This window comes from Amphiura filiformis, chromosome 6 (genome assembly GCF_039555335.1).
Source record: "Amphiura filiformis chromosome 6, Afil_fr2py, whole genome shotgun sequence".
Lineage (NCBI taxonomy): Eukaryota > Metazoa > Echinodermata > Ophiuroidea > Amphilepidida > Amphiuridae > Amphiura > Amphiura filiformis.
Window position 1 is genome coordinate 73,749,049 of NC_092633.1, and position 105,363 is coordinate 73,854,411.

At 37.6% G+C, this 105,363-nt stretch overlaps 3 protein-coding genes across 3 annotated transcripts; 1 reads left to right on the plus strand and 2 right to left on the minus strand.

The window, feature by feature from the left end:
• Window positions 1-1,069: 1,069 nt before the first annotated feature.
• On the minus strand, window positions 1,070-15,939 carry LOC140156001 (EF-hand domain-containing family member C2-like). The gene is given in 13 exon segments (XM_072179061.1): window positions 1,070-2,110; window positions 3,248-3,538; window positions 4,451-4,584; window positions 5,099-5,295; window positions 6,114-6,141; window positions 6,144-6,258; window positions 6,860-7,025; window positions 8,641-8,779; window positions 11,645-12,004; window positions 12,559-12,782; window positions 13,183-13,374; window positions 13,377-13,521; window positions 15,794-15,939. Coding segments are annotated over 13 exon segments (2,232 nt in total). The 5' UTR covers window positions 15,836-15,939; the 3' UTR covers window positions 1,070-1,911.
• Window positions 15,940-31,429: 15,490 nt separating this feature from the next.
• Window positions 31,430-42,879, minus strand: LOC140156003 (FUN14 domain-containing protein 1-like). Its single transcript, XM_072179062.1, has 5 exons — window positions 42,769-42,879; window positions 39,152-39,284; window positions 36,341-36,416; window positions 35,996-36,124; window positions 31,430-33,714 (listed from the first exon to the last, which is right to left on the minus strand). Exons 1-5 carry the CDS (start codon window positions 42,785-42,787, stop codon window positions 33,637-33,639), a joined length of 435 nt encoding a protein of 144 aa, XP_072035163.1. The 5' UTR covers window positions 42,788-42,879; the 3' UTR covers window positions 31,430-33,636.
• A 289-nt stretch (window positions 42,880-43,168) lies between these two features.
• Window positions 43,169-97,755, plus strand: LOC140156004 (RCC1 and BTB domain-containing protein 1-like). The gene is made up of 15 exons (XM_072179063.1): window positions 43,169-43,384; window positions 49,941-50,164; window positions 51,382-51,520; window positions 52,017-52,167; window positions 53,174-53,264; window positions 59,479-59,546; window positions 60,461-60,568; window positions 60,925-61,067; window positions 63,565-63,755; window positions 64,203-64,261; window positions 64,897-64,967; window positions 66,789-66,842; window positions 68,038-68,135; window positions 93,321-93,451; window positions 96,064-97,755. Exons 2-15 carry the CDS (start codon window positions 50,002-50,004, stop codon window positions 96,202-96,204), a joined length of 1,608 nt encoding a protein of 535 aa, XP_072035164.1. The 5' UTR covers window positions 43,169-43,384; window positions 49,941-50,001; the 3' UTR covers window positions 96,205-97,755.
• Window positions 97,756-105,363: the final 7,608 nt, after the last annotated feature.

Below are 105,363 nucleotides of genomic sequence, written 5' to 3' on the forward strand. Positions count from 1 at the left end.
TCAAAAAATCAAAATTATTTGATATCAGAATGACATTCTTCGTATTCAGAATGCAATTCCATATGTCTGATGTGCTCTGGTGTCTCAAAATAAATACTGTCCAAACGTTCATACCCCAGCCCTTAAGTACTTGTGCATACATGTAATTGTTTGTATCTGCCTCCTGACATAACATGATGTTCCATAGTAGCTTTATAATCAATATTTTTATCTTACAAAAAAGCACTTGTACATTATTTAACCTTTTAACATTTATGTACATAGTTTGAAACAAGCAGTTGCACAAAATTTATTTACACACTTGTTTCTCATATTTAACAATATTATTCACAATATTTACTTAAAGCCATGTAAGTTCGCTTAACACAGTTGTACAAACTTGGACAGAATAAGTTTTATTCAAAGAAGTAAGACTAGGAGAGGTTGGTCCCTGCCATGTTGGTACGTCACTCACGAACCTCTTAATAATTTTGCTCTGCACCCAGGATTAACTTCTGATTCATAATGTGTGCTGCAGTTGTAATCTGTGTGTAAATGCATTGTGCTAATTATGTGCAACATGCACCAATCCTTGTACCATTCATGCTTAAAGAATCACTGATCGTGATTGTTCGTTGTTTACAAACCTGCCAAATGTACAAATATTTGGGTCCCCATGCATAATAATCCAATATGGCAGTTTAGTGCTGTGCATAGGGCTTTAAAGAGCTCTCCTAGTCTAACCTCCTTGGTTTTATTTATAAGTAGCTCAATTTGTCATGGCTATATTTCTCACAAACTATGGTCACAGTTTGCACAACGTTTGAAAAAAATATGTTGGACGGATGTTAATTTGGAAGTACAAAGGAATGATGGAATAACTGAATTGGACGGATTTACTGAAATATATAGTCTTGTTGAGTATCCTACACAAATGGCACACTCAGGCCTGAAAAAATGTTCATTTCCCAGGAATGTAGTCAAAATTCCCTCAAACATATCAGGATTTCCCATTATTTATGTATTTCTTTATAAAAAAAAACCCTCATAATTTCCCTCCAGATTACCAAATTTCCCAGGAATAAGATTTCTGAATTCCCCATTTTTTCCAGGGTATACTACACTTAACAAAATGTACGGTGTAGAGTGATCAGTGGTCTAATTGGGAGATCACACAGTAGACAGACATTAGAGAATCGATGTGTTTTTTTGACAAACAGCATTTAGGTTATATCCGCTTTTACTAGGGGATTCCATGTGCTGTCATGTTTTATATACACATGTTTATGTTTATCTTGTTTAATGTCTTTATTGATGTTTGTAGTAGCCAATAGTAGTGTTCAAATAAACATTTCATTTATGTTACTACCTGTCTCTGTTCTATATTTTAACTAGTAGCAGTTAACATTATTTTGTCATGTGATCTGATCTAATCAGACCAAAGGCAGCAGTCTTGAAATTGATATACATGGGAAAAAATAGGGAGCAAAAAGCAATACATAAGCCTAATAAAATTAAGCTAAAATTGACTCATACAAACATCTCACTTGCAAGTATAGGATGTTAGCAATACAGTATTGTTGATTACTGTGCAAGTACATGATGATATTAAGTCAATTTTTGAAATTGCATTCTTCAGCCTGATTGGATGAGATCATGTCACACATGTGGTCCATTTTTATAATTTCAATTTGGGAATGAAATGCAGTAGATATACACAAACTATCCATTGAACAAATACCATATATCATGGAAATAAACTATGAATTTGAATTTATTGTTCCATAATGAACAGAGCTTGTTTCTAACCTATCACAAGCAACAGTGACACACTGATCTCCGCACAAACATAAGTGCCAGTATAAAGTTTATAAATGTATCACTAATTGTACCCCCCAAATACTACAACATACTCTTATATACAGTCTGTATTTAATTTAGAAGTGCTCCTAATAAAGCACTATAATTGACATTTTGTACATTGTCCTTATCATCCCTGGTGCCTTTCCATGCTTCATCTATCTTCACTGGAGCTGGTGTGTATTGTGGTAGAGTGACGGCATTATCTCGCCAGTTGAGCAACATCACAAAGCTGTTGTAGTTCACTTGTCCCATCTCATTCTTCTCCATTCTGAAAGTAAAATAGTAGTTAATGATTAAATTGAGAACCACACATGCAAATAAAATCGGCACCAGATAACTAACACCAAACATCCAACCTCTCATGGCATAATAGCCTGACTGCGGCCTTCTTCACAATTCATGGTCAGATGATCACTGTCAGAAGACTTAATACATGCTGTGTTGCATTATGGACCAGGTTTGGGGATACATCAGTACATACTTCCACAAAACCTATTTAAAAACAATGTACAAATTTGAATTTGAACCCATGTCAAAATGGTCTGCTTTTTGTGACAGATTTGAAAAACAGCTTTTTTTCGACGGGAATAAGCAAACTATAATGCAATTTTATTAGCTTCGCCGTCAAGCAGTGATTAAAGGAGGAAATAGGAAAAATGATCCCGCCCGTTGAATTCCCAGTCTGCCTAATCGTGAAGCTCCCGTGGCCGAGTGGTCATATGGAAACGTTTTGGGCCAAAAGTCTCTTTAAATGTTGAACAGTTTGCTCTGTGCATACTCTGAGCTCTGTGTGTGTACTTGTTATCTTCACAGGTCAGTGATCAACAAACATGGGCAATGCATTATGCATCACTCACTCAGTGCACAGCACACGTAGCAACACAACATCCGGCCACTTTAAAATTTGCATATTACGCTCAGGTCACGACTAGCGTGATTGGACGGGGCTTCACGTTGAGCCTACCGTCCGACAACATTTTTTAACCAATCAGAAAAACTTATGACAAGGGATGCCTTCCGACTGAAATCGACATAGGGATTTTCCTGTAGTACGAGTCAGTGAACACTCTTGAGAGCAGAAGAGACTACGTTTCCATATGAAGGCGCTGGTCTCGTAAACCAGAGGTCCTGGGTTCGATTCCCGGGCGGGTTCATTTCCTCCTTTAACCATTGATAAAATTGCATTATAGATTTATTATTCACCAAAAAGAGTCTGCCAAACTTACCAGCAACAAGTCTTTTGGGTGTATTTACAACAAATTTTAGTACATGACAGGATTGAACTCACAAAAATCTCAGATTTTATGGGCAAATAGAAGCCATAGATGGTGGCAAGTGGAATGAAGGGGAAGATAATTGTCACACTCAGTGTATATACTTCATCTACATCATCATCAACCCTCACCTGACTAGCAATGCTCTAACAAGATCGTCTGGTAACGGCAAATGGAAAGCTCTGCAAGTCTTCCTCACTAACTCAACATCCACAAACCCTGATCTATCTGTATCGTAGGACATAAAACCTTCTGTCAACTTGCTGAAGTTCTCAAAGTTGGTTTTCCTGAGATGTTCTTGAACCACTGACACCAATGTGTCCAAAGGCATAGTCTCGTCTCGGCTGTCACTGTAGTGTCTTGCTATGGTCATAATTTCGTGTTCAGTGATACGACTACCACCCAACTGCATCAGTAGGTTGCTGAAGGAGAGAAAAAAGGACACAATATGACTTACATGAAATCCTGAGCATGAAAGAAATGTATGCTTTATCCATTCAGGTTTCATTGAAGCTATTTGGCAAACAAACAAGTTTTTAAAATGTTATAAAAATGTTTTGATTTAGGTCAAAAAGTTTAAATAACATTTAAATGTTAGGATATAAAGGTCTTTTAAAAACATTTTGTAGGAAAAAAACACTAGAACAATATGTTACTATAAAATATTTGCTGGCAAACATTTTTGCAAAATATCTTTCAACATTAAATAACATAATGTTAGAATGTTTGAATAAAGTTTTCAAAAAAGTTTTGAATGTCATTGAAAAGTTTTTATACCCAGTGCCATTTAAACATTTTCTTTAAAATGTTTGGTTGTTATGTGTTATTTAAAGCAATGTGTGAGTTTCTCACAAGGATGCCCTCGTTTTTTTGTTGTTGTTTTTTTAATTTCTACTTTTTGTATGATTGTAATTCCCATTGTGTACTTAAATAGCCTGTGAAAGACTAAGCCTGGAGTGCTTGAATTACAGTAAAATTTTAAAGAGTTTTTGATTAAAACTGGGGATCCTTGGTTTTATTTGCCAATTCCCCCAACTTCTCCACAGTTAAGCGGCCACATGGGTTTCTTTCATTTTACATCATTATTTCAGCTTAATGATCAAAATTCCTTGACAATTGTTACTATCAGGCAAAGAATGACAACAACAACAACAACAACAACAACAACAACAACAAAATTGAATGAAATCAAACACCATGGCTTTAATAGTTTTCTTTCTGATTTGTTGTAGGAATCTCAGTGATCTCCAACAGAGAAATTCTAAGGTAGATATTTAAATAAAGATGATGCAGAAACCAAGACAATGTCTAAAATTGATTTAAAATCAACTTACGTGAACAAATCATACTCTAGCTTGCCGGATCCGGTTGGATCATTCTTTGCCAAGAATTCCTTGATCTTCTCTCTTTGTTGTGAAGCAATCTGTGCTAGCTTGCTGGTGATTGCATCAATATTAGAATTGGCAAACTGAAAATTGAATAATGACAAAATATGTGAATTAGCAATATCAACTTTACACTAGTATACAAAACAAATGTTCATTTTTCATCTGTCAAAAACTTTCATGATTGTGAGTGTGATGAAAAATTAAATATACCTGTCAACTACTACAGATTTAATCCGATTTGTTCAGATTTTAAGTCTACAAACCTAATCCCCACAAATTTGATCAATCAGGTTTTTCCAAAAAACAATATAAACTAAATTTCCAAATTGTTCAGAGATGTTTACCATGCGCCAAGTGTTTACGAGTGTGAACGCAGAAGTAATTTAAACAATCATGCCGATTGGCTGATCAACAATAATGACAAAAAGATGGTTGACCCATTGATCATCAATCGGGAAGAAGAGAGGCTTTACCTCTTCTACAAACTCGATGATCACTATCTCATACCCAGAATTAGGACATTTGTTTTAATTTTTTTCCATTCAAAAACAAATTTTGATATAAATAGACTAATGTCACCAGTATTAATCTTACCTCATTGTTATGTTGTTCCATGTATCTGAAAGCATATTCATCAGCATCTATCAACACAAAGTTATGGCTATGGAAGTTGAGTCTGCTGCCTACGTACAGATCTCTAGCCATATAGTACTCAGACAATTCAGTGCCAAACCGTGCCTGATTAGGCTTCTGGATTCGATTACGCTCCAAGAATTTACCACCAATTATGCCTGATTGACAAAAAAGGACAAATTCAGTTACAACATTTATGCAAGATATTTTTGTAAAACATAATACAGTGCAGTTTGCAAGTTCTGTTTGTAGTTTATCAAAACCTTTTTGTTTAATTCCATTCAACTATTAACTTATTTTCATGAAGGCAATGCAAAGCAAATGAAAGAAAGCATGGAGGGAGGGCCCAATACACCTGATATGTAGCCCTGCAAATAGTTATAAAAACTTTGCTATCAAAGTATGATTAATCTCTTCACTCATTGTGTACTATCTTTGTCTTGTAGAAATGTTATGCTGTTCATCTTGTTTTGTTTCATAATTACGGTTTGTTGATAATGAGTAAGTTATGTTTTATCAAATTTGAAGTTTTTAGAAATTGTTTTAAAAGAATTCCTAGGAATAAGACCACAATTTGAAGAAAAAGGTATGTATTGGAATTGTTCAATGGAAAATTGCCACAACATGTTCTGTACAACACACCAGACAAATATTGTAGCCCTACAAGATAGGGTCTTGATAATCACTCTAAATATCTAGATTATGGTTGCTGAAGCCTGCTAGATCATGGTTTTAAGTTACCTTACATTTACAGTGACTTGAGCATGGTACTGTGCACAGGGTGACAGGCCAGATTTGAAGGGCCCTTTAGTCGGGGTGGTGTGGGTCTCCGCCCTCAGACGATAGGATTTCAGAGGCCATAGTGAAAGGGATGTATCTAGTAGGACTACGCAATCATCAATGATTGAAGTTTTAAGCTAAGACACCCCTTGTCCTACAAACAAGTACAGGACTATCTAATTGATCAGTAACTTACCCGAATTCCTCACAGGTGGTTCAAACACACAGCAACGCTATCATCAGACAAGAAGTAAGAGATGATGAATCGCCTGTCTTTGTCAATGGGAATATCTGTGTCCAATCGAGCAACAAAACGAAGCACATTGCTCTCAAGACCATGTCTAAAGGAAGAAAGTGAAAAAAAAGAGTAATACAAAAGGTAAAATTGGTAGAAATAATGAAACAGCTCACCTTACTTATCTTGTTTATAGTTAATGCGTAAATAGCACACCCTACAGTAATACACAAGTTATACATAGACTTTATTTACAAAATGAGGGTACTGTTATAAACACAATTGGATTACCTTTTTGCTTTAAATATAAATGTTGTATTTATTATGCGGAAATAAGATTACAGCAACAGTTATTACTTATTGGGCTTGTGGTGTCCGAGATAAAATTTGAGATTACATCAGATGCAATGAACATATATCTCTTACATAAGTGACATGATCTGATCCACTGAGACCAAAGTTAAACATTTTGGAAGTACTTAATATGCTTACTGATGTTAAAATCCCAAATCCCTGGCATACTTGGTTACAAAGTAATCAACTTTATGCTCATTTTCATATGTTTTTTATTGTATTTTTTTGCTTCTTACTTTTACTTATACATCTCAATTTCTTTATTGCCCACCAGGCCTAGAACTCTGTGACAGTGCATGCAAATTCATTTGGATTTACGGAACTTATTTTTACATCTCAAATAAGTTTCTCACCTGTCTTTTTCCATGAATTTGATGAAATCTCTGCGTGGTGGTTTAGGCAGCAGTCCCATGCATGAACATAGGGAGTCCTCTTCAGAACCAAATCCAGTGTATGGTGGCCATTCTCTATTCCCTGCTGGCTCTAGGTCTCTCTTGTATTTGATAGATGAGAAATTATCTGAATATAGGATGTAACAAAGAACTCGCTTATGAGTGAACTGTGGTTTTCAGCATACTGTGTGCAATCATTGTTTTTAACTAATTCTCGACAAGTACCAAGTTCACTTCACAAAAGTGGTAAAACGGTATAATTCTGAGATTTTCTCACAAATCTGAAACTCAGGGGTAGCGTGAGCACAAAAAATCAACGGGTCCAATTTAATTTTTCTGGAACCTTTGGTACCTGCAAAACCAACATTTAAGGGGTCCAATGAAAATTTAAGTAGTCGACCTGTCCGAAATTCTAAACTTTGGATCTTGTCAAATATTCCAGTGAAATTATTAGTGTCGTTGGCCTATGGTGATTTGGAAGATTTACTGATCTTTTTAATTTTTTACTTTTGATCGACGATTCTTATACTGATTTACGCCTCCGTGCATCGTAAAACTAAGGAGTCCATACAGTTTTTATCGGACCCTTTGGTCACATTAAACTTGTGATTTAAGGAGTCCAAAATGACCAAAGGAGTCCCTGGACGCGCAAACTCCTTAAATGCGACCCCTGCTGAAACTCTCTTGCTCTTACTTCAAAGATAGAGATGACTTTGTGTCTTGCAAATTTTTTTATTTTTTTATTGTTTACTTCGTAAGAGAGACTGAAAGGACAAATAACTGACTTTTTTAAAACACAAAAGCAAGCAAGGAAATAAACAAAGAAGTAAAACCAGACTAAAGGTTAGACTTACCAACAAGGGTGAAAATAAGAGAGCTTGAACCAGGGGCCACTTCGGCCCCTGGTGGCACGTAATAATATTACGTGCCAATTACCTTACGTCTTCTGATATAATGTTTCCTATTATTAGGATGGGAATCACTTCCGAATCGTGCAATGTATTTCAAATCTCTGTTAATGTTTAAATGTCTTAACAATATGGCTCCACAGTACCTAATCAACAGGTTTTCTTATATACACGAAAAGCATAATGTTAACACCAGACAAGCTGCGACAAATTTATTGGCTCTACCGCCTTGCATGAATGGTTATGATACTGAATATTTTAAATCATCTTTTTCATACAGTGGGGTTGAAGTTTGGAACAAGCTGAGTAATGAATTAAGAAACTCAACAAATATGCAGACTTTCAAGCAAAGATTCAAGTCCTAAAATTTTGTGCATATACTTGTAAATGATGTGTTTTTATTTACTTTGAAAATTGTATGTATTTTTGTATTTTAAATTTGTATCTAAGAGTTGTATATACTATATAAATTGTATGTTGATAATTGTTGCTTTTAAATTATTGTATTATGTGTAGCAGGGCCCCATGTTAGACCAGCTATTTGGCTGAATTGGGCTACCCTGGATAAATATGATTAAAATAAATAAATAAATAAACAAAAGTGGCCCCTGGTTCACCAAGATTTGAAGAAACCAAAAAAGGGCCAATAAAAATAAAGATATGCTGGATGGGTTATATAAGCACTAGTTGCTTGAATTTGATAATTTTTGGTTCATTATCCAGGGCCCCAAAGTGTCCCCTGGTCAACTACAAATGAGATGGAACCAGGGGCCATTGCCGAGTTTCTGGGAGCCAAACGGCTCCCGTCTCCCGCTTAATTTCACCCTTGCTTACCAATGCCATACTTGGTCTTATAGTACTCCTTGGTAAAATCATCACAATCGCAAAGCTTTAGTTTACGTCCCCAAACATTGATGCTCGATCCAATCTGTAAATCACTGTCCCTATAATATTCTGTAATCACAGCCCCGGTCTACAATAGAAAAAAACCAAACAACATTAAGTAGATTAAACCCAATTCAAATCACTTGACATTAAACAATCACTGATATAAAAATATTAATTATTAACATTAATTACGCTTTTCTCTGGAACGAAAGTGAATGAAAAAGGAGACGGGTATCTGCAGCCTCATTGATTCCCATCAAATTGACCCTGGTGTTACATTTTGTGGTCACCCAATTATGATCCCACTTAATAAAGAACTAGCGGGTACCCGCGCTTCGCGCGGGCCCCCGCTACATGAGTAAACGGGAGCGGTTAGTAAACGGGAGCGGTTAGTATAAACGATGGAAATGGTAATCATGGCAATTGGTATCGCTTTTAACAGCTCAATTATTACGCGGTTGTGATGTGGTAGGCTTATATTTGTTGCCTCTATTTTTTTTTTTTCTTCCTTGGCATAAATTCTTTTGCGTAATTTTTGTACCAAACACCCTTTTTACTTATTTTTTCTTTGTCTTTCCCTTTTTTCTTTCTGTTTCTCTCTTTCTCTCTTTCCTGCGTACCATTTTCTCTTTCTTTTTCTTGCTTGTTCACTCTTCTCTCTCTCTCTCTCTTCTTTCTTTCTTTCTTTCTTTCTTTCTATATTTTCTTTGTCTTTCCCTTTCTTTTCTTTTCGTTTTTCTCCCTTTCTCTTTCTAGCTTTACCGTTGTTTCTCTTTCTTTCTTTCTTTCTTTCTTTCTTTCTTTCCCTCTTTCTTTCCCTCTTTCCTTCCCTCTTTCCTTCCTCCTTCCTTCCTTTTTTCCTTCCTTCCTTCTTCTTTCTTTACATAGGCATAAATCCCGAGGTGGGTAATAAATTCCTCAATATTGTAATAAGGGGCATGGTCTACTGAATCACTTCCATGTTGACGCCCCGGGGTGACGCATGTATGTGGGTTTCTTTCTTTCTTTCTTTTTCCCTCTTTCTTTCCCTCTTTCATTCCCTCTTTCCTTCCCTCTTTCCTTCCTTCCTTCTTCTTTCTTTACATAGGCATAAATCCCGAGGTGAGTAATAAATTCCTCAATGTTTTGATAAGGGGCATGGTCTACTGAATCACCTCCATGTTGACGCATGAGAGTTTCTTTCTCTCTTTCGTTCGTTCTTTCTTTTATATTTGTTTCTGTTTCATCAAGTAGGCCTATAGCAACATTGGGTTTCATTTTCAAGAAGGTTGAGTTAGGCCTACATAGGCGGTGGGGGTGGGGGATAACCCCCCCCCCCCAATATTTTGATAAGGTATGCATGGTCCATACAATCACCCCCATGTTGCAAGTTGACACATGTAAATAATGTATAATATAGGCCTATAGGTGTCTGACAAAATTAACCTCATTTTTGGCCAAACTAAAAAGTGCCAATTTTTGTGGTCTTCGTGCGAATTTGTTCCACTTTTGAATTCACCAGTAGGCTTGCCATAAATTATTTTGTCGCCACCAAGATGCTGGCTTCACGGTAGGCCTATTTCAAGAAATTGATTTAAACGGACCCCATCCCCCCATGTCAAAAGAAATGGTATTTGAGGTATGCACGTAGGTCTATATAGGAAGAAGAAGAAGAAATCTACGCCATTGTTAATGTTGCCAAAAGATGCTGGATTCACTATTAATATGCCTACTTCAAGAAATGTTTTCATCCCTATCCCCGGCCCCAATGTCAAAAAAAAATCTACGCCATTGTTGAGATATTATAGCAGTTGCGGTTACCATGCTAATAATGCCCCACCCTCCCCATCGAAATTCATCACAACATGACAAACGAATAAACTCACATTACTTTCCAATATGCCTAGGCCTACCTTGTTATTATCTTCGGAAAGTCGTCACAAAAGAAATTTCCGAAAGTTATCATAAACTAATGCAGTTGATTTATTATATAGGGGTTGCGGTTACCATGCCGCATAATGTCCACTCTCCATCGAAAGTCACCACGATCACGAACGGATAAACTAATATCACTTTCAAAATAGTATATCACTTGGACCATTTTTCGAAAATCATCTGTGTAGCGGTTACAGCATAGGCCTACCATTGCAAACGGTGATAAACTGGAAGTTTTGTTACCATATTAGCGCGTCGAGAAGTTGCCACGACCTGTGCGTAATCCGCGTATAGCAACGCAGCAACGGACCGTAAATAAGCGGGCCACCATTGGTTGATCTACCGAATAAATCCAAATAATTATTTGTATTTATTAATTTATCTATCTATCTATGCATTTAACATTCATCTGGAAATGCTAGAACTTATTTATTTATATATTTATTAATTTATAATTTATCTATAATCTCCGAGATGATACCGATGAATCGATCAGTTCCTCTTCAAAGTATCGATTATCGGCAAGTTCCTCTTTAATAGTATAGATTCTGAGCACATTTTTGATCATCTTTGCAAGTGATACATTTTCCTGTTACATGGTTATTTTAGCAAATTTTGTTGCAATTTTTACTGCATTTGGAAACTGTGGTAAACAAAAACTGAAACATTACATTTCACATTTTGATGTGATGACCAAAGAATTTTCAGTCTCATTGAATGAATCCCTTTTTAAGGCTTCAATTACCCAATGACCCCTTGTTTTGGTGTAAAATTTTTCAAGATGTGTTTCTCAAGATGTACCTAAATTTCCCTGGTATTTCAGTACAAGGATCATTCTGAAATTTGTAAAATTCTGGAAGACTGGCATGTGTAACTGATTAAAAAACAGAACAGGTCATCACTTCTGCCCATTAGCCAAACCTGACATACACTCACTTCCATTTTCTGAGTTATTTTCAACTTTAAGAACTAGAATAAGCTCAGCATGAAGGACCTGGGAAGATGCACTTTTACACCTCGCAAAAATAAGACATACCTTAAGACTATCCAGAATGTAACGTCCACCATGTCCCATGGGTCCAAACACATTCAGCACAGTACGTCCTGTTATCTCTCCTGGCTGATTCAGTGCTTCTGGAGCACTCTTGGGCAACTTTGCTCGTTTCAGGAACATTGGCACAGCATCTCTACCTGCATTAGCCGGAATGCTCTCCTTGATCTCTACGGTATCATCAGCGAGGAAGTAATGCAAGATCATTTCACGTACATCACCAAACATATTGTCTTGGTCATCCCAGAAACAGAAGAACCGCAAAACATGGCGATCGTGATCCAAAAATTGTTTGAGGGTATCCACTTTCTCATATGGTCTGAGAGGCTGCTGAGCTTCATCCATCTGTCCATGTACACAATGAAAAAAAAAAAAGAAAACAGTAAGCAAACTTGTTTTTCCATTTTTGCGTACCTGCTAACACTGAGCGATCAAAAATCTGGACACCAGGTTATAGTCGAGAAACATTATGCTAGTGCATTCTTCTAAAAGTGAGAATTTTCAAGACCCAAAAGAGGCCATATTTCATATCAAATGATTCTTTTGAGGGATCACTGTATGCTGAAGAATGTTATCATATGAATGACAGAAAATTCTTTTCTTTGTCCTTTCATGTTTGTGGATATAGTGCACAATTGTTTTGCTTACCCCACAGTGAAAATCAGGGGATATGCCAGGTACATTTGGGTCAACTCACAAACAAATTCAGGATATTCATATATTCTTTAACTTAAAGTACAGTTCTGGTTGTTGTATTGCACTTCATGTACTATTTCATGAAACATCTTTTTGATCTGAATTCTGATTTTTGCTCCTCTCCCCCCCCCTCCTTATTTTTCACCTTAAAATTCATTTTTTGCCTAAATTTGCAATTGACACAGGTCTCTTCTACATCTTACCCCTTTCCTGAAATCTGAGTACGGATCTTCGGGGGTATCACATGGCTCATTCATTCTCACTCCCAGTTTGCGAAGGAAGTTGTAAGTGAATTGATCGCATCCTGTGATCTTGAAGCAGCGACCGTACAGAGTCATTTCATTTCCAACATTGAAGTTTTCCACGGTGTAATATTGATCATCGTTGGGTGGTGGCAGTGGGATACGATGGCGACGGATAAGTGTACCTGTGAATTGTGAAAAAGGAAAACAGACAAAAATCTCAGTACAATTCTATGAAACAGTGTGAGCGTGCATATTTTTTATTTTAATTTAAAAAAAAACGGAAAACATAATTTGTGCCAGACATTCTTCTAAATTATACTTTGCAAAGTCTGTGACTAGTGTAGGGAGGTGCCTACCCTATAACGTGGTAACCAATCACAGACCTCATGGAGTTTGATGTACAGGAACATCAGATGCTAAATAGTTATGTCTAATTCTGCATTCAATTTAGTGATTACTCAAAATTTGCTTGTTCGATCTGTCCAATCCAAGTTTAAAATATCAATTTGGGACTAATTATACTAGACTTTTATCTAACTTGCTCCTTGTACAAAAAGAAAGATTCAAAAATGTATAACTTACCTTGTGGTATACCACTGTTAGAAACATTCTCTTCAATAACTTGAATAGAATCGTCCTCCAAGTAGAAATAGATTTTGCACTTGCGTATTCTGTACTGTTCCTGTGGTTTTTCATGAACAGCTTCCTGGAAGTATGCATTGAATCTCAAAACTTGACGGTCAAATGCTACCCATGCTGGTGCTGAATTCCCTTCCCTTTTGGAATCTGACTCTGTGCTGGTTTGGCTTTCTGGCCCAGTAGTTGTTGACCTCCAATGCCTGGTTTATGTCCCCCTACCAGCATAGATACATCATTGCAGTTGTCAAAATGGTGCGATTTGTGGAATTTTTCTTTCCCAAGCTGTTGAAATATAATAATACAAACATGTATTAACGAAAAAAAGAAGATTTTTTATGACTACTGTATAAATCAATTTAAAATTGTGACATTGGAAATAGCTAAGAAATTAGATTGAGAAAATGTTCAGGCTGGCTTGAGGGCAAATCCACTGGCACAGATTCTACATGTACTTCATTGCGTTTCTAATATTGTAACATGTCATAAACTCATTATGCCAAAATCCCAACTGGCCCACTGGGCCATCCAAATGGAAAATCTCCTGGCCCGATGTGAAAACTACTGGCCAGTGGCTAAATCAACCCCTGGCCCTGTGCGATGACCCGTCGTGATCAGCTGTGTTTACTTCTGAACTGCTGTGCTAGGCATGTCCACATTGCTTATTATTAGACATGATAGAGGGCTCCCTTCAAATCAAAAGTTGCGACGACAGTAGCTCACACAGTCAGTGGCTTTTACTGTGTACTGTAATCCCCGGCCATAGGAAATACAACAATTTGAAATTTGTACACCAGAAACTTGAGGACTATTAAGGCAAAAAAGTTATCATGTATTGATAGTAATGCAGTGGTGAAAAATGATGCATTACTTGTTTTTTTGTACAGTAATAATTGCAAGACATTGTCAATGTCTGAATGTGATGGCCAGAGAAAAATGCAGAATTTGAAAACAGACATTTGCCCATATTCAAATCTCGCTAATGTTTGATCTACAGACATGGTTCACTCCTCATTTTTTAAGTTAAATAATCACCTTTTTAAACAAAATAATTTCCATGTAAAATATCCTACTTGAAAAGTTGAAAATTTTGTGATCATTCCTAGGCTATAATTTGATCAGCTTGTAATCGGCGAGCCTTATAACATCGCGGAGTATTACAATTTACATCAATATAATTTAATTTTGAGAACTGTCTTGTGACAATTCACCAGAGCACCACAAATTATTATAAAAGTAAAATACTTTATTTAACACGCACAGAAATGGACCAGACAGGTCAACAATATCATTCTTAATGTTACTCTACTTTTCGGCGTAGTGTTCAAAACCTACGAATTCCCGCCAATTACGAGCTGATCCAACTAGATTTTGAATGCAAATATAGCCCCGAATGTGAAGCTATATGTGAGCAAATTCATGGCTAGACTTCTCGAGCAAGTGCTAAGCAGTGTCAGTGACAGTGAATCATGTGTATGGACAGTTTGGCCATGTCATGATGTACCACTGTCAAGGTAAGCCTTAGCCTTAGTTAGGGTGAGAAGCAGCGTTGGCAATAGGGCCGGTCAGCCGGCCATTGGCCTGTAACTTTTTGGCCTGGCCGGTAACTTTTCTGACTGGCATCTAGTTGCCGGCCCGGCTGGCCGGTAACTTTTTAAGGTCAAGCCCGGCTGGCCTGTAACTTTTTGAGGCATATTTTGAACACTGCTGGTGAGAAGAAATTTTACAATTTTATTTGGTAAAGTAAACTGAACACATGTTGTAGTAGAAGGATCTTGACACTGACCTGTGTGCATGAATGTGATGCATTCATTGCATTGCATATAAGCATACTTGCTGTGACCAGGTCTACTTTGGTAGATATGTCCACATTGCTTATTATAGAGGGCGACATTCAACTCAAAAAGTTGCGACCACAGTAAATGGCTTGCCTAACTGTGTAATCCCCATAGGAAAATACAAAATTTTGAAATTTGGACACCAGTCTAAAAAGTGCTGGTCCTTTATCCTTGAAACAGAAGTCATCATGCAGTGATAGTTAGATTTCATAATATAAAATCGCCTTTTGAAAAATGGATCATCGTGGTGAAAAATGATGCATTACTGACTTTTGTACAGTAAGTCATAAGGCATTGTCAATGATGGCCGCAGAAAAATGAAAAATTTTAAAAACAGACATTTGCCCATAACTTTGTTGATATTTGAGCTACAGACTCAATGCCAATCATGCAATGGACATGGTTGACCCCTCATTTTTTAAGTCAAAAAACTGGGTGTGTATAAGATTTGTGTGCAAAGACCAAAGTTTAAGGCCATGTGGGCAAAAACTGGGTGTGTATTTACACATTTGGGTGTGTAAAACACTCCCTACACAGCTGGCTGTATAACCCCTTGACTGTGACCCTAGGCTATCATTAATCATGGCTATGCATAGGTGTAAATTTAAATTTAAAAAGCTTAAAACTCACTTAACTTTTTAGTGTCCGAAATTCACATGATTCAACTTGAAACATGAGTTGAAACTCACTCTACTCTGACTGTATAAATTAATACTTACATTCCGATCGAACGTGTGTCCTGGAAGAAATGGAAGCGACATATTTGAAGATTGTAAGTCCGTGGTTTGCAATTTCTTTAAAAAAATCTGTCACACACTGTCTTCGCCAGACCTGTCGTTGTTTACGTAGTTACAGCTGACCGTTGCTAAGGAAGGGGTCAAATAGCGGAGGGATAACTTTTATTTGAAGATTTATTCTGGATGATTTAGTGCGAAAAATCTACTTTTAGATGCTTCAATCCGTAGTTTTTGTTACTTTCAAAAATTGCATTTACTTATTTTTTTACTAATTAGGTGAACATCTGTGGAAAATAAGAACTTTTTAGTAAACTCGAAATAATTTGTAAGTGAGTCGGTTTTCGTTAGCAACATTTATTTGCTTGTGCTGATGAGGGTCATTTCTCCAGTAAGGGATACCCGGGAAATCCCGCGACCTTTGACCTTAAAAACAACACAGCGATTTTGCTTGGAAAATGGTATTTTCTCTATGTGTTTTGGTCAAAGTTTGTAGAACCAAAGAAAAGAATTTGATATCTAGCAAGGTGGTGCACAATGCCTAAAGGAGATCCTTGTCAGAAGCAGGCATGTGACATTCAAAAATGTTTACAAGGTAGGTCAAATTTAATATTTATTAAACATTATTTTGTTATTTTTATGATGTAAGCTTAAGGGATCTAAAATGAGCGTTTATTGCGTTTCGACAGTATTTTTTGTGGGACATGAGAGCACCTCGGACCTATCGAATTGCATTCTGAATACGAAGCATGTCTTTCTGATATCAAATAATTTTCATTTTTGAAAATCACAATATATTACAAATTTTATGACAAATTATAAAAATTTGATATTTTTCACATTTTTGTCTTTTTGATATATAACAGTCCTCGAAGTAAATTATATAAATCTAATGACATATTCTTAAAGTGTATGTAGCAGGGAGGAAAAAGCCGACGGTCAATTGAAAATTTTGACCTTTCATATTGAAGATATGGATTTTTTCCCAAAAGACCTATTTTTTTTGGTGTTTTGGGGAAAAAATCCATATCTTCAATACTAAAGGTCAAAATTTTCAATTGATCGTCGGCTTTTCATCCCACCTACATACACTTTAAGTATAAATCATCAGATTTATAAAGTTTACTTCAAGTACTGTTAAATATCAAAAATATCAATTTTAATGATTTGCCATAAAATGTGTATTAAATTGCGAATTTCAAAAAATCAAAATTATTTGATATCAGAATGACATTCTTCGTATTCAGAATGCAATTCGATATGTCTGATGTGCTCTGATGTCCCAAAATAAATAGGCCCTACTGTCCAAACGTTCATACCCCAGCCCTTTATCATGGTAGGTATTATATAGGTATGCTAGGTGAATTCAAATTTGCCATCAAACTGCATCATTTTATATATCAAATTAAAGCCCTTGAGTAAACAAAGCCAAAACTGAAAACCTTTTTTTCATAGAACTTTCCCTAGCAAAGTTACATCTTGTCAAAGATTGACTTTCATCAAACAATGTCAAAAAGATTCAGCTAGCAAAATTCCCCAAAACGGCATTTGGGGTGTTTCTAGATCTTAGTCTCATTATGATAGCAGCTTTTTTAATGGAACTGCTATCAAAATCCTCTAAAATTCCATGTGCGAGTGTCTTATCACCATAAAAAATCATATATTTGGGTCAAGTGTACCTTGAGTAAAGATAGTCACTTGCGCTGAGCATCAAATTGGTCACTTATCGCTCACTGTTCAAAATGTGACATCTACACCAATTACAGTCCCGAAAGCGGTCTACTTTTTTAGCCGACCTCAATTCCGAAACATTTAGTGATAGTTAAAAATGCGATCCCCAACCCTTTGGTTACCTTTGGGACGAAATTTTTGAAATCTCCATGAGTCTCCGTGTCTGAAATTCCCGGTACAAACATCGAAAATGTCGCAAAATCTCAGTTCGGTGATGATACTATATCCCGCATCGCTGTTTTCATACATGAATATGCATATCTCTGACCCCTGTAAGGTCAAAAACGTGGCGTTGATTTCAACCAATCCGATCCACGGTTTAATAAGCAGCTTGATACTGACGTCATATCTGAGGTGACCAGGAGGCAGGAGCTACCATTTTGGTAAACTGAACTCGACTCGTGCGTTCTTTTGGTTCACATAAATCGAACAAAATTTTCAATAACGGGTAATAGTATGATTTCAATTTTTATTAATGAAGTTACTTGTAGTTTTGAGGAATGACAAAGTTGTTTTGGAAACTTAGATGTTTGTTTCAACTGATGATGTAGGATCGCAAGTTGATTGAATTCGTGAAGAGATTTGCTTGTTTGAGTGATAGTAGGATACGGGATGTAGGCTAGTCCTCTGTGTTTGACCGGCTCCGACGTCTCAATTCACGCCGTCTCAATTCGTACCTGCTTACCAGACAGCAATACTGCGTATTGCTGTATGGAACCAGATATAGGTCAAGTGAAGTATAGAAAACATATTTATGTAGGTTTCTTTCTTCGGCCAGTTGTTTTAAATTTCTATGTAAAAATGCATTGACATTGTCGGCGAATTTGGCTGACTAGCAAATGTGTTTGCCTGGCATACCTATATTATAGAAGGAGGTTCCACAGAAAAATCCTAATCCACTCAATAGGGTTAAGCCGATTACTCTATTCAACGCGAGTCATCACTTGAATGGATTTAATCAGTGCAGTCCCTCAACACAGCCTTTGATGTTTATGATCGTTATGCGACAATATCGGTCATCTATTTTAAAATTTAATTTAAACAGACCCCCCCTGGTGACCCGTACCGGAAATGGATGGTATTAGTGCCCTTTTGCATCGGTCACGTGATCTTCGATTGCGTCATTGTGTTTCCGAGTTCAAGTTGATTTACTAGCGAAAACCTGATCGAATTCCCTCATTTCCTTCCAAAGTTACGGTGAATTTATGTATTTTTTCTGATCATGATTAGTAATACTGGCGGGTGTCTGCGGGACTTTTAAACCAGTGGAAATGATTTGGAAAGGTTTTCCAAGACTGGAAATGTTGTTTCTATGATCCGCCAAGCTTGGCCATAAGAAATATTGGCATTATAAAATTACCGGAAGTAAATTGTTTTCCTTTGTTTATGGTCACGGCCACAATGCTTTGTGGGTAAAAATTACGTCATTCTGCTTAGAAGTCGCGATAACGGTGGTTCATAACCGGCCAAGCTCAATTATAGATAAGAAGCTTAGCAAATCGATAGTGCACCATTCATACCTGATTGCTCAGTATCGACTCATAACGATCATAGTACAAAGGGAACTGGGTTCGTGAATTCTCTTTCGTTCTGGTATACCAGAACGTAATTCAAATTTGACGATATTTTTGCGAAATGAATTAATCTGCAAGAAATATTTTGTACATGTATAAACATTATGTAGCTAGAGGTATCCAGTGGTATAAAATTCCCATCTTTTTTTGAGAAAAGTGGGGGGATGAGGCTGTGGATCACGAAATGCCCTTTTAATTATCATAATTATGGGTGTTTATTTACAATTAGCCAGTGCAGTGACTGCAGTCCATACAAATTTATGGACTCTGAACAAAACTTGTGGGTTCGCCGTGTCAAGTTGGCGCAAACCCATAGTCATAGCTCTATCTCTAGCGTGCTGTGCATACAGCATGTGCTGTGTTCCACACATTTCAAACCTCTACCAGCGTTCCTTTAAAAAGTCCACCATTCGATCTGTTCCCTACATGTACAATGTAGGTGTACAAATGAGGGCAGCATTGCAGTCTTAACCTGAATATCACACACCACGACTATCCAGCCCTAGCTTTACGGGCGCGCTACATGTATAATATTATGTGTGAATGTGATTCTGTGAATTGCATCAATTGTTGGTCAGTGTCTAGTCTCTGGAGGTGAGTGGTCACTCATCTCAAATGTGTACACGTACATTAGTATCATATAGCCACTCTACATTCCACCTAGGAAAGGCCTTCGCTCTGAGCTGGATATTACTGGCCTTGTCATCCCCAGGAGTAAAAGAAAAAATGGTGATGGTTCAATTAGTGTGTCTGGTCCCACCCTCTGGAACCAGTTACCGGCTACCCTACTTCTACTTCTACGGTAATTCTTGGTAGACCAATATTCACTGGTATCTCGCCAAGTGGTGCAACATCACATTCGGTGCAGAAACTAACATCAAAAATCCTTACGCCCGCCACCAACAAAGAAGTGAAGGTTAAATAAATTTCAAGTGCGAGTAAAAAAGACTGGTGCTGACTTAGATGAAGGGTGAGACACCTGCCGTAGAAGTCGAGCCCATGTACAGCTCTTCTTGCCTTCTGGTGGCAGTGGTCTGGTCTTGAATGAGTGCTGAATTGAAAATCTTGACGTTGGGTTTGTTGATGGTAACTAGCGGAAGTTTGTTCCATGCTGTGATGGTTCTTGGGTAAAAGCTGTACTTATATGAATCCGATCTTGGTGTGATGATGGTGTACTGTGCTTCATGCTGATTCCTTGTCCTAACTGTTGATGACCTGGTTGTTGTGTAATGGCTGGGAATTTCTGCCTTAGCTTCCTGATGGTGGATCTTGTACATCATGGAGAGCCTTGAGACTTGTCTTCTCTGCTGAAGTGTCGGCAGCTCCAAGTCAGTCATCAGAGCAGTGACACTGGCTTTCCTGCTGAAATTGCTGGTGATAAACCTAGCTGCTTTTCTTTGCACAGCTTCCAAGGAAATTATTTCTTTCTGGTGATGTGGGTCCCAGCAAGAAGAAGCATATTCCAAGGTTGGTCTTATTAATGAGATGTACGCCTGTTTCTTTACCCTCTTTGGACAGCTGTATAGGTTTCTCTGAAGAAAGTTGAGGGTTTTGTGTGCTTTGCCTGTGATAGCTTTGACATGGTGTTTCCATTCCAAGCCAGAGGAGAGTTCTACTCCAAGGTAGGGACTGTGGTCAAGTTGGACTAGGTCTGATCCCATCATGTTATAAATATGCTGGATAACTTTCCTTTTCCTTGTAACACGAAGAAGGGTGCACTTCTTTGGGTTGAAGCTCATTGCCACCGTTCTGACCAGTTGACCATGGTGTTGAGATCAGCCTGGAGTATATCAGCATCAGACTGGGATTTGATCTTTTTATAGACCAAGCAATCATCAGCAAAGAGCTTTATGGTGCTAGATGTATCTTCTTCAATGTCGTTTATATAAAGGATGAACATCAGGGGACCTAATACTGTCCCCTGGGGAACTCCTGAGATGACACTTGTTTCCTCTGAGCATTCTCCATCAACTACCACTGATTGTGTTCTTCCTGTGAGCCAATTCTTGATCCAGTTGTGAGTATCTCCTCGGATTCCATACCAGTCCAGTTTATATAGCAGGCGTTGGTGGGGCACGGAATCAAACGCCTTTGAGAAGTCAAGAATAAGGCAGTCAATCTGTTCCCGTTAGGTTAAAATCTCCCGTCAAGATGACCTTTGGGATGTGCTTCTGCTTGAAGATTTTCTCAAGATCTTTCTCCAGAGATAGGATAGGTGTAGTGTCCCTAGATGGTGGTCTGTAAAAGGATCCAACGTACATAGGAGCTGATTTCCAAACTTGAACATCACTAGCTCGCTATCTATACCAACACCCTTAACCTCATTCACCACGATGTTATCTTTGTAAGCTATGAAGACTCCCCCTCCATTAGCATCACGATCCTTCCTCTTAACCAGGTATCCCTCAGGGAAGACCTCAGAGTCTGTGTAGGAACCATCAAGCTTTGATTCCTGTCCCATCACTACATCAGGTTTTTCGGTGTCAAATATTGATGCTAAATACTTTTGGCGTTGTTTACCTTTCAGTCCCTGGCAGTTAATGGTCATGATTTTGAATTTCCTTTTCTTGAGTTTTGATTTAACCTCAGGTTTTGGCTTAGCAGTATGTTGTTCCTTCCAACCAGGATCCAACTTCGTTTGCGTATTTTCTAACCGTGCTGGATGAGTTGTAGCATTACTGCTGCCATCATTTGCCTCATCTAGCTCGGAATTGTCAATGTCTGATAATGAATCAAACAGATTTGAATGTGAAAAATCACTACTATCAAAGAAGCTGTCGCTGAAGTTGGGCAGGGCGCAGTTGGGGCAGATCCAAGTGAATTGCCCTTAATGAAGCATCTCTTCGTACTGTTTGTTGGTGACTTCCCCGCACTTGATGTGGACCCAAAAATTGCAGTCATCACATTCTAGGCCACGGTGGTTCTTGGCAACTGCCCGGTTACAAACTCCACATGGGAACCGAACAGGCCCTGGATTTAATTGGATGTCTCCTCCCAGAATAATAATAAGCAACAACAGGGCCCTGCTCTGCTTAGCAGCCATTCTTCTGTCATTAGTATTGGACAAGTTCATTCCTTTGATTGATCTATTTTGCAAGATCAGGATGGCATCATGCATAGCAAGGGATGGTGTTCTTGCTATGGTAGTAGAACTACTATTGGTAATACCTATGAACATGATGCTACTTCCTGGGCCCTGGAAGTAGCATCATGTTACCTAACCTACGGACCTCTCTCACAGTTGAATCTTTCAAAAACATAATATTATTTTCTAATGTATTTTGTTGTTGTTATTTTTGTATTTGTTTGTAAATCGTAATGTTCATATTTTTTGTATTGCGCTATATTAAGCGCTGTTGTTGTTATGTTATGTTATGTTATGTTATGTTATGTTATGTTATGTTATGTTATGTTATGTTATGTTATGTTATGTTATGTTATGTTATGTTTGGCATGTGTACTTGTCGGGGTACTAGTACCATAGTATGTAGTACTCTCAAGATTATGTTGTTTAATCATGTTGTCTTTCTTTAATTTTCATTTATTTTTTAGCCCAAAAATACAAGGAGTCTCAATGTAGAGAAGTAATCAAAGCAATGGAACGGTGCTGCGAGAGAATACCCCATGGACGCTCGGTATGCTGCTCAGGATTTCAGAAAGAACAACTGAAAAAGAAACGCCCAGTCACAGCTCTCAGATGACAGGAAACCTGTTAAAACTGACTGATAATGAATAATTGTTTGAATATCATTAGTTTTGATGAAGTGCTGCTACACTCATTCAGTAGTGACTTTGATATCAATTAATGATGATAATCAGGTTGATTTGTGCAATGTTCCCACTATGACTTGGCAAATAATTGTAATACATTGTACTGTGTATAGAAAAGAGGTCATAATTAGTAGGCCCACAATTATTTGGAGCAGGTACTATTGTACATGCATTGGGAAAGAGTTATATTGCATTCATCCAGTATGTACAAATCGTTTTTCCTTGTTAGGCCAAGTAAAATAAATAACATGTATATCGTTCCCTTCTCACCGATTTTTGGGGATTTTCAAATATTTTTTTTATTTTTTTAAATATTTTTCTTCTTTGCTCCCTTACTTTGTTTCTAAAATTGTTGTAATGAATAGACATGTTAAGAAGTTCTTGGTTATCATTTGTAAACACATTGCAAACACTCTCTTCAAGCTAGAGGTAGGACTTTGGGGAAGTAACAAAAATATAAGGGGCCTCCCTGTTTTTACGATGTGTTGACAAACATGTTGCGATTGCAATTTTACACAGAAATGAATGGTAAAAAAAGGGTCTCTCTCACCGATTTTTGAAAAAGTCCAGACAATACATGTGTATTTTTTTTACTTTGCCTATTGTTAACTGACCTAATATTAAGACTGAAATAGTACTTTTATCATGTATTAAGATGACTTTATATGCAAATCTATATGATAATTGATATAGCAGGGATGTAAATATCTAATATTGACTGATGTCCTGCTAGGACACAGCAGATACGCTGCCCTCTCTATTTATAAATAATTTTTATTGGCCGTGAGACATTTACGAGAGAATCAAATCATTACATGTTCAATTCACAGGCATATCTACCATGAGCTGTTGTGGCGTGTGGTGGTGAGCTGAACGACATGTAATCTTCAGTGCGCGCTGGTTCAAATCCGAACGGTTCTGATTTTTTTCTCTCCTTTATTATAATGCCAGTTTGTCTGAGCTCCATTTCTTTAATGATTTTTATTTTAAGTACAGTGCACTGCAGTGTTGCTTAAACATGGGAAAATTACATTGACTTCAGATAATTTTAATATAAGCTCCCCAAAAAATGTCTTCCCTAATTACCCATGGTGTTATTTAGGTCACATTTATGGTAATTATGATTTTAAAATAATTGTTGTATTGTAAAGTGTGTAACATAAAAATACTCATAGTTGGGTGAAAAGATTTGATCTATCCACACCAAAGGTGGCAATTGTGAAGTATGCAAAGGAATAAGGGATAAGTATACCCTCAGCTCAACAATTTGTTTTTTGCTTCCTGTAGTATGGTTGGATCAAATTGTGTCACATATAGCGGTGATGCTTGGCAGTAAGAATTTAGAAATACCTCAGTCAAGGAGCTATACTATTTGATCCTTTTTTCTTTCTTCTTTTTTTTTTTTTTTTTTTTTTAGTTGGTGCAGGCTCAAAATCTGGACAATTTACTTTAAAATTACAAAAAGGCAAAAATAAAACAAAAGCAACAACAAAACAGCTTTTTTAAATGGCCTTCCACTTATGCAAAAAAAAAAGAAAGATTGTTTGCTTGTCCTCCACAACTTTTTCAGAATTGGGTCAGTTGGGTCGGTGGAGGATAAGCAAACTTTTTTTTGGCCTTATTTGTATTTAAGTCACCAAAATAGATATAAGATCTATCTTCTTTTGTATCTACTATAAACCTTCATGGGGGGGGGGGAGGATGACTGCATTACAACTCAATTTAATCTGTCAGTTACATCTTCCTAATATTGCCAACAGACAACAGTACTGATTACAGTACAAAGTATGTATGTTATTTTGATTGTTAGTATCTACAATGCTCATCAAAAGTGTTGGGATATGTTTGGGATACTTTAACACATATCACATGTAGGTTAATGTAAATGAACCATCCCATTCCCCTCATCAATGTTGTATCCTGCAATTTGCTCATACATGCCTAGTAATTCGTAGTAGTAGGCCTACCCAGCATTGATTGTTGGGGAAGGGGGAGATTAGAGAAAAGATCAGGCTTGATACCAGTGAAAGTGGAATTTCAGTATGTTAGAAATAACACCGAGAAAAAAGGGCGACAACTCTCTAGCCTGAAGGTTCCCTAGTCCGAAGGCTCCTTAGTCCGAAGGTTCGCTAGTCCGAACACGTAATTTACCAATCGCTAGTCTGAATTCTGAAAAAGGCTCGCTAGTCCGAATATCGAGTTACCTAGTCCGAATAATAAAGGTTCTCCAGTCCGAATATAAAATAAGGCTCGCTAACCCTAACCCTAAACCCTTATTCTATATTCAGACTAGAGAACCTTCGGATTAGCAAACTTAATTTGGTTTTTGGACTAGCGACCCTTCGGACTAGAGAACCTTCAGGCTAGCAGCCCTTCGGACTAGAAAGAAGTCACTGAAAAAAGGCCATAGTATTAGTACAGTGCAACTTTTCCATAGGTGGACCAATAACCATTTTGAAGAGCATTGTACATTGTAGTTTATTGTTAGTATTCATTTGATTTACCACTCAGTCCTAAACATCACTGTAGGAGTTGGGCAGTTTGAGACTGATAAATGTGAGTTTCTATTGGGCAAACACAACCAAAGTGAGATTCAGACTGATACTAGCTGATATACTGTGGATCATCCAAGGGTATGAAACTTCATTGTTGGACTAGCACTAGTATGTGAGACTATATATACTGTACTTCAACATATATATCATCACATCAGTATGTATAACACAGATCGCAGGACATTAATTACACAAGCAAAAAAAAAAAAGATTTTTCTATACATGTGTAAAACCACACACCAGACATACATTCGCTTGTTTTCTTACTCTAAACCACAGCAGCCGAAGGGAGTACCCCATCATGCATTGCAGTCTATCTGCTTGCTCCATAACAAATACATACAAAACAAAAGTAAGAGCTGCTTAAATATTGAGAGCTGTGGATAGTTTCACAATACTTTAGAGATCATATTTTTTTCTCCTCTGATATAAGGGAGTAAAAAAGAGAAAGTTGAAGTGAGGGATTTTGTGTACACTTTCTATGGCATGTGCAGTTCTAATATGGCACTGCAGAGCATAATGGGATACACCTATCAGCTGCTGTGACTCTAAACAAGCATATTAATTTTAAAAAAAGGTTATGTCACTCTATTTGAAGTTTTGACACTCAAAACCCAGGGCTCAAATCAGTCTATTTTCATAATGTAACTGTGGCTACCCTTAACAAGATGTACTTGATTACCAGGGGGGGGGCACATCATACAATTTTGGTGGGTATGATGTTCCCCAGAATTTTTGAGGTGTTGGGTCTTTGGGAGCTCACAATGCACATGTAGTAAAAGGGGGGGGGGGGTCTTTTGGAGCTGTTAACAGTCAAAATCAAAGGTCTTTTGCTAAATAAAACCAGAAATGTGAGGAATGAGCAATTTAGGGGTCTTTTAGAGCTGAAATTATCCAAATCAAGGGTCTTTGGGAGCTCTATTTTGGTCAAATTTAGGGGGTCTTTCAGAGCTACAAAATTCAGAAAGGGGGGTGGGGTCTGTCTGAGGGAATATACTTGTATGTTCATTTGTGTTAAGTGCTCCCCCAAGCTTGATTATCTTGCTCAACAATGCAAAATTAACCCTAAACTAGATTTGATGTACAATTGAAATGCAAGTGACCAACCCTCCCCCATAATAGAAGCTCACCTGTATACATGTGTTAACTTCTGTTAAGTATTTATAAGTACTATACATTGTGGGGTCAGTGACACAAACATGCAACTCCATTTTTTTGCAAAAATGAGATTTTGATATCAAAATGTTAAGAAACATGAGCACTTCCCAATAAACACATAGAAGTAACTCCAATTAGCACCCCATTGAAATCAATGACAAATGGTGAAACATAGACTTAACTACACAAGTCAATGTGGACCATTATCTTTAACTAGAGTCCGAAGTTTACCGTTTTCTAAAATCCATTTTCCGTGTTGTAATCCGTGTTCTAAAATTTGTAAATCTGTGTTTCATGAATAAAGCTTAAAATGTATAAACAATGATATAATGTCAAAATAAGGTGTTCAATATCGCGAATATTCGCGATCAATATGCTCTGTTTGGAATATTATCACGATAATAGGCCGACTGTTACGATGTTTGGAGGAATATAGGGGTTCATGCCTTGGTAAAATACCTTTATTTTGGTATTATTAAACAGTATATTTATCATAAAAATTGACACACACAACTCGTGATTGTTTTTAACATTCATTTCTCTTATCTTTTACTATTTTTGTTACATCGTACAAAAATGTCATTTTCCGTGTTGAACCTCCGATTCTGTGATTTTTCTCCGTTAAAACTTCGGACTCCATCTTTAACCTCATTTTTCTCAGAATCGCCAAAATGGAGTTACGTCTTTGACCCCTCGACATGTGTTATATATTTATAAGATAATCATTTGAGTGCACTCAGTGTAGTATTATTTTAAAATGAGTCTATTTTGTTCCTGGATTTTGTGGCTACAGTATTCAAATAGCCAGTACAGAGCCATCTATTAAACGGTTTCATTCTGACCGTGTTTGTAATAAATTGTTTTTGCTGGAAATTTGCATTAAAACAATACAATGTATAAAATATAATTACATGTATTATTGAAATCGGATCAATGTTGCAAACCTGTTTCATACTTTACTCCCCAATTGGTATATAAACAAATATGTTTGAATTAGGGGTGTCTACATTAACATGTTTAACCGACCACAATTTGCACTATCTGTTTAGGAAAATCACTAATTGTATAAACGTAAAATAAAAATTTAATATTAAAGTTTTTTTTATCGCTTTTGGAGTGTCCCTGGACGTAGAACTAAATACTACGATCATTCATGGTTGATATTAAAAAAGAAAAGAAAAATAAGCCCTTGTGTTTTTCATATGCAAAGTTATAATTTGTGTTCATGTCATACTCTATTAATGATTTCAAAATGGATACAAATTCAATGCATTTTGAAATCATTAATATATAGTATGACATGAACTTTGCATATTAAAAGCACTGGGCCTATTTTTCTTCTTTCTTTTTTTCCTTCTTTTTTAGATGTCAACCAAGAATGATTCTAGCATTTTAAATTAGCTGTAGATCCAAGAAAACTCCAGAACTGAAAAAATAAATAACTTTTCATATGTTTAGATGGTTATTAAACGACCGGATTGTGGTCCATTGAAACGGATAGACAACTGTTAATTTACACCCCAATAATGAATATTATTTCATTGAAGAATATTGTACTTTGGTTTTACTGGATAGAAGAAGAATCTGAATCTAAAATGACAGCAAATGAATGGTCCCATGATTTTAAATTTTTAAAATAATTTTGGTAAACCCAGAAAACTTCAGAAAAAGTAGAATTTTGCCTGTGATGTTCAATTTTTGAAATGTTACATTTTAAGCTCCAAAGGGGTAATTTTGATCAAAGTGATCCTACATGGTCCCTACACAAAACCATTTTAGACAAAGAATATTTTGCCCATTTCTCAGGTGTAATCCTATAATTGATCTTTGTATTGTTTCCTAAGTTGTAACAAAGCATTTATAACGATGCAAACTATTCTTATTCCGATTTAGTTTTGCCAAAGGAACAATTTGAGACCATTTTGATATAAAATTCGATCGAGTCTGTATTTATTGGTCGAGCTATGAGTTTTAATATATTAGACAAGACATACATGTAGTGAAGTCCAATATTTTCGAACTCATAGCAAGGCCAATTAATTCATCAACACATAAATAATGATAAAGATCAGAACATATTTCAATATTATATGGCCCCTAAACCAAAAATTTAATATTTTACCTTTTTGCTTGCATGTATAACTCGTAAATTGTACACTGGAGATGGGTAAAACTAAACTTTTTCTGAATCCTTATGATGAGAGGAATACATTGGTGTGGTTTTTAAAATTTGAGCCTTTTGGTTTTATGCAAATTCGTCCCATTTCCCCTGCTGGGATTTGTAATACTTTTAGTACGGTATGGATGGTGGCTGGTGCCAGAAATGCTTTGCAGTGAAAACATTTTGTTGCTATTAGCTGAGAAAAATAGCTATGTCTGGATTATAGCTCAGGTTGTGATTTAATAGTAAATACATCAAGGAGAAAAATCAGTAAATCCTGATACTTTCCAAATTTCGAGTTGGATTTGCCCTATACTTTTGGTCAGGAGATTAGACAGAAAATTCTGAAATTAAAAAAAAAAAATCAGATTGAGAAATCACACAACTTACTCTGGCTCTGCCACTGAGTGTTTGGGTATGTCACTTGGGCCATCTAAATTAATAGTTAGTCATCGAAAAGAAAAGTCAATTCACATTTCCAGTTTTTGGTCTTTTTTAGAGCAATTTCTTTGTAGCTGACCCATTCCATGTCAACTCCAGGGATGTGCACCGCAGCACCTCTTCAATTTTTTCTTTTTCTGTGTGGTGGTAGATATTGATGAGAAAGTAAAATCCGAAAATTTGAGCTTCATACTCCATTAAGTTTTCCCGTGGCATCAATTTGAAATTTAGGGGGGTCAGCATAAAAATGTATAAAAGGAACCCTTTACAACTTTGAAAAGTATGTATCCTGGGGTATGTTTTTGTGTAGAATTCAAATCTGGCATCAGAAAACTTGTAACTCCTTTACTCCAAGTAAACATAATTTTTTTGTCCATTTTTTTGCCAGTCAGAGCCCTTTGGTAGGACATTGCTCTTATCCAATATTGAGCCTATTAGAATATTTTTAGCTGAGATATTACCCATGCAAAACCCCAATTGTACATTTTGACCCCCCCCTGAAAACCAATGTCCGACATTTTTACCCACCATCAACTTCAGGTATGTTGAAAATATGTCCTTAGACAACATTTCTGTGAGATATTGGCTTGGGGTCTTGATGGCTTCAACACATCAGTTAGGTTTGCCTTCTCCAGACAAAAGAAAAGAAGCACATCTTAGTCATTGATAATTTAACATCATTCATTTTAATGGACAAAATACCTCTCAAACATGTTGATTTATTACAACATCATGTCCAAGTTATTGAATACAAATCAATACAGGGTCTTTATTCCATGAAAGAACACAATGAAGCTATAATAGTGTTCACAGTATTCAACCTAATTAGCACGCCTCCCCTAATAAGCACTGCCTACTAAAATTTTAAAGTGACAACACTGTCGTAGTGCCCCCCCTTGCAGTGGCGTAGATTTCTTTTTGACATTGGGGGGGATGAAGTTGGAAAAAATGTTGAAGTATAGTCAATCCAACACCCTTTGGCGACAGAATTAGTTTATGAAAATTTTTGCTATTTTGAAGCTAAACTGATGAAATATGGTGTAAAAGTAGATTAAATGCGTGCGAAAATTTGCACTTTTGGGGCTAAAATGGGCAAATATGAGGTTAATTTGGCCAGAAACCCATTATCAGAGCGTCAACATTGGGGGATGATTGTATGGAACATCCCCCTGGCAAAATATTGGGGATTTTTCCCCGCCCCCCATCCCCCCGGGATCTACGCCTATGCCCCCTTGTCCCTTTTCGCTATGTACCATTTAAACATTGTTACTTCTGATTATGACTGATATTAAGGGTTTACTTTAACGCACAAATCACACATGTTTACGCATTCACACACTTTCCGTACTCCCTTCAAATGGAAAGTGAAAAGTCCAACTCGTACAAAATCTTGAAAAAGTATGCTTTAATTTTCATCTGGTAGAGATCGACAGATGACGGAAATATGAGAATGAACCATGTAATTATGGCCGTAGTAGCTAGTGTGGGCACGAGTCAGTAGTAATAAATAGTATTTACTAGCGATCATTTTTGATCCGTAGCCCCTATAGGTACCACCCTCACTGAGCATTGGTGTAGCCAGTGGGGGGCTGTGCCTTTGAACTTAGCCAAATACTTATGCTACATACAAGTAAATACTCCCAGCACTGGGGTAATGCCATTACACTATTAGTGCTCACTACAATGTATTTTGAAATTGAAATTCCATTAAAACTTTTAAGGGAATTCAAATTGCTTGGACAAAACCTTGAAAGATTAAAGCATGTGAATCAGTCAAACCATATAAGAACTCATCATAATTATAATTTGTAATTATTGGTTCACACAAATTGACTAAAACAATCAATAGAAACATTTATAAAAGAAAAATTGGATACCGTAATAAAACTTACATGTTAAACATGCAGTTTTTGGTAATAATTTTAGAATGTAATTTATATTTATGGTCCAATTAACCATTCATTTTACATGTTAAAATAACATATACTCATCTACTCTAAACCATTTGACTTCCTCCAGCCAGTGACATCAGTGTGTACTCCAGCGTGTGTGTGTTGATTCAATCAACTGTCATGTTTCCACATGCGATCAAAGGTGGTGCATCTGTACACATGCAAATTATCTGCAATAAAGTACTGGATGCCACTGCCTTCAGAAAGCCATGATAAAGACTATAGAACATAATTATAAGTATAAATAATATTCTTTCTATATTATAACCTTTCTTTAATAAACACAAATGCTAGCTAATTTATTAACTTTTGACGATGATGTTTTGGTACGGTAAATATTAACATTTTACTACTGGCAAGAAAATGGAGAATGGTTCTGAGTTATATCAATTATTCATTTGAAATACTTTCTATGACTACGCATGTAGGTCACTAACACCATGAAGCTACCCTTGTATCAATGGGTGACTGGGTGTACCATAAAGTTATAACCAAACAAGTTGCGTACTCAAAGCACATATGGTGGGTACACAGATTTACTGCTTTTAAACAATCCTGACATATTAACATGCTTTTGGGTAACATGATATACAAACAAACCTTTCAAGAGATTTTGTTATTCAAATCTTATACATTTTGGCCCACACAGATCTAAATAATACCCCAACATTATAGACTATGCAATGGTCATAATATTGTATGTTTGTATTAATTCAGATCTGTATGCTATGAAAATAAGTTGTTCAAGATGTTTAACATAAATTTTAACATAAATTACGATACATGATGAGATGAATTTTTAAAATAAAAAAATATGGTTGAAGTACTACCAATTGAGAGTTGTACAAAATTGAAGAAAATGAGCTGTGAGAGATTAGCAAAGCTATTTATCTGGTACAAACAACTGCAGTAAGTACAATTATTGGAAGGTCTATCTGCACAACTTCAACGGGTGATGTGTACTTCATACCTAAACTTTCTGTACTAAATGTTACATAACAAAAGACACTGATAAACAAACTCGAGCTACTTTAATTGGGACATTATATCTTAGAATACATGCTGTTATCAGGGGCGGATCCAGGCTTTGATTGAAAAATCAAAATTGGTTGCAGGTACATGTACCAAGAAATAGGCCGAGTTTGTAGATTTGACGAGGGGCAAGCACCCGGCCCCACTCTGCATCACCCTGGATCCATCACTAATTTCAATAACAAGTTCCAAGCAACAAGCTTTGATTATAATTCACAAGATACACTTATAAATGCATCCCAGGTGTCTGCAGTGCCTTGCATGCATGACACATGCTAGCACCGACATCACCACCTTGCATTTCAAAAAACAGAAAGACATCTTGAAACATTTGAGTAAGATATAAAGAGTTCAGATGCAATATGTGATATAGGCCATGTGCTGCCTTGGGGTTTTTCTATATTTGTATTTATAATATTGAATGGCTTTGAGTGTAATACAAGAATATTGCACAAGATAGAAAAATATTGCACAAGTCCAAGACCAGTAAAAATATTTTCTTGTAAGTGCAAAATACTCTTGAATCACACTAAATTAATAATCCATTCACTATTGTTAATATTATTTTTATCAGGCTGACTTGCTAAAAATAAATTAACTTTGACTGGCTATTGCCACAATAAATTATAATATTTCAGTGTATATATTTCTATTTTGAATGAACAACACCTTTTAACAACAAGTTTACATTTTGAGCCCCTTACTAATTAGCCATTACAAAATGATCTTTTTACACAAAATCACAATATTATTATAAGACACACACACACAAACCCACAGGGTATGTTAGTATATAATAGATTGCATTTTGCATCTAAACTCTTCATTCAGAGTGCTCTTCATAACAACTTGCATGTGGCAAGCTGGTACATGTACATACATTGTACACAGCTGGGACACAACAGTTAAACACTGCAAGTATACACATTATGCACTTATAAATGTTCTTGTGGCTCTTCCCATATACAAAATTGTGACAAATGGGAGGGTTTTATGAATTGCATTGCACCTTTTCAAAGTAACAAACCCACACATTTTCAGGAGACAATTCCAGGTGACAGAGTCACAAATAAAATCTTGGTTTATGGCCCTTTTCAAATGCATACTTTAAAATCATACCTTTCCATAGTGAAAAGGTCCTCTTATTATGGTGAATTAATTGTGCATTATTAGTCTAGATTTATTTAGTTTTATATCTAATATCTTACTCACAAGCAGTCACATAAATATGAATGCATAACCTTAACAAATTGCTTCATGTTGACTATGAGAACTACCTTTTCATTAACTGGTGAGCTGAGAAAACTTCCCTTTGTGTCAATGTTCCTTCTCAGACAGCAACTATTAAGGTTTTCTCAAATCACCAAATATTTACATGTGTTTGTCAATCCTCTGTCACCTATGGCAAATGCCGTCTCAATTATGTGTGGCGTTTATCACAGACCTAATGAGCTTAGACTGACATTCCTAGTAGAAATCCTGCAGCAAACCCACTTGAGATGAAAATGTTTTTCCTGGCAAGTTCCTTGGTCTGTAATGAAACAATTGCAAAGAAAAAAATAGGATTGAAATCAAGGGATGTAGTTATGGGTTGCTATTATAAATTCCTCCCTGAACCCAATGCATTAATGCAAGTATGCAACACAACCTTACAGACTGGATGACTCATCGAGTGAGTTAATTGACAAGATATACAGTCTATCCACATAGAAGTACAAAGTATATAGACCTTGGAAACTGGAGGTATGAGAATAATTATTTCAGTGCAATGTGTGTGTAATGCTTCTTTGGCGCGCCAACTGCTGCACGATTTGTACTTGCAGAGCGCACCACGCTCTTTACGCGTCACATTTTTAACACGCAGTGCGTGTGACGCAAAGCATCGACCCCGGATGCCACATATTTGCTTTGTACTTCTATGTGGACAGACTGTAGGGCACATCCATATACCATCCTTTAGGGATTATAGTTGTTGATAAGGTAATCCTATTTTAGGTTCTTTATTACTTTATGTCATGCACCGATATCTTCAACATTTCAGGTAGAAATTCAATAAAAAGTGCTGCATTTATTCTTTTAAAACTATAACCCAGTTGCCAAAATCTTAGCCAATACTATATAGTTTACTATTTGTTAACTTTTGACTGTCACTAGCTTCCTTGATACCTCAGTTGGTTGGAGCACTGGCTATAACTGGCTATATCCATCTTGAAAAGCTGGATGCCCTTGCCAACAGGTATTTAAAGACATTTTTGGTATTCCCCACCCTGGCACCATGGCTTTCGTTCACATGCCAAAAGGTTTAGACATCAAATCTATCTCGGATTTGTACCGTGAAGCTCATTTAACAGCGCACATCTCTTCTAGAGTTAAAGGAGGTCCCCTTGTCAACCACTGTCTTGACACTCGTCTCAATAGGGAACAATCCTGGACTAGGAAAAAATCTATAACTCATGAAAGTGAATCGGTTTTTAAAATTGTAAATAAATTTGTTGACACTCCTCTCAAAAACTATTCAAAAAAATGCTAAAACCTATCTGAAAGATAAAGTTCAAAAAATGTGGCACTCGCATGTTAAAACTCTCCTTGTTCAAGGGCGATTTTTCGATCTTCTTGCTCTAGAAACAACATGTCACCATTGGAAGAGCATTATTTACAATCTTCCCCACGGTGTCCTGAAATTTTTGGTCAATGCCCTTGGTGACACAATGAATAATAAGACCAATCTCAAACGATGGGGCAAAGCAGCATCTGATAAATGCAGAACTTGCGGGAACCGTGAGACCCTCCACCACATGCTTAACCATTGCAAAACTTCCCTTGAACAAGGTCGGTTCACATGGAGACACAACAACATTCTCAATTATATTGTCAAAACCATTAAATTGGGCTTTATTAATGATGTTAGTCCTCCCCAAATTTTGTCCGACTTGGTAACCAGAGCAACTACCATTCCACCCCCCACAACAATTCCTTTTGAATGTTCAACTACAAACCTGGTTCCTGATATTTGTCTTTTTTGGAAAAACATTAAAAAATTAGTCATCATTGAGCTCACTGTCCCTTTTGAATTCAACGTTGCTAAAGCTCATAAATATGCCCCCCCTGGTCGCTGACATTGAAGACTCTGGTTACGGTTAGTCTTATTTGTTTAGAAGTAGGTTCAAGAGGATATATTACACCAGACAATATTCATCGTTTAAAAGAAATCTTGAAATTGTGCAATAACCCGACATCCTTCAAAATATTCAGGGATAATCTTTCAAAACTGGCAATTGTTTCATCTTTCAGTATTTTTCATTCAAAACAAGAGCCTTCCTGGATTTGTCCACCGCTTTTTAGAAATTTAATATTTTTATATTGTTAATCTGGGTGTCTGGTCTGTTTTAGGCTGCTCTTTTTACTCTTCTGATTGTAATTTTATATTATGCCTTTTTATACAAAGTTTTATAACATGTCTTGTATTTGTGTGTGTTTATACTTAAGTCTTGCGTGCCACCATCAACATGGGGCACTGATCTAGACTTGTATATTTTTGTTTTCCTTTTTAATGAATAAAAGTGATGTAAGATTGATCCAGGTTCAAATCTAGCTCAAGAATGAAAATGTTTCCTACTCAATGGAAAGAATACACTGTGTTCATTTATCCATGATTGTTTACTTGTATTTGTAATGATGGTAGTCCCCGATTCCTAAGGACTAGCAATTGCCACCATAATACCCTCTAAAAGACCCCTTATAAGAACTCCTTCACAGAAATCAAATCACAAGCTGTACATAATTTGTGTCTCATTGACTTGAGAAAAGTTTACCTGGTCAATTATTCCTTGAATCATTGTAGCTCTTTTCTCCATCTCCTCTGTAGCATCTTTCTTGACTTTGTCTACATCTTTCTCAAATCTTTTCCAGTTGACTTTGACATACCCCGCATGATGACCTAACTGTAATAGATAACAACATACCTCATTTAGTATTGAAAATGCATTGCTAATATCCAACATTCCTCTCATTGGAAAAAAGACACAGAAATAAGGGGTCCCTTTCACCATTTACTTACATACCTCAATGTCATCCTAGGGTCACCAGCGGGAGCACGGAGGGAGGGGTGGGGTGGGGGTAGGGGTGGAGCAATAGACAGAACTCTTTTTTAGTCTTACCAGAATCAGAAGAAATCCACCTCCTACAGCAGTTGCTGCTGCTTTGCCAACCTTCTGGCACACATATCCAGCTACCCTGCAGTACATAAATAAATTTGAAACTAGATGGACCGCGGTTCTCGGATGTCGCGGTTTTCGACGCATAGCGTCGACCATGATGCCTCCACCAAAGGGAGTGATGTGGAATTCACAAGTTGATACAAAGCTTCAAGCCTAAAAGAGGAGACTGAATTTGATCTTAGATGACACCTGGATGACCCCAAAACAACCTTTCAATGATTCCTGGGTGACCTCAAAATGACCGCCCAAAAATTTGGCTCTAAATGTTGACTGTACCCACCAAGTTTCATGCCCATATAGTAATTATACTAATTTGACCTCAGATGACCCCTGGTGACCCCAAAATGACCTTCTAAAAAATTGGTTCTAAATGTTGACTGTACCCACCAAGTTTCATGCCCATACAACAGTTTTTACTAATTTGACCTCAGATGACCCCTGGATGACCTCAGATGACCCCGAAATGACCTTCCAAAAATTTGGCTCTGAATATTGACTGTACCCACCAAATTTCATGCCCATACGACAGTTTTTACTCATTTGACCTCAGATGACCCCTGGGTGACCCCAAAATGACCTTCAAAAAATTAGGCTCTGAATGTTGACTGTACCCTCCAAGTTTCATGCCCATACGACAGTTTTTACTAATTTGACCTCAGATGACCCTTGGGTGACCCCAGATGACCTTCCAAAAATTTGGCTCTAAATGTTGACTGTACCTACCAAGTTTCATGGCCATATGACTAATTTTGATAATTTGACCTCAGATGACCCCTGCATGACCTCAGGAGACCTTGACCCACTAACCAATATGAACTTGTTCTGTCTGGGGTCAAGATGCACCCACCCACCAAGTTTGAGGAACGTGCGACCCCCAGTCTCCGAGAAAAGAGGTAAATAAGGAAATTGGCCCTCTGACCTCAAATGACCTTTTACCTCAGTATATGCCCTTGAACCTCACCCAAAAAAAAGTAGCCAGAGTTTTTGACCATGACCCACCTATCCTGAAAATCTGAAGTCAATCCGCCCATCCATGCCCGAGATATCGCATCCGGACGGAAGGACGGAAGCACGGAAGCTCGGAAGCACGGACATTGCAAAAACAGTATGCCTCGCGGTGGAGGCATAAAAACAATGATTGTAAATCAAAAAAACAAAATACTGTACCAGAGAAGAACAACAGAGAGGGAGAGAGGCACTCTGCAGAAAACAAGAGCCCTATATTACTCTGCCAGTATGTAATGAAATATATTTAGGCAAAATTAGGATGTAAAAGCTCAAATTCATTAAAACAAAAGATACCCCATTAATAGGTTAATGTACATATTATGTGTATTACTTGTTGGGAGTGAAATTGTACTAACAATGCACACATACTGAGATAATGGGGGAGTGCATTACATGCATGAACATCTCAGTACAAGTTCATTAATTTCTCAAGCAACAAGTGATATGTATTATTAACCTATTTCATACATTAGAACAATGTCATGCTTTTGACTATTTTTATAACAAAATTGAAACTAAAAATGTTAGAAAATATAACCAAATATAAATATGCATTAACCTGCCCGAAAGCACTGCGAGTAGTACAGTTGCAATTACACAATATTTATGCATGGCTAGTTGCTCTGATTGATTCTCACTAAGGAGTGTATGAATGGGCAAACACTTTTTTTAACTCCCCCATAAATTTATATGATTTCACACAAGCAGACCAAAACTAGAACTTGTCTACTACAGTAAGCCAAAGAATTAAGGTACCAGTTGTGTTCACCCCTGTATATCCTAAATAAAGACAAGTATGTCAAAATTAAAACAAGGAGCCACTACCTGGACTCTTTAGCTCTGATTTAAGACCTTATTTGTTGAAATTGGTTGAGAATTAAAGAAACAGTGATCTAAAACCTAATGAAGAAACGAAATCAAAAGTTGCACTTTTGTGTTCTAATCAATGAAAGCACAGTGCTAGTTTTAACGTGCTAATCAATGGAAGCACAGCCCTGCGGAGTTCTCTTGTTCAGGAACACTTTGTGTTCAACTCAATAGGGCATGCAATGTAGCAAACTGCAACTTTTAAATTGGCATCTTCCTTGGGTTTTTGGATCATTGTGTTTTTATTTCTAGAACAATTTCAACAAATGAGGTCTTAAATTCGAGCTAAAAGATGCAGCTATTGGCTGCTGGTTCCAATTGTCTTTGTTTAGGATATACACGGGTGAACATAACTGGTACCTTAATTTTTTGGCTTACTGTATATTACACTGTTCACCACTCACAAGTAACTGGAAAGAACTTACAGTATTCCTTTGGCTTATAGCAACAAATGCTGATTTACAGTCAGCAATAATAGCACAAAATAACAAAGAGGATATTGCCTTTTTGCCCTTTTAATATATCATGCTTGTTTGCAGTATCTACCGTACAAGAAACAACAGATCTACTCCCGATTCCAGAAAAATACAGCACTAATTTTGGGGGATTAAAAATAATTTAAAACAAAGAAATTAGAAAACACTACTTCCAGAAAAATACAGAACTAATTTTTTTGATTGAAAAAAATATTATCCTGTTTTGCCACATGAAACATAGCTAAATCCTAATCCTTTAGTGAGTCCTCCTAACTAGCAATAAAAGTCAAATTTTAATATTAAGCCAACTTTAATAAATTTTTTATCAATCAACTTTAATATCAGCTATGAGAAAAGTACTGCACTGGTAACAAAAATCATAGTAAAATGTTTTTCTTACATTCCTGTTCCTCCACCGATCCCTACTTGAACAGGAACAGATTTCTTTGAGAGTTCTCCATTCAAGGCTCTTTCTAACCAATGTCTACCAGCTTCTGCAACCTCCAACACCTCAAAAGTCTCATCCTTGTTGTCTGTAAAATAATGTACAAAATTATGGTCTTGGATGGCTACTAGTCTACTACGAGCTACTAATATGTACATGTCTGAACTGCACACCGCACACTTGCTATCGGATAAAAGAAGCCAACATGCTCTTTAATCTGAGATATCAGTTACTTTGCATGATTACCATGATTTGCTTTACAACTTCTTTTTTTCACCAAATTTGGTTATTTTTAAAAGGAAAAATGCCTTATTTTGGACCCAGGATTTTTTCCACACCCTCATTAACCCAAATACGCCCAGGTACTACAAAACCCTACTTGATATATGCGCTGTTCCGCCTGTTCGTGCGTGCATCCCATATGGTGTGATGACGCACCGGCCTTTATATATCACAGTTTCGCTGGCCAGCGAAGCCCAAGAAACGTGGCAAAGTGTTGCCGACCTAGTGCTTGGTATGCGAGGGGTCTTGGGTTCGAATCCCACCCAGAGCAAACAACTTCTTTCTTTGTTTTCTCTCTTTATTCCTTCCTTCTTTCCCTTCCCGTCGCCAAAAAACCCCTGGGACGTCAGGGTTAAGGTTTTTGTACAAATTGCTCAATGAGGGTTTTGCTCAAAAAGAATTTTTGTCCTTGCCTGTAGAACAGGGAACTCTCTTTTTCAAGGAACTTTCTTTTTTCGTCGCCTTAGCTCATTTTTGCATAAGTCACCACCATTATTGGTCGGAAGAAGCTTCCGACTTTTGACTTATGAATGAAATTTAGAGGCAGAATTTTCAGAGTTTTCTGAATTATGCAAATACGCAACCTGTGACCTTTTTGCGTCACAATATTAATGTAAGCATCATGGCTGCCGCTGAAATAAACCTGATGGAAAATGATGCAGTTTTCAAACTACTTTTTTGAATGGTTTTTCAATAAATAATTCCAGAAATTAACTGTAGTACCGGTAAACTAGTATATGAAGAGCTTAGTTTCAAAACCCCTTACTGTTTACAATATATACATTTACTTGCCCATTTTGAGAACACATCAAAAATCATCAAAAAAATTACTGATATATGGGGGTTTGCAACAAAAGCAGTTTTTGGCGGGATGCTTGGGTAGGATGAGCATCCTGCCAAAAACTGCTTTTGGTGAAAAACACCTTATATCAGGGATTATTTTGATGATCTTTTGATGTGTTCTCAAAATTGGGCAAGTGGATGTAAGGGGTTTTGAAACTAAGCTCTTCATATTTTGAGTACATCACAGATGACTGCAAACCATCAACGCAGTGTACAAAGGCAGCCAACAAGGCCATGACCAGTCTGAGAATCATCAAGAGGACATTCAAGTACATTGAAAAGAGAGTTTCTCCATCCTGTATAAAGCCTATGTCCGACCAGTTCCAATAATTGAAACTCCCGGCTCCGACCGGGAGTTCCAACAGGTACTGTGTATGTGTTTGTATGTGTTTAATGTGCATTCACATACACACTTAGCCGTCGGTATGAAGAAATCGTTGCTCCAAAACTGACTGCAAATTACACATTTGTAATCATTTTTCACAACAAAATATGATATGAAAACACAGGTGAGCAATGTATGAATATATGGAGCTCTAGGTCAAACAGGTTGTTAATTATTGTCAATAATAATATTTTGTGACATTTATAATGAAAACAATTAACATTCAAGACACCCTATGGCACCTTCTACAACTTGAGAACAAGTCCTCAAACGTTCGAAATTTGTAGTTACTACAACTGATGTCCGACGGACATTGTCCGTCCACATGTGGAGTATTGTGTCCAGGCATGGAGTCCATACCAAGTTAATAACATCAAAGAAATTGAGAAGATACAAAGAAGAGCTACTAAGCTTGTTCCAAGTTTAAGAGAAAAACCCTACCAGGAAAGGCTTCAGGAACTACATCTCTACCCGCTTCTTCTTCTTCTTCTTCCTATAAAGTGTAGACTTCAGGTACTGAAGATTTCACACTGCAAGTGGTAGCGCGCGCACGTCCTCATGGACGCATTCTCAAATTACAGGTGCAGTTATTTACAGGTGAGTGCAGTTAAAAAGCTTGGTTTTGTGGTGTCTAGTTGAGGCTGCCCTTCAATGCCGCTTTGAAGGCATTAAGGGATGGCTGCTGTGCTGGCTCCAGTTTGAGTGAATTCCAGTCTCTAGAAGTTCTCGGAAAGAATGAAGACAGGAAGACTTGTGAGCTGCAATGGTGCGCCTGGAAGCGGGTGCTGTGACCTCGGTGCGTGATGTTGATTGCACTAGGTAGTTGTTCCAGTTGATGTCCACGAGGTCAAGCGGATCTGGTAGAGCATGGAAAGTCTAGTCTGTAATCTTCTGCTCTGCAAGGTTGGCCATTCGAGATCTTTTAACATGCTTGTAACACTTGCTTTGCGATCAAAGTTATCCAGAACGAACCTTGCACCACCTCTTTGTACTTGTTCCACCTTGCGTATGTTTCGTTGAGTGTGCGGGTCCCACGCCGCTGCAGCATACTCTACTACTGGCCGAACGTATGTCATGAAAGCTGCCTCTTTGATCTTACGGCTGCACTTGCTGAAGTTTCGGGACAGGAAGGCACGAGTTCCTTTTGCTTTCTTTGTTGTTATGTCAACGTGGTTGTTGAAGTTGAGTTTACTGTCTAGGTGCACTCCCAAGTACTTAGCAGAGTCAACTACTTCCAGCACTTGACCATGGATGTTGTAGTCGGCAGTTACAGGATTGCGTTTGCAGGTCACTCTCACAACTTGGCACTTTGACGCGTTGAAATTCATGAAACCTGATAGAGGTTTTCAAGATCTTAAATGGGCTCAAAGATATCAAACCAGAGGAGCTCTTCACCATGTCACACAATACAGACACCAGCTGCAAAAAGGCCTAAACTTGAGGAAGTTTTTCTTCTCGAGTGATTGACACATGGTCCATGGAATAATCTTCCTGCAGATGTGGTGAATGTCACTCAAGACAACAAACCAATTTAAGGGCAAAATTGACAAGTTTTGGAACAAGAATGGATATGGGGAACTAAAAGGCTTGAACCTATAATTTTAACCCATCAAATCTAAGTGTACTATCATGACTATTGTAACAAGTGTAATTGAAAATTGTAAGTGCATGAAGTGTAAGTGAGTAGGCCTATACATGTTTGACCCTCATTTTTTTAAGTTAAATGATCATCTTTTCAATGAAGGCAATTTTAAATGAGTTTATTAAATTTCACAATTTTATGAACATGCCTATCATTTTTAGGTATTATGGCCTCAGATCATGATCATGATCATCATGACTGTAGTGGACTGTACAAATCAAGTATCTTGTAATGTATGGGCTGCATTGGCTGTAAGCTTAAACAAATTTTGCACGTAAGCACCCACAAATATATAAATGCAAAGTTTACACGATTTTACACAAACTTCAAGCGTTGACTTAAAAATCTAATTCGTAACACATTTAGGAAAGAAAATAATAGTATAATAGAATTAAAAACGTAAATTCATGCTCTAATTACCTCCTCCGGCTGAAGCCATTTTCGTGTATTTGTCAGGTAACTAACCTGTAGCTCAGTCTTAATTTGTAATGCGGAATTGATGTGCTTTCAGAAACTTCTTTTCAAGAATTGATAGAGTCTACGTAACCTTCCGGAAAAAGTTCGGAGGTCATGTCATTAGTAGGCTGACAAATCCATTATTAATTGTGTAAATACTGAAAATATGTTAATATACGTAGCATTAAGCTCTTTCTAATTTTGTAATATTAATAAAAAATTATTGACCTATTTTAAACGCAACTATAAAATTTAAATGAATATTTTGAAGAAAAAAAAGTTAGACGAAAAGAAAAGATGAAATAAAAGCCTGGATGTACTGACATAACTAAATACATCCCCCTATTAATAGTGGAACATGCGAGTCACGTAAATGAGTAATTCCGGTTCCTGCACCACAGTCGGATCTGCACTGTGTTTTGTTTACAAAAATTAGTGATATGTTTATTGCTTGATATAGAACGATATCATCTGTAAAATCTCAAGTTCAATTACATGTAGCCATCAAGTAATCAGTGCGGGAGTGTGATTCATTTTTGTCATCGATCTGAAGCTGAATCTAGGGATTCATTCAAAGCACGTAAGTACATTATTTTATTGGTATTGACTATCATGACTATTGTGAATTATTGTACTAAATTGTCATGATCAGAATCAGTTCCAATATTAAAATAAAAAACCCTAAAGTAAAGGAATGCCAGTATTGCTTGGCCAAACTGGAACACTATAATAAACGCTAGTGGCTCCGCGATAAACACACATGAACATAACGCGGTACAGAAGAAAGCGTACACATGCATGACATGTCATTGCGTACACGCATATTACTTAGTACGCTACATGGTCGGACGCAACACGCATGTTCCAGTTTGGCCAAGAAATACTAAATTTTACTGTAGTACAAGGAACCTATACAAATTGTGGTATAGGCTATTACGACGGGAATTCATAACAATTACTAATTAGTGGGTTTTTAGCGGGTTCGCCATCGGACAAGTTTAGAACTGTCAAGCTTTCGTCAGGAGTAGCTCTGACTTCTTCAGGACAAAGTACCTAAGAATGAGACATGTAGACCGCCCTTGCGGCCTTGCCTACTGATGGCTCTGAAAAGAGCCGTTCACTGAAGACTGCCCCTGGGCTTGTCAACAGAACAAGCAGATCTCACCTATCTGCTAATTTTAAAGGTTTTGGTGGCTCTGAAAAGAGCCGTTCACTAAAGACTGCCCCTTGTCTACAGAAACAACTTTCGCACCATGCATGCACATTAAAGAAATATTTAATAGGCCTACAAGATGCTTTCCGAAATAATTGTCTTCTATACTTGCAGATTTTTCATGCACATTAATTAAGAAATAAAGGGTAATGCATTATCCTTTACACCCAAATATAAAAATTCGAGGCAGTAAAACGTAAATAATGGGTGAAGCGCAGCCGAACCCATTATTTAAACGCTTTTACTGCCGAGGACACATTATTATGCGTGTGATAATGCTGCACCCTTTATTTCTATTCTATTACCAGAAAATAGTGCTAATTAAATAGAAAATATCATTTTTCGCACAAATATTTTAAGTTGTTTACTTCAAAGTGGAGCGTGACGACAGTAAATGACAGCGCATATCGCGGAAATATTGCACGCAGAATCAAACGTAATGCTGTGCGTAGAATGTGTTACGGCGCTTGACCCATTATTGCAGAATAATGGGCTCTCACGTGACATGTTTTAACCAATCACAGTGCGCGATTTTGAATAATGGGTCGTAAGAGTAATAGAATATTTTTTATTAACCACCTAATGCTGTATCTTCTGAAGGTATTTAGTTAACTAAATATCTCTATTGGTGCAAAAGAATAAGCCTACAAGAAGGTTTCCGACCTCCTTTAACTTCCGACTTTCGCACGATGCATGCACATTAAAGAAATATTTATAGGCCTACAAGATGGTTTCCAAAATAATTTTCTCCTGACTTGCGGATTTTTCTTGCACATTAATATTTTTTAATAAGCATCTTCTGGAGATATTTAGTTAACTATTTAGGTCTGCAAAAGAATAAGCCTGCAAGATGCTTTCCGACTTTGTTTTCTCAATGGTACACGCAGTGGCACATTAATATTTTTAATGTTTTTCTTTAACCATGCATAGACAACTGCTATACCCAGTACAGTCTTCTAATTGACATTGGTAGTGTTGGCCGATCCCGATCTGTGAATCGGAGATCGGTGCCGATATGGGCTGCATCGGCCTTGAATCTGAATCGGCAGATGAGCTATCAGCTGCCGATCTAGCTTACCGATCTCTGAACTTGACAGTAATAAAAGTACACAACAATTCTTTAAGCTTACCATTACTTTCTTATGTAACATTACTACTATTTAATGCCAATATATTTCCAAAAACGTTGTTACCACCGCAAGAATCATGTCGTTTCATACTGTATTTTATAATATTATCCACTCAGTGACAACACTCCCGACTGTACAGTGCGTCCCTGGGAAAAATTTGTAAACACTTTAACACTCGACATGTGCGCCCTTCAATGTCGGGTTTCCCAAGGTGAATTTGAGGGCATGTTATTTTTAGAATCGCGCACATTCGCGCTATTCCTACTCACACGGACGATTTCATCTCTTAATCTCCTAACACGTGAATTCTTTCTGTAAACAACTCTGCACAACCAATCAGGATGGGAATTCCGCGGTATTCCCCAATACGTCATATGCATAAATTATTATATAATATCGATATGGAGCTGATTTAGCTGCAGGGTCATTGAATCAATTCGCGCAGTGATTCGCCTAACTTGGTACACACGCAAATCAAAGTTGATTCGCGGAGAAGAAAGAAGAATAAAACAATCAAGAGAAATGGATTAATGATTAAACTTCCGACAATCGGAGGCACTGAGTGAGTAACGCTGGGACTGTATATTTGATTTGATCAGCATCAGTAAAAAAATGTTGTTAGAAATTCAATTAACAATTTATTTAATCGTGAATGAATGTACTATCTTAATATTCTGAATTCAAACAAAGTAAAATAAATATTGAAGTTTGAACACATTAAAAATTAAAATGTAAATAAAGATAACACGCTTCTGTATAGAATGTTTTGTTTACAATAACCACAACATTCCTTGGCTGAATAACATTTTATCATGACCCAATTCCCAGGTCAACTACGGTCCAAGTTGTGTCCCCTTTTCAATTTTGTTTATGATTCGCCGCTGTCTTCTGTGTAGAGTGTTTGTTTACAATCGTGACCCAATTCTCAGGTTAATTACGGTCCAAGTTGTGCCCCCCCTTTTGTTTATGATTTGCCGCTGTCTGCACTCATGTCGCGCGGTTTGGGCGGTCGGTGCCAAAGTTGAGCTCATGATTGCGACCGACCACGGCTCATCCTGCTTCGACCGCATCAAACAAGTTCATGCACATGCGCAACAGCTAGCTTGACGAAAAAAGCATGATGATGCACGCTTACTGCATTTAAAAGAAATATAAATTCACACAGAAAATCAACAGACACGGAAAGTTTTGGAATTAATTTTTATTGGAAAACGCAAATGTCAAGCTTTCAACTGGATTATTTTGAGATGGGTTTCTGGAAATAGACAGAATGTTACGTTTTATCTACCAGCTTCAGATGGAACCGTTTTAAAGCATGATGATGAGGCAAGAATGTAAGCTTTTTTTTAAAAATACGTGGTGATCTAAACTTGTCGGCAAAACAAGTTAATTTTCCGCTTTGAAAATTAGTCATGTTTATTTTAGGCACGGAATAAATCACGCATTCGGTATTTTCACACGTGTTTTCACGGTTTTGGTTGAATTTGTGACATCACGGAAATCACGTTTTTGTCAAATGACCTCACAGATTTTGCCTTAAAAATCACGGGTTTTACCGGGCCTAGACTTGGGGTGTAAAATGGTATTTTATTTGGGTTGATATTGACATGAAAAACCTCTAAAAACGGTCATCATATTACATAGTTACAGGTTTGGGGAATTAAGCTTTGACCGTTAACATTACTGGGGCCCGACTTGAATGAACTTGTACTGGTTGTAGAATAACATTAAGGAATCTGAATCGGGATCGGATCGGCCCGATCTGCTAATTTTCAGATCGGAGATCGGCAGATCCGATCTTGGGTTGGATCGGCCAACACTAGACATTGGCATTAAACTGGTTTTTTGGTTTTTTTGAAAACAACAAAACCAGATGTTAGGCCTACCGACTGATACTATAGTATAATGATGATGATGATTCAGATGATGATTCAGATGATCAAAGATTTTCTGAACTTGAAAGTTTTAACAAAGCATGCTTCTAACAACATTAGAAGTAACACAACCCAACGTTTCCAATTTGTTTGGTCTACATACTTTATCCAATTTTGCGAGGTCAAAGGTCGCATACAAGGTCAAAGGTCGACTGAGGTCACCAAATCTTTTCATAATTACTTTTCAACTGTGCATCACATATCCGTAAATCAGGTTGATTAGTCATGTAATTAAGGAAATATGACAACTTTAAGATGGCCGCTTTCCTGTAAAGTATAGCAAAGTAGCAGTTTCAATGAGTGATAACTCATAAAGGAAGCAGGGCCAGAGCCAAAAATGGTCATCACTCGAAACCTAAAAATGAGAAATTGTCACAGGAGTGAATTCTCCTCTGGTTTAATAGACTACTGACCAAAGTTTATGAATTGGCAAAAAAAAAGTAAAATTTGCCCGTAAATTTTGGAATGCAAGCAATAAAATACACCTGTAGCGCCCTCTCAGTGTGGCAGGACGGAATTGTTAAATTTGATGTTACTACATATTTAAAAAAGATAGGGTTTTTTTGTTTATGGTATTCTGTATAGACAATTTCAGCACTAAAAAAAATTTCAGTGGAATTTGCAAAAATAAAGAAATTGTCCCGCCATATTTTGAGGTGATTTTTTTACGTTCCGGAAGGGACGAAAAAAAAAATTTTAGTCAAAACTTTCCAAAATATCAACTATTATGGTAATAAACATTAGTACACAAAAATTGAATTCATCAACTTTGCTAGACTCAGAGCCATTTCAACTTCTTCTATTTCAGGCCTTTTGTGGTAGGATGCCAGCAATAATTCTATTTTCAGGGTCTATGGTGTAAAACATGGCCCGCCACATTTTGAGATGATTTTTTAAGTTCAGGAAGGGATGAAAAATTTCTTTCTCAGTCAATATTTTGCAATAATTTTTCATTGGAAGTGAAAGAAAAGACAATTTTGTTAGTTTTAAAGTGACTCAATTGCTTTTTTTCTTGATTTTGACATGGTGGACAAAATTCCGTCCCGCCACATTGACATGATTTTTAAAAATTGATGAACGTACTATAAAGAGGGGGGTAAATTTTATAATTCCTTCCATAACAAAAGAAGGATAGAGTTAATACCAATGTTAGAAGCAAATGTTTTATTCCAGTACTTTTGATAAAAATTCAACAAATGTACTGTGTTCACAAATACATGAAGTTTATCATTCCGTCCCGCCACATCAATGAATTTGTGTTACCGTGGCAACATGTTGATTTTTTGGACTATTTTTCTTGTGTGTGAATGTAGTCTGTAACTTACTTGTTTATATTAAAGGAGTATTTCGTGATCCTAGCATCCTAGCTCTTTTTATGACATTTTTCAGTACATATCCATAAAAAAGCATATTCCCAAAATTTCAGTTGATTCCGATATTATGCTTATGAGTTATGCATGATTATGTGTATTACACTGCTCCATAGACAATACGTTGTAATTTCGTTCTGGTGCACCAGAACGAAATTCAAATTTCACGATATCTTTGCTAAACTAATTAATCTGCAAGAAATATTTTGTACATAAACATTATGTAGCCAAAGGTTTCCAGTGATATAAAAATCTCAACTTTTTTTGAGAAAAGTGGGGGGGATGAGGCTGTGGATCACGAAATGCCCCTTTAAGAACATGAAGAATCCATAAAATAAACAGTCACAGAGCTACAATTTAAAAGGCCTATCAAAATTCCGTCCCGCCACAAACGGGAATTTTGGCTCTGGCCCAGCATCTTTCTGCATTGATTTATTACTTTGATGGAATGGTTCTTTGGTATTGCCAAATTTGATTGCAAATTCGTAAGGTGGGCCCCTGGACCCCGGCCGTTACATGCTCGGTCGCACAAGTGCTCCCTTGCAATTATGTGTTCTACTTTAGGGGTTTCTGGGGTTGGCAGGTATGCAAAAGGTGCATATTTAAAAAAAAATCTGGATTTCAAAGTTGGCATGTCTGCTTCTGCATATAACTCCTCTACCAACAAGACAGTCAAAACCATATGTGACCGTACAGCACGAATGAGCCGTAAATTCCCTAAATTGTATTTTGAGTTACAGTGTAAAATGAGTATGAAGGTCGTATTCATCTGTAACTCTAGCTGGCACGACATCTATCTCATTTTGATAGTCAAACACCAATCAATAATCCTATTGTGGAAGTGGAAATGGATAATACAATGTAAGCTTCTAATATTTAATAGCTCTGGTCTTTGTTTTCTTTGGCTAAATCCTGTTCAAGTGGTGGGTTACCAGGCATTGTATTTTGTATAGGTATGTATTACCAACAATTAACAATGAGAGAACTTTCGTAAACCTCGTTGACTTGGGGATGATTTGAAATGACCGCCAATTATGACTGTTTGATATTTATTGCCAGCAATGTGGAAAATGAGACACAAGTAGAAACGAAAAAAGCTACCATTTTGTTGAAGGAGCAAAGTTTAACAAACCATAGCCCCGCTTCTGGATATCGTTTGAAGTCAAATGATATACCATTTTAAAGCTTATGATGTATATTTTCTAAACACGAAGTAAAACAAAATTGACCGGGGAGGAATTTACTGCTCATTCGCCATGTACGGTCATATATTTCTATTAAATTCGGCTCTCTACACTTCACCTTGTACCTACAAATTCTTTGGTAGAACTTATGTGATGGCAATGTTAACAAGTCAACAACCAGTCGCCTCTAATTCCTTCCTTTTGTTGATTACACTGTCCACATTTGTATACATATTTAAGGTAAACTGGTACAACAGGGATGATCAATAACCTTTTCATGTTTTTTTTTTCTTTTCAATATATAGTCTGGAGAACATTAAAGTAGCAGAGGTTCCTGTGTGTTTGAACCTGATATTCAAGCAGACAATGACCAATGTCTATGATGTGGCCAAGTGGCCTATATTTAGTCTTTTGGAAGAAGATCTGCTCAACAGTATTGTTCTAGCTTGTGTGTTTGGCAATGTTGGTAATGAAGCTATCTTTATCACAAAGGATGGAGACATTTATGCTATGGGAAACAACCATAATGGTGAGTACAAGAAAATTATTTAATTTTATCGAGTTTGTAAACCAGATCCGAAAAAGAAATTTAACAAACTGATTTTATTTTTCGGGGATTTAATTTTGGCATGAATCAGAAAATCAATTTAATTCTCGCACTTATTCTCTTATAATGAAAGACAGAGATAAAAAAAAGACTAGTTCGCGTCTAACATTCTGACAAATAGACAGAAAATGCCATACTGTGCAGGTCGGCAACCAATCATGGTGCTGCTTTGCCTTGATGTCAGACGCAATTTAGTCTTTTTATCTCTGTCTTTCATTATAAATTGGTTTGTGAGAATCAAAATTGATTTGTGTAAAAATATCAGTAAACAACATGTGGGTTAATTCTAGACGAAAATTGATTATCTCAAAATTCTCTGGTGAGAATCAAAATTGCAATCCTCTTTTCAGTTACATTGAAATTTGCACCTCTGAAGATGATATAGAAGGCTGCTGAAAGCCGCAAAAAATGCATTTAGAAGACGAATGTGGCATAATGTACACATACGTTGTTACCACAGATGAATAGAATAACAACTGATTCAAAATCCCACCCTTCCGAAAATGAAGATCATCCTTTTTATCACTTTAGCAATATTCCGGAAGACATACATTTTGTAATGTGCTGTGTAGGCCTATAGAGGTTAAAATTATGGATTGGCTCCAAACAAAGAATTTGAACCGGTGTCCTTCACCATAATCATGGTGCAGTGCAGTCCATTCAATCAAATGTTGTCATCAACCTATTTGATCGTAGTGCATTTTTGTGAGAAGAACTGTCGCGGTAGATTGCAATCATGCTTTTGTTGAATGCATTTGAGTAGTCCGCCATATTTACAGTATGATACGTCATATGCACAACCTCTATAGCAAAGTTTGAACACGGATATTTTGTCATTTCAATGGCTTTTTACAATGCTAATCTAAAAGCCGATGAACATCATTTTTATCCATAAGGCAAATAATACTGTTCCTGTAACTGTTTGTAATCATGAATATAAGAAACAGCAATACTGGTCCAAACAGTTCAAACCACACCTAAAGACAACTCAAAGAATTGAATACAGGGTTTATTATTTCAACTGCTAATACAGATGAACCGGCTAAGCCATTGGGTTTTCTTAAACACAATATGCCCTTTTCTGTGTAGACATAATATTTATACATGACATACCCTTTTTTTTCTCCACAAAAATGCAGGTTGTTTGGGGTTAGGTGATGTCCAAAGCACTTTGGTTCCAAAGAAGATTGAGTTACTGTGCAAGAAAGGAGTGAGCTTGCTGTCATTCGGTAGTGGACCTCATGTAGTCGCAGCCACAGATACAGGAGAAATTTACAGGTGTGATATAAACCCAATAAGTGATCATTAAGGGATGTGTTCAAATCTTTTTATATATAGTGGTGGGAACTAATGTTGTCACTGTTTTTTTCGCTGGCACATCAGGAAATAGTCAAAATCAGCCAACACCTCACCTGGACCAGTAGTTTTCACAACTTCCCATCAATATTTATATTACTCTAGAGGAATAATTTTATACAGAAGCAGAAAGATGAAAGTCAAAAATAGTGGACCAAATTGCCATTCACATTGAAATATTATACAAAATTCACAATTGCAATAGTGTTAAGGTGGGTTGGAGGGGAGCATGACCCAGCAGTTTTTGCACTCAAATATTGAGACAAACAAAGCAGACACACAAGAGGAAAGGTATGGGTTCTATAAAGTAGATCATTAGACTTAGTGCTTTTGTTTAGATAAATTACCTAAACTGGAGAATATGGCTCCCGCCATCGCAATTGCCTTAAATCATTCTTTCTCTTTCTCATCAATACAGTTGGGGTCATAATGGCTACTGTCAGCTTGGCAATGGGTCAACCAATCAGGGCTTAATTCCATGTCAACTGTCTGCTGGAATCAGCGGCTGTCGAATTGTACAAATAGCATGTGGCAGCCACCATACTCTTGTCCTTACTGACAGGGGAGAGGTAAGCCCAGCCACCATACTCTTGTCCTTACTGACAAGGGAGAGGTAAGCCCAGCCACCATACTCTTGTCCTTACTGACAGGGGAGAGGTAAGCCCAGCCACCATACTCTTGTCCTTACTGACAGGGGAGAGGTAAGCCCAGCCACCATACTCTTGTCCTTACTGACAGGGGAGAGGTAAGCCCAGCCACCATACTCTTGTCCTTACTGACAGGGGAGAGGTAAGCCCAGCCACCATACTCTTGTCCTTACTGACAGGGGAGAGGTAAGCCCAGCCACCATACTCTTGTCCTTACTGACAGGGGAGAGGTAAGCCCAGCCACCATACTCTTGTCCTTACTGACAGGGGAGAGGTAAGCCCAGCCACCATACTCTTGTCCTTACTGACAGGGGAGAGGTAAGCCCAGCCACCATACTCTTGTCCTTACTGACAGGGGAGAGGTAAGCCCAGCCACCATACTCTTGTCCTTACTGACAGGGGAGAGGTAAGCCCAGTTTGTTTAGAACTGAAAACTGCAGTGGGAGAAGTGATGGTTGCTCTGTATTGCCATTTAAGAAAAGAAATGCCTCTCTATTATGTATTAAGATGTCAATATTCCATTTCCACTAACATTGAAATAGCTGGAGACCCTGACTGTTGTTTTCTAAGGATTTTTTAATTGTTCATAGTTCTTTAGAAAATAAAATGCAGCAAGGTATAAACTAATTGATTGTAATTCATTGATTAGGCGAAAATTTCCAGGCTTTAATGCAATTTGATAATCCAAACATGTACGCTTAGATTTCCGCCATAAACTGTTTATTTTAAAATTATTAAACATTTTCACCATAAACTATTTATGTCCTGAAATGAAATGAAACATCCTCTTATTTTACCATATCAGAGTTGACAAGTGAAGAGTTATATTGGCACTGCGCTCATGATCACAATGCATCACTGAATAGTCTGACAGAAAACAGATGATGACACATAACTTACATACATTTATATTTCCTCATTCTGATAGGTATATGCATGGGGCTATAACAATTGTGGACAAGTGGGATCAGGTGCTACATCAAATATCAACACACCAAGAAAAGTCTCCTCACTATTAAGTAAGTTTTTATTGCATGTATTTTTTTTCATTTGCTTCTAATATGTGACAATCTGGTCCATGGACGCCAAAGGCAGCAAATTTGAAATTGACAAAGGCAAAAATATGGAGTACAAAAACAATAAAATACATAAGAAAATAGACATCACAAAACTGTGTAACTTTAGAACCAAGTATGCTAAACCTTTGGTGTTTTTAGTTTGTGGTTGCCTATTGTTTGTATAATAAGGTAATAATTATAGTAACTCAATTTTCAAAAATGCCTCCTTTGGCCTTCATGGACCAGATCATGTCAAATATTACATGTTAATCTGGACAAGAGACCAGTATTGGTAAGAAGGACCCTTCCTGAGCAGAGTGATAGCTTTTTAATTTGTTCTGACACTTTGCTCCAAAACAGTATCATTGCAAGCATAACTGATAGTAAGCAAACTAAAAAAGTTTACAACATGTGCAAATTTAATATCTATAGCTTCATCATACTTTTGTTTTTAGGATTCAATAATATTGAAGTAAATTTGTAGTGACATTATATGACATTACCCAGTGTAGCTATAAATAGATTAGGATCCATTAATTAAGCAACAGGAAATTATCAAGATTTCATAAAAGAGAAGCCACATGTTGTTAGAAAAATTTCTGTTTTGATAGAAAGGATGTAGCTTATTTCTATGGCCATTATAGTATACAAATTTATGCTGAAACACTTAATTTACATTCGTATAATTAATGGGGTATTAAAGAGGGTTAAAAGAACAAATTCCATAGATTTTTCAGTACGTTTTGACACTTTTTAAGGAATAAGTGAAAGGATTTATTTTACTATAAGTTTTTACTATAGAGAATAGGTAGGTGCAATATTATATCAGACTTACCTATAAGAAAACAAAAATTCCTATGATTCTCATTCTAGTCAGTTAAGGGTAGACGAGGTTTTGTTGGTCAAAGCAACCTAAAAATCGATTTTCATTATCTAGATCAATATATTATTGAAAATTAACATCTTGATGTTTTCAAAAGTTCATTCTACAAATCGTATGCTTTGCAAACTTGCTTAATTTATTGTTGTTAATTAGTTATGTACGTTTTACAAAAGTGTTGTTGTTTCAGCCCTCTTCACAACGTAACTCAAGAACCGCAGCACCTATAAAAGTATATCTGTGATATTTTAATTCTTCTACACGCCGCTATGAATTGAGCAATGCAGTTTTTGCCAAAGCTCACTATTAAGTAAAATGCTGTGAACTACCAAATCACAACAGTTTAAAATAATTAATAATCAGTTAAATATTATTTTAACAATCAAACACTGTTTCATTTAGCAAATATTAAGTTACCGTCATGAAAACTCCCCTTATTTTAAAATGTGCAAAGCTGTTCTCATATTATACTCTAGATACAGCAAGCTACACACAGGCTGTATCAAAATAATTGGTGGTACCCATAACGTGTAGCTGTGTTTCGGTACACCGAATAATACCGGTGCTATTGAAGCACCCACTCGACGGTGGATCAAAGCGTTATACACCGTGTACACCGAAAATTTTGATGGTTTGGTAGACACCAAAGTAAGTTTAATAACACCGTCGCCCATCGGTGTTTTTTGATGTTTATGTTTAATACGATGTTTTTAAAATTGAGTTCTTACTTGGAATTACACTTGAGTATCGCTAAGTTTCTCAAAAGTAAGTTAAACACAGTCGCCCATCGGCGGTTTTTGATGTTTTTAAAAGAGAGTTCTTACCCCGGGTTCTTACTTGGAATCACACTTGAGATCGCTAAATTTCTCAAAGCGACGGTCCGACAAGACCGTGTATTCATGCACGGCAATCGATTTTGTGTTGATTATGAGCTGTTTACAATTACAAAACATTATTATAATACAGGCAGCGTTCAGTGGCATGTCCGGGGGGGGGGGGGGCTTTGGGTGCTGTAGCTCCCCGCACTTTGTTAAAAATCATGTAAAATCAGCCGTTTTTAGCCATTAAGCCCCCTGCTGCATAACTCTGAAAGCCCCTCTGAGCCCCCCGCATGAAAAAATCCTGGACACCGCGGTGGCATCCATCACACGATGGGCGATTCGCCCTCCAACTCTCTAGAATCGCCCTGGTATAAAATGAACCACGAGAGCCAAAAAAAAAAACAAAAAACAAAAAGTGACACTCTCAAAAAGATACAAATCACAATGTCAAACAATACTCAAATATTCCTTTGATTTTCCCAGACCATTCCCACAAAAAAAAAACAAACAAAAATAAATTAAAAATAATAGTGCAAACTTGCTCTGAAAATCGGAAAATTATTCACGAGTTATCAATTCTTCCAGTCCACGTCTAGCCTCTTCCCGATGTCATTGTTTACCATTCACAGAGTGCTAAAATAGCGCATGGTTTTTAGTCACGGCGAACAGTCACTCAAAAGTTTCAAATGCATTGGCGGCCGGCTCCAAGCCAGGCCCTGATAGGGATATTCCCACAGAAGACCACATGGCGGGGTTGACTTATTTAGTAAGCAAGGGCGGGCGCCCGTATCATTTAGAGATCTTGATTGTGATTGGTCAGATTTGGATGCCTGTTGTTTGATGATGTCAACAATACCCAAATATGGAAATATTGGGCGTGACAAAGCTAATATACCAAGACAAACCAAGGGATTTCCCCCTTTTTTGAACGGAAAATCCCTAGACATCCCAATGCTTCAATTGATGAGCTCATGAATAATTAATTAGGCAAACAAACGTCAAGATACTTTTTATATGGAAAATTCCCACAGTGGAAAATTCTTACAGCATGAGCAATAGTCTACCTTTCCGCTGTGAGTGTGGGACCGGGAAAGTATGGGGAACTTTTTACCTCGATATTCTATAAATATGAAATGTTTGTCGTCAGAAAAATAATACTGGCGGACAAATAATTAAATGGATTAATGAGGTCCATCTGCATGATGATCAATTTTTAGAACACAATATTCAACATGTTTACGTAGCTTTTGTTAATTAGTATGCTTTTATTTATTATTATTATTTAATATTATTATTATTATTTTTGATACATTGATTTTTTTTGTAGCAATGTGATCATAAATCCATGCATGATTTTAACGAAATTTTAAAAAAAATTGAGTCCTTGCCGTGTTTCTTTATCTTTCTTTTTCTCAATTTCACAATGCCTTGCGTGTTTTCTTGAAAAATTAGGCCGTTTTTTAGTAATTATTTATTCATCTGTTTTTTGTTTTTGTTTTTGATTATCTATTTATTTATTTCAATTTATGGCACTGCTGTCATGTGCTGTGCTTGCGTATAATGTTTTTAAATCAAAGTTTTCCATTCTCAGGTTTGAATTAGATTTTTTTTTTAAATAATCACAGCATTTTTGTTTGTTTGTTAGTTTTGTTTTTATAGTATTATGAAAAAAAGAAAGAAACACATGTATGTTAAAATGATGTCTGAGTGTATTATTTACTTCTCTTGTTATTGTGGATATTTAAAACAACGAAAAATATTCTCATCTATTCAGTTGGTCCAGCTGACGGTACTTGCTTCCAGGGTCGCTAGATTATCTAGGTCAGGTCAAACCCCAATCTATATTTAGACCGCGCGATGTGTGGGAAAGTACCGTACACGTGTTTTTATCCCGGTTTTGATTTGGTAGAATTCGTGCCAGGATAATTACCTGATAATTTCAGAATTTAGAATAACAACGATAGACAATTCCCAGGATATAAACAACGATCTTGGTGGAAAATATATATATCTAAATAGGTAAGAAATGTTTTGCGAGATGTGAGGGAAATGCAACTTTATTTATGAGGGTAAAATGTAGCCTTTCAAGGATTTGAGCATGACGAAAGGGGTATTTATCCGGGGTATTTATTTGGCAAAACATAAATTTGCGGTTTCAAAGTTTTTGGTTTTTTTTCGTATTTGAAAATTCAAGGTGCGTATTTTGGCCTCCCAAATTACTTTGTTTGTACAGGAGGCATGCCTACTCTATTATAATGATCGGCAGAAGTGAATCAGAAATCAATAATCAGTCTGTCGAGTACGGTGATTTCGACGGTGTTTACACTTGCCATCATTGATTGCATGTGACGTTCTGAAGCCTGACATGCCAGTCATTCATTTTCGGTTGACCCGGTTATTTCGGTGTTTTATTTTCGGTGGCGGTGTTGGGTGTTTTACTGACACCGCTACACGTTAGGTACCCATCAGTTTTGATATTTAGTGAAAAACCTGTTTTCCATGGATCATCTTGAAATGGTCAGAAATTGTTTTTTGCCTTATAATATCAATCTATATAAACATCTCAAAAAAGTAACTAACCCCCCTTAAATAATGGTCATTATTCAAAAAGGGGCTATTGTATTACAAATCTGTAAAATGCGTTGGAAGCAGAATTTATTTCGGCGTATTTTGACACCTTATTTGATACGATAGCCAGAAAACAATAAAACACCGGTCAATTTAATGTAGTGAGGTCCAGATTTGAAAGTTGCACTTACATACAAATTTTTACAATACAAAAACACTCAGATGTCATTGCACAGATTTCCTTCCATTACACTGAATGCAAAATCAATAGAATTTACTGCAACTTTCAAATCTTGGGATACATTGATTTAAATGTACGCTGTGACGTCAATATTTAGTCAATTGTTACAAATGAGGTGTCAAAATGTGCAGAAATAAATTCTGCCTCCAAAGCATTTTACAGATTTGTAATACAATCACCCGTTTTTGAATAATGGTCATTATTTAAGGGGGGTTAGTTACTTTTTTTGAGATGTTTATTAGGATTTTCTGATATTACCTTTTGATGTGTCAGTCTTGTACAAAATCATGGGAAATGGTTGGGTACCAATCATTTTGATATGACGCATACCTGCCTTGACAAATCCTCAACAACATGGCCACTATCCTCTATCATGTCATAGATGACAGCTAGGAACCACTGGCTTTTATGCAAGTTAAACCACACATGGTCTTAGCTAGCGAACTATCCATCCATCTTTTTGGACTATTTTAGACCATTACTGACCATTTTGGACAGGCACTATTTTTCAAAAGACGGGCAACTTCGAAATCCTAGCTAAGTCCCTGAAACCACATCCACTAACTAAGAATGCATAATACTTGGCCGCTTGAGTGCACATGCCTTCCTCACAGTGCGTTTGGGGCCTCCAAATTTTGGCCTAGCCCAGGGCCTCAGAAACAATGAAATGACCAGTTTCTCCCTGACGTTTTCACTCATTTAATATGCCTATGGGTTGGACCAACAGTCCTGCTGTACAGTAAGGTTTTTGTTACGGTTGGATTTAAGGTTGGGTATCAAAATCAATAATCCACAATATTGCCTATACACAACAGCTGGTTATCTTCAAAGTTGGTATATGGTAGAAGAGCATGATGACTTTTTGTGCTGTATTCTTTATATCAAGTTAAGGCCAAAGAACCATTTGCAAAATCATAGTATTTTGGTGTCATAAAAGAATACTTTAGGCATGAGCAATTTACATGCTTGACATGTTAATGCATAAAATGCATTTTTGGTATGTGTGTTCAAGTTAGGCTTATGGTTTACTGCAAAAGGTTAAATGAAATTACCCACCCATTTGTGTATGTGACCTGAGATCTCTTTCAATCCTGACCTATTGGCCAGTGCACTGCAAACCACAGGATAATCTGATTAAAGCAATAATGTATGATTTGCAAAAAGAATAGATTCCTATTTAAATGTTTGTTTTCACTGATCACATTATCACCTTTTAATTTCGAGCCAAAATTAATGAGTTATAACGAAGAAAAGTGTGATTTCAGTCCAGTGCCTTCAATGCGTGTACTACGCTCGCCGATCGCAACATGTAATACTGCACGCCTGACTGCACGGAGCATCGCGCTCGACGTGTGTACACATAAGCTGGGCATCCACGGGAGATGTTAGCAAGCAATCGATCAATGAACTCTGAATAAAACCGGGTCGACCCGGTTTTAATATAAAAAGTTAAATTTTACTGTTATTAAAGCTCTTCAGGCTTAGTCTTTTACGTGGTATTTTAGTACACCACTGGGCATTATAATTATGCAAAAAGTAGAAATCCGAGTAAAATGGAGGGCGTCGCTGTAAAGCAAATCACACATTATGGCTTTAACTACACAATCATGTAGGGATAACTGATATCTTGTCCCTTTTCTGTTAATTCTTTTTCAATCTCTCTAGGTGGTAGAAGAGTTGTTTCAGTAGCTTGTGGTCAGACATCATCTTTAGCATTAATAGATAGTGGGGAGGTAAGTAAACACACAGCAGGTGTAACAAGCCCATACCAGTACATGGTGTGATTGCTACACGCACAAATCGCCAACATTGTTAACTGGTTGCTTTCCTGCGACTGTGGAAAAACTTCCCAGAAATCCATTGATGTATCCCCTATAGCACATGCTTTTGACATTGGTTCCTTAGACTTTAATACTTTCCTGTCCCATAGAACTATGTGTGACCTTCTGATGATTTGCCCCTTGATTTAGGCTGAAAAGTTTTTGCTATTTCACCTTGATTCTGCTATTTCCATGATTTAGCACACAGTGATGATACGCCCTATTTCAAACATAGCCTGTAGACCATTCCTTTAATTGGCATGTTTCTGCCATTGATGGGGTGAACATTGATATCCCTTATTATAAAATAATAAAAGCAAGGTCAAGATTGGGTAGCACATTGTGATTCTGATATGATATCGATGTTCAAGCACACAGTATGCAATCACACCTTCTGTTGTTCCATTCCTCTGAACACTGAACATGCCATGCATACATGCATGCATGTTAGAACTTTAATTTTGTTATTGAAAGAAAGACTAAAGAAAAATCTTTGCATTTCTGCCTACCAAGTGCTAATTATGTAAGTCCAACATACATGTAGGCTAGTCTAAGAAATCACAATTTTTCATTCACTCCACTTACAAATCGAATCACAAAAGACGGGTGACTGCTAGTGTATTTGGGACCATTTCATGGCAGGTATTTTTGTGTGACTTTTACCATATTTGACAATCAATACAGAATTATACATAATTCACTTACATGGTATTTCACTGAACCAGCTATTTCCTAGACCTGTTGTAGTTTTATACCAGAGGTTGGAATGTATGATGAAAATTTTTTGTTTCATATTTGGTTTATATATGTGTGTGTTGTCTTTTCAGGTATTTGGTTGGGGTTACAATGGCAATGGTCAGTTAGGTTTAGGCAATAATGTGAACCAGCCTAGTCCATGCAGAGTATCCAGTCTACAAGGAGTGGTAGTATCACAGGTAAATATCACTCACTGAATAATGAATAATGACTAATTACTATCTACTAGACAATTAGATTGCATTCCAATTAATACAAAGTGTCCCGTAAATGGGCGGTTACATAAGAATTTAGATAGAAAAATATTCAATTTTTAGTATTGAATGCAACATATTCTTGCATCACATACAGCCATTCATTATTATTAGACCAACTTGGTAAAAATAAATTAAATTGGACCAAACTCAGTGTAAAACTAATTGGTGAAATGTATGCGCACACATTGTCTGTGCATACAAGGGTCATTCAAAAAGTTCTACCTCCATCGTCACATCTCTGTTGTATGTTTCTCATATTTGTGGGGTTTGTTTTCCAGATTGTATGCGGTTATGCACATTCCATGGCACTATCAGATGAGGGCATATTATATGCATGGGGAGCTAATTCATATGGACAATTAGGAACAGGGAACAAAGCCAATTTAGTCACAGCTACAAGAGTAGGAACAGATATAGGAAGGTAAGTTATGTTGAGATTTACATGGGATGTGCTCTTTGGAAATATGAACTTTGTGTTTTTGGAAGATAATGGTGCAGTGGCTGATACAGGAGGTCCTTGGGTTATACCCTGGCTGATATAGGAGTTCCTTGGTTTATACCCTGGCTGATACAGGAGGTCCTTAGTTTATACCCTGGCTGATACTGACTGTCCTTGGTTTATACCCTGGCTGTCCTTGGTTTATACCCTGGCTGATACAGGAGGTCCTTTGTTTATACACTGGCTGATACAGGAGGTCCTTGGTTTATACGCTGGCTGATACAGGAGGTCCTTGGTTTATACCCTGGCTGAAACAGGAGGTCCTTGGTTTATACCCTGGCTGATACAAGCTGTCCTTGGTTTATACCCTGGCTGATACAGGCTGTCCTTGGTTTATACCCTGGCTGATACAGGCTGTCCTTGGTTTATACCCTGCCTGATAAAGGCTGTCCTTGGTTTATACCCTGGCTGATACAGGCTGTCCTTGGTTTATACCCTGACTGATACAGGCTGTCCTTGGTTTATACCCTGGCTGATACAAGCTGTCCATGGTTTATACCCTGCCTGATAAAGGCTGTCCTTGGTTTATACCCTGGCTGATACAGGCTGTCCTTGGTTTATACCCTGGCTGATACAGGCTGTCCTTGGTTTATACCCTGGCTGATACAGGCTGTCCTTGGTTTATACCCTGGCTGATACAGGCTGTCCTTGGTTTATACCCTGGCTGAAACAGGAGGTCCTTGGTTTATACCCTGGCTGATACTGGAGGTCCTTGGTTTATACCCTGGCTGATACAGGATGTCCTTGGTTTATACCCTGCCTGACACAGGCTGTCCTTGGTTTATACCCCGGCTGATACAGGCTGTCCTTGGTTTATACCCTGGCTGAAACAGGAGGTCCTTGGTTTATACCCTGGCTGGTACAGGCTGTCCTTGGTTTATACCCTGCCTGATACAGACTGTCCTTGGTTTATACCCTGGCTGATACCGGCTGTCCTTGGTTTATACCCTGGCTGATACAGGCTGTCCTTGGTTTATAACCTGGCTGAAACAGGAGGTCCTTGGTTTATACCCTGGCTGATACAGTAGGTCCTTGGTTTATACCCTGGCTGATACATGATGCCCTTGGTTTATACCCTGGCTGATACAGGCTGTCCTTGGTTTATACCCTGGCTGAAACAGGAGGTCCTTGGTTTATACCCTGGCTGAAACAGGAGGTCCTTGGTTTATACCCTGGCTGATACAGGAGGTCCTTGGTTTATACCCTGGCTGATACAGGAGGTCCTTGGTTTATACCCTGGCTGATACAGGATGTCCTTGGTTTATACCCTGGCTGATACAGGAGGTCCTTGGTTTATACCCTGGCTGATACAGGATGTCCTTGGTTTATACTCTGGCTGATACATGAGGTCCTTGGTTTATACCCTGGCTGATACAGGATATCCTTGGTTTATACCCTGGCTGATACAGGAGATCTTTGGTTTAGACCCTGGCTGATACAGGAGGTCCTTGGTTTATACCCTGGCTGATATAGGAGATCCTTGGTTTATAGTCTGGCTGATACATGAGGTCCTTGGTTTATACCCTGGCTGATACAGGAGGTCCTTGGTTTATACCCTGGCTGATACAGGATGTCCTTGGTTTATACTCTGGCTGATACAGGAGGTCCTTGGTTTATACCCTGGCTGATACAGGAGATCCTTGGTTTATACCCTGGCTGATACAGGAGATCTTTGGTTTACACCCTGGCTGATACAGGAGGTCCTTGGTTTATACCCTGGCTGATATAGGAGATCCTTGGTTTATACCCTGGCTGATACAGGAGGTCCTTGGTTTATACCCTGGCTGATACAGGAGGTCCTTGGTTTATACCCTGACTGATACAGGCTGTCCTTGGTTTATACCCTGGCTGATACAGGAGGTCCTTGGTTTATACCCTGGCTGATACAGGCTGTTCTTGGTTTATACCCTGTCTGATACAGGCTGTCCTTGGTTTATACCCTGGCTGATACAGGAGTTCTTTGGTTTATACCCTGGCAAAGCTTCCTTTCACTGGTAGGCTGCATATGGACTAGATTCAGCCTTCCATGTGGAGCATGTAGAATTTGGTTGATGAACCATACTGGAGCCAAGTTAGGAATTGAAAACTTCATTTCTGTGTATAGAGGGCAACAAGTGCTTTCATGATTTTGACACCCTAAAAGATATACCCATCAACTTTTATACCTTTTCCCAAACTTTGGTAAAACCTTAAGATTCCCATTCTTTTTCGACTAGTCATGCAATATTCAGCATGGGAACTGAAACAAAATTTGATAATGCTGATACAGACCAATAATAGGAACCACAGTTAGAAAAAGTGTTGATATAGTAATGCAACTGTTGTAAACTTAAGTAATTGATGAAACTAGTACACACAGGTGTTCATAAGCTGTTTTAATAAAGCAGATTCAAGTTCACTAACTTCTTTTTTTTTACAGATTTGTAGAAGTAGCAGCAACCCATTACACACATGTGTCAGCAGCCATGACACAGAACGGTCAAATCTATATGTGGGGCCAATGCAGGGGGCAGTCAGTTACAGCTCCATTACAGACCAAATTCACCTGCTTAGATGATGTATTTGCTTGCTTTGCTTCACCACCTGTTACGTGGAGACCACTCACATTTGGTAAGTTGAAATGCTTTCTCGTTAGCATCTTTACACCCAAGTACAGGTTGTCTCCAAAGAAAGTAGACATATATTTTTGCTTAGGCCTATAACTGAGGTAAATGTTAATCAATTTTTATTAGGTACAAATGTTATGAATGTTTGGTAAATATGATCCTCAAATGATGCAGGATAAAAATTTGATACACAAAATGCAAAGTATACTACTATGCTTATTTTGCAGATTCAGTTTAGTTGCCCTGTATAATTTGTGTAGCCTTCTGAAGGACTATCACTTTTGGGTCACAGCATTTCTGCATGCACATGTTTATGACATGAATTAGTCACATTAAATCATAGATATATTCTGTCTTAAAATTTGATATTAACAAACATATTAATTCAATCAATTCTTGTACTTACACAATATGATCTTTGAATGCTAGTCATTTTGATTTCTGATTGCAGAGAATTTTGTGGGGAGGAGAGCATTGGAAGATAGCCTAAGAGGAGCCTTTGATAATAAGGTAAGGATAAGATAATTATTATATGACATCAATCAAGATGATTATGTAGTTTTTATTGGTGTTAACAAAGACCGTCCCACCACCAGATTTTCCTCTGATCCTTTGTTGCTCTAAATCAGCTTTCTAAAACTGAGTGCCACAAGATGGGATTTTTCAGCGTATGGTGCCCATTTGGAACCAGCTACCTAGTATTATCAGATCCACAAATTCTGTAGCTTCATTTAAACAACAAGATTTTGAGTTTTACCAGTCCAAATTTGCTTGTACCTTTGATGATGGAGATGAGCATAATGTTAAAATCAAAATAATATGAAAGAACTGAAATTTATTCATGCAAGTAATATGTAAATAAAGTGATGTGGAAAAAGGACTCAGGTGACATGGTTGAGTTTCACAACTGCTTTTTTGTCAGTGTGTATCAAAATTTCTTTCACAAGTATCAAGTCATCTCAGCACATGTTATATCTGCTCGAACTACAAAATGTTACAAGTATGGTGCCAAATAAACTTGTCATTAGTTGCATAGCTCAGCAAAATGCTTGCATACTTCTTCCTCTTCACTCTTTTATTTTACTAAAAACAAAGTTCAAGAAATACATAGTTTCATATTTTGTATGTGTTTATATTGTGTACAGGATACAACAGATCTGAAGTTCATAGTAGAAGGCAAATCTATTCACATTCACAAAGCAGTCTTAAAGATAAGGTAAGATTTGAAATATTTGAGTGTTAAGTACAAAGCTGTTGCAGGCAAGATTTCAGTAGTAATATACAAGAACACTTTGAAATGCTGCATTTAAATTGTTATGTACACAACAATACTCTGTTGCCGTGCTCCTTCGTCAGGTTGTTTTTCACATCAAATGGAATTGTCACTTTATCCAATACCAAACACCATCTACAAATAGATCTATATATCGTAAATAGTGAGTAGGAGCTAAGCAGCTCTCCAAGTAAGGTCCAGGTGGGGCAAGGCAATTTGTAAAGGACAAGTTGGTAATTGTCTTGGGTTTTCATTGTAATGGATTTTGGAATTTCAAAATGGCACCAATGCAACTCTTCAAATTTGAGTTGGGTACTTGAGCCATATGTAACAAAAAACATGTTTGCTGCAGCTATATTTTGTTGCTAAAACTTTTTCATGTAATGTATATTGTGCAAGTAATTTCTTGAAGTTCAATATTATTATATATTTTATGTGGGTGTCCAGAAGAGGGTATGTCTTTGTGATGACAATAAAAGTAAGGTAATGATGTGTGGGTGGGTAGTTTAAAGGGTGTATGTGGAAAGGGTAATCGTGGGAGTTGTGTGGGGGTGTGTGCAAGTGTGGGTCTACTTTGCTTTAATTTGTCACAATTAGAAATTTTCGCTTGACAAAACCAGTAAGTTTTTACTTACTCTAATATTTCGTCCTACACGTCGGAGGACTTCTTCAGATGTGAAACATCTGATCCACTGTCCCGGGAAACTGACTTCCGGTTGTGATTGGTCTTGTATCCAGTCTTTAAAAGTGGGTCATATGTGACTTAGGAAATAAGTGCCTTCCTCTCTATTCATGGTCTTTGTCCCCCTCTTTCTGATCTCCATCGCTTCTCTTACTTCTCTGGATCTTCTGATATGCTCTTTGCCAAGTATCTTGGAGTCCTCCCAGTTGACAATATGATTTGCTCTAGCAACGTTATCAGATATGGCTGACTTTGTTTGTTCTTGCTCTGATGCCCCCCGCTTGATGTTCTGCAAGCCTAATCCCGAACAAACGAGAGGTTTCACCAACGTAACTGAGATCGCAATTTTGGCAGCCGATCTCATAAATACAATTGCCTGTCTTTAGTTTGTCTCTCTTGTCCTTTGGGTGCACCAAAATCTTTTTGAGGGTTTGATGGGGCTTCATTGCAGTGTCTACTTTGTGCTTTTTGAAAATTCTTTGAACTTGTTCAAAGATTCCATTGACATAAGGGAGCACTACCACCCCCTTGCTTTTGTCCTCATTCTTTTGATCTTTCTTTGCGCTAGGTTTCACAGTCGCTTTAGATTTTTGTTTCATTTTTTCTTTGACTTGGTCTACTGCCCATTTAGGATAGCTACAGTTTTTAAGGGCTCCACACACATGTTTTTCTTCATTTACTCTATCCGTTTCTTCCGTGACCACGCTGTACATACGGTCAAATAGAGTTCGGACAACACCCAAATTTGTCATATTTATGTATTGTATAATACATTATGTGTGTGTATGATGGGTGTGTGAAGTGCAGGAGAGGGTGTGTTATTGTGATGAGGATAAAAGTGTGAGTTTAGATGTGTGGTAAAAGGGCATGTGCGGAGAGGTCAATTGTGGGTGGGGCAAGGGTGTGTGCATGTGAGTGATGGTATGTGAAAGTACATATGTTGGCAGTGAAATTATTTTGGTGCTTTCTGTTTTAAATGTTTTTACTAATTGTAATATCTCATGTAAATTTTGGAACATACATAATTTAGTTGAAGACTGAGTAACTGATTTTGAGTTTGTATTGATGTGTTTTGTTTACAGATGTGAGCATTTTAGAAGCATGTTTCAAGCACACTGGGATGAAGATGGCAAAGAGTAAGTTAGCAAGAAACAAATTACTGACATTTTTTACAAATTACAATCATTAGCTTGTTATTGTTGAAAAGGATTCAATCATATTACACCTTTGTTCATCACCATTTTACAATGATGGGTCAGCATTGTCTGCAAGGTTTACTTCGCGAAGGCAACTTAGCTGCTTAAGCCGTTATTCATCACTGTTTAACAATGATGAGTCCGTATTGTCTGCATTGTTTACTTTACGAAGACAACTTAGCTGCACAAGCAAAGTAAACCTTGCAGACACGCTTGACGCGATTTGTTAAACAGAGATGAAAAGCAGTAAAACGTGATTGAATCCCTTTCAGCAACAAAACAAGCTGAAGATCGTAATTCATATGATTATTTCATGAGGAATGTCAGTTAGTCATTTGTAAAACATGATTGAATCCCTTTCAACAACAAATAAGCTAAAGATCGTAATTCATATGATTATTTCATGAGGAATGTCAGTTAGTCATTTGTAAAACATGATTTCATTTGTAAAACATGATTGAATCCCTTTCAACAACAAAACAAGCTAAATGTCATAATTCACATGATTATTTTATGATGAATGTCAGTTAGTCAATGAATTCTCTCTGTTGATATCAGCTATATAACTACAGAATAAAATGGCAATGTTTAGCCATTTGCTCCAATATATTTAATTCAGCATGTAAATGAGTATTCGCAAACAAGTTCCAGACATGACAAATTTTACACGCGCATGCGTAGAGCGTATGTACGATTCTGTTTACTTACGTTTTCGTATATGCTACTGTAAAACTGTGGAGTCATCCCCGATTAACAATTAATAACGTCGGTGCAAAGGAATAGGAAGAGTTTTTGAATAAGCAATTAAAACATTTATTTAATTCTTGTCGTATGAAGTGGGAGTTGTGGGATTTTATTAGCCCAAAATCAGTTTTGCCTATATTTGTGTACATAGAATTGTGTACATTAGAATTTCACTATTTTGCAAAGATATGCTCGCTTATGCAATCATAGCCACATTACACTGGTTATGTCTGTACTTAAGTTGGTATCACTGGATAAAGGAGACCCATAGCTATAAAATGGTACCAAATATAACAGTTTAATTATGATGTTTGCTATAGAAAAATACAACCCCCTGCCTTAAAAGTGGATTATCACTATTTGATAATTATTTTCCTTGTTTTCATTGCAGCACCATAGAGATCACTCAATTCCCATATACAGTATACCGAGCATTCCTACAATACCTGTACACAGACTCTGTAGATCTACCTCCTGAGGATGCTATAGGTAAGTCTAGTTTATGCTGAGTAAGCTAATAGTTTGGCATATGTGATGTGATCAAGCAAAATCAGTCAGAAGTCGGATATAATGATAGACAAACAAAGACAATAATTTCTTTTGTTGCATATTGTTTTGGAAACACTTTAACTGATCATATCTTTGGAACTAAATGTTCAATTTCATTGGGTTTTCTGCAAAATGTAGCTATGCAAATGCTGTATACAATCATGTAAAAAACTGGAAATTGAACATGCCCGACTTCAGAGTGATTTTGCTTGATCACACCACATATGAATATTTTTGAAGTTAAAGGCTTTGCTGTCAATGGGGTGGTGAATTTGTGGCTACAGATTTGGGGTGATAGTAAGTACTATAAACACTTTTGTTTTATATTATAATAATAATATGATAACAAGGTGACCAGTTAATCACAAGGCATGTGATATATGTTCTTTCTGTATAGTTTTGTGTCCTAGATTGATGTCAACGTTCAGTCTATAGTTCAAGTTCAGTCTATACAAGTTTCAACAAAATTAAAAGACTTGTGTGAAGTATTTTGAACATTGTATAATGACCTAACATAACCCCTAGATGGACTTTGACCTCACATCTGTTGACATCACAAATGTCATTTTATCTACGTCCCATTGAACATGTTGAAATACATCAAGAATGTTAGCTCTTGATCAGAGCCCTCACAGGTATCCATAGAGAGTTACACAGAAAATTCTAGGTGAATCAGCCCTAGCCTCAGTGACCAGAAAGTCTCTAGTCATGCTAGTATTATTGCTTGCCAAAGTAAGCACCCAACTCACTTATGTGCCAGTGGAGACGTGGCTCCTCAGACTAGTGTCAGAGGGGACATGTCATGAAATTTGGACTCAGTTTTTTAAATTTTATATTGAGTGGATAGTGGATAAATAAAGATTGGCTTTGGGGTAAAGCTTCAAGAATGTGGGAGCAATAACTAAAAGTTAAGCTTTTATTACCTAAATCAGCAATGACCTCACTTGACCCCTAAGGACCCTTTAATATTCCTGAATATATCCCACATTATATTGTCATCCAAATTCTGTACATGTGAAAGATTTTGGACTTATATAACATTTGCATCTGTTGACATCTCACATCCAAGTCCTGTTGGAAGTCATCAAAATGGGCATGAGAAAGAAGTTGAAGGTTAACAACCAGAAAATAATATTGTGGTGTCATCCCTGGTGGCATTGAACTGATCTTGCTTGCATAGCATGCCAAAACTGTCCCAATACTAATGTTATGTGGAACTGTGGAATCAACTCCCAATTTATGTCAGGAATTCCAAGTCTCTATATCAGTTCAAGAGTTCATTAAAATCTCATCTTTTCAACATATGACTGTGTATTTTTTGTTTCTTTGCATAAATTATGTGTAGTTTAAGTTGTAGTTTAAGATTATGTTCAGCGCATTGGGGTCATTTGACAGAATACACTTTATAACCATGTTCTTCATTCATTCATGATATGGCATGTTTGAAATGATGATTATTTATATTAGAAATTTAATTATTATTATATACTTTGTTTGTATTTCAATGAAATAAATGGTGCTATGGTGTCCTTCAACTTTTAATTTAGTTTCCACTTGCACTGGAACTCCAGTTCTGTCAACCTGTGTCATTATATCAGGTTAGCCTGAATATTAGTTATTTTCTTTTTTGACTGAATCACAAAACACAAACACTTTTTGATTCTGCTCATGTGAAACTTATTAGTAACATTTACATTTTACCAATTTCTCCTTGCAACTTCTATATTCATGAGGACATAAAGCAGATAGAAGTCAATATTTTTGGATGATTTGTATGCTTTATGTTCTCCTTGTGTTAATGTTATATATTAATTTGAGGACACAAAGCTGTGGAAAATTTAATCTGCATAGAACTATATAGAAAGCAATTAATCTCAATGATGCCCTGGGATAATTCAACCTTAAAATATATTAAAATCTAGGTCCATTGCTGTACACCCCTAAATGCAGGCATTGCTTAACACAGGGCCAAAATCATTTCAAAGATTTGTGTTCAAGGGCCAAATACACCTTGTTATGCTGTGTTCACTGTATGTTTCAGGGCTGTTCAGGGGCCAACCACAATTAATCATCAGGCCAGATCTAGCCCATGGGCCACCTATTGAAAAACCCTAGCTTAACTCTCTTCTTTAAATGCTGTTTACTATCTGCTCATGAACCACAGACATCTTTAGTTCCTGTGTGTTCGCATTTACCTGATATATCTTATCTGTGTGTCTTTGTTTGCTGGTATTTGCAAAAGTGCACCCCACACCCACACTCTCTTCCTCTTTGAACCATATATGTAAGGCCCGGCAAAAAACGCGATCTCGCTTTTCACGCTGTGATTCTCGCTATTAACCAATTATCTCGCTTTTTTAAAAAGTTTCCAAGCAGTGCACTTACTATAAAAATGTTGCTTTATGCCATAAAAGTTCGCCAAATTCCATTAAAATGCAGTTCCAACTTCGCCAAAGTGCAGAATTCAACAGCATTGCAAGCACAAGGTCGAGTGAAAAAGCCATCCTTTACTCAATAAAAACTGACATGAACCACGGACATCTAATCACATCTTTAGTTCATGCGTGTTCACAGACTCAGTACACCGGTCGATCTTACCGTTTCCGATGTTGATTAAGATACTTCTTGCATCGATCCCGAGATGCGGAAAAAACCAATAGTCATTTTGTCCCACATAAATGAATAAATAACAAAAAACCCGATCCCCCGAGTGGACTCACCCATTCGGTGACGTCACACACGATAATCATCCTTATCCTCCTTGGTTTCTAGATGAGATAGGCGTGTGGATTTTTCTTTACCAACGCTAAGTATCATTACGAACCAAAGGGCCGAGATATACAGTTTGTTTGTTACACCTGAGGTAAAACCAACCAGTATAATGCGCTAGGGAGATAGTTTTGACGACATTTTTCGGCTAGAAAAGTGACAAAACGATCCAAAACTTAGCTTGTATGAGTGTTTCCGTCAGTATCACGGAACATTACGCGTTTCAAAATGCCGCCCTTAGGACGCCATTTTATTTTTGTTCTCACGTAAAACAACTATAGCAGACTAGTAAGTTACAATAGATGTTTGTACAGTACTGTGTATACATGTATGGTGAGTGATTTTCGCTATGTTTATGGTGTGCTCTATCGTTATATCTTTCAGTACGCGTCTGATGACGAGTTACTGCTAAGAGTTCGGTGGGTTTCCGAAGGGACCAGCCTGACAAATCTATACCCAAAAGGTTTTCAGTTTTTCATCCCTTTGTTTATATATATTTTTATATCATACCACTACATCAGCGTCAGCCACTGTGCGTGTGGGTCTGTTTATTGGGCTTGAGCTTGTGTTCGGGGGTAGTGCTATACGCTCCCGATTACTACAATGTCCAGGCCTTGTCAATCATGCCCTTCCCTTGTGGCAGAGTGGGACCCGCATCCACTCTGCTACACCCACAGGGATTGCTCTAAATCAAATAAGTGTGCTTCCTTTTGCATAGGCTTATCGGACATCCACTTGACGATTTAGAAAGTAGCGCTTCGTTTGGGTCTTGACACAGACAGAAGGCGTAAGACTAAGAAACAGAAGCCTACAGGTAAGATTGATATGGTAGGTACTAGCGCGGCCGGCAAGGGCCAAGCTAAGGTAACCTCTGGGGCTCCGGTCCCGGGCAAGCAGGCGGACCCTCCGGGGACTGCTAGCGAGCCCGAAGGCCTAGCAGCCAGCGAAAGCACTGACTTAACGTCTAAGCTAGTAGCAGGCAGCAGGGCGGTACTTGCCCTAACAGGCGAGTACCAGTCTACCAGTGAGATCTCTAGCGAGGTTCTTGCAGGTGGACACCCGTCTATTGCTGGCGAACGAAGCGGGTCTAGCACCAGCGAAGTAGCGGCGACGGACAGTATGCCAAGGGTACCCGGGCTTGCCTGGGTTGAATCCTAGCATACAGCGTGCAGCGGACTTGCCTCGGCCGGTCTGTAGCACGCAGCGTGCCAGTGGCCCCCCGGGTTGCCTGGGTTGCTCCACGGCACGCAGCACGCTTTTCGATCCCCGCAAGGGTCGAATGAAAACGCGTGCATGGGTTTAGCAGAGACGATACCGGGGCTAACGCCGGGTGTAGTCTTAGCAGAACCAACTGGGGTTGTCACTGCGGCAGCGTTCCATGGTGGGACCGCCGAGTGATTCCCTGGGCCTGGGAATGGCTGCCGGCTGTCCTCCGGGACTGGCTAGCGGCTATACGGGGTTGGGCTCGCAGTCTCTCACGGGACAGCGACCCAAGTGCAAACAGTGGCAGCTACCGAGGCGAGCTACGGCTTGACTTCAGTGGTAGCCACTATGCACGCGCCCATAGCTGCCGTGAGTGGTCCGCCACACACAGCGACCTTGGGCGAGGCTCAAGAGGTTAGGGTAGGTAGTTTGAACAGCCTGGCTGATCAACAACCCACTTATGTCCTCGAGAGCCAGCAGAGCATGGGTGATCCATTACAGTCAATGGGTCAATTACCCTCTTATGATCGATCACTATCTATTCAGCGGAGCATGGCTCCATTGATTGATACTGCCTATTCAGGTAGCGAGGTGACTGATCGAGGGTATACACGCTCAGCTACCCGTGATACTAGGCAAGCTCCTTTTAGCCAAGGGACAGCCAGTATAGCGGGGTACCCATACACACGGCTTGATCCTCTAGCGGGGAACGCTGTGAGGCATGGGTACACTGGTACGCAGCCGGGAGCCCTACCGGGCACCTACGCTACAACCACGCAGGTACCGCAGTACTGCGTCCTGGTTACCACAGTCTCTGTGGCAACAGGGGAGGCGGTACTGGTACCGTTCCATGGGGTTTCCCTGGTGGCGGATCCTTTCAGGGTCAGCTACCAACAGGGTATGCCCGTGGTATCCGCCGCAGGGTGGTTTCTTCCACGGTCTAGCACCGTGGCAAGTGCCGCCTAGCGTTGGGCAAGCAGTACCACCAGTTGTTACCCAACCCGGCGGCGAGTGGCTAACCCTGATACAGCTCAGGGTAGGCCGCACACTGCTATGGCTAGGGCGACAGCAGCGAGAGCGTCGGCGGATCCCGGGTGCTATAGCTAGCATCTCGGGGTCTAGCGGGAGTACTCCCTCTTCTGCTGGTGTTCAGTTGGCTAGCCACACGGTGGCGACACCTCCCTGTCCACCTTCAGATGCCCGTCGTCAGATCTCTTCCTCATCAGAGAGTGAGTCAGAGTCTGAAGGCGAGGGAAAGGAGTCGGAAGATGAAACCAGTAGCGACTCACAGTCTGATGAGACTGCGCAGCTAGCTTCAGGTATCCTTCCCCGCTTCCCGTGAGGAACTTCGCTAGCAATGGTCTGCCTGCGGACACCGCTGAGGTGATGAGCCGTGTGGCCCAAGGTTTGGGCCTGGCTTTCTCTCAGGAGGAGTCCGTTCAGGAGGACCAGGGCATCTTTTCAGTAGGATGCCCAGCTAGCTGGCGTCCACACAAGGGTCGCCCGCACTTGCATTCCCGGCGGACCTCAAGGGTAGGTTTCGTAGGGCTGTCAGGCTCGCTGGAGCTTGACGCCGCTGCGTGCTTGCACGCTTCCACTGCGTGTTTCGCAGGAGGACTCTGAAACCTACCTCAGGGTCCCTGACATGGATCCAGAGCGTTGCCAGCGCCTGCCGCTAGCGGCCAAGGCGCACGGGTCGTTCTCCCCCCAGTGGGAGGAGGAGCTAAAGCTCATCGATAAGCGAGCACGCTCGCTTATCAGAGTCTCTAGCGTCGCTACCACGCTTGCCGAACACCTCGGTAGGAAGGTAGCGAACGACCACGGGCAACGTCGGAACTCTTCCGCATGAGGTTAATCTGTTAGCGGTGCTAACAGCTAACCTCAACGAGAGTTCTATGGGCCTAGCCCATAGGATGTCATCTCGCCGCCGGAGAATGCCTGTCTGTCCCTCCAGTCAACTTACGGCTCCGACTTTGCTGAAGCAATGAAGAAGTCAGACTCGGTGGGACAGGGGCTACTCTTTGGACAGGCCTTTTGCGCCACGGTGGAGGACCGGGCAAAGAAGGCCACCAATGAGAGCACTCTGAAGAAGTCAGAGGCTGCCCTGACCAAGGGAAGGGCAGTAAAAGCGTAAGAAGAAGCACAAGAAGAAGAAGTCTTCTAAGCGTTCTTCAGCGCCAGCTCCGGCTTCAGCAGGGGACGCGCACCACAGACTACACCGAGCCGAGGCTACTCCAGCACCTCCCAAAAAATCTGGGAAGCGCAAGAGTAGTGCTGGATCATATGGCAAGCCCCTAAGAAGAGCCGTTCTTCTAAGGGTGGCAAACCAGATCGGTCCTGAGGCACGGCGGTCGACAGTCCATGCCGGCAGGCCTTGGACTTCCACAGGGATTCCCCTGTGGGCGGCCGCTGTGCATTACGCCCAGAGATGGCATGCCATCTCACCGGGCGCCTGGGTATTGTCAGTGGTCAGTGGGGGTTACAGGCTGGAATTTATCAGCCTTCCCTCGTGCGCATGCCCAATTCAGCGGTACACTGTAGTGCCGCCAGACGGCCCCCAGCGCCGGGCACTACTGTCAGAGGTCACTCAGCTTCTCACGAAGCAAGCGATTGTCCCGGTCTACCCCCTTTCACCAAGGGGTTTTGGAGCACTTTTTCTGGCTCCAAAGAAGACCGGCGACTGAGGCCCATTCTGAACCTCAAGCCGTTGAGCGAGTTCATCAGGCCCAAGAGGTTCAGAATGGAGACTCTCGCCGGTGCTAGCCTGCCCCATCAAGGGTATGTGGGCGGCATCGCTAGATCTCTCGGACGCATATCTGCATGTTCCGATCGCACCTCAAGATCAGAGGTTTCTACGCTTCAAGGTACAGGGTCAAACTTACCAGTTTCGATGCCTGCCATTCGGCTTGTCCACCTCCCCAGAGTGTTTACACTCCTGGTCAGGCGGTGGCAGCGTACCTGAAGCGCAGGGGAGTCAACATGTGTTGCTACCTGGACGATTGGTTCATTTACGGACGCACCCCACTGGAGACACAGTGTCTCGTGGAGTTAGTAGTCCGTACGGTGCGGGACCTGGGATTTCTGATCAACGTCAAGAAATCCAATACTTGGTACCGACGCAGACACCACTATTCTTAGGGGCCCAGATCAACCTCAAGGAGGGATCGCGGCGCCCTCACCCGAGAGGGTGACGAACATGGCGAGGTGTGCCCGACTCTTGGCCGAGTCAGAGGGAGCACCCGCTGTGGCATGGATGAAGGTTTTGGGCATTATGGCCAGTAGGGTAGACCTCGTAACGTACTGCAGCTTTCACATGAGGCCTATACAACTACACCTTCTAGCCTTTTACAGGCCCAGTCGTCACCCAATATCCCTCGCGGTTCGATGTCGGAGATCGCGCGAGAGAACTCTGGTGGTGGACCCATCAGCCCAATTTGACTCAAGGTGTCAGGTTCCCTGCACCAGCGGTGCGTCACGTAGTGACGACCGACGCGTCAAAGCTGGGCTGGGGGGGCCACATCCACGGGGACTCAGTCTCGGGCCTATGGTCCACGGGGTTCCATATCAACCTTCTCGAACTTTGGGCAGTGGAGAGAACTCTCCAGCATTTCGAGAAGGTGATCGTGGATCTCATATCGTTGTCCAAGCGGACAACACAACCGTGGTGGCCTACCTCAACAGACAAGGGGCACCAGGTCACCACGGTTGTGCCTGCACGCTCTACGCCTGATAGGGTGGTGCAAGGCCAGGCAGATTACGTTGAGAGCGATGCACATAGCGGGAGTCACCAACATCCTCGCGGACGATCTGTCACGAGGAAAGGTGTCGGGACCTACAGAATGGTCCCTTGCTCGCAGGTCGCCCAGACGATCTTCGAGGTGATGTACCACCCCTCGATAGATTTGTTCGCATCTCATCGCAATCATCAGCTGCCGGTGTACTGCTCGAGGGTCGCAGACCCACAGGCATTCGCCGTGGACGCTCTGTCCGTAGACTGGGGAGGAATGACTGCTTACGCTTTCCCCCCGATCTCACTGCTCGCAAGGGTGGTGACCAAGATCGGGAGGGAGGATTGCAACGTCATTCTGATAGCACCGTTCTGGCGAAACACCTGTGGTTTCGACCGATGGTGGATCTACTAGCGGCACAGCCGCGAGTACTCGAGTTACCAAATCTACGCCCGGATGCCGGAGGAGAGGTACCAAGTCTACCACTAGAGCACCTGCAGTTAGCTGCATGGCCCTTATCAGGGAGCGTGCGGCGGAGGGAGGCTTTTCATCAGAAGCTGCTTCTCTCATCGCCGGGGTAGACGAGTCTACCCTCCGTGCGTATAGTCAGCGTTTGGCTCCCTACTACGCATGGTGCGATGAGAGAAATACATCTCCCACTAGAGCCCCTGTGCCTCTAGTGGCAGATTTTCTGACAGAAAAGTTCAGGTCAGGACTTCAGCAGGCAACGATAGCCAACTATAAGTCAGCCATTCTCTCGATTCATCGGGGATTTGAAGACGGGTCGACTATCAATTCAGATGGGTCCCTAAGTCTTCTTCTCGACGGTATGTTCAACGAGCCGCCGAAAGGAAGGTGGTCCTCCATGGGACCTCAACACAGTCTTGGAGTATATTAAGGGTCCCCTTTTGAGCCCCTGTCAAAAGCGACCCTTAAATACGTCACTCTTACGGCGGCCTTTCTTCTGGCGTTGGCTTCGGGACGGCGCTGCTCAGAGTTGCACGCAGTCTCGAAGTCAGCCTCCGTATTTACTAACAACGGAGCGACGCTGTTTCTTCGCCCGGAATTTCCTTGCAAAAAATGAGCGAAGTACATTCCGACACTCGCCCTCTTCCTACCCAGTATTGGGCAGGGTTCGTCAATAGTCGAAGACAGGTTGTGGTGCCCGGTGAGGGCGCTACAGCACTACCTTGGCGAACACAAACCTTAAGAGGGGCTCATGACCGCTTATTTATCACTCACGCAGAACCGCACGGTCCAGCCGCTAAACAGACTCTGGCACGGTGGCTGGTCCAGGTGTTAGTGGACTGGGGCGGCAAAAGACGCCGCCCAAGGCCCACTCAACCAGATCTATCTCATCTTCGTGGGCCTACCATAGGGGGGTCCCCATTGAAGAGATTTGTCAGGCTGTGTCTTGGAAGAACCCGTCGTCCTTTTCCACGGTTTACTACAAAAACGTAAACCAACGACCAGGCGATAAGTTCTCCAGGGCTATTCTGCGGAGATAATATGGTGGTTGGGTATCAGGTGTTTTCGCGGACAATCAGAATTCCAACATGGTAAGAACCAGTGTTTCTATTCTTAACCACTGCACTTTCAGTTCAGGGTTTTGTCTGTTCACGTAGTCTTTCTGTTTCCGGCCGTGAGGGGGGGGAAATAGTTTGACCTCGCGATTACCATGCTACCCACTCTCCCGATCCTTATCAGATGCTGGCCAATCTTGTACCTCCATCCGTCGGTTACTTGCTAGATCGATCTTTCAGATGTTGATGCAAGAAGTATCTTAATCAACATCGGAAGCGGTAAGATCGACCGGTGTACTGAGTCTAGTCCCAAACAAAATGTTTGGTAGACTCATAACCGTGCGATCTTACCTTTCCGATGTTGATTATCCCGACCCGGCCGCCCCTACAAGTTTGGCGAGTAGGGGCTGCCCAAGTCGGATAAGGGATGATTATCGTGTGTGACGTCACCGAATGGGTGAGTCCACTCGGGGATCGGGGGTTTTGTTATTTATTCATTTATGTGGGACAAAATGACTATTGGTTTTTTCCGCATCTCGGGATCGATGCAAGAAGTATCTTAATCAACATCGGAAAGGTAAGATCGCACCGGTTATGAGTCTACCAAACATTTTTGTTTGGGACTATTTACCTGATATTTCTTATCTGTGTCTTTGTTTGCTGGTATTTGCAAAAGTGCACCCCACACCCACACTCTCTTCCTCTTTGAACCATATATGTTAGTTATTTGATTGGTGAGATAATACCACATGACCATTTATCATTTTAGCATCGCAATGATAACATCATCCCTGTTGATGCTACATATTATCACTATCATCTACTTGATAATAGTACAGCATATAATTAGCAGAGTGATTGTGCATACATGGTTTATAATGTTGCTTGCTTTCATGCGGCATGTAGTTCTGATCTTTTGATTTCAGTGAAATAGCCCTTCAAAACATTTTTTGTCACTTCCATATGGTAAAGGTGTTTCAGGTTCGTACTCAGGATGCTTATGTATTAATATTAGGGTGATATGTACAGAGTGCACATGTTGAGGTCAAAGGTCACTTCAGGTCATTTGGTCTTATGCATTTTGCCAAATTTTGTTTATGTATCTTATGTGTTTTCTTGTATAGTGTACAGATTGTGACCATATATAGGATGGCTTAAATCTATAGGCAAAATTATAATGTATATATTGCTTCAGACCTTTATAAGGCCAGTTGCTTCTGCTATATATACACCAGGCACAAAAAGAAACTCGTCAGTTATATTCATCCTTGCTGTTCAATAACTTGATAATTTTGGATTATTCTGAAATAAACATTTTGTTAATTGGATTTTGCTTTCTCATTTGACACCCTGTTCAGTGAAAAACGAACAAGAATTGACCAAGATATGCGCCTCCAAAGCCTCAAACCCCAAAATCAAAAGTTGCATTTTCAACGATTTTCGCATCGTTGTATTGCACACAAGCACCACGGGCCAATCAATAAAGCACACAGTGTAACAGGCACAATTGAATCGTTAAAATTGCAACTTTTCATTTTGGGGTTTGAGAGTTTGGCGGCGCATATCTTGGTCAATTCTTGCTCAATGTTCACGAACAGGGTGTCAAATGAGAAAGAAAAGTCCAATTAACAAAATGTATTTTCAGAATAATCCAAAATTATCATGTTATTGAACAGCAAGGATGAATATAACTGACGAGTTTCTTTTTGTGCCTGGTGTACATGAAGTAAGAATTCAATTAAGATATTCAGAAATATACACCACATAATTATGCCTTAAGTTGCACAATCAATCTAAAATAAATTTAAAATATTTAGATGCAAGAAATGTGGCAATCTACACTGAAAAATATTTTCATGTTATTTGATTATCTACTTATTTCTGTATTTATTTATTGTTTTGTTTTATTGTTTGTACACCCTATCAGCAACTAATACTGTAAAACATGATTCAACCAACTGTGAATTTATCACAGTGTAAAGATAAAATCAGATACTAGCTGTTTACATTCATTACATTGTATAAATATACATTTGGAATTGCAATATGAATTGTTCCATTTAACAAGACGATGGTAAGATTGTACTAACATGATCTAAGCAGTTAATATCAGAAACAATGATGCGATGTACAATGGCTGCCTTATGTATTTTTATCTTAATATTGTTATTTTATGTAAAGGAGTACCTTTTGTAATGGCTAATTAGGGAGGGGTACCCAATACAGTGAATATGTGACAAAAAAAATCTTGTTTTATGAGCAGATGGAGTTTTCAAGTAAGGTCGGTCGGTCCGGAGTTTTTTTTAAATTTTTTTCGCCTGGAGGCTAAAATAACCCTAACATATCACTTAAAGCTTGATAATTCGGCAAAAATGTGCTGATTTGTTTGCAAACATATTTTGAAAATGTTCTGAATTTTTTTTTTTTAACTTTTTGTCAAAATCAATCAATTTTAGCCCAAAAGTGGCAGATTTTACATGATTTTAGTAAGTAAAAACTTTTTTTCCCCCAAAACGCAAAATCTGGGTCGGTCAGGCTCTTAAAACGGTTTGGATATTTCATCGCTTAAAAGGATTATGCACACTAAAATATGAAATAAAACTAATTTTAACAACAAAATAGTTACAAAAGAAACACAAAGCAGCACATGGCACACATTTCATTTTACATGAGAACTTATTTATTCATGTATACTGTCACTCTTCTCTTGTCATACACTAAAAATACACCCCTGGAAATGCACAAGAAACCCCTAAAGCCCTTTCAATTTCCCCATGATTATTTCCATGTACTGTATATCATTTTACTCTTGCCGTCAATGATGGGTTTTCCTGGAAAGTAAGTAAGATAACTAAGCAGCAGTTAACTTCAATTACTCTCAAATTCTCTATGCCCTGGGTAATATTCCAAATCACTTCATTTTTGCTGTAACTTCCTATTGTAAGCATTCAAAAAGCTTGCCATGTCATTAAAAAATACCTCAGACTCCTTGAGAACTTCTGAATAAAACGCAGAGTGAATAAATCACATAAAAACACTATCTATGTATCTTAAATTTCATCAGATGCGAAGAATATGTGATTGATATGGAGGTGATGATTAAGAGGAAATGGTTAGTGGTCTGCATTGCAATGGTGTACGTGCCTGCTACTTAATACTCAGGCAGTACAAGATTGTTTTCTACTTGAAGTTTTTCACCCGCTGCAAGTCAACATCAGTAAGAGGGTCATTATATACCTAGAATTTGTTATCCACGCACATAAGACATATCTGTGCACTACGTTAGTGGCCTTAGGTCAATACTTATTCATACAACACAGGGTAAAGGTCTTACTTATTCCCAATACCAGAAAAATGCAGCACTTTTTGTGTGTGTGTGTGATTAAAAAAATATTATTTTCTTTTGACAAATGAAATTGCTAAATCCTAATCCTTTGGTTAATTAAAATTAATTAATTAATTTTAATAGTTCTACAATTTGAGGGAAAATGGGCCCAAAATATGCAATTTTGCATGTTTTTTAGCCATTAAGACCCCCGCATAACTCTGAAAACCCTCTGAGCCCCCACAGGAAAAGATCCTGGATACGCCGGTGCTATAGGCAATGAATTTGCTTACAATATTAATATTTTATGTTAATTTTGATAAATGAATATTAAAGCGATTAGAAAATGTGTTTCCCAAAAATTGGAATGCGAACCTGAAATTAGTCTTTGAGCTTGATTGTCACAGCATGAAAAAACCACCCTAATGCGATAGTGTAATAAAAGGACGTATCACTACTATCAGAAAGCCCATATTAAGTACCGCTACAGACTTTTCAATGGATGTAGAATATTCAATGTAACATGTATTCATTATTTAATCTACAATATATTCCTATTCTATTTCCAGTAATGTAAAGTTTAACTTTTTATAAACAAATGTTTGATGACATCAACATAAAAATCAATATTATATTTCCACCAGACATTCGACATAGCATAAACACTTTTGGAATAAATAAATAAATGAAGATTAAAGATAGATATAAGATCGATTAAATAAATGAAGACATGTTACATTGAATATTCTATGTTGAATACTTGGAGTCTGTATGGCCCTTAACAGGCAATGAGAATAATACCCAAGAGTATAGTGAAGCCAATTAGGATCATTGATTGATAGATGGCTTTGTAACTAGCCTATCTTGTGTCTTCAGACATACGATGCTTATAGTTCCAGTAAAGTGGAGCAATTCAATTTATCATCACTGCATATCATTACTTGGGGAAGTTGTTTCAGTTGTAGTGGAGGTGTTTCTGTGATGGCTATAATGCTTGTGCAATGTTGTCAGGCAATAATGCTGAGCATATTCAGCAGTGTCATTAGAAATGAGGGTGAACTCAAGGTGAATGTATCATTATGATGCTAAGATCTTTTTCCTTTGTGATTTAAAATGTCAAATTTACTTATAATATTATGAACTTTTGTCAGTTGCTTTCACTTTATCCAATTTTTTTCCATGAAAATAAGAAGATGAAATTGTTATGGAAATAATATTTTCAGAATGCCCAGGGTTAGAATTTTGTCATGCAATGTGAGAATCAAATCTTAATTCTTGCAATAGAATTTTGCTTGCATCAGTTGCTTCCTTTTTGAGTAATGCTCAACCAGAACTGTGATATTTGCAGGTATCATTCATCCATTCTAAGTGATGCTCAATCTGAGCTTTTCATAGTACCCATCCATCAAGACAAGATTGTCACATTAACTGATGGACTATAGACCATTCCTATAATTGACACCTTCCTGCTGCTGGTGGGTGAACACCATTATCACCAATATCACTTACTATACTGTATTCTTAGTCAGTGGGAGTGGGCTAGTTCGTAGACACATAATCTGATTGGACAATCGCATGATTTTGGGTGCCGTATATCAGGCTGTAGACGACCTCACATCATCATGAGCATTGATAACGCGTAACACGATTGTAGAGGTACGCGTATGTATCACGTTTTATGCGTAGACTAGTGTGGGATACGCAAATGCGCCAGCAGTACAATATGTGAACTTTGTGAAGTTGTAAACAAGTTTCGTTCATTTTATAATAAGGGGGTTTTTCTTATGGTAACTTTGTTTTAGCTTTTAAAAAATATAATTTACAGTTATTAAAGTAATATTTAACTGACTAAGAATGAGAATAAACAATTGAAATTTTTGTTTTCACTATCCTCTACCTATGATAGTCGTCTATCACACGGTAGAGGATAGTAAAAACAAAAATTACTATCGTTTATTCTCTAAATGAAAGCAAGGTCATGTTCTGCTACCAAAAGTAATCACGAAAGCAGGCGGTCGTGAAAGCAGGCGAGACTCGTAGTTTGAGAACTGCCTTGTTGAGTTACTTGAACTTAATTTCCTTAAAACGTCCGCGACAGGTAAACATTTTTGGGGAAAAATTATGTTGAAGTTTATTTCTACATACCATTGATTGAATTATTTATTTTTCCAGACTTCTTTTCTTGTTGTCTTTGAGAGCATTTGGTAATTGGTTGTTTTGAAATTTGAGGATGGCCTTGAGGCCATCTCCTCCATAATTTATTTACTTTTTTTATGTTTTTTTGATGGAAATAATAAAGTTCAAGTTCACAAATTCCATCAGGTATTTATTTCTAAAAGGTCACCATAATTGATTATCTTCAACAAAATAATGTTTAAAGATGATGAGATAACAATATTTGCCAGGCCAAGGACTGCTGTGGGATACTTAAAGCGGATGTGTGCTTGCACAAAGTGGACTGCAAAGTGCAGTGATATTTTCTTGAATATCATGCACTTTTTTAGTACAACTGAAGGAAATATTGTTCTTTCTCTAAAAGGTAAAAGTTTATTTAATCTTCGTTTATCAGAATCAAATTTGCAATTTTGTAAACAGGATGAGATTGCAGCTACATGTTGCCAGATCACACTCCAGATTTATCTTTGAAGGAGTGAGTTGTATAGTGGCTACATGTATGCTTGCAAACTGCAATGACATTTTCTTTGGAAAACTTTTTTAATTCAGATTTTTGCTAATATGAAGTAAAAATAAGCTGTCATAGTGGCTAACATAGGGCTAATATAAAGTAAGAATAATTTAGAGAAATTTTAAAAAGGCGTCAATTTAGAACTGTTTCCGATAACAAATTACACAACTTTTATTAGAACCATAACTATTTATTACAACACTGTACTGCGAATTATATTTGTATTATATATAAATATAAACACAGATTTAAAAAATATTAAACTACACAGTGTTTCACGCAATGGCGATCTTCAGGTGAATGAATGAAAACACAATGAATAAACGAAAACACGATGAGGACCTCATCGTGTTTTCAGGTGAATGAATTGTGTTTTCCTCATCGTTTTTTCATTCATTCCCCTGAAGATCACCATTGTGTGAAACACTGTGTAAGTGAAATGTTATAAAATCTGTGTTTAAATTTAAAATAGCTCTACCATTTATTGGTATCGAGCACTGTATAGCTGTCTCTGAGTGATACATCTATCATTTTAAGTTCATTTTATCATCAACACTGATAAAATTTTAATCAAAAGTACATAAATAAAGAAAGGCACACAGAAATTCAGATGCGAGTAATACAATTACATTACAAATACAATAGGATTGTATATACACATGTTGACCATAGACATAGACACATTACTTTTGCACATCTCAAATCTTAAACATTTTCTTTCTTTAAATAATTGTACACAACCGAGAACACGATTTTTCATTAAGCCAAGAAAATACAATTGGTTGGTTATTCTCTACACCATTTTGAGGCATGCAGGATCAGGGCAAGCAGGTGCATTTTGTTCCTTTTGCTACATGTTCAAGTGGATTATTTGGCAAGATGTCACTGTTTAGTTTGGTTTTGGAATTAAGAAATAAAGGGTGATGCATTATCCTTGACACCCAAATAATGTGTTCGAGGCAGTAAAAACGTAAATAATGGGTGAGGCGCAGCCGAACCCATTATGTAAACATTTTTACTGCCGAGGACACATTATTTGCATGTAAACGATAATGCTGCATCCTCTATTTCTATTCTATTACCACAAAATAGTGCGATTTAAAGAGAAAATATTACTTTTTTGCCCAAATATTTTAAATTGGTTACTTCAAGGTGGAGCGCGTATGCGTAACCAAAGCGTAAATAACAGAAGTATTGCGGAAATATTGAATGCGTAACCAAGCGTAATGCTTTGCGTAGAATGTGTAACAGCGCTTATACTGCATCACACTACTGTGCGCTTTTATGCGAAAAGAACATAAAGTTCATTGGCCTGGCCACTTAATTGGTATTGGGGAAGGTCTATGTGATGGGTTTTAGCAAATCACATTGTGCGATTTTGAATAATGGGTCGTAGAGGTAATAGAATGCAGTTTATAGGTCCCTCAGTTTCGCCTGTCGTAACCATGTTAGCCGTAAGACATAAGCAAAGACAATACTTGCATCTACAAAATATTGAAAAGTCACTGCATACAGTATATCAAAGCATTTTAAAGTTTGAGAACCATCTCAAACGGTTAGTATCAGAATGATCAATGCATTGATGTACCTATTTTGCTACATCTAGCCGAATGGAAATAATGATTTACATGCCATGTCAATTTACACCATATTGCATTACAAATAAGTGTTATTACTTTATTTTACGTCTTTACAAATTATGAATTCTTTCTGAGTATTTTTGTTATAATCTTTATAATATTTTCACAGCATGTTAAATTTTGCAATCACATCGACGGACCATAGGTCTTCAACAGACGAAAGTGCATAGGCATGACAAACTTGCAACTGGTAACATCACACCATTTTGTGTCAATAATTTGGTGTTGCATTAACTAATGTTGCCTATGTCAAAAGTGATTCTAGTTAGAATAATTATTATCTGTCATAGGACCAAAATACTACCCATGTTAACATTTACAACATCATAGATATCAGTAATATATGGTAACAAACTGCATTGTCAAATACCTCTGCCGTTTCAGAGTTTAAAGATATGACACAAATTTGTGCAACAGTATAGTGTTTTTGATGAAAGCTAGCTTAAATATTCCAATACAAAATATTGGTCTTACAATAATACTTGTTCGTATGCTTGGATCTGTCATTTATTTGCTCAAACTCCATAATGGCACCGGTATTAATTTAGCTTTCATCAGAAGCACTCTATATGCTTGTTGACAAGGTTTTACGGTATGTCATGAAAAGGTCAAAACTGAACAAAATATATATGGAACAAGTAAACATTTTACATGTTTTAAGCACACTGTGTTTGATCTTACTTGAGGTTAAAAGTGTATGAAAATATACATTTTATGATAACTTAATTAATACAATAATTAAACAGTACACAGTGTCACATTACTATCCATAGAATCTATAATTATTATATACAATACATATTTTTTCACAAAATATACAAGAGCAGGTACATACAGGTAAGTTACTTATATTGAATAAATGTAACATACGTTTAACACATACAAGAAAAGTATCGAAAATTCGGGGGGGGTGGGGGCTGAAATTGAGTGCCATTAGTGGCTGGAATGTGGCTGCCGCATTTGTGAAATGGCATAGTGCTCCATACGTTGCTGGAAAGTAGCTGGCACATTTGTGAGTCCAAATGGCATGATGCATCATCTTGTTACATGAATAAATGAATGGATGGATGTGGAAGATATGAATAAAATTGGGAGGAAAATCGATTTATCAATTTTTATCGATATTGAGTGGCCAATATATCAAATTTATTTTTAATTGTGACATTGACGGTCCTTACCTTAGACTATGACCACTTCCATTTTCTTAGAGCGACAGGTCTTCTTTTGCGGAGGCTTGCATACAATGTCTGCTATGGTATAGAGGTATGGATTGATCGCAGAATTAATAGGGAGGACAAATGTCACAGACCATGCGAACACCGACGGTGGAAGAGTGAGAACTCCCATCTGGACAAGAACCCCAAGGAGAATGATCGGAGACCAGCAGCAGAAATCGGTAGCCACTATTGCAGTTACCTTTGCATTAAGGCGGATTTGAGCTTTCATCTCTCTATCAAATCCTACTTGTTTTGCCGATTTGTACACAGTTTGAAGCAATAATATATAGCAGACTAAGATAATGAGATAACATGCACAATTTAACCCAAGAAAAACAGCGGTGGAATAATACAATCCAGTAGCAAGACCGGTTGATTCCGTATTGATGATGCTTTTGTCAAAAGAAACATGCTTCTCAAAAAGAACTGACATTTCAATGGTGGTTATGTTGTAGGTTTGCAGCAATGCCAGTGGGATTCCAATGCAGACGTGCGAATTGTCATAGAACTTATCATTCCATCCTGCAAACATGGAGGGAATAAGACCAAGAGCTGCTGCTAAACTCCATGTTATTAAAGCAATCACAAGAGTGGATTTGTATCCAAATTTATATATGGTGAGCGGATGCTTTATGCATATGAATCTGTCAATACTAATAAGGGTCACAAAGAATACAGAAGCTTCGCTGGAAATAATACACAGCGCTCCAGCAAGTTTACAAATATACCCAGTCCTCCACATCTCAGATTGTAGTGGGAAATCCCTACCGAAATAAATGTCCGCAGCACCGATGATGATCATATAGATACCCATGAGGAAATCTGAGGCGGCAAGATTTTTGAGTAATACGGATTGGACTTTGTTTTTTGTGGAATGCTCTTTCCGCCAACAAAGTACAAAGAGATTGCCCGCAGCTGCGCTGATGCCGATTATCCACATGAAAACAACCAAAACTCTGTCTGATAGTAAACGATTGCAGGTCAGGTAAGGAGATCTTGGTTTGGTGGCGCTGCATTCCACGTCATCAGGTGTGTAACATTCACAGATTTCAGGTTGGCTAACGATGACTTCGGCTGATTTGTGAAGACTAGAAAAGACATGCTTGTCAACATATTGTAGGTCATTTCCCTCAAGATACAATTGGTAAAGATGTGATATATGATGGATGTTTGGTACGAGATGTAGCATGTTGTGAGATAAATCCAAGTAAGCCAGCAGTGTTGTTGCATTTAGTAAGTCTGGGGGTATATAGGTGAGTCTGTTTTGTGACAATGAGAGGCTTGTTAAGCTGTGCAAGTCTTGAAACCAGTCCTTCACCAAATTTGTAAACAAGTTGTCACTCAAGAGTAAGATGCGTAAATGCACCATACCATGGAACAAATCATCAGGCAGAGTTACTAACCGGTTCGTACCGAGATCTAGATTAGTTAAACTATGAAGCCCATCAAAGATTCCAGAGCCTACTACTTCCAGGCTATTATTGAATAGCTTCAAGTTGGTCAGCTGGTTCAAGTTACTAAATAAGTTAACATCCAGTAAAGTAGTGAAGCTGTTTACATGTAGAAGTATTGTATCTAAATTATGCAAATCTCAAACAAATCAGATGGTAAATTTGTCAGTTGATTTTCTCTGAGATTGAGGAAGGTAAGCTTATTTAATCCATCAAACACCCCCAATGGCAAAAAAGAAATGTAATTAAAATGAAATCGTAGCCTATCTAAATTGGTCATTCCACTAAAGGCATCTATTGCAATTGCAATGATGTTGGCTTTTTTAAAGAGTAGGTCGCGGATGTCTAACAGATAGGGGTAATCAATGATGGCTTTGTGATTCTGTGCAGAATCTGAACAATGGAAGCCAACTTCTCGGAAGCCGAGGGTGGTGTTGCAACTTTGTGGGAAGTCAAAGGAACACCGACGGTACTTTTGGGTCCAAATGCAGGAGCTGATATCATCAAGTTCCTGAATTGAGCAGAATGGCATTGTTTGATTGCCGACTAAATCTTGCCCTTCATCAAAACGCTTACTGCATTCAGTCTGGTTAGTGTGAACTCTAGCTGGGATCGGATTAAAAAACAAAATCATGTCCCCAAGTAGAGTGGATTGGAATTGTTCATCATACAGAGTAAAACTACAAGGGAGACTGAATCCATGTATCATCAATACTTTGTTTGGACATTCAGCAGATTGTCTTTGGATGTAAAGTACTTCACTTTCTGACATGGTGTATGGGATTTGAATCAAAACGGCTGATTCTGAGGTTGTTGCCACCTGTGCAGTGCACATGCTATCTGGGGTACTTTTGTAAGATAAACATTTCATCATCGCTATAAGGTGAAATGCAAAACTCAGGTGATGCAGTCACATTCATATGGGCAGTGACTCCTAGTTGCCTTAGTGTGTATTGTTGATTGAGTAAAAGCATTGGTAAGAGTCTGAAGACCAATGTTAGAGGTGAAATCATCATCATGATTGGCTTATCTTTACTGCTCTACGAACTTGTTGGTGGTCTCTCTAGGACTTATTCTTTGCCTGCAAAATTTTCCTGTTTTTAAATTGTTGCTCATCAATACTTTGCAGTGACAAAAATAAAGTTTGTGATTTATGATGAGAAATTTGACATCTATGACAATGAAAGAAATGTGGATATCCTTTCTTGGTGTGATCAATAGAAGAGGATCCTTGTTAGTTCTATAAGCTGCATATCCTACCCGCCAAAGTCATGCAGGTAACTCCGAGGTCATTCATTTAATTAGTTTGAATGAGGAATACTTTGGGAACCAGCGCCTTTTGTTAGAAGTCACACATGAGTAAAGTGGATAACTTCTATTGTTTTTGTCCTTTATAATCACATGTGGTCATTCTGTTACTTTCCAGCTCCCAATATTGTAAATAATTAAATAAATTTGTTAGAATACATTAGCTTTTTGCCTGTAATGACCTTGTGATGTAAACAAGTGTGATTTCATATAATTTGCTGCCAATGAGTGGATCAATGTACTTACCCTCGTTAGTTGAATAAATTTAAACACAGAGACGAAAATTCAGTACACAGAAATTTTTGAAAGTTTGTTAGTTCACGCAAGTGCACTACATAGTTATGCAGTGTTTCATTGCATTCTAATTGTGTTATACCATTGATCTAATATAAATCTTGAAAGCTTGTTATTGTGACAAGCTATCTTGTTATTAACCAATATATTACAATAAGTGTTACTTTTAACCATTACATGTCTCCATTAACATTTACAATGACCCTTTTTCATGCATTCACTGGTTACATTAAAGTACATGTATTGAGTTACACAATACCATTAATTGTGGTACTCACTTTACCTTACTTTTTTTAAAGTTCATTGATGAAATCTTAACTTTAAAGGATACACGTTTCTTCTTTAGGTATATATCAGTGAAATTGTGATAACCCACTTTATGAATTGTCAAATTACATTGGTAATCTGGTAGCAAGAAATACCTGTAGCAAAGTATAGTCTACAGCTAAACTTTCATTCAGCCAGGTGTTCATAGACTGTAACACACTAAATGTCATGTGTGATGTCCATCAGTACTTCAGTGTCACCAAAATTGCATGATACATGACTATACCATTAGGTATTGATGTCACACACTGTGCTATCTTAGGTAGATAGCTGCATTTTGAGCCATAAACAGCAGATAGTAGCAATAAACATAACTTGATTTTTAAAAAAATGTATGTATGTTATACTAATAGTTGTGTTGATCTCCTCATCAGTGGGCACAGCATTCACTCATATAAGAATGGAAATTGTTACATCTGAAAATGCTTTGTCAAAATGGTTCTGAGAGGGCAACAGAAAAATCACGTAACTCTGTAGAGGATCCGGTTGTCTGCATTCAATTCCTTCAGTCAGATCAGCTTTTCTCGCAGTTGAAGCATTTCTTTTCTCAAAGTTAGATTGCAAGTAGGAGCCAAACTGAAAACACATGGGTACTATTGTTTCTTGTTGATGAATTCACTTACTTCACAGAAAAAATGATATGAAATCACATCCAATCCAAGATGTGATGAGTATGTTGTAGAGAAAATGCCGCACTACTGTGAACACATGTTGCTCACACAATTGAATGTTTTGCAGTAAAATAAAATCGTTCTGAAGATGATTAAACTGTTTTTAAACACAGCAATTCAAATTGAGTTCCAATCAGATGGTTGAGGTTTATGCAAATATTCCAAACCAAGCAATATTATCCACAACTATTTTGCATGACCAAAAATTGTAATCAATGTTTACAATAAATAAAAAGAGAGATAAACCAGTTGAAAGTTCTATTCAGTGGTGTAGACTTCAGAAGATCAAACACAAAAAGATTTCCTTTGCAACTTCGAAATGGTTAAATGCAGTACTGCATCTCTCTGGGTGTGTTGTTGTTTTGTCTTCACTTAATGTCATAGTAATTTCAAGGAACCAATCAGAGCTCAGAGTGGTGACCAGCAAATGATTTTTTGCATACAATTGACTATTGACTTTGTCAATATTGTTTGCTACCTTTCATTAATTAATTTCTTCATATGATTTATTGAATTGTTTATTTTTCAGGCGTTCTTCTTGTCTCTTTGTGAGTGTTTGGGGTTTGTTTTGACATTAGGGATGGCCATATTTGGCCTTCCGGCCATTTCCTCCATAACTTGTTTGCTTTTTGATGGGTTTGATGATTTTTGATGTATATATTGTTTTATAGAAATTACAGAGGTCAAGTTCAATTTGTACATATGATTGATTGCATTATTTATTTTCCTGACTTCTTTTCTTGTGTAAATGTTGTTGAAATTCATAGTCATGCATCCGGACAAACTTTGCAATTATGGGTTTGTTGTTGTTGATGCAAAAAACACATTTTTTGTGCTTTCTTTAAACCATACTGAAGGTATGTATTTGTGTAGATTGGTGCCGATATTAAACACGAAATAAAGAGATCAGATGCAAAAAGCGATATCCAGTTTTCTTGCTTTGAGATATAGGCAAATATAACTATTCAAATATAAAGAACATAATAAGAAAATATGAGCTGTTCTTGATCATAGTTATTTACATTGGAGTTTTTTAAATAGGGTGTCATTTAAAAGCTAGTATTATAATATATATATATGGCATGTGTCGGTGGACTTAACGCAAAAAAGTTTGACCATAGTGTATATCGCCTTGTGTACGAACTCTTCAAATGGTCAAATGGTTGTCATTGTTGTTACAGTCGTGACTATTTTAGTCGACTTACGAAAAAAGCTGAAGTAGTGCAGCCCCAGAAATCATTCCGCAATTTAATGAGCCCATCACTTAGGTGATGATCAGACTATTGCCTGGGGAATTTGAGTTGTTAAACCCTTGTAATTGGCAACAAATTGCTTTGCTGGACAGCTTGTTATTACATGAAAATAATGTGTTAGTTTTATTCAAAAGCGTTTGGACACTTGGTGCGAGTAATTACTCCCTGGAGGTAAATTGCTAGACACAGAGCTTGGGTAAAGCTGTGTGTGTGTGTATTATGCAGGAAATATGGGGGGATGCTATTGGAAGGAGTTATACATGAATATGATGCATTAGATTTGAGGCTGTATGTTGTGGCCATTCATTGAAGATTATACCATATATTGGTGTACTTCTTTGTTTACTCATTCATGTCATTTATATATTTACTTGGTTGCTGGTATCTCTGCAAGTCTTCGGGCAAGTTCATTCATTTAGAAAAATTGTGCAAGATATTTTAATACATAATGCTGGCGTTACAAAAGATGGGGAGTGGGGAGATGAGGCTAGCAATCGGGTTGCACACCTTTAATAGGCTCATATCTCTTTAAGTTGATTTATTTTGTGATTTATTGACTGGCAGATACAGACAGATTAGCTCACAGAGACTTAAATACTTTTATACTTTCATGATTAGTTGCTCCAAAAATAGACAGGCAGACAATATCAGTGCGGCAATTTGGTCCATGTGGCGTGTCACTTCCAAGTCAATTTTTTCTTGATGCAGTGAGAAGTTATTCATTGGTAAATCACCAATGCAGTCACCTTAGCTTTTAGGCCTTATTATAGCATATATTTTGAAAGAGCCAAAGTGAAAGTTGGAGATAAGAAATAGTTATATTATGTTTAAATTGCCTTAAATGGTCATGAACTATGATGCTTCTGAAGAAATTTGTATATTACTTGTAAAATTGATTTCAATGTGCATTCCACAGGACTCTTCCAAACCAACGTTTTTAGCTTCCTTTTATGGTCCTAATATAAGTATAACACAATCAAAATGTTAACAAAAAATAATTTCGGCACTCTGGCCATATTCAAGGTTAAAGGTCAACACAGTGGTCAAATTTCAGAGTTGCTCAAATCTGGTAAACAAGCACACCAAATTATTCCTCTCATTGCAAGGATGCAGAAAAAGTATAGTTTGAGCTACCTGCAACATACCGTTCTTGAGTTATAAGCTAAAAATGTCAAATCTTGGGGATGGTTAGTTTTTTTGGCCACATAGGGGCCAAAAATTAAAAATGCTCTGATTTCAACGAAATTGATCTCAGATTGCTTGTCATGTAAAAACAAGTCAAATAAGGAATAGTTGTAACTATGTAGGGTGTTTTGTTACCTGGGAAGTTGCACATTTGTGCTCTTATCAATGAAAGCATGATGCTAGTTTTAACGTGTTAATCAATAGAAGCATGATGCTAGTTCCCTTGTTAGAGAACACTTTGTGTACAAATCAATAGGGCATGCAATGGCGCAAACTGCAGCTTTTTAATATGCATCTTCCTTGGGTCTTGGGATCGTTGTATCTTTATTTCTTGAATGATTTCAATGAATGAGGTCTTAAATTCGAGCTAAAATATGAAGCTATTGACTGGTTCCAATTATGACATTGTTTAAGATATACAGGGGATGAACATAACTGGTACATTAATTCTTTTGCTTACTGTATTTGCAATGACTAAAGGTTTGTTGTAACATGGAAAAGGAAAATACCAATTCCTTTACATTTTGATGTATTCTTCATTTCAGGACTTTTAGATTTAGCCAATTCCTACTGTGAGTACCATTTGAAGAAGTTATGTGAGCGCATTATCAAGCAAGGAATTAATGTGGAGAACACGGCCATGTTGTTAGCTGCAGCTATCAAATATGATGCAGAGGTAAGCAATACATTTGTTACATTTCTTTGTTTCTTTCAACCAGAACTTTGCCTAAATTTTGGCATTTTTAAATTTTAGCAATTTCGTATTGTGACCGGGGGGTGCAACATTCCAAGGTTGGGGTTTTTTCCCCATGCCGCCTTGTCACACCGTCACTATATATATATTTTGTTTAGTATATATATAAGTTGAAAGTGACAAGGTTTGTATTCATCTGTGAAATATCAACAGTCATATCATTGTGAGACAATCTTAGATTATTATAAACCCATCTGCTTGCATGTATTAAACCAGATTATGAAGCTGACATTACATTTTTTTTCCAATTATTTGCAACTGTCACTCCCTGTGCTTGGTGTGTAAGGGATCTCACAGCTTATTATAAATTATTTGCCCCCACCCCAGTTTACCCTCCCCTACCTGTTTGCATGCATGCGTGGCCTAGAGCACATAATTACAGCACAGCTATTCATCTGTGGAAAGTCATGGATGTGTGAATAGATGTGGATGTATCACACAACTCTCAATTTGCAAGATAGTATGGCCAACCAATTACACACATCAATATAATATATCTGGGCATATAAAGACACACATAGCCAACTAGACAGGTGCCCAAACCAACCACTAAGTACTGCATTTGTCTGATGAGGAGTTTAAAGTGAAAAATGGATTGGAAGGTTCTGTATTTGACTTTAAGCTGCATCTCTAATGCCTGAAGGCCTGGTTTTATAGCGCAAGTCCATATACCCATAATATCCTGATATTTCAACTAAGCTTATTACCAACTGTCATTGCTTTTTGCTCATCGATATTTTTTCTACATTTGTAACTGTACGCAGGGCAATTAAGGTAAAAGCTGCCGTACACATTTTGGTAAAAAGGGAAATCTAACATTATTTTGGAACTGAGCAAATGCAAAATATGATTTTTGTTGTTTGTGAGTAATAAACTACCAGATTGGCTTTATTGAAATTTTAGATCTTTTAAATTTATTTGGTTTATAAACATGCTGTTGTAACCTTATAGTTTATTTAACACATGTAAAAGGCAGTAAAGATGCTCATCTTAGTGTGGTAATAGTAATTTGATGAATAAAATATGAATAAATGAATGAATAGAACTTGTTGTTTTTGTCAACTGTTTTCACACTCAGATGAAAATACCATAATTCTGAGGATACACATGCTTTTTGCATTTAGCCCAGAATACTAAGTACATTGTAAATCCAATGATGGCAGTGGGCAGCTTTTTACTTAATGCTTACATTCATGTGATGAACTTACAATATGTGCTGATATCATCCTGCATTATTTCTGGTGGTGGAGCTCTAGCTTTAAAATCACTTTATTGAGATAAATTGAAGCAGTAAAATGCTAGGCTTGTTGACTATAATATAGAAGTAATAAATCATAATTAGGAGAACATCTGCCACTTTAGAAATGTTTGAGACATTGCTAATGTTGCTGGAACTATAGGATGTATCTGAAAATATAAAATACAAAATGATTTATGTAGAAAAAGCAAATCTTAAGATGGTCAGTGGGAGGCTTGTGGTTGTGGACTTGTATTTTTTCTTTATATTCCATTTTTCATATTTATAACTGTTACTTACATCAGAAGTTGAGTTAAACATGTTAAAGTAACCAATCTGATTTGAGTTATCGGAAGTATGTTCTAACCTATGGGGCATTGTTATGTAATGTTTTTGCTTCTCATGTCAAACCCACTGGAGCGATATATATATAAATTTAAAATTTGGACACAGATTATTTTAACGGTTAATGCCTCATGGCCTCAATGTAAACACAATATTAGTCTGGCCACCCATCTTCATTATGAGTGATATGCATTGAGGCAGGCAGGCAGATGTTCAAATTAACTGTATTATTGTTGCATACTATTTCATCAAATTGTTTAGCAGATGTTATTTTACAATTGCATTTGGAAAACAATATTGTGTAATATTATTAGACCAAGTAAAATAAATAACATGTATATCGTCCGGACTTTCTCAAAATTTGGTGAGGAGGCCCTTATTATTTATTAATTTGTTACAAATTTACTATTCATTTCTGTGTAAAATTGCAATTGCAAAGGCTTTGTCAATGCATCATAACAATGGGGAGGCCCCTAATATTTTAGTTATTTCCCCAAAGCCCTACCCTTAGCTTGAAGAAAGTGTTTACAATGTGTTTATAAATGATAACCAAAAACTTCTTAGCATGTCTATTCATCACAACAATTTTAGAAACAAAAACTACTCGGCGATCTGTCATGACGCTTTTTCATGGAGGGGTAAAAAATCCCCATATCTAAATTTTTTTACCCTTTCATGATGTTTAACATACATGTATGTAAGAGCATTTGAAGGGGTAAAGTGGGTATCTGAAGGGGTAAAACCCCCACTTTTAAGCGATTGAAAAGAAAACCCTGGTTAGTAGGGGTTATTTTATAAAAAAATCTTCTAAATAAATAATAAATCTTTGTTAATGTTTCTTTCTAGTATTATTATCATTATCATTATCATTATCATTATCATTATCATCATTATTATTATTAGCAATATTAGCATTATTAGCATTTAATATCATTATTATTCTATTTTTCAGGACTTAGAAGATTTCTGCTTCAAATTTGCTGTGAATCACATGACTGCTGTGGTCCAAACAGAAGCTTTTCAAAAGTTGGATGATGTCTACGTCAAAGGGTTTCTGACCAAAGCTGCCCAGTGGGGTGCATTTAAGTATTGACCATTAGCCAGTCAGGAGAGCTGATCATACCCGGGAAATATTGGCATTGGTTTGTGAGTGAAATATAATATCATAATATGGCTTGCATTTAAGGCATGCATATTGGCCTCAGTGTGTGAATTAATAAGAACCGAGTGAGGCATTTGAACATTGGTATTGCAATCATAACTAGGGTGTTCACCTGACATGCTGGATAAGAATGGGATCTTGGTATTGTGCTTTCTTGACTGGTTGATAGTAAGGGTGTTTTAAACATCTGTAAGATTAGGAGATGGTAACAGTGGCAGCGCCATGGGGGTGGGGTTTGGTGTGACGCCCTTTAATCACAAATCTTCCCCCAGTTCCCAAAAATAAAAACAAAAAAGAATCAAATAATTTAAATTTTCGTAGCAATATTGTTGATTTTCATGATTTTTGACCCGCTGAATTATACTATGCCCCCCCTCCCTGAAAACAATTCTGGTGCTGCCACTGGATGGTAGTGAATAGTACAGTAAATTCATACTTCTGAATGCTAACTGAAGTAGATAATGTGGCTAACCTGTTTACAGCCGTGGGTTTTTTTGCACTCCTTAATTCTTACTCTGATCTCTGATAATTGTTACCATTTATTCATTTATTCATAGAGTATGATGAGAAATATATCTACCGTATTCACATATTTTATTGACTTAGTTTTTTGAAGTCACAAACATAGTAATCCAGAACAAAAATATCAGGGGAGCATAGGAATCACCTTTTAAATTTCTGACATAATGTTGTTGTCTACAATGATAATCCCGCACAAAAAGGTTGGGACAGTTTGTTCATTTCATGCGTCCCCGCTCCCCTTATTCAATGTTGAATGCTGAAAAATAGTAACAAGTGGTTGAGCTCAATGTCGTCTCCAACATTGTTACCAGGGGGAGTAAGCAAGTACATAGAATGAGCTATGAAAGGTATGATGTATTTTCAGCCACCCATGCTCAATTCACAGGAATTTCAACTGTCCCAACAATTTTCGCACAAGGTTGTAGACTAAAGTCTAATATTATCATTAGGCTAAACAAAAACAAGTTCCTGTAGGCAGTGCACATTTCGTTTTGGGGCGCAACATTCCATTTTTTGTTTGTAAAATCCAGAAAAAATTATATTTTCAAGCCTAAAATGATTATGAATATTGTCAAGAGATTTTTTTCTCAATATTTTTACAAGCAATATGAAATCACTATATTTTTTATCCTATAAAAATCAATCTATAATTTCCTAAAACATTCAAGTTTCATATTTAGCCTCCATTTCACTGATTTGACAATGGTATACTTATGTGATTTGAGGCATAATGTTATTCTTGAAAAAACACAGTTTGCATTTAGGTTTTTAGACCAATTACAGGAAATAAACTTGGTGTTGTTAGCCTTACATTTGTATGTGCAAGTAAATCAGGATTTGCCAATGAGCAGCCAATCAGCAGAATGCATAGCTATATGTGGCTATGTGTTAACTACGCAAATGTTTTGTAAAAGGGTTTGTGCTTCCTAGTTTAAGTTGAAAAACTTGTCCCAGGTTAAACTAGAGCGGTTCTCGGCTTTCGCGGTTCTCAGCATTCGCGGTTCTCGGTGGGTTTGTGGTATAGGGTAGGGGAACCTTGTGTGATCCTGGATGGTGTGTTTTATTGATTGGTTTATGTCTTTGTGCTGTTTTGGCCCGTATGTGTCGTTTCTGTTCAGAACCTTGTGTGATCCGAATGTGTATTGTTTTCTTTGTGGTATTTGATGTGTTTTAAATCTATAGGCCCTGTTTGTCTGCCTGTGACGGTGTCATGATCAATCCAATTGATCAATAGCTCCACATATCTAGCGTTTTTAATCGCGCCATTCTAAGCGTGTCTAAGCTTACGTGAGTATAACAAGCGAGACGCGACTGGAATAAATTCTAATTGTTTTGAGTGAAAGAAAAAGGAGCATTCTTTGATTCGGGTTTAAGGAGAGCAGTCACGTATTTATAAACAGCTATTAGCTGAAGTGAACATTGAAGATTCACGTATACTCACATCGAATATTAAGATCAGTGTTTATGCATTGATATTATTTATGAACTATGAAGATAATTATGGAAATCTACACGATGTGTCTCAACTCTTTATTGTCTAAGTAATTGGATAATGACACCTCATTGACTCCCTCTCCAAGCCTAAACCTCGAACCAAATTATCACACTGTGCAATTGGACTAACCAATGCAAGAAACATCATATACAGGGTGTCCCAAAAACAGGAGGCCCCTCATTGTGCCCTCTTTTTCTCCTATTTCTGAAAGATTGATTAAATATATTTTGGTATGTAAAGAAACCTTTAATCGTTAGCTTTTATAAACCAAAACAATTATTTCAATCAGCACACAACTTTTGAAGATATGCTCTTTTGAATAAAAGTACCCGTTTTCACTCTGTCCACGGATAGCAAACAGAGTGGTTGTGATGGCTCATGCTATGGAGTGGCCTGCACGACCACCAGACCTCACACAACTTGATTTTTTCCTTTGTGGCAAAATCCAAGATCTTCATAAACGTATTACTGAATGCATTCGCAAGTATCCGGCGCACAAGGATGGTACATAGCAATAATTGATTTAATGAGGACCAGGGCTGAAACCTGTATTGGCCAAGGAGGCAACCAGGTAGAGGGTAGAGCAGCACAGTAAACTCACTTCAAAAGAACCAAAGAAAACCCAAACCGTCCTTTTAGGGCTACCTTTTATCCTAAAAAGAGAAATGACTTATGTTGTAAATAAAAAAAGAAAGCAAGAAACAAGAAAGTAAGAAACATAAATAAACAAAAAGGCAAAAATAACCAAGAAAAATAAGTGATTGCAAGTAAAGCAAAAGAAGTCCCATTCGACATCCATTTTACCCACAAATTAATGACACTATTAACAAAATCCATTGCCCATAAACCCACCGGTAAAGCCCATTCCATAATAAAGTTATTTTATAAAGTTATCATTGAAGAATGTTTGATATTCATGCATGGTATGTGTACTCCTTTTTAATCTTTGAAGTAGCCAAACTTTCTCCGTGGACAGAGTGAAAAACGGGTACATTTCTTTAAAAGAGCATATCTTCAAAAGTTGTGAGCCGATTGATATAATTGTTTTGGTTTATTACAGCTAACAATTCAAGGCTTCTTTACATATTTGATCAACTTTTCAGAAATAGGAGAAAAAGAGGGCGCAACACCCTGTAGTTTGATTTGAAGATGACAGTAACGGTAAAAAGGATTTATGCGCGCAGCTAAACACATGGATTTAAAATCTTCATATCTTTTCATCAACTCAAATTTCTCGGCCATATACTGCGTCTTGAAGATGACGAGCCTGTGAAAGAATATGCCCTGTATATCCCACCACATGGGAAGAGGAAACCGGGACGGCCGCGGACACTATACTTACAGTATGCACAGCACCTCCTGGGGATACTGAAGGGTTGCTGCAGCCAAACAAAATTGTTTCGTTTGCCCAAGATCGCAACAGTTGGAGAAAGCTTGTAGTCGCCTGCTCCGCAGCCGACTGATGATCATGATGATGGGAAGGACGTGCATTTTGATAACCCGTTTATTAAATGTCGTGCAACATTAACAACACAGTAGTGCTTTAAGAAAATGTCCGAATTTAAAAGTTACAGTTTACAGCGATCAATAGTTATTATGCCAGGTTGCACGTAAAGCTCGTCATTTAATATCTTCTGCAACTTTTAAATTTGGGTATTTCTCTTTTAAAACACCGCTGTATAGTTGATATTGAACAAAATTAGACAAATCGGGTATCAAAATGCGCGTAAATAAATCATCCTTCCTTTTATGTTGAAATATTGTGAAAACAATTATTAGTTCTGAAGCTACAGTCGTTTTTATAACAACTGCGTTTCTTTTTGTGCATACTTTAAGTGTACATGTATATCATCATACACATTTCACATTTTCATGATTTTTTTTGCTAAAGTCATGTCAAGGTCATATGTGGTTAATTGAGCATTTCATGAAATATGGTGGATGTGATCACCATGAAGCGCCAAACATATTCAAGGCCATGTCAAGGTCATCTGAGGTCTGCTGTTGGATTGTTGGACGGTAATGAAACTTGGTGGGTGTTATCATCTTTCAGTGGGGAACATTTTCCAGGTTATCTGAGGTCAATTGAATATTGATTGTCGGATTATCAGGAAACTTGCTTGGATTGATATGCATGGAGATTTTTGTTATACAATTCTGAATTAGATATGCTTAGCACACATTTTAAGAGTAAATTTGTATTTCCTATATTCTTTGTGGTATTTACCAATAAATACCCATATGTCCCATCCGGAAATTAATTTACACATAAAACAAATTACCAGCATATCATGGACTACCAATGTAAATTATGAAACATGGTCTTCATCAGTGGCATTGTCTTTTTAAAGACATTTCTTGTTTGTCATTATTCAATTAATAAAGACTAATTTACAAACAGTAAATATCTTATGGAGCAAGTTAGCATGCAATAAGTTTTTGTGACAAAATTAAGAATATGAAACCGAACATTTGCCGAATGTTAATCATGTTAATAGAAATGTTTTACTTTTTAGAGCAAATGAACATTACAATGTCAGTTCAGTGACCAACTGAAGTCAGGTTGATCCCAGAGAGTAAAAAACATGTTTCTCGTCCAGGTTAAAAAAAAAACAGAAAAAGAAAACAGGATAAGGTTTTTAATTTTTTAAAAAAACTTTGTATCAATAAAATATAGGTGCAAATACCCATAGGTCCTATTAGACCCTGTATTTAGCGTATAAAAATACCTGAAAAAAGCTTCTTCTTAAATTCTATTCTTCTGGTAGATATAACTCTTGGTATACCCTCTAATGATCACAGAACCTTCAAGAAATGTTTTCAAAATTAAAAAAAAAATAGAAATTAATAAAGTTATGACTCAATTTAAAAAAAATACAAAATAATTAATTAATAGAAAATATCTCAGCTTCCTCGACATCTTTTTTCAAAATTTTAATAAATAGAAATAATGTTATAACTGAATTTTATAAATAAAAATTAAGCACACATTTTAAGAGTAAATTTGTATTTCCTATATTCTTTGTGGTATTTACCAATAAATACCCATATGTCCCATCCGAAATTAATTTACACATAAAACAAATTACCAGCATATCATGGACTACCAATGTAAATTATGAAACATGGTCTTCATCAGTGGCATTGTCTTTTTAAAGACATTTCTTGTTTGTCATTATTCAATTAATAAAGACTAATTTACAAACAGTAAATATCTTATGGAGCAAGTTAGCATGCAATAAGTTTTTGTGACAAAATTAAGAATATGAAACCGAACATTTGCCGAATGTTAATCATGTTAATAGAAATGTTTTACTTTTTAGAGCAAATGGACATTACAATGTCAGTTCAGTGACCAACTGAAGTCATGTTTATCCCGTCAGAGAGTAAAAACATGTTTCTCGTCCAGGTTAAAAAAAAAAACAGAAAAAGAAAACAGGATAAGGTTTTTAATTTTTTAAAAAACTTTGTATCGCAAAAATATAGGTGCAAATACCCATAGGTCCTATTAGACCCTGTATTTAGCGTATAAAAATACCTGAAAAAGCTTCTTCTTAAATTCTATTCTTCTGGTAGATATAACTCTTGGTATACCCTCTAATGATCACAGAACCTTCAAGAAATGTTTTCAAAATTTAAAAAAAAATAGAAATTAATAAAGTTATGACTCAATTTAAAAATAATACAAAATAATTAATTGATAGAAAATATCTCAGCTTCCTCGACATCTTTTTTCAAAATTTTAATAAATAGAAATAATGTTATAACTGAATTTTATAAATAAAAATTAATTTGAAGCGGCCTCAAAATAGGAAGCGGACGGGGACCAGTAACAGTTTTATTTTTTTATTCGGCCTTATCATATCAACTAATGCTATTACAATAACAAACGGTGTGAGTCATATCAAAGTTTGGTCATATTGGATTTAAAAAAAAAAGAGGATTTTAATGTTTCATCGAAAAAATAGGTGCAAAAGGACTTTTGTATTGTTTAGGTATTTAAAAAAATTAAATTAATTTGCAGCGGCCTCAAAGAAGAAGCAGTTTTTGTATTCTTCTGGTAGGTATTTTAAAAAAAAAGAAATAAATTTGAAGCGGTCTCTAAAAAGGAAGCGGGAGGAGATGAGAAACATGTTTTATTTTTACTCGGCCTTATCATATTTACCGATGCTATTTTAATAGCATCGGTATGCACCCTTAACCCAGCGCAAACATTATAAACTTTATCAAGTGCTAATTGTGTTGTTTTTTAGAGCCAGCACTAGTCTCTTACAAAGCCGCTGTTCCTATTACAAACATGTTTGTTCTGGATAGCCACACACAGTCTGGCCAGAGACTAAGCCATCACAAGGAATGATTGCCTAAACGATAAATAAGCTCTCTCAAACAGGCGTCCAAAATAGCCTAAACCCTTCCAATTTCGATTTGTGAAGCTGTGTTTTGTAAACAAATAATGATGCGTAAAAAGCCACTCGTGTCATGACTGATGTGCATCTCTTTTTTGGCGTTTTTTGCATTAAATTAGGGTCCCGTTTAAATTCAAAAATAAACTGGTGTCTAGATGTAATCACAGTTAACACACCCGGAAAATTATAGAATATAAAACAACCTAGTTACGCCTGTTCAGTGCGAACAAGATGCACCTGGTCGGATCACAAAGATGTGATTTCCTCACGGATCACACCAAATATAGTTGACTCTTTGTTGTTTTTCAATCAATTGATTCTTGCCAACTTATATGCCTGATCACATCAAATAGTTTTTATTCACATAGTTTAATATATCATTGCTTTTGAGACTCAAAATAATTCATAAAGTGTACATTGTTTTGAATATTTTGAGTATGTGACCAGCTTTGAGCACATTGAGAAAAAACAGAAACATTCCATGAAATAATGACTCTTAAAGTCAAGTTTGAGAAGTACTTCCTTTCCAAAGATGAAGGAGTTTTTAAATAACCATACTTTTTTTTACATCTTTTGTAATGTATTAGAACTAAACATGTGTTATGTAAACTCCTGCTGTACACAAAAATAAAAAATTGATGTGTGTAGGAATAAAAAATTGACTTTGTGTAGACATTCCTGATATTATTAATAATGTTCAGATTATAAAGTTTTCCAAATGAAATTGTAAATGCTGCTATTGTGAAAACAAGAATAAAAAGGCTGAAAATTACAGTTATATCTCAGTGCTACAAAATGCATTCCTAATTCCATGCATTCCACATGATCCAGGAACAATGTTTGTATAACATATTTACTCTATTAAACGCCCTGGGGGCATGGCATTTTCCAAAAAAGGGGGGGGGGCATTTATTAGAGGTCATTTTTACAACGATAAATCCTGAAAAAATTTGTTAGGTAAGTTTAAAAATCATGGGGAAATGACAAACTTAAAATCAATGACTTCCAGTTGAACCAGTTCACTTCCGGGTTTTGCAATGTCATTTTTGACCGGTGCCGATCATGTGTGGACCGTGGTAAGCATACTTAAACAAGATAGCATGGAAAGTTTAGCTTTTTTAAACATCTTGGTGGGGGCATTTAAGAAGGGGGACGACTACTAGAGTAAATATGGTAATTGTATAATGTAAATTGGTTCAGCTATAAACATTTTATTGGACCTTGATGATGAGGTGACTGCAGTATATAGAATATAAACTTTAGTCTGTCTCGTCTCAAATTGAGAGTAACACCATTGTGGATTTCGCAGCAGCAGATTCTAATTGCATGTGCTAACCTAATCACGCAGGGTGTATACATGAGAGTAGTAGAGCGATGGGGCGATTTTTCCAAACGCTGGTGACGCAACCATTTAAACACACTAATTTAAATCTGCCACTGCAAAATCCAACATGGTGTTACTTTCAACTTGAGACGAGACATGCTATTAGGAACTAGTTTATCGACATGCTTGGGGTAACATCAAATGACTTCTGCACTGTTCAATGGCCATATGTTGCCTTATAGGCCTATCTGATTTGGTGCAACTTTTAGAAGCATGAGTCCTCAAGCTTGCCTAGCAGTTGTTGAGTGTTGGTCATCATTCTTTGCCTGGCAGTATCCCAGAGTGTGCAGTATTCATACATATCTTGTTGTGACATCACTTGCACCTCATCTGTAATATATGATGAAAAAAACTTGTGATCTTCCCTGTGAATACATTGAATGTTAATGAAATGAATAAAGCATTGGGGGAGTATTTGTACTTGATCTTAATTATCTCTGTGATTACGATACAATGTAGAACTACAAGGTGCTTCAGCTTCACATATTCCAACTCTATTTCAAATCAGTATTAATTACATAAGTAGGATCAATGTTTTTATGCAACATAATATTATTAGAATCCATGTGCTATTCTGCTTTTATCTATTATGTGTTCAATTAAGTTTTACTTTTTACATGTTTTTGCATTTTCTACAACCAAAATTCAGCATGACAGCAGTTTAAAATGGTGTTCAGCAACCTATATAAAACCAACAACAACTGCTGCCTGACATTGTAGAGCTTATTGTGGAATTTGACCAAAATCGAATATATCTTGATATATTTATGCTGATTTAGAATTCTTTGTCTAGAAAACTCGTCTAGCCATATAAAAATGACTTTTCTTTTGTATCTTAAAATGACATAGTTGTGAAATTAATAAACAATGCAACCTTGTATATCTAAGTTAATTGAACGCATAATAGTTATATACGTCTGTGTGTGAAAAGGGGATGTGTACCAAAATGTTAATTAGTGACCTCATCTGATCCATCAGTCTTGCATCAAAAATGTGGACATATCATAAAAAGAGACGCTTAAATCATGAAATGCCCCTTTAAGTTAATTTTATCAATATTTTGTACACTTGAAGCACTGTTATAATAAACCTATGTAGCAAATGTAATCTTTACATTTGAACTGTTGTATAGTTTACTCCACATTGAGTAAAATTTGTGCAACAATTTTGCTGTGTATTTGATTAAATTGGCAATCCCTGATTGGATCAGATTTAGTCACACATAATGCCTGAGACAAAAGTTGTATACATCTTGATCTTTGGGGGAAATGAAATTGTGCCTA

Excerpts from the sequence above, each read along its gene's own strand:
- LOC140156004 (XM_072179063.1), top strand. The coding sequence starts at position 50,002 with ATGACCAATGTCTATGATGTGGCCAAGTGGCCTATATTTAGTCTTTTG. Across the intron at positions 53,265-59,478 it reads AAAAGTCTCCTCACTATTAA|GTGGTAGAAGAGTTGTTTCA; the intron begins GTAAGTTTTTAT and ends CAATCTCTCTAG. Across the intron at positions 64,262-64,896 it reads GAGGAGCCTTTGATAATAAG|GATACAACAGATCTGAAGTT; the intron begins GTAAGGATAAGA and ends TATTGTGTACAG.
- LOC140156003 (XM_072179062.1), bottom strand. Across the intron at positions 36,417-39,151 it reads ATCGGTGGAGGAACAGGAAT|GGTAGCTGGATATGTGTGCC; the intron begins GTAAGAAAAACA and ends TATGTACTGCAG. Across the intron at positions 33,715-35,995 it reads TTCAAGGAATAATTGACCAG|ACCAAGGAACTTGCCAGGAA; the intron begins GTAAACTTTTCT and ends GTTTCATTACAG.